Here is a 127,848-nt window from a genome sequence, read left to right on the forward strand (position 1 = left end):
CAGCGCTTATCTTGTAAAATTGCACCCTGCATCGCTGCTTAGCAACCAGTGACTAGTTTATCATGTTATTAATTTCAGTGGAAAAAAGATGATAAACTGCGGACATATTTTGACCTATTTTTTCCAGTTTTCTTGGGTCACATGGTCGGTTGTAGCATAAGCTGAGACTTTCAGCTTGAAATAAATCCTCTGTGGTGATCTGATCACAGCTGGCCGGGAAGCTCTGGACATCTAAAAAAAAAAAAACAACAGCCAGCACTATTAACCTTTTATTTAATGGTGAGACTTCAGTTCATGCATTCATTCAAAGGATTACAGGAATTGAATATATAGTCTCAGCAGTAAAGAACCCTGCAGAAAAACTGCAATCCTAGTGTCTTGTATTGTATATCCTCTGCATATGGATCAAATGGTTTTAATACTTCATTGTGTGACCTGTGTTCTGGACATGGTGAATGAAAATGAGAGCACAGATCTCCAGCAATCTCATAGTAAATCAGAGTGTAATAATAGTATTAATAATTCTTTTATTTATATAGTGCACAAAGATTGTGCAGCGCTACACAGAGCTTGCCAAATCCATCCCTGTCCCCAATGGGGCTCACAATCTAATCAACCTACCAGTATGTTTCGGAGTGTGGGAGGAAACCGGAGGACCTGGGGGAAACTCATTCAAACATGGATAGAACATACAAACTCTTTGCAGATGTTGACCCTGGGACTTGAACTCAGGTCCCCAGCACTGCAAGGCCGTAATGCTAACCACTAAGCCACCTTATGTCACAGATAGCAGAATGCTCAGTTCTTTACCTCTTGATAGACCCACAATGCATTATGAGAGCATCACATAAGTAGCTAGAAACTACGTATTATTTGCCGGGCGGGAGGACCGTGTATAATCATTCTCACCATCTTCTTCTCCAAAATAAAAGACATGATAAGTGGACAGCCAGGACTGGAGGCTGCACGATCACCATCATCAATATAACTGCAACTCATGATACTCATCAGAGAGCCTGTGTGATAAAGTCCAGACTGAAGCATCATCAGGAAGTGAGAGAAAGACCTCTACTGGTCAGATACAGAAAGACATGTCATTCTAAGAACCTCACATGAGATCCAATTACTTCACTAAGCGATGGACCCCAGGAACCTTCATATAAAAAAGCAATAAATAAATGGTAAAATTCCCAGAATTGGTCTCTGATGGTGAGAACAGGGATATAATGAAAGGGGGATATGAGGGCTTCTCTACCACGTCAGTGGCCATATTCTGACATCCGTAACTTTTTAATATTTCAGTGTAAGGCGCTGTGTAAGGTGTCATTGTTTGAAGGAAGGGACAACGTTTTCATTTAAACCATTTTGAAAACTGTACGACCTTTTGATCACTCTTTATTAAAATCTTTATCGGAAGGAAAATGGAAGAAAGTGGGAGTTGTTAACTATTTTATTGCTATAGATAAGTATGTATAAGTATAAGAATAATTTTATGGTTTAGCAGCAACATGCCATATATGTGTGTGTCTTTTTATTTATATGTACATTTATACCCTCATACAGTTACATTTATAGACTCAAATACTTATATATACACTTAAACATTCATATACACACAAGAATACTCATATATACACAAAATACACTCATACACACTGTGGGAAATTTCTCAGGTAGATGCCTGGTAGTAGTAGTGCAGGAAGCAGGGACACATGCAGAGTTAAAGTCCAAATAAAGTGTTTTATTAAAATTCAGCCGTGGTTTTGGCACATATAAAGCAACACAAAAATAAACCCTGCCTGGCTAGGCACTGCCTAATACAATATCAGGTCCTAGCTATACGGGTACCAGGCTGCCTGGCACACGCTCTTGGCCAGCAGTAGTACAGGAGGCACTCAGTTATCTTTGCTGTGTGAACTCAGTCTTAGGGTGAAGACACACATGGCGTTTTTGGGCCGTTTTTGAGCCGTTTTTACTAAGTGCGTTTTCAGATAGTTAAAAACGCATGCGTAAAAAAACGCATCCGTTTTTTGAAAACGCATGCGTTTTTGTCCATTTTTCATTGCGCAATTTCGGAAAAACGGACAAAAACGCCCTTAGGGTGAAGACACACATGGCGTTTTTGGGCCGTTTTTGGGCCGTTTTTACTAAGTGCGTTTTCAGATCGTTAAAACCGCATGCGTTAAAAAACGCATCCGTTTTTTGCGCATGCAATTTCGGAAAAACGGACAAAACGCATGCGTTTTTAACGATCTGAAAACGCACTTAGTAAAAACGGCCCAAAAACGCCATGTGTGTCTTCACCCTTAGGCCCGTTCCACACTTGCGAGTGTGATGCGATGCAATGCATGCTGCCGGGAACGCACGGCCCGAACGCTGCACACCGGGAGTGAACTGACATGCTGAGTTCACTCCTGCGGTGCAGCATTCGGGCCGTGCGTTCACGGCAGCATGCGTTGCGAGTGTGATGCGAGTTCATCGCATCACACTCGCAAGTGTGGAACGGGCCTTAGGCCGGCGCCACACAGGGCGCTTTGTCTGCGCTTGCAAACGCAGACAAAGTCGTGCCCACCGGGGCGGGCCTCGGCCCGATCGCATCTGCGTTTCTATGGAAACACCTGCGATCGGGAACGAGCTGCCGGTGTTTCGCGTTAAATTAAGTCCAAATTTCTCATGAGGACGGCAGATTATCATGTTGCTCTCAACTACACAATAATAATAGTGTGTGCGGCTGTACCCAGTAACACTTAGAGTTTTCAAAGACTGTCTACTGTAGCTACTATTATTCTAGCAGCAAATATATAGTCAACAGTATACTGTACTGTATACCTAGTGTATTAGGCACTAGCTAGCATTATTCCGTTTAAAGGTTGTTTCACACTGCTGTGGTCAGTCTGTGAATCAAGGACTGTACAGTGTTCTGTTTCATGGACTGACCGCATTGTCCAGGATGGGACTCCATGCATCATAGTGTAATTTGAAGTAACAAGTCTATTCTTTCCAGCAAAACAGCAGTGCTGAACTGCAATTATGATTACAGCAGGGAAGAAGGGATTCTTTGCATCACAGTAATAAATCTTCCCAGCTGTAATCATGATTAGGGAAGAAAGGACTCCTTGCATCACAGTGATATATCTTCCCTTCTGTAATCATGATTAGGGAAGAAAGGACTCCTTGTATCATAGTGATATATCTTCCCTTCTGTAATTATCTTTACAGTCCAGGGCTGCTGTTTTGCTGCATTAGTGACATCAGTGGTGTCGTCAGTCCATGAATCAGGACACTGTATGGTCAGTGATTCATAAATAACAGTGTGAAGCAGCAAGTTTTAATCCTTAATATCTTTGCACCAATAATCTTTTTGGAGAGTTGGAAAAAAGTTTTAAGCATTTTCTATATTAGATAGCATTTGCTTAAACGTGTAGACTTGGTCTGATTTCCATTTCTTTGAGTTAATAAAATATGCTGCAGGATACCATATGGAATTTGTTCAGTTTTCTACACCAATCATTTCAGTCTAACATTGTAAGTACTACATAAGTGTGTAAACATACGAGTGTAAAAACCTGGGGTCCCCCGATATGGTTTTCTTGACTTTAAAATAGGAATAACAGTGGAACCGTGCTGAGCAACATAAAACATGGCCAACAAATTATTTTATCTAGAATGTAAGTATTTAATAAAACATATCAGGAGTGGTGACCAGTACTCTTTTAAAGGGGTTTGCCATTTTCTGAAAAGATCCTTGAGGGATAGCACTTAAAAAAAAACTACAAAAACGACACTATATATGTAGAGAGCTCTATTTGGTCACATATGGAATGAGATGGATTGGCAGCATAAAATAAAAAAAATTGGCTAAATCTACAGCTAAATTGCAGAAAAAGTTATGTTTGTTACATATATTTCTATAAAAGGCTGAGTGACAGCCAGTATGCTCACCATTTGGCCTCATGCTGATGAACATGTGCTCACCTGGGTGAGCTTATGGCCAGGTGCAGGAGAGATATGCCCCATATACTGAAGTGAGACACAGAGTACCATAGACATATATCAGGGCAGTAATCTGGCTGCCAATTTTGCGGCCAGATCACAGTCCCCATAAGGGTGAAGACACACGTGGCGTTTTTAGGCCGTTTTTAGTTAGTGCGTTTTTAGATCGTGAAAAACGCATGCGTTTTTTGAAAACACATGCGTTTTTGACAGGTTTGACCAATTATCTTAATTCAAACTGGTCAAAAAGCGCATGCGTTTTTCACAATCTGAAAACGCACTTAGTAAAAACGGCCCAAAAACGCCACGTGTGTCTTCACCCTAAGGGGCGTTTTTAGGCCATTTTTGGGCCATTTTTAGTTAGTGCGTTTTTAGAAAATGCATGCGTTTTTGACCAGTTTGAATTAAGATAATTGGTGAAACCTGTCAAAAGCGCATGAGTTTTTCAAAAACGCATGCGTTTTTCAAAAACGCATGCGTTTTTTAACGCATGCATTTTTTATGATCTGAAAATGCACTAACTAAAAACGGGCTCAAAACACCAATTGTGTCTTCACCCTAAGGCCGGCGCCACACGTGGCGCTTTTGTCTGCGCTTGCAAACGCAAACAAAGTCGCGCCCACCGGGGCGGGCCTCGGCCCGATCGCATCGGCATTTCTATGGAAACGCCTGCGATCGGGAACGAGACGCCGGTGTTTCGCGTTAAATTAACGCAAAACACCGGCGGCTCGTTCCCGATCGCAAGCGTTTCCATAGAAACGCCGATGCGATCGGGCCGAGGCCCGCCCCGGTGGGCGCGACTTTGTCTGCGTTTGCGTTTGCAAGCGCAGACAAAAGCGCCCTGTGTGGCGCCGGCCTCAGGGTGAAGACACACATGGCGTTTTTGGGCCGTTTTTACTAAGTGCGTTTTCAGATCGTTAAAAACTCATGCGTTAAAAAACGCATCGGTTTTTTAGAAACGCATGCGGTTTTTTGAAAGCGCATGCATTTTTGTCCGGTTTTCCGAAATTGCGCAATGAAAAACTGACAAAAACGCATGCATTTTCAAAAAACGCATGCTTTTTTAAAAAACGCATGCGTTTTTTAACGATCTGAAAACGCACTTAGTAAAAACGGCCCAAAAACGCCATTTGAGGCCGGCGCCACACAGGGCGCTTTTGTCTGCGTTTGCAAACGCAAACGCAGACAAAGTCGCGCCCACCGGGGCGGGCCTCGGCCCGATCGCATCGGCGTTTCTATGGAAACGCCTGCGATCGGGAACGAGCCGCCGGTGTTTCGTGTTAATTTAACGCGAAACACCGGCGTCTCGTTCCCGATCGCAGGCGTTTCCATAGAAACGCCGATGCGATCGGGCCGAGGCCCGCCCCGGTGGGCGCGACTTTGTCTGCGTTTGCGTTTGCAAACGCAGACAAAAGCGCCCTGTGTGGCGCCGGCCTAAGGGTTGCGTGCATGAGGTCTTACAGCTCCAATAGGGTTTAACAGCAGGGGCGTAAAAGCAGCTGCTATGGGGCTCACAGTGTCAGGGGGCCCCGGCATCCAACTTGACATACTAAAGAATGGACAATGTGCTCCAATATATATATACTACACTGCACATTGAACGGCATAATATTTATATTACAATGCACATGTTCCACAATACACAACATGAATCAGCAGCTCAGATAAGAAAAGAGATGAGAGAATCCTAGTCCTTAAGGCAATCTACCACCAGCTTGAAGAAATGTAAGTCAACAGTCTGGCCTGATCTGTTCTTCTTCTAGCTTTGCATGCCTTTGTTTTCACAAAATAAGTCTTTAAAAACTATGCAAATGAGCCTGAGCGTCTCCAGGATCCATTAAGGGGTTTTTCCACCAAACAAGTTGATGAGAGTAATGAGACCCCACAGATCATGAGAACGGGGTCTGAGGTACCTCCTATCATTGGAGCAAACATTCATTCATGTCAGTTTTGCTCCAATCATCTCTATGGAGTTGATGGTGACTGCCAAGCATGGCACATACACCTACATGTAAGGCCGCGGTCACACGTACCACTAGGCGTCTGTTCGTAACGCGATGCTAGCGCACAGGGGGCGGTCCCCGGCCCGAACGCACACGGCTTATCAATCGCATGCATTTCCCTGGAAACGCATGTGCGTTCGGGCTGAGGACCTCCCCCTGTGCACTAGCATCGCGTCGATGGACGCTTAGCGGTACGTGTGACCGCGGCCTAAGTGTACTTGATTTACAATTCTTCATCCTGGTGGTAGATTTCCTTTAATTCCTGCTTTGTACTTCCCTCATGTGGTCATCAGCTACTGGGGCAGATCTGTATAAGTGCATACATGTATAAATGTGTGAGTATAAAAGTGTTACATCTACCAGAATACACAGTCATGTAATAAGGCAGATCTCTTGGAACCAATACCTGTAAAGCTGAGTGGCGGTGTTTCAGATGGTGGACATGTTGGTTGTCACTCAGCTTTACTAGAGGCAGATGTAACAAAGATTTCTGTGTAATCTTGGGCTGAGTGGTTTAATAGCAGCCTGGCTGCAGGTATTGTGTGGTGGAATACAGGCAGCATGTGTGTGACAGATGTGCACAGGATGATGTAAAGGAGGCTGCTCCATGGAGAGCACCTATTATCCGTCCATCCTCCTGGGGCCATGCTGGGGGATGGCAGCCCGCCTTCCCCTCATTGTGTTCCCTCCTTAGCTCTCACTGACGTGGCGTAACACACACACATTTCCCTCTATCTACTTCCTTGTGCTATCTCTGCTTTCAGTCTCACAGCTGATTCCAAAATGTGGCTGCCCTTGCTGCTGCTCGGCCTCCTCCAGCCCTTGCTGGGCTACCAGATTGACCGGAATAAGTTAGACGGAAAATTGGCAAGGGCCAGGGTGGAGGTGAGTACTGCCCCGTCACCTCTGTACTACCAGATGTCATTGGTCTACATGTGCCTACAGCTGCTGTGTATACTCAGACTAGGATCAGTGGCATTAGGATGTACTACTTTAACCCTTTTACTGCCATAGATGTCTATTAGCACTGATCTCTATTATTTCTTTCTTCTACAGTCCTGTGGTGGATGACAGCTGAACAGGCTGAAAGAGGTAAGAATGCTTTCCTACTGCTTCTGAAACTAGGTTAAAGTGAGCTTCATGATCTTACTCTATTGTTTCACTTGAAATTTTCTAGATGCTTAGTGATGTGTAACATGATTCCAGCTGTCACGCATGAAGGACACCCATGTGGGCTGTCATGTTAATGGCTTACTTTGTGTACAATGACACATTTCTGTATTTAGAGGAGAGGTTGGAAACTTGTGTATGCATCAAAAAGAAACCTAAATAAGTATTGATAACTCTTTTCCGCTGTGCACAGATATGACCTGGGAATGCTTCACTGGGAGATTGTTGTTAATGGTGTTATATGATAGGATAGATATAAAACATTGCACAGGTAGAAAACACCTGAGATTGTTAAACTTTTCACTGCAGGACAATTTTCATACTTTTGATCCGTACAGGTGAAACATTGTGAAATTGTTAGCACTTTTATCATCAACAGCTTCATACAATTTATTTTATAAAAAATAAATACATATCTGCATAAATCATACAGATCTAAATGACCTCACTCATTTACCACAATTTTACATCCACAAAATATACATAGGGTAGATGCCAGTAAACATTTGTGGTCACACACAATTGGTCATACGTTGTGGAACGCCTCCATTTTTCCATTATTTTTGATTCCTAAACAGAGATAACATGAAAGATTTACTGTAACCTCTATGATAGAGATATATATATATGCAGGTGGAGAAATATCTGTACGCAGCTCAGATCTTTTATCATGTGTTGCATTTCATAAGTACATAATCTGTACAGCAGGCTTTCTATGTGGCCAGTGTTAGCTCTGCATCTAAAGGGAGAGGCATTTATAAGGACTTATACTGGGAAAGCCATATGGATGTGCTGTATGTACTTATCTATTCATCTGCAAACATATTTTATGAAGCAGTACTTTTATCAGTCCTCTGTACCTATTTCTTGTTCTACCTGCTTGAGAAAGCTGAATGGGTTTCATGTGAAGGTTGTGTTCTGCCATATGGTCACCCAGCTTTCCTGAATATCCAATATCCCCAGTTATGTACCAGGACATTCACTGCTCCCATATGGGTTTGGTTTCAGCACCTATGGAAGCTGGAACGTAGTCCATAATATTGTAATCCTGAAAGGGAGGAAAATAAACCTTCCACATGCTTGTTTGTTTAGCTGAATATGCCTGTGCACACAATGGAAAGAAGGGATTAAAGTTTATGCCAGACACCTTTAGAGGTGGCAGATTTCTCTTCAGAAGAAATGATTGGGTTTTTGCTTCTTGCATCTAAAGCAAGGTTTCTTCATGATCATCTGAGCCTAAAGATTTTAGTCTATAGCAAAAGATCACATTAGGAATAATGTTTTCAAAAACAATGTAAAGATTGAATTGCATCCAAGCTTGAAAGAGTTTTAGTTATCTTGGAAATGAGTGGCAGAAGATTTAAAGCTTAACATTTTGTATGTATAAACCTAGAATACCTGAAAAAACTCAGCATAGTGATTCAAGCTTAATGATTCAAGGTCCAGTCCAATAAATCCCACAAGAATAAGTATTTGCAATTGTGTGCAATTATGGAGCTTCAACAGTTTAGCTTTGCTGTTGCTTAAATAGAGGACTCTTTTTTTACCCTATATAGAAAAAAAAGGGCGAGCAAAGTGTGAATAATCGGGGAAAATCTATAGAGACCAAAACACATGAGGAGACATGATTATCATGAATGACATATGGTACAGATTCTGAATCAGAGCCTAGAAGCGCCATGTGTTGGTGTAGGCTTATAATGTAGCCCCCAGTAGCAGGATCTTCCCATTTATTTTTTTTTCCTAAAGGCTTTCAGTTGGAAACAGTTACAATAAAACAGGTTGGAGTCTTTAAAAAAAAAAAAAAGTTAAAACCTACCATGAGGAATCTACCAACATAAATTGGTAATGATGGTAGATTCCTCCTGCCTGCCTCTGCCCTAATTTGTAAATGAATAATCCTGGAACCTAACTTGTTAATTTATATATTACTATAATCAAGTTGTATTATCTGGAGAGGCTACTGGGTGATACATGCCCCTGTAGCCTCTCCAGTCCATACAAATTTATTAAAGTCATATGTAAATTAACAAGTTAGGTTCCAGAATTATTAAATTACAGGTGATGCAAGAGTCAGGCAGGAGGAATCTACCATCAGAAGTAGATTCCATATGGTAGGTTCTCTTTAAAGGGGTTTTCTCAAGAAAGAAAATTCTCACATCTAAACCCCTAGTGATAACACAATAAAGATCATTTTAACCCCTTACTTTACAATTTTACTCAGTTTTAGTGCTGTTTTAGCTCCTATCACTCCCTAGGCTGATCAGTGTAAGATTCCAGATTGTGGGCGGGGACTCGCTAAGCAGACACATTATTATCAATCTAGTTCTGTGAGCTGACTATGTGGTTACATTATCAGGGTACAGCTGTATACACACTTTCATCTGGCTTCTGACATTGTACTAACACACTGACACATAGAGAGAGATGAGACAGATCAGAAATGAGATGCTGACAGACTTTTACACGGTTACACTTTTAGCTCTCCTACGTATCTGTTCTCACAGATCACTTATCACAAATCTCCTTGTAGTTTCTCTCTCCTTACGATGTGCTGGAAGGAAGTGAGTGTCTGTGAGCTACATGCTAGGACTGCAGGACACAAACTCAGCAGCACAGCTGTCACACAGAAGAGTTACAGGGTGATGTCTAGGGGCAACTGAAATCGTGTACAGCAGGACTGGTAGAGACTGGTTGGACTTATATCTGTGAAATGCTGGATTTTTGTTAATAACAATTAACTAGAGAATGTGTTATTTTGTTATCCTGCGTACATAGAAGAAACTTTGTCTTTGTAGGAATACCCCTTTAAGACAAAATATTTAAATTTTTATAGTAGAGCAGTATCCCAATCTTTGTCATTGATGGCATATCCACTGCATAGCTGAGGGGTCTCACCTCTGGGATGCATGGATGGAGGGTTCCCATTTTCTAGTTTCTGTGAAAGAGCGAGGAGTCTTTGCATTTAGAATTGTCCCCTATTCTTCAGAGATCTTAAACCAGGTACTACTGGACACTCCTGAAATGGTGTTGAGAGAGTAGGTAAAATTTTTCACTAATGCCTGTTGCCCATGAGCAAGTTTGGTCCGATAAACTCTCTCCATGTTCTACCAGACTGAACCTTGAATCACAGAACTGATCATTTCAGTTCACTCAGCTGAGGACAGGTCCAGGAAATCCTGTAGTGCACTGAGTGAGTTTGTCAGACCAAATTCACTCTTGGTCAACAGGCTACGGGACATATGTAAAGTGTGGATGATGGTTTTAGGTGCAGCCTGAAAAGCTTTGTATATAAACAGATGCAAATCAATGTATGATTGATCTGCAGGGTAAAGTCAGAGGATTTTTTTTTCTGCTACACTTTTTGTATATGAAGAAAAACGTGGTAGCACATGCCACAAATTATATAATTGTCAAATTCATAATTCTTGATCCATTATGCAACTAAAAGGACACTTCGTAATGTTCATTTACTGAGAACAACTGTACTTCGATTCAGGGGTCATTAAAGTTCCATTAAAGAGACATTCACAAATGTCAAACTCTATAAAATATTCAGGATTTCCTGAATTTGACTTCATAAGGAAGAGATAACATCAGAAGTAGGTAAGTGGCAATGATAATGATATGGCATAATGGAAATAACAAACGACCTGCTGGAAGAGATATATATATATATATTTCAACTTGCATACAAATTCAACTTGAGAACAAACCTATGGACCCAATCTTGTAGGTAACCCAGGGACTGCCAGTATGAAGAAGGGGAGGCTATAAAATAATCCTGCTACATAAGTTAAAAATCCTAAGCCTTTGGTAAACTGGCATCATGGCTCACATTTATAGTAGAGCCTAGGACCCTAAGTGGCATGTTTTTTTTTGTTTTTTTTTTGTGTATGGCCTTGTCTATAATTCAAGGTTTTTATTTTTATGTTTTTTTAGAACAAAAACAAATACACAAATAAACAATTGTAACAACACAGAACTTCTTATGATAAAAATAACCACAATTTCTTATTACAGGTGAAGGCCTTTGTCACGGAGGACATCCCTCTTTAGTATCCTTTATGAAAATTGCTAGAGCTGACATTATGGAGCTTCCTTCATGTATGTTTTTACATTTGGTGGGAACATTGTATGGGCAGTGGTTTGGGGCTTCAGTCCTGTGGGCCCTAATAATCTAACTGGCAATGAATAGAGATGAATAATTTGATCTTTTCTATTTACAATATTCAATGGCAACTATCCTGCCTTGTTTTCTCTAGCTGGGAATCTTTTCCTTTTGTAATTGATATACTGGTTTCACTTTTATCCAAGTCATGCTTGATGTTAAGGGGACTGCCATACAAGGTAGCCAAAAGACAATGTTGTCCTTATCCCATGCTGAAAAACAGACACATTTCCTAAATTTCCCTTAATCATTAACTATGTGACATTGATTCATCCAATGTTTTCCAGTTGAAGGCAAAGGTGAAATGCATATAATGCAATGTAACTCTCTAGAGTGGACTCCAGTCCCAATGACCACATATGAAGGGATTCACTACAAAATCATGCCATCATTTGCCATGGCAGACTCTTGACCTTACAGTATTGTTACTTATCTCAGTTCCCACATATGTTGTCTGCAATCTTCTGCATATGTGCGATCATTGACCAAAGTCAAGGGCAGTTGTTTGGGACAGATACTCATCAACATTGTTGTGAATGAAAGATGGGCGGCAATAAATCACACAATCTGTGGTCATGTGTGCCCCTGTTTTTGGTTGAAAGCAGTCACACTTTAACAAAGGATGTAAAAATCAGCCTTTTCACACTATGAGCTGAGCTTTAAATATAGCACATGCTCAGGAGCAAAGATGCTGCTATTCTTCACAGTTCTTGGCTGTGTAAAAAATAAATAAATAAAAAAAATATTAAAAAAAACATAAAAAAAAAAAAAACAACAAAACCCATTGAACTTGTAGAGATTCCAGAAGTTGTTCAGTCACTACGTCAGCTTATTGCTCCCAGGCTTGCAGATTCTATGTAACCACTGAAACTAATCTGTGGCTTCAGTCTAAATTCACTCTAAATTTGCACAGACTGAAATACTATAGTCCTACAATGTATGGAATAAGTGGCATTTTGCCTAGCATATATAAAAGGACATACATTTGAGTATCCAGTTAGGTCCTTAACATGACTTTTTCTCAGCCACAACCTTGAGATGAAACACATACCTGGTGCGGATCCTGAACTAGTACTACTCAACGAAAAATCTGAAGAAATAGATGTAAGTTATGTACACACATTTACAGGTTTTTTTTTTTTTATTATTAAATGGTTAGTAATAGTAAATTGTGAGGCAGGCATAATATCAAGAATCTTAGGCTACCTGCACACAAATTTAGCTTTTCACAGCCTGCAAACCATTGACCATTGTTTACAGCCAGACTATCATTGGCGAGTGAGATCTGCAATCTCTGGCAGGAATAGATCACCTATATTTGTACATTAAATGCAATTTTTATTGTAATAAAATAGAACTTTTTAGAACTTTGTGGGTCTCCCTACAAGTGGTAGAGTAAAAGCCTCAACAACACAACTATATTGACCTCTCCAATGTATGCCAGGTGTGAATTACTTTGTACTATACATTCAGAGCAATGTTATGCAGTGTGAATAATTCAATCATGGAGGAAGCCTTTCTAGGATCTGATGAAGACAAACCACATCTAGTGATAAGTAGTGGGGAATTCTTTCATATTGGGAGAGGATTTAAGATTACCATAGTTAGATTTATTAATAGGAAAGGATTTTGTCAGAGAATATTGTCAACGATGCAGACCTTACCTGTGAGCCAAGACATTATCTACAGAACGGGATAACCATATGCTCTTACTACTATCTGCAGATGTCACATATTGTAAACACCTTCAACCCATTTGGCTCCAAGTCCCATGGGTGGCATTTAATTTTAGCTATAATGTATCACTCACAAACAAAATAATAGGTGTTTACCTATGAGAACATCAGAACCTGCGTTTCATGGCCAACCTAACTGTATTCATGTGCAAGGCTGGAAAACAAATAGATATGTATATTATTTTATTACAGAGAATTGGTCTTAGCAACATGAGAAGAAAGGAAATTAACCAGCTACTGAAGGATCTGCGATTTTACCAAAAGGAAAGCCCAGATGCACCTGTCCCCCCAGAATTCCAAATGGCACCAGGAAGTCCAAAGACACCGGATCAAGCAGAAGGGAAACATATGGTGGAGGATACAAAGGAGGAGTTGTAGAAGAATCTGTATGGTAGCGGTATGCACTCAAAAGGAACATGAACTTGGAGCATAGGGAACTAGAAAACACTAGTATTTAGTACAAAAAGCACAACACACACTGCAATTCTTGAACAATCCAATTTTTCTGCAACACGAGAGGTCAAGGAATTCCCATTCATTACCAGTACTGAAAACATTGCTGAATGGGCACCAAACTCTTCAGCCCTGCACTAGACACATCCAAGTCCCCTTTTCTATAAGTGGCCTTATAGAAAAAACTAATTAGGTGCTAGAAAAAGAAGTGCAATCATACATTGAAACTACATTAAAAAAAAATAAACACTACTTTAAATCACAGCAAGGTCTGCGATAAATTTCATGACAGAGAAGGGAACAGGTAGTGGAGCCCACAAGGCATTTATATGAGGAAACCCCTTAAGTCTGCTTAAAATCAGACATCCCCCTTTAACACCAGATACTTCATCGAACAAGGAACTCCCCTGCAGTCACTACAGAATGTATTTGTATAAAAGCTGACCTATGTTAGCCATCACATCAATGATATGGTTTGCACTTTTCTATCGCACCTAGCTTTGGGTAGGAGGGCTGGTGGTGTCAACAGTACTGACCAATTCCCTTTAACAAATCCAAGAATAAAGTAATTACCGTAGGTTGTCACTGCATTTGTTTTAGCAGAATACATAGAGACAAACAAATTGGGCTTTTGAATGTACTACTAGAGCCTTACAAGTGTTTTACAAGCTACAGAATAGATTGGGTCTCAGGGTTAGAATGTAGGGATGCAGTAAGGTGGAGGGGAATGTAACTTAGACATGAAAGACCAGCTTTGTCAATGTTGTTTGATGATACAATGTCTCTCTGAAATCATCTGATCACATATGTCATCATGGACATGAATGAAGTTCTCAGCTGCAAAGTGTCCTGGTTGGGAACAGATGTAAACCGTCCTGATGATATTAGATGATTGGGTTCCTATTTAACATCTAAAGAGAGTATTCATTTTAATAAAAAAGAAATAATAATAAAAAGCTGTGAATCCTTGTTTGTATACAGTATAATTTAATACAAATTACCTCCAGAACCAAATAAAAGTTCTGTGTAGGAGTAAAATTATATGGAAACCATGTGGCCACAAAGACATTTATTGATTTGCAAATCGCCCTACACAGAGGAGGGGGGGGGGCAATTTACTTACAGAAAGCTGCAAGTTTTCTGGCTCTCCTGAAATCACTGCTAAATTTTGCACCTTAAAAGGGGTTTGTCCACTTACACAAACCATATCAATTATTTGCTGAACGGAAAAGTTATACGATTTTCCAAAATACTTTCTTTAAGAATTCCTCAGTTTTCTAGATCTCTGTTGCTGTTCTGCTATAGAAAGCTTCTACGGTTTACTTCTGCGGAATAGAAACTTGTCCGTGATCATGTGATGGAAATCCAGGTGCATGCCTCGTTAGCATCACAGAGAGTGATCAGAGCTGTGTGATATAACGAGCCGTGCACCTGTGTGACCATTTCTATCCACTGGAAGGAAACTTAAAAGCTTCCTGTAGAATGACAGCAAGCAGAGATCTAGAAAACCATGAGGAATTGATAAAGAAAATATATTGAAAGATTGTATATTCTATAACTTTTCCTTACACAAACCATATCAATTATTTGCTGAAAGTGGACAACCCCTTTAAGCTGTGATCTTTCTGCCATTGCCACATCCTGACCCCACCCATCCACTTTCATTTTGATACAATTACCACTAAAAATCTACTCTAATCTGGTTTATAATTTTCTTAAAGGTAACCTTTTTAGAGTGATTTGGGACACTAAACCACCGAGGTCCCAAATTGCCATAGGTCATTTCTGTTGACAATATAAAAAGCAAAATATTTATGCTTACAGTGGGTCTGGAGCCCTTGTTGTGTGCACAGTCATTCAGTGAAAGCAATGTAGTACGACCTGGCTTCAATGGGCATGTGCTTTATTGTACAGCTCATGGCCAGTGAAGCTGGGGTGTACTATTGAAGCATCACAAGTCTTATGCGCCTTATCAGACATCTCTAGGACAGAGGTGTTACAGGCCAATTTGGGACGCCAAACCATTCGATGGTTTAGTGCCACAAATCGCAGGACAGGTTCCCTTTAATAGAAAATGGAAGAAATATCTGGAATGATAAATGCAGCCTCTGCAGCTTAGGTCTTTTTACTTGACACACTGTGGAAGAAAAATTATAACACACATTATAGCTGCAATAAACCTCTTAACTGTTCCCCTATAAGTGCCAAATCTGCAAAACAGAAAGAAATGAGACGCCTGGAGAAGACATTTGTTAATATAAATTTATTAAAATGACAGCACACGCTGGTGTATAAAAAGTATGGTACACAAAAGCTGTGTATGAGGAGTGATAAAAGCTTTCTGGTCACAAGAGGAAGACCAGTTGTTGAACCTCTATTCTGAAAATGGAAATAAACATTTCTATGGTACAAATGGTTAGTGTGGTAAAAATCAGCAAGCACTGCATATGCAACTGTTTGCATATTCTTGTGTCATTGAGGGTTTATGCATATACAATGAGAAAATATACAAATGGAAGTTTACAGCATTAAAAAACAAACATTTACTTGACAAAAAAAACAAACCACATGCAAGCGCCATTAAGAAGCAGGCGGGTACGAGAAGTAACAAACACATGATCATCCACTAGCCAGTACAGGTGAAATGAACGGATACAACAGGCAGTATCTGGTTAAAGTGCAACTCCTGTCATACTAGGGGGGCCAGGAACATTTCTACAAGTAATATCCCACTGCAGTGATCTGGCATGAACATGCTGAACTTGCCCAAACGACAGAGGGATCAGCAGTCTACATGTTGTATTCTTATCATATTCAAGAACACTGTTGTACATAACGATTAGTACCCAGATTCTAAAAAGTGAGCACCGAGGAGTAAAGTAGTAGTCACACTGGGTTCTAGAACTGCCAATAGGTTTTCAGGACTCTGTGGTTATCAAATAATTTTGAAAAATGTCTGGACTCTCCCTTTAAAAGAACATTGATTCTTACATGACAGGTGTTGCCCTTTAAAATGGTGGCCCTGTGTGGATAACGGAATTCCTGGAAACAAGCTTCCTTGTTTTCAGTTCTTCCAGGAACAGGAAAGGATGGAATCTCTCCAGAGCATTGAGTTACATAAGGAAATTAAATAATGTCTGACTAGGATGCATCTCTCCATTAGTCATCGGGACGTGGACCATTGCTGCAGCCTTACCTTTACAGATATGTTTAACATAAAAACACTGATATCTGCAAGCTCTGTGTTCCTGTCGACTACAATGGAGAATAGAAGACAGAGCACACAAAGCCTGGGGCTCTTATCGTCAAGCATTCACTTACTCTTCTCATTCCAAATCTCCCAACTGTAAATTTAATGAGACTGCAGCAATATGTTTTGTCTTAATCCCTAAATCACAAGAAGCCAGAAAAGGTTGCAGTGACATTCCTGAAAGGGTGACACTATTCTACAAAAGAACAGGCAGTGCCATCAGCTAAATTGCTCAAGAACAGAGGCATGGAATATGTGAAGCAAGAAGCAGAAATGAAACAGTAGGGAACCGTATAAAAATTGGGTTTATGAATTTTTGGTGTGCATGTGTTCTTTGACCTTGCTACACAGGACACATCATTAAAATTAGAAGGAATTGGGTGAACCAAGTAACAGACCCCTTTGTCTATAGTCTCTTGGTATAATCCTGAAGTCCAATGAATATTCATTATTTAAAAGACAAAATAAATGGTTTTAATAAACTACTATTATAAAGACTCCTTCACTGGTAAAATCTCTCATAGACTCTATATTAAACATGTAACTCTGATCATTCCTTACATATAACCCAATATAACGGAATAAAAATACTGTAATAGAACCGGTTAAAGTGCACTTACAATCGGGAGCCCAATGATCTGAAGTAATTAATCCCCAAACATGTAGATTGTACTATACTTGGCTGCAGAATCCAACCATAATTACGGTGGTACTAAGCATTAGTATCCCACATACAATGCAATAATGTTATCTAGAAATGGAGGATAGTTGTCCTTAGAAACGACCACCTCTGCTGGAGTAATTGCACAAAGAAACAAGAGATGTTTGCATGAGAAATGGCCGCGAGTTACTGCATGTCCCACAGCTGTCCTGTGGTAATGACCACTGAATCCAAGTGGTCGGGCACCTCAATATTGCATGTCTGTCCACTTGTGGAAGAGTGTGGAGTGGTGGTATCCAATGATGGCCATCTCATTTCTAAAGGACAACATGGCTACATTTATGAGAAAATACCTTCACACAACTTAATCATTTTTCGTTACATGCAATTGAAGAACTGTATATTTATGGCAGATGAATTAAATAAAATGAATGCCCAGGTAAGAATACCCCTTTTAACCCCAGAAAAAAAAAAAAAATATTTTTTCTACTATGGATTCGCTGGGGAAGAGTATTGAAAGGGCAGTGTGATCTCAACTGTCCTATGTAGCATTAATACTTAATATTTGCAAGTATTAAGGTTATGCATTCATGTTAAGGCAAACATTCTGGGATAAAAATCAGGATTAGGTGTACAGGTCACCCGTCAATGAAAACCCACTGGAAAGCTGCACTTTTCTCAGTAATGGATAAACCTCAGAGTAGTTTGGGCAATTACACTATATCTGAGTGCTGTTCTAGCCGTGCTTAAAATATATACAGCATTGAGAGCCAATGAATGTCGGAGATAAATCAGTTCAACGACTGTTTGAAGCTTATGACTGTGATGAAGTAATGGCCTAGCGCTTACCCAATGCTATTTTATAATACTATCTAAATATATTAATTCTGTGGGGTAGGGGAGGATTAGGTATTTAAGGCAGTGACTACATCCCACTAGCACAGCAGTTTAGGGTGACCAAAGAGTCACAATGCATTGCACTGCAACACACTACAAAGCTCCGGTCAAAGTAGGGAGGAAGCAGAGTCAAATGTACAGTCCGTCACTCCATTTAACAAGTTGGAAGCACAATGTAACCCCCATGACGTGATGACGTGTCCCTTTAGCAATCTTGGGGTTAACTGTGAAGATGTGCAGTACTGCAGTGGCGTTTGCCGCATAGTGCTGGTGCTGTGCCAGGAGAATTCAAGGGGATAAAAGGGCTTTATTAAAATTCATTCTTGCGTAGACGCATTTCATGCCGCCTCAGGTGGTTGTACAAGGACTGGACGTAGGTAAAAACGCACTTGGAGTCTGGCTTCTTCCCCATGATCATCATGTCCTCAACCTCCACCAGGGGGACACAGTCCACAAGATATCTGTGAGGGGAAACATTTTATTGAGACAATAAAAAGAAGCGAAGATGAACATGAATTTTAAGACATTCATAAGCAAAATGTTTTGGATACAGCCACATTTTACACTGATTGACTGCAGTCATTTTATAAACATGCAAATTACATCTTCTCAGAGCTGCACATTATGTTCTAAAACAGCCCGATACATGATCCTGCATTAATCAAAATGCATTCTACAAGGCATAATTCTAATTTTAAGAAATAAACAACAGACACATTGACTTGTGCTACAGAAATTTATACAAATAAGCTTCAACTCCTTAACAACTTGGCCCTTTTTTACGTTTCCACCTTCAAAAATGAACTTTTTATTTTTCCGTACATGGAGCCATGTGAGGGCATGTTTTCTGCGTAACAAGTCATACTTCATAGTCATTGTATTATTATTCAATGTCATGTACTAGTAAGTGGGAAAAAAATCCAAACTGATGAAATTAAAAAAAAAAAAAAAATACACGCCATTTTCTAGTGGTCTCTGTTTTACAGCTTTCACTGTGCGCTCCAAATGACATGTGTGAATTTGGTATCCCTGTGATCATACCTACACAAAAGTAATAGAAGTTTTATTGTTTTTTTAACATTCCGTACAAAAAAAAAAAAAGTCTTCCTTTTGTCATCTTCAGGCACAAAACTTTTAAGGTGTCATCTTTAGGCAAGATGAGCTGACATTTTCATTGCTACCATTTGGAGGACTGTTTCACCTTTTGTTACATTTTTATTGTGATGCGAAGTGGCAAAAAAGGGCCTTTCAGACATTTTTTTCCGTTACAGGGTTAAATGCTGGGAATAACCATTTTGTATTTTCATAGCTCAAGATTTTTAGGACATGGTGATAACATGTTTATGATTTGCTCATTTTCATATTGTTATATAGTTCTAGAGAACAATTTGAACTTTGTGTTTTTTGTTTTAATGTTTTTTTTGTTTTTTATTTACTTTTAAAAAAAAAAAAAATTGTTTAGACCCTCTAGGGTACTTTAACTACTGTATCACAGTGTATGGAGAATTTGCTACAGATCTCTTAAAGTGTGCCACACGGTTACAGATCTTCAGCAATAGCAGGTCCTGGGGTCTTATAAAGACTCTAGGCTGTCATGGCAACAGATTGTCACTCCCCGACAACGTCATGGGGAGTGGCGATCAAAGACAATATCCAACAATCACCCAGCTTGTATGACATGCTACATAATAGTTGTCAGTCATCAAGGGGTTAAAAGGTATTCTATGAAATGTGCTTTCTAGGATTTCCTCTTATGTAAACAGGGAAGACTTCACATGTGAAAAAAAAAATTCCTCCAAAGCCATGTGAAAATGAGCAGAGAAGAGCCATATTTTGCCAGAGAGGAGTCAAGTTTAGAGGCCTAGAGTGGCACCTCACCTATTTTCTGTTCTTTTAATATGACAAAAGTTAGACTCAATTCTTTCATTAGGCATTAGGCTTGTAGTTCTGTGAGCTCCAGTTTTATAGCTCACAGAACCTAAAGCCTGATGTGAACTGAAAGAGAAGATGAGATCTAGGAAGGAATTCTACAAAAGGACATTTTATACCCTACTTGAGGGCAAAATCTGCTGCCAGATTATCTCAAGATGCATGGAGGGTTCCCACTAAAAACCCACAGTAAAATACACACCCAGTTACCAATGACTACTGTAGTCAGAATGATATTACTGATAACTATAACTAGTATCCCTCATAATTGGTAATTGCAGCTTTCAAAATTCAAGAATATTAATGAACTGGACTCCAAGCATTATAATTGTTTATCTAATGCAAGGTTCACATATTTTGTTTGTTTATACAATCCACAACAAGATTTTAATCCATCCGTATGGTCAAGTATGTATAGGGGTACATTAGTTTTTTTTTTTTTTAATGATTGGAAGATAGAAACTTCAGCATGAATACATGGTTTTTATTTATATGGTTTGAAGAAAAAAAATAAAAGGTTAAATATTTCCCTCTAGTGCTGGACTCATTTGTCCACCTTGAATCATCGTTTCTCGTATGCAGTGGAAAGCATCTATTCAAAGTGTCTCTTGCTCTATAGGACCTATCCCGTGTTATGGCATTATTACACAAGCCGTTTATGCCCTCATTTGTTGGGTGACACTCACTGCTTATATTTATAGTATGCAAACCATATTGAAAGATGTCTAACAAACCATAATGCATATCATCTGCACCACGATGATGGTTAAAGAACATCTACCACCAGGTTAAAGGATTGTAAACAAAGTACACTCACTGACTGTGTGTGCCCCCTTTGGCAGGACCTGCTCTTCTTTTAGCTTCTTATGCCCTGTTTGTTACATAAAAAGGAAGCTATGGAGCCCCTTGCTCATTTGCATATTTTTTTCTCTAAAAAAAAACAAAGGCACAAGAATCTTAAAGAAGAGCAGATGCTACCTGAGGGGGCACACACCAGTATGTCAGTGTGCTGGGTTTACATTCCTTGATCCTGGAGGCAGATGTCCATTAACTCAATTATTTCATCATATTTTCACATCTATTATTGTGCTGTGGTCGTATATAACAAGCAGGAGTAGATCTATTGTTTTTTTTTGATGATGAATGAGCGGTGAACTGGCCCCAAAGAAGCAAAAATGCATTTTTTATTGTCACTATGGTGAATGGAAACTAATAATACTAAAATCAGTATGTCCATCTCACACATAAATGAGTAATCAATGCAGGTCCCTGACTCTTATACTCCAAGCAGCTCTATTTACATGTATAGGAGTATGATACAAAACATATGGTGGCACATGTACCCAGCAGCAGAGGCCCCTTTGCTAAGGTACATAAACGTATTAAGGGTTTCATATTTCCCATCATTTTATTTATGTATCTACAGCAAGTTTCCCCTTTCTTCACACCATATAAGTGCATGCCTGGTCTCCAAGATTAACACTCTCCCTGTGTGAACATTATCTGATGGATTCTGAAATGATATGCTGAGTTCTGCGGGATGACAAGAGAAGAAAGTGCTCCCTTCTACACCACTTCACACATCTCATTTATATTATACATTTATTTTTCTAACTGATTGTGAGAGGAAAGTTACAATGTTAAATTAAAATAGCATTCTAATGGCACTTATGATGTCTCTTAAATCAAAGTAACCATAAACCACAAAAGAGGTTACTCACCAACCTCCAATGCTCCATTCCACGAGTGTCACCCCCATTCTGAGCAGAAGTGGCGAGGCTTAAAGGAAATCTACCATCTCAGATCTACCTATTAAGGATCTGGTGGCAGGTTCAACTAATGAATGACATGGGAGCACTTTTTTAGGGCTAATCCTTGAGTGGCCTGTAACTTTATAAATCTTTTAATCACCTAATATGCAAATATCTGAAAGGGGCTACTGGGGTGTGGAGTAGTCGGAGCTGAAGCTACATGGCGCGGCTACTCCACGCCCTAGTAGCCCCTTTGAAACCTCCTACTACTACTACAAGATCTTCAGCTCCGGCTTCTCAGCCAAGTACGCGCAGCCGCCAGCTCTGCATAGATAATCTATGCAGAGCGCACAGACGAGTGCATGCAACTACCAGGAGCTGCGCGCTGGAGATCTCGTAGTAGGAGGATCCATAGAGGCTACTGGGGCATGGAGTAGTCGTGCCGTGTAGCTTCAAGCTCTGGCTACTCCACGCACCAGTAGTCCCTTTCAGATATTTGAATACTAGATGATTAAAGGATTTATAAACTTACATGCCACTCAAGGATTAGCCCTAAAAAGGGCTCCAATTAGTTGAACCTGCCACAGCATCTACCTTAATAGGTAGGATCTGAGATGGTAGGTTTCTTTTAAATGATCATGATGGAGAAATTGATGACCTCAGCAGCCACATATACAGGGACAAGCCCTAGTCTACTACAGCTTTTATAGTTGATTTGATTTTCCCCTTTTCTATTTGTTAGAATTGTAGACTGTATGATTGGATTTTGGCAAATGTGATCAGAAACTAGAAATACTACATTTTGATCCTCACATGGGGTCTTTTTAAAGATAGCATGGCAGTTACTATGAAACTAACTTTGGGGAAATCTGGGACCGCTGGTGTGACATCCCAACTACTGCCTATTGAAAGCGAGACCTGGCATCCTCTATAAGGAACCTGGTGTGGGACAGGTTGTTGCTAGTTTGATGCCGATAAATCCTTGCAGACTTTGCCTTATGCCCTCCTGGTTTGGCTTTTGTGAATGGGCTCCATGCTAGGCTGCATCAGATTATGCTCTTGCGTTTTACTTCACCTGTTTATACATATGTTTATACATATGTTTAGGTTATGCAATATGTTTATTACTGGGCTTATAAAATTTTGCCTCTTATCTAGATCCAACTGGTGGCTTCAGCCTCTCTGCAGCTGTCACAACTCGGTATGTGGCCATAAGCACAGCTTTTCTGTGGCCAGTCACTGCAGATAAGGTGCAATTCAAGTGAAAAGTAGCAGAACCATTAGCTCATTGGATGTAGGTTTTATTTGTTAAGTCAGTGCCAGCACCTATTTAAGGATGTCCTCAAATGTATAAAACCCAGTTTGCAGCTCTGCTTCATAGTACTGGTCCAGCTGCAATCATGAAAGTTACCATCCATTTTGCCTGTATGAATAGAGCCACATGTAGAATAGGTACACTTTACTGTGACTCCCTATAAGAAATAGCCAAGATGTGGTCTTGGCTAAATGCAGCAGTTACCCGATAACTTAATAGAGCAACATCTTTAAGTGGGCTAATTCTCCATTGATGCAGTAAGAACGGGACCCCATGCAATGATCAATGGGGGCCCCAGCAGTTTGATCCCACCGAGCAGCGAGTGATAAGTCATCCTTTTAATGAATATCTTCTCTTAGATGTAACAAGAATAGTTTCTGTGGAAAAACTAATAAATAAAGTAGAAGATAATCCACAAGATAAGTGTGAAACCAAGTACCCCAGTTGTATTCTTTAAGAGGAGAAGAGGGTCTTAACACGCTAAGCACTGAACAGCTTTCACCTTCCATTTATCAGCAGTATACATAATACACACATTCTGAGATATAAAGTACACACAGCTCACGGACACCTTGTCAGGAACTGTGAAGTTCATTCTCACCATTGTTTCTATGCCGGGAAAAAGTCCTAGGACTTTTTGGTTTTTACCATCCCCTTCTGCACCAGGCAGCGGTAGAACTCCTGGATGTACGTGTAAACACATTTCCAGTCCGGTTCTCGCATGCGGACCATATCCTCTGCGTCTAGCAATTGCGGACAGTCAGCGTGATTCCTAGGGGTGAACGGACGAGGAGAGGTGGAAAGACAGAAGGGAACCAGTGAACACAGCCCAGTGTGGAGAAAAGAAAGAAAAAAAAAGGAGAGACAAGAGAGACATTCATGAGTGGTTGAAACATTCTGTGCCATTACCATGAACATACCCATGCTGTGCGTGTCCAAGAACTGGGGTGCATGGATGGGGGGAAAAACATACATGAAAACTCAAATGGGGTAACAGACAGATCTTGGACAATTACATGGGGTGTGACTCTAGCTGGTGGAGAGATGGCAGAATGGGGAAACAATCCATGTGAGGTGCAAAAAGCCAAAGAGTTAAGTGACACAGATTCTGTAACGAATCTGAGTAGATGAAGCACAAGTTGTGTGTGTACAGGACACTGAAAAACCTCTCAATGCAACTCTAGAAGTTGCATTGAAAGAGCCAACTTTCCATAGATTTATCCAAACGTTAAAGGGATGTTCCCATTTCATCAAATTAATGTTATTGTTTGTACAATGAAAGCTTCTACAATTTTCCAATATACGTTCTGTATCAATTCCTCATGATTTTCCAGATCTCCGCTTGCTGTCCTGCTAAAGAAAGCATTCAAGTTTACTTCCAATGGAAAGAAATCTGTCTATGGTCATGTGAAGTCACACAGGTGCACGGCTCTTTACATCACCGAGAGTGATCAGAGCGGTGTGATATAACCAGCTCATGCACCTGTGTGGCATCACATGACAATGAACAGATTTCTATCCAGTGGAAGTGGAAAAATCCCGAATAATTGATACAGAATGTATTTTGGAAAATTGTATAAAACTTTTCATCATACAAATAATATATATTTGCTGAAAGAGGAATACCACTTTAAGCCAATTCATCCGGTAGGTTTTACATTTCTTGAGGGGCCAAGATTTTAATGATTAAATGTTAGGACTTTATTATGAAAAACCTGAACTATAATTGTATACAAGGCAATACCTATGTATCTGTGAGATGGAGTTCAGTTCATTTGAGGCTCAAAAGTCAGGCAATTAGATTTCAGTTATTTTAAAATATAATCTGTATAAATCTTCTGGGGATCAAATGTGTACTGGCCCCAAATTATATGCATATATGAACTAAAAATTTAGCATGTATGCTTTTACCAGCTACTTGACGACTGGGACACTTCCCCAGTGAAAACATATAAATCTTTTGAATGTCTGATAAAGGAAGCACTGCTGTATCTGTTTGGCATCTCACATTTCTCCTTACTAGGAAACACAAAGAATCCTGGATTGAGATTAGCCCTACATGGCTGTGACAAGCCAGTGGATACAAGAGCTGAGTGATGGGATGAATATCTAGCTTGGCCATAACCTCTGTTCAGAATGCATTATACCCTGGTTATGCTGCCTAGTAGTCTTCACATGTAGTGAGGGTCACTGTGAAAGTCTGATCTTGGTGAGAACTATAAGCTACAGGAGATAAATCTGCATATTTGGATAATATAGTAAAACCTAATAATAACAGATTCTATTTAGCAACAGGAAAGGGTACTTAAATAATAATAGGTTTTCTATACAAAACAAGTAATCGACATTAGGATATACACAACAAAACAGCATAAAATGTACACAATAATTGTAAGGCAGAATAATGTAAATGTAGTGCATGACACCACTACGCATGCATTGTGCCGTCTTAAAAGCTGTAAAAGTAGTGAGAAAAAGCGATTAATTTACTCAAACAAGCCGTCACAAAGCAGAGAATGAGCTAAGCCAACATGGGAGAAATGGAGAGAATAGTGCCACTACTATGCATATTATTTACCACCCAAGGCAATCACATACTTTCCCCAAATTTAGAAATGACAAATCCAGTGCAATCCACATATTAGTGTTATTACTCCAGATTGGATAGAAGACGAAAGGGAAGCACAATATTTAGATGCATGTTCTGTATCAACAGCCCCCAAAAATAGAAAAACAAAAGTGGAAAAAGTTTCATAAATAGCGGAAATAAAAGCAGGTTAATCAAGATAAATAAGGTATTTAGGTCAATCATTTACACAGAGAAAAAGAAAAACAAGACATGTTACAGCCCAAAATTAAAAAGAAGCTCTTCATGGCAGAAAGACACATAATAGATCCAAGTACAAGCTCCTATACTGCTATCATTGAGAGATATATGCAAACGTCTGCAAATCTGCACAAATACAGAGAATAATTGTCAGTTTAACCTCCACTCCAGTACACACTGCCAGTTGTGATTTTACTAAATATGTGATTTTACTTGATGTTGTGATTTTACTAAATATGTGTATATACAGAGGGTTTGCTAAATATTCATATCTCTTGACATTTTTCTCAATTTTAAAACATTACAGCCATAAAATAAAAGTTATGTCCACATCATGTATTTTTTTCCCTCCGTAATAAATATATGTCAGAAGGATTCCCAACAAACATCTAAGGCCCTTACGTGTAGTAATATTAAGAATTAATAAAATACAGATGAACTGGATTTACTAATGAGGTGACTCCTAAGGGAGCATTCACACGTGGTGTTAACAAAAGCATTTTCAAACGCAATACAATAGCTGAGAAGGAGATGTGCTGTTAACAGTGTGTTTACACTGCATTAACGTATGTGTTTGTTAACCTTTTTAACATTGCGTTTACAAAACGCATGTGTTAACAGCAATGTAATGAGGCAAATCTCTTTTCTGCTGTTGTATTACATTTGAAAATGCATGTGAACGCGCCCGAAGGGAGAATGAATACATCCGGATGGAACATTTTGGTGGCTGTAAGAAAAAAAATTAGAAATGGTTCAATGGGCATGAATACTTTTGCAACCCATTGTATTATATCGCTTGACCCACTTATACTGTACATGTTAGCAACACATCGACTAATTAATCTGCCAACAATTACCTAACTACCAAATCCATGTGCGCATCAGTTTAATGTATGGAAACCCTTTCTGAATGACATTAGATATATGGGTGTGGGTAAAGTATTGTATGGGTGTTCAATTAGGCATATTACTTAGAGGTACACACACACACACACGTGTATGTTTTAGAAATGTGTGCTGATAAATGCATACGTTGCATATACTTTGTGCATTAGGTGAACATGCCTTGTTGAACCAACGAATATCCATATAAATAAGCATTCTGGAAACTAAAGGAGGAGAGAAAGAAAAACTAAAAAATGCTAACGAAAGTATATGAGTGGAGTTTGATTTTAAAAATGTACATTAACATAAACAGCACCTTTCCTAAATATACTAGGAGCATATATTAATGTAAGTGTTGCAATATTAAAGTCCAAATTTTAGATCCACAATAACCAGCAGATGCCAAAATAGAGAACATAATTAAAATATAGAATACGTACTCTGCAGCGGAGAATGCCAAGTCAAAATTCTGTCTCCTGTTCTGTGGACTGAGCTGGTTGTAGTCAAATGCCTCAGGGAAGAAATTATGGACCAAGGCACAAAATGCCATTCCATCACTCCAGCTGGAAGAAAAGTTCTGGATGTCCACATGCTGGAACAGAATATATGCCAAAAGATAGCTTTGTTAACACTCCAAAAGGGGGAGGGGGAGATTGTTTAGTAGATACAAAAGAAAGGTATATGGTATACAGAAACCTTTTGTACATTTCAGCAGTTCACCATTTATAGCTGAATACAGATCAGACAAGTTGGTAGTAGTGACCTATAAAACTCTAACACTTATATATCATTGGCAGATGGGCAATATGTGGTCTCACTGATAACAATGTCACCCTTGTGTCTGAAAAACAATTCATAATACAATGGGTTACTGACTCTAGGACCAAGTTCCCATACAGTAATCATGGTTTCAATAAGGGACAGAACTACGGACTAGTGGAGACTTCTATCATCAAATAGGACTAAGAGGTAGATTTATCATATTATTGTGGCCATGCCCTCCATTGTCGCGCCTGTTACATCAAGAGGCTCAGGCCTGCTTCCAGCGGGCAGAGCGGCTGGTACGCAAAACTATGCTAGGTCCGACCTGGTGTAGTTTTGCGTAAAAAAAAAAAAAAAAAAAAAAAAAAATCAGCAAACAAAAGTTTTTTAGAAGAACACTGAACGGAGCAGGAAAGCCCTCTATGCTCCCTCCATGCTTACATTGCTATTTTTGCCAATTCCTGAACAGAAAACTGTCCAAGAAGCAGTGAAATCTCTCCCTATTAATCAAGTTTTCTTAAAGGAAACAGGCAAGTTATACCTCAAACAGAAGGCTCAGTTTTTTTAGTTATTCATTATAGTTAGGCACCCAAGGAGCTTGGAAGTTTGTGTATATGACCATCTTCATGAACAACATGTAAATTAAAAGCAGTGCTCCCTTCTAAATACTGTACTGTATGGTACAAGCGATTATTATTATAATGCAATGTACAAGTTCTGCAAATTTAACCCAAACACTTACCTCATAACCTCTAGTTTTTGCTTTGCACCAGTCTAACAACATCTGCTTGATACTGTTAGCATTAGGTACACCAAATCCTCCAGAGCGAGGGGTAGCAACTTTGGAAAAAGCTGGATTTGATGGGCTGCAAAAGAAAAAATGACTATGGATTTAAGAAGTAGATGTCCACCTTTATGGGTAAACAAGAAGCCATTGAGTACTTTGGATCCATTATCTCAGAGAAGCTTTTGGAGAAAGATATTTAAATGCTGTTATTTAATCAGCTTTTATTAAGCAGAGGAGTGTTTAAAAGCATCAACTTAAGAAGTTCCCATTACTAGGAATTCTAAAAGATGGAAAATTATATATACATACATACATACATACATACATACACACACACAAATACCTACAAAAAAGGAGACCACTGTCATGTACCCCCCTCCTCAGATCAAGATGCTTATCTTGTTTGTAGAGCAGGTTGCTGGACAGGACGACCTGCCCGACCATAGTCAGAACTGAGTTCATGGTCAAATCCAATGCCAAACAAAACACACAATAGAAGGACTGGTTTGAATTAGATCTATGAATCTTTGTGGGAACACCACTTTAAATCTCAATACCTTCCACTATCTTTCTCTAGCTTTTCAATCATGGCCTTCCGAGCTTGTGTGGCTGGTGTTTTAGGAAGACTTTGTGCTTTCATGAGTTCTTTCTTTCTTTCTGCTTGCTTCCTTTCCATGGCAGCCATGCCATCGTCCTCTCGATCAAAAACACTGCAATTTGACAGAAAACATGTTTTATAACACTCATGATGTGTCTATATTATGGCAATCAATATAAAAATTCTCCTATCCAGAGACTTCTCTAAAGAAAAACATTTATTGAGATCATACATGAGTGAATATTTCCTTCTGGACAATTTCATATTTACCTGCCGACCTTCTTAGATGTAGCACTGAAAGAAGATTTTGTCTGAACAAGTGTTCCGCCAGCTGAAATGATGAATATTATTAACGTGTTAAAAATTGTTCTGAGAGCAAAAATAGACATTTGTTCTCCAGTAGAAGGGCCAATGGGTGATTTCAGGCAGTGGAACATGCTTTACATTTACAAAAAAAAAGATGAGAAAATGTATATACTCACTCTCCGACCGTTTTACATAACTGGCCTCAACTGTGGTGGTTCTTGAAGTTTTGCTGCCATCATCTACACAATACAAAATATTTGAAAGAAAATCCCGCATCAAAAAGACCAAACACAAGTCTAGAAGTGGTTTACTTTACATAAAGAATTCTCACAAGCACTAACAAAAAAGATTGGATATCTTTTGGATAAGCCACGAGTATAGGATTGTAGGGAAGCCAACTCTCAGCAATCCCACACACTAGTTATGAAAACTTCATAACCTCGACTGAGTTTTATGAATCTGAAAATGAATTTAGTCTTCAAAACGAAAGTCAATTTTTACTTAAAAAAAACAAAAAAAACACCTGCATGGAATTCAGATTTTACAAATCCATAGCATTTTTAGTATATTGTTTTAATGCAACAACATTTTCTGTGAATTTAAATTTGGCAAAAGCAAAATTAAAAAAAAAAAAAACATTAACAAAAGAACATTAACAGTTGTATTTCATAAATGTAGGACATATTTTATGTTTACAACATTTTTTTCCCCAGCAGAAAATGTGTGGCGGATTTATTAATGGTATCCACTCGAAGTTAGTTGAGTAGACGCAGCTTTCCAAGAATATTGCCACTTTTTGCAAATAAGACAATAAAATCATTCACCTTTCCTACTGTACAACCACCATGAAGGCCTTTCTCAAATTTGCATAAATTATTGGTTCCTCTTGTCTAGTTTTTACTTACTTGACTGCACCAACCTCTGTGTTTTAGTTATGGTGCTAACAGCTGAACCGTGATTCATGGTTTCAGTCTGTCGTAAACTTGTCTCTGTGCTCCGGGCCATTCTAGACTCCTTTTCCTTGCTCTTTAATTCCTGTAAGCGCTGTTCTCTTTCCTTCTCCCGTTGTTCTAATATGAAGTAAACAAGGAAATTGCTGAAGACATCATTCTACTAAGACCTCTATATTTTGACCGAGGCTGGTGATGACCAGTCCAGATATTTAATGTAAAGAGATCACATGTTCAGTACTGCAATACTTGGGAGCATTACAAGACTTTAAACACAATTTATGTATATGTATTATAAAGATTTCACCCACAGATCTTAAAATTTGAAACTACATCTGCATGTTTTTGTTATGAAGGTCTACACCAATAGGTTAAAGCACATGAAGTACCTCTCTTTCTCTGCCGTAGCTCCCTCATGGCTGTTCGGATTAACCTCCGCTCTTCAAAGTCTGTTGTGCCATCCAGCTGCATAATATTAAGACAAACATCAACATGAATAAGAACACACAAAACTCTAAGGCTACATTCACACTGCCGTTGCACACAGTACCGTAGCACGGCGGGCAACGGCAGTGCGCTCACCCCCGCCCCTCTCCACAGGGATGTATGGCGCATGGCGCCGTAATTACGGGAAAAGATAGGACATGTCCTATCTTTTCCCGGGTACGGAGCGCTATAGCTATATATATATTTGGTCCGTTTTTAAGCAGTCCGTTAAACGCATGCAGTAAAAAAACGCATCAGTTTTTGACCATTTTCAATCAAGATAATTGGTAAAACCTGTAAAAACAGATTCATTTTTTGACTGCTTAAAAACGGGTTCAAAACGTGGCATCACCCTAAGGTTGGGTACTGATCCAAGCAGAGAACCCGTCAGTCTTACCATTTTATCCAGAACATCCTCGTCTTCTATAGTGCGCAGTTCCTCAGCTGTCACCTTGCTTTTTTTCTCTTGTTCCACTTTCACACTTTCAGTTGTACTTGGAATAAATACCTCAATTTGCTGATTTCCCTGTTGTGGAGGTTCTGGCTCAACCTGTGGAACAGAAAAACAAATTAGATCAAGTGACATCCATTATAGAATAGACCTAGAAGTCCACAGCATATGAAGCTTAACCTTCTCCACTAAAAAAATTATTTGCAGGTTTTCAGACTGCAAAGCTGCCATATAGGGCAGCTAAAGGGGCTGTGGAATGATTCTGGAGATGGCAGATGCCCTTTACAAGGGCTGTTACCTGTGGAATAGGGCTTCTCCAACATTTCTACTGGGACCTTAGAAAGTGGTGGTCTCTTTTGTCCTAGCTTTTTTGGTTGAAGTTGCTAACAAATTAAAAAAGTAGGTTTTCCTTTTCCTCCTGAACTCTGGACATTAATAAGATAACTTTTACATTCATAATGTTTGCTGTCCATAAAGAAATTATAAAAAAAGGAACAGCACACAAACCTATTATAGTCAAGGGATACCGACAGTCTGGGAAGACAGTGCAAGTTAACAGGACTAGAAACATATCAGACTATATTATAAACATTTGAGGCCGCCTGCAGATGATCTTGTTCTATGCACGAAACCTAACCCCTATGTTGGTCCAATCCCACAGACTGTACACATTGCTGTACTGTAATTAACTGTACCGGCAGCTGCAGTTCAGCCACCAGACAGGGGATCCTTGCATTATATTTCTGTTTTATGCAAGGACTCCACCATCCACTGGCTTGATCAGTGAATGACAGGCATATAAGGGTCAGTGTATAAACCACCCTCGTGACTTCCCAGCATAGAAAAAGCAGATCTATCATTGGAAAGACTTTCTACAGAACTTGCATCAATCCTAAAAAAAAAAAAAAATTATCTACTTAGCCCCTTCTGCTCCATATCCTGACACCGATATGACATGTGCATTACACTGCATTTTCATGGTGACCGGCTCCCTTTAAACAGACCCCAAGGCCTTCATTATACTAAAGGATGCCAAAACAGATTCTGGCCTCCTTTTGGCAGTATCCATTAGCCAAAGTGTCTTCAGAGCCTTTGCACTGGAGGAGCCAAATATCAGTATAACAGTCTACAAACTTTAGATGATCACCAAGCAGCTTAGTTCCAACTGAGGCAAAATTCATATCTGCCTTTCACTGTTTCAATGACACTTTCAATTAAAAATGGCGTAGCTGTCTGCATTTTGTTTATGCTGTTAAAAATGAATGCGTAATAGAATATCTGTTAAAATCTTAGGGGAACAGAATGTGGATGCAAGACCTTCCGTGCACATTACGTTTTTAATTTCTGTATCACTCTCCTTAAATAGGGACATGTGTGAACTTAAAGGACATTTACCACCAGGATGAAGGATTGTAAACCAAGCACACCGACCTACTGGTGTGTGTACCCTCTAGAGCAGTGATGGCAAACCTTTTAGAGACCGAGTGCCCAAACTACAACAAAGACCCACTTATTTATGGCAAAGTGCCAACACAGAAATGTAATTTGTGATTTATACTCGCTTCTCTGTCACAGTTTTCATTGATACCAGCTCCCTGAGGACACAAATAAAGCAGAAAATAGTCCCAGATACAGCTGTCACTTTAATATAGCTCTGAGCACAGCAAGTCCTGGGCTGTCTGGGACTGCAGGAAGATACCTGGAGTCCTCTCTGGTGATGGCCTGGGTGCCCACAGAAAGGGCTCTGAGTGCCACTTCTGGCACCAGTGCCATAGGTTAGCCATCACTGCTCTAGAGGGATCTGCTGTTCTTTTGGCTTTATGGATTATGCAAATGAGCCCAATGGGCTTCACAATCCATTAACATCTATGGAGCCTGGAGCCCCTCAGACTCATTTGCAAATTTTTTGTAAAATACAGTAAATAAGAAGCTTAAAGAAGATATAGAAGATCTTGTCAGATGGGGCACACACCAGTATATCAGTGTGCTTGATTTAAAATCCTTCATCCTGGTGGTAGATGACCTTTAACCTAATATTGCATCCGATTGTCAGGTCACTACTTGCAACAATACATTTGAAAAGGGACTGTCCATATTCAGCAATTAATTGATATTGTGTAAGGAAAAGTTATACAATTTTTAAATATACTTTCTGTAGCGATTCCTCATGGTTTTCTATAGAAATCGCTATCACGCGGCTCTGATCTTTGTGATAAGAACGGCATCATGCACCTTCGTGTCCATCACATCACCATGGACAGATTCTTACCACTGGAAGTAAGCAAACAGAGATCTAGAAAACCATGAGAAATTGATATGGAAAGTTTACTGGAAAACTTTAAAACTGTCTTACACAAACCATATCAATCATTTGCTAAAAGTGGACAACCCCTTTAACCAAGCTACCCATTCTATAATGTATTGCGCCTGTAACATAAAGATGTCTAAATAAAACTCTCCTTTTGGCAGCTGGAGAATGCCTCCCACTTGCTCCGCATTGCATCACATGCGTTATAATATTTCACTTATGAAAAAAATGAGCACGACCATAGTTTAAGCTCTCAGCAGGATGTGAAACCAGAGTATATAATGGAGGATTTGGATGGATGAGTTGCTAGTGAACCACACAAACACACAGGAATGTGGCTGGCACCTGATCCAAATAGCTATATCAGGACACAGCACGTTGGTGAACAATTCAAAGCACTTCACTGGATGCTATAATGGAGAACTGCAACAAATTAACACCATAATATCTGCAGAATAATCAGGTTAAAAGTCACGTAGTAGCCAGTTTTATGCACCAGTCACACAAGATATGAAACTGCAGACATAATTGGTCAGAAGACAGATTAGAAATGTATATGGCCAATATACATAAGCCAATTTTATTTGAAGAGGTCAAAATACAGAACAAACTGTTAACTAATCCTGTACAGTACATGGGTGTCCACCACCATGTTTAGCTTTTGTTCTGGTCATTTTAATTAACCTATAGGCAAATATACGGTCTTCTACATTGTCATATTTGGCAAAAGGGATCTACATTTTTAGACTAGATATTCTTTTTTCCTCTGGCAATTCCTTTGTGACTAGGAAACTTCACAAGTTCCACATGAAGCTCTGCAGAAGCTCAGAAGCTGCAGGTATGGCTGACATCAGCTTCCTGGAGTGCTAAGTATGGTAGTTGCGGTCTGCTCGAAATCCCATGAACAATAAATTTAATAGCATGCCTACATACAGAAGCCAATAGGCTATTGAGACAAACAAGAATGTCTAAAACTGGAGAGGATACAAGAACCTTCTAGAAAATCCCATTATTAATTATACACATGTGAGCAACTGAAGATTTATGAACATCATGTCAACTCCAAGGTGGTTCTTCAGCTACCATAAAAAGTATGTTGATCACCCCTTTTAGTGTACCAGAATCTAGACATGTACAGTAAAATAAAACAAAAAAACAAACAAACAAAAAAAAAAAAAAAAAAAAAAAACCTGTGACTTACAAGACTGTTACTTCTAGAGAGGTGAACAGAAGAAGATCTGCGAGTGCTGGCAAACCTTGGAGGATGAGGTACAGAATTGCAAGTATCCTGAGCGCCAAGGAAAAGAGTCAACTCTTCCACCTGTCGGGTCAACTTTGCTTGTTCCAAATGGAGAAGAAGGTTTTCTTCCTTCAAGTCATTGACCGCCGATGTCAGTGGTTCCAATAACATAGCCATGTCCCGCAATTGCTGTGCCACTTGCTTTTGAAAAAGCATGAATTCATGCTCTGCATTCTTCATGGAATCGGGGTGCTGGTTGTCCAGCTCCTGAATGCCTGCACTGGGCATGGTTAGACAAGTTCAGTGTGGACCTCTCAGAAGGCAACCTTGGACAGAGGCAACACTTTGTATGCTGCTTATATCTGGAGCTTCAGACAAACATGGCCTGGACCACTAGATGTGCACATGACCTAGTGCAGAGGGTATACACTGAAGGTGGGGATGGATGGGGGTGTGGTTTCCAGGGTGGATCTGTCCAAGGGCACAGCTAGAGGCCTGCTCTGATCCATTTCTTATCCTGATATGGGGGAATGTTTACAGGCCAGAGCTATAAATATATTTGCATAACATACCGCAGCAGACAAAAGGGGAAGAAAGATGTGGGCACAGCAGGTGGCAGGAAGCCGCTTATTCCAAGAACTGGAATAACAGAAAGTTTAACCGCTTCTATCCCAACACTGAATTACAATGTGCACCTACAATGTGTCCATGTTGCTCTGTTATTTTCTATGCCCAGACCACTAAATTCACTAATTACAGTATAGACTTACACAGGGATGGATTGCAGTCAGGCTTAATAAATAACCCAGCTGGCCCACACACCCTTTCTCTAGGCCATGTTCACACGTAGCAATTGAATTGTATTTTGAAATGCAATTCCATCACATTGGGAATAACTCTTCCCAGAACACCTATGTGCTTAGGTTTTCAAGTAGCATTGCTTATTTTGCCTGTGTTAAGCCCGTTACACACACAAAGGAGTTTAGTCCAAGAAACTAGCTATGTACTTACAGCATTTCCTAGACTGAAAAATAGCAGTAAAAAGATGCAGTCACCATCTATGTCAGTGTTGGCAAACCTTTTAGGGACCGAGTGCCCAAACTACAACCAAACCCATTTATTCAAATGCAAAATGCCAACATGGCAATTTAAGAAGTGACATGTTGCTACCTGTTTTGCAACAGCTTTTAATTGTATTGGCATCCAGAGGACACCAATACAATTAAGAGAAAGAGGAGAAATTCTGACTATCATTGTAGCTTCCAGGGTCCCCTGAACAGGAAGAATTGCGGGGGCCCAGAGCAGGAGCTCCAATAATAATGCAGCCTTGTCTGCACCTCAATGCTCCTCCTGTAGTCCCAGGCAGCGAAGGATGTGTAGCTTTAAAATAGCACTGATCACAGCACATCCTGTGTGGCCAAGGACTGCAGGTGGTTTTTGAGTCCTGTCTGCAAACTCTGTTCTGGGGTGATGGCCTGGGTGCCCAGAAGGAGTGCTCCGAGTGCCACCTCTGGCACCAGTGCCATAGGTTCGCCACCACTGATATATGTCATACAGAGCCACACGAGGAAAGCGGGCTACAAAACGGAAGAGTGGGTTCTGGGTACCACGTATTGTTGGGTGGTGCTCTACTCAGAGTACAGTCCAATAGAAAAAGCGTTTTGCGCCAACTGGCTTTCTCAAATCATTGACCGGTTCTCAATGGTTTGAGAAAGCACCTGTTGGCGCGAAATGGCCGTCACCTTGCTCTGCATTTCACTATGTACTGTATTATTCAATAAAGGTTAAGTTTTTTTGGCGAGTGCCCCTTCATGCTTTTTCTATTTGACTGTATTTTCTAGACTCGCGCTAAAGACAGCATATCTGTTTAGTTCAGTGAAACTATCTTATGGGCAATGGGCTACTTACCGGACATAAGTATTTAGGTCTAGCCACATATGTGATAGTGAAGGAGCAACTTCCGTTGCACTTGAATTATATTTCTACACCAGATTTAATTTTCTATACCTGTTCTTTTCAGATAGTTGTAGATATGCAGTGAATTTACATATTTTTATTGGATGTTTATGGGGGCGGCCATACACAGTGGCCTGCACTGGGATGTCCTGTGCCGATCCAGTAACTATGGGTTGGTGGATATCAGGAGCTGGTGCACACCAATGGGGATTTTTTCTATCCTCATCCTGTCTTACGTAAATGCGTCGAATAGAAGATTTGGCAGTTGCCAGTCTATTGTAAAACTTAGTGGGCAAAGTAAAAGGTACAGTTTAGTTTAACCAAAAAAAAGAAATAAAGAATTCAAAATATGCGCTTGTGGTTGTACTGTGTAATAGAGCAGAGTTGCAATACTATACATACTATTGACCTGGTATAGTACTGATGCTCAAAGAAAGTAGCAGTGTTTTTCTTATCTTTTTAGGGGTACAATCAAGTCTTTGGCGCTAGTTAAAATACTTAGCTGTGCCCTTGCTGGATTTTTCAGGTTAGGCACATTACAAGGATTATCTTCTGGGGTGATGTGTGAAATGTTGATACCTAGGTGTGAAGAGTTTTGACAGGCTCAGCAACAATAAGCTCGATAAATTATATACATAAAAAGGTCTTTTTCCATATGAGAATCTGCTCCAGATGGTGAAACGTTTGCAGAGAGCTCTAAAAGGCTCAAGGCCTTTAACTGAACTGACAACATTGTGGCTGTTTAATGCAAAGGAACAAAAATTATGCAATTATTCTAAATAACAAAAAGGACATTTATAGGCTTGCTTCATTCTGGCAACATACTCTCTACACCTTTACTGAAGGACCTTATATTATAGAAACATATGGGAAGGTTTCTGGCAGATTTAATAAAAGAGATTAGTTGCTGCTGTTTCCAAGTAGTGAGTCACTACCGCACTGTAATAAATTACTACTTAACATCATAGTACAGGTTGTATTATTATGAGAAAGCCAAAAAAGGCATCCTGCTGCCTTTTACTAGGCTTTCCCTGATCAGTACAGTGACATGGGGGGAGCCTGCCCTGGAGAGAACACAGAACTCCAAAAGTTTGGACTTGGAAACATCAGGATGTCAGATGTTTGTTCCTGGGTTAACATCCTTTTAATGAAGACTCTCGTAGACATCAGTGAGCTGTCAATATAGTACAATGTTGGCAACCACTTCCGAGGCCCCAGAAAACCTCTGCAGTTTTGTTTTAAGTCTATAATAGAGCTGTGATATGGCTGTAAGTTTTCAGTTAAGGTAAATGCAAAGTATTCACGTTCAGTTCACAAAAATTAAAGTCACGAGGATTAAGTCATCACCAACCTGGTATGTAGGAAAATAGCAGGTTCACAATAAGGACCTTCCATATTTCAGAAGACTAAGTGTTACACTCAAACAGAACTTAGAATGCTGCATAGAAATGACTGGAGAGGAGTCACAGAAGACAAAGTATTGACCCCTAATAATGTCTCATATGACTAATTTATCATAATAAGCTACATTAAGACACCCACCCTGTGGTGATCTACCTGGACTATGGAAGATTAACCACTTTGTGACTGCCATATGGCTATATGCGTGCTAATAGCACACACGCAGATCAGAAAGCACATTTATAGACGTTAAGACACTGGCCCACGGGTATATCTCCTGAACTGTGGCACCTAGAAACTTCTCTTAATATCAGATCAGGATTGGATATCTGTAGTACCTAAAAAGACACCGTTAAAGCTGAAGGCAAAAAGCATAAGGAACCACAGAAGAGACTTTACAAAAAGTACATGCACCCGTTGCCTTGGTCTTTGAAGCCGAGAAATGGTGATTGATATTTATAACATACAGTATATACTCCAGTATAAGCAGAGTTTTGCAGCACAAAGTTTTGTGTTTAAAAAGCCCCTCTCAGGTATATAAAAAATAAACATAGTACTCACCTTTTCGACACCCCCTGCAGGTCCTCTTCTTGATTCCTGTGTGTTTGGCAGCAAAGCATCCGTGCGCACAGACTTTGACGTCAGCTGCTTGCTGACAGTGTGCGCGCCAGCAGCAACAGGTCCATGTGTGTGCACTAGCAGCAAAGCATGCAGCTGACGTCATAGTCTGTGTGCCACCAGCGCGCACTGACCTGCTACTGCTGGATGTTCAGGAATCAGGAAGAGGACCTGCAGGGGCTGGTTGTCTATATAATGGAAGGGCAGGGGGCGGGCTAGCTAGATACTTAGGGGGGTTTCAAGGTTACTGATATACTGGGGGGCAGGGGTCCAGGAAGTTATATACTGCAGAGGAGGAGGGGGGGGGGGGGTTGGGGGTAATGTAACCAATGCATTTTCCTCTATAGCAGTGATGGCCAACCTTTTACAGATCAAGTGCCCAAACTACATCCATGATCCACTTATTTACCATGAAGTGCCAGCATGGAATTTTATATAGTAACTTACTGCTACCTGTTCTTCCACATCTTTCAATTGTACCGGCCGCCTGAGGCCACCAATATAGTTGCCAGAAGGAAGGGAAATTGAAACTATCATTGTAGCTGCTCTCCAGGGCCTCTATGTCCAGGAAGAATGGTGGGTCCAGTAGGACGACCTCCAAAGATAATGCAGTTCTGTCAACACCTTCTTACTTTCCCTGCAGTTCCAAACAGCCAATAAAGTGTCGCTTTAAAGAGATGCATCTCATAAGTTGAAGATTCAGTGTTAGGTGAACTCTGTCCTTGGACAATGGCCTGAGTGCCCGCAGAAAGGGCTCCGAGTGCCATAGGTTCGCCACCACTGCTCTATAGACTTATACTCAAGACAATAGGTTTTCCCAGGTTTTTGCAGGAAAATTGGGTACCTCAGCTTATATTCGGGTTGGCTTATACTCGGGTATATACAATATTTTGGTAAAGGCTTAAAGAAATTTGCTGATCATTAAAAAACTTAAAAGGGATTTTCCCACAAAAACACATTAGGCCTAACTTGCTGATCGATGAGGGACTTCGTGATGGATCATGAGAATGGGGGTCCGATATACCTCCATCACACCCAGATGACCGTGGCAACTGGTCCCACAGCGAGCGGCCCAGTTCATCTTTATGGAGCTGAAGGAGATTGCTGAGCGCTGTACTCTGCAATCTCCGTCAGCTCCATACAGAGCTTCAACACATTGAAAGGAGAACAGAACAAAACTGCAAAAGTTGACCTGGACATTCAGGCACCAATGACCCTTGGTTACAAGAGGGTTAATAAAGTCAGGAGGAGACATTCTAGAATTACTCTTCCCAATTACTTTTTTACAGCCTTCTCTTATACTCACCTATCTACATGTTCCCATTCAGCTGCTATGCTGCGGACCACAGGCGTGCATCAATTTCACCAAGGTCAGCCATAAGCCCCTTATTTTGTAGGCACTGAACTAGTGCAACACTCAATAGAGGGGGCACATTGGGACCAAAAGGTCCTAAAAAGAGAGCAGAGATGGATATACCAACTAAACACAGTGACCCGCCATGGTCAGAACCAACAACAAATGTATATACACTATTGACAAGTGCAAGTCACTTTCTATGTGCCCTGTCAATAGGTATGTGGACTGTTATGTGTTCCTCTGTATGTGCCAATGTGTTTATCTAGTACCATTAAAAACAGTCTTTGCTTATGTTTAGGCCATTTCCATCAAAAATGTTTAATATACATACATTGACCTCTAGTATGACTTGATATGCAACTTGTATGAGGCAATGTACACTACTGGACTACTAAGTCTTGGGGTACACCTTAACTTCAGACAGTCCTGAGCGCTATAATGTGGCTGCTTAGCTAGTCAACACTACGGCAACATCAGTCACTCAGAGATCAGAACACACGCCAGGCTGGTGCACTTCTGGTCCCCGAATGTACACAGCTGATTGTACTGCTTTCATGGGAACTGGAGAGGTGTCCTGCCACCTTCCAGGACGGAGACAATTTGCTATACACATGGAGCCTGTGTCACACATACCATGCTACCAGTGTGAACCACTCAGGTCTCGCAGGACACTGTAAACATTGCGGAGATGCTCAATGTATCTAGTTCTTGGACACTGCTTATGTTATGGTTTGCTTCCCCTTAAAAGGCACCGTTTTCCTTGCTGCCTCTGAAGATGCTCTTTTGATCAGAAACTCAGAGGGTGCAGGGTTTTATCAGTCAGGCACAGTCTTCGGGACTGCCCTTGTCAGGGCAGGAGATATGACTGGCTACAGCACATATTTTCCTTCCCTCCTCATCGGGTGACTAGACCCAAGACACCTGTGGGTCCCTTTACAGTAAATACAACTGAAGAACCACACCGCCTAAAATGTGTGTGGGGCATGTGCCCAATGTATGCACTTATTGATTTTTATGAGACTTTAGTGAATATTCAAAAAGTATTTGTTTTTAAACTGCATTTTCTGCTGCTGGAGTATAGGATTTTTTTTAAATGAAATTATTTCTACACAATCATTGAAGAGTTTCTGCTTGTGATTAGAAGATCTCCAGAGAAAACACCCAGAGACATTAGAAAACTATAAATAACTAGATATTAACGAGATAAAAACGGAAATGTTTAGGCCAGAGCATTGCCGCCCACTCGGAGATTAATGAGAATAAACACCCATTGTGTGGTCCAACAGAAAATAAAACATGTTCAAGCTGTCCACATAGCTCTGCCTTGACTTGACCACCTAAAAATATAATGAAGTTGATCTTTAACCTTCTCAGATACTGCAACTTTAAACCATACCAGATCAGAATGCCCAATATACAGGCATCAGGAGGATGTGAAGGATCAGACTAGCCATCCTCTGCTACCCTCCAGTGATCAACGGGATAGATGCATATGGGGCAAAACCTGCAGTCCACATGCTTGTAGCAAGTATGATGTGTTTACTGGTCTCATGCTTAAGAAAAAAAAAAAAAAAAAAAATCAAGTGCATTACCATACCCTGCTGCCATATTCAGGATAAAGTCTGTTATCCCTTGGGGACTCTGGCCCTGGTAGTTTTCTGCTGTTCTCACATGTGAATGGTTTTTTTCTGTACATTTCTGGGTGAAAACAAAGCTGCTTTCACTACTCTGCCATCCCTACTGCGGCAGAGTACAATGTAAACGTCGGACCGCTCTCAAAGCGGTCCCGTGTATTCATGAGGGGGTGGACCGAGGCGCTGGCTCTTCCCCGAACGGCCCCGCTTGCTCCATAGGCTGGTTGCGACTGCCGCACATCATACGTCAAACCCGCCCCCTCATGAATACACCGGACAGCTTTGAGAGCGGTCCGGCGTTTACATTGTACTCCCCGCGCAGCTTAGATAGCGTTATCAGAAGTTTCCAATATTGCCATCATTCTAACACTGCGTTGTTTGTTTTAGCAATAGGAGCTGCTTACTTCAGTAATCAGCTCCAAGTGCCAAATTTCTGGGTGACAGGTCCTCTTTAAGCTTCTGTCCACATTGCTAGCAAGATGGAGTTCAGCAAAACAAAATGTCACATCGCAATGCAGATTATGGAGGGAGAGAATGAGCAGAGATATAGTAAGTGGAAAAAGAAAGATGGTTCCATAAAGGCTTCTTGTATTAACTGATTAATGTTATTTAAAACACCAGAAATCTTAGACCTCAGTTAAGAAATCACTCACATAGACTTATGTCTAATCATAAAAGATATATGCTCTTTGTTCATCTGCATATCTAATCTCCATTACAAATGGCTGACACCAATCATCAACACAAGGTGTTTTTATTCCCTATAAAATCAACCCAAAAAGTTAAACTGACCATACACATTACATGTCAGAAGAAACTGCAAATCTCATATATCTACTGTGAATGGGGATCTTTTAGTCACCTTTCATACTGCTGTTGTGGGGACAAATATCCGACGGGTATACAGCCTCATAGGTGGCTATGGCATCCGGCCAAGGTACAGTGCGCATACATTTGTGCCACCATATGGTACCGTGCATGCTCCATCTTTTCACACGTGCGCACCGTACCGCTCCGTAGCCCGGGGAAAGATAGGACATGTCTTATCTTTCCCCGTATTATGGCGCCATGACTTCCTATGGAGAGGGACGGGGGTGAGCTGCGCTCACCTCCTCTCCCCGCGCTGCCGCGTGCCCGCCGTGCTACAGTGCGGCGGGCTCACGGCAGTGGGAATGTAGCCTAAGCATAGGGACGGACCCAAACTCAGCTTCTCCGCGCAGTGAAGCAAACATGAACATAAAGCTTCACTTTATGATAGGCAATTAGTATTTACCTTGGTAAGGGCACTTTTTGTAGTGATCCCACTGATGCTGCTGGTGGTAAAGCTTTTATTGCCACTGATTTTATTGATGCTGCTTGTACCGACTGTATTGATGCTGCTTGTACCGACTGTGCTGACTGTATTGATGCTGCTTGTACTGATGCTGTTTGCAGAGACGTTGCTGCCAACTCGAAAAGGGGAGGCCGTAAGTCCTAGGGTTAATTCTTTAAATAAAAAAGAAAAACTTTATATTCAATCCATAGATATGTGCAGTTGCACCTCGAAATTTATGGGTGCTAGGTAGGATTAGGGTTCCCACCCCAAATACTTCAAAATTAAAGAATAATCCAAGCACTCCTTTGGACTATATAATGCCAAGTGAATATTTTATTTAAAAATAAGCGATCATATTCAAATTAGTGACGTTTGGCCAAACATAGGCCTTTGTCAAACAGATCGTAGTAGGGAACAAGTTTGGCTGGCACCACATGCGCTCAGGTATTGACACAGCGATCCGTGTTTGACAAAGGCCTATGTTTGGTCGAAACGTCACTAATTTGAATATGATCGCTTACTTTGGAATATATAATGCCAAGTGAATAGTTTATTTAAGTGATTTATTTATAAGCGATCATATTCAAATTAGTGACGTTTCAGCCAAACATAGGCCTTTGTCAAACACGGATCGCTGTGTCAATACCTGAGCGCATGCGGTGCCAGCCAAACTTGTTCCCTACTACGATCTGTTTGACAAAGGCATACGTTTGGCCAAAACGTGACTAATTTGAATATGATCGCTTACTTGTAAATAAAATATTCACTTGGCATTATATATTCCAAAGCAGTGCTTGGATTATTCTTTCATTTTGTTATATATTCAATCATTTCAGTCATCATATTAATATTCAGAGGTTTTGTAAAAGATATTGCAAGTAGAAGTCACTGTGACCCAAAAATCTCCTGGACAGAACATGCAAGCAGTGGCCATCTGCTGGCCAAGTAACTCCAAAGAGACAGCAACATTTAGAAAGTCACAAACAACACAGAATTTATCGAGTAAATAAAACAAAAGTGGTTGTCACAGCTCACGGTATTACTAAGGGCCGTTTTACTAACAGATGACTCTAAAATAACAATGTTCTTAAATGGCTGGTAATAGGACTCTGCATGCCGTATGGAAGGCTTTTGTTTATTTCCATGACATCCAAGTGATGTAATGGAGCCACTTGATGGATAGTTTTATAAAAGACGCAGCACAGAGGCAGAATGTCTCCAAGTAAACACTGCAACTATAATGTACAGCCGTCCCTGCTCATACGAGGACAGACCAAAAAGGGAAGGAGAAAAAGAGAAAATAAACCCCTTAACTACCCTGCTATACAATATAAGCAGAAGCACCAAAGAAAGATTCACAGAGATGCCAGACACCTATCCGGGGATATATGCAACACTTGTTAAAGGTTTAGGGGTACGGACATCTATTAGATCTAGGTCAGTACACATAACATTTCACTGGAGTAAACTGCTGCAAACACTTAAATGCATAAAAATAAAACAAACATCAGGTATATTAGGGTATATTAGGAAGCAACAAAATATGCAAAAATAATCCACCAGGGGACAGCAGAGCTCTTATACCTTCCAAATAAAAACTGACAGGAGTACCTTTCATTGTCATCTATCCAATGTTACATAAAATCTACATACAGATAAAATATTATAATATATACTCAAACAAAATACACACAATGATTATATATTATATATATACACACACACACACACACACACACACACACATCTATATTACACATACACATATATACACACAAACATTGTATATAAAAACACATAATATTTAAACACAATAATGTAACTATATATAGAGAAAATTTCTTGTGTTATATATACCTGCTCTTTGGTTTCCAGGTTGTGCCACAATCCGACTGCTAGTTGACCCTTGACTTCGGCCATCTTTTATCTCAATAGTGAGCAGGGTCTTCATGTCTGTGTCTTGCTTCTCACCCTGAGTGTCTTTGGATGATGCGTTAAGAGATGGTGTAGAGGGTTGTGCACGCTCTTGAGTCAATGATGTTGTAATGGTTCCATCTGTATTTTCAACTTGCTTACCCCCCTCTGTTGTGGCCTGGGTTCCTTGCAATTGGTTTGAGTTGCTCCTCCCACCATCCTGCTTTGGGATGAATGAGCCCTGGCTTTGGGGAAGTCTTTTGCTCACTTCCCCAGAGGATGTGCAGAGTCCAGCAGAGCTGTGAGTGGAGGACCCTTTTGTTGTGGAAGTCTTGGAGCCCTTTATTTCAGGTACAGATGCACTTTTACCGTCTTGTGTACTGCTGCTACTTGTACTTTGCTCTGCTCTGTGGCCACCGAGCCCTGCAACTGTGCGACTTAGTCCAGATTTTGCTACTACCTTTTCTTCCCTTGTCAACTTAGGATTGTTGTCTTGCCCATTATTCTGACCAGCGGAGAACAAGGTCTGTTGCTGCAGTACCCTTACCCCTCTGGCTGGAGTTTTTTCACCCCTTATGCTGGAGAATCTGAATCCTAATGAAGGTGGGGAGCTGGTGGGTTCTTCTGTAAACTTCTTCATTCTGTCTCTCACAGAGTTAGCTCGACGAAAGGGGGAAACAGGGGCCGCACCATCTACAGTGAAAATAAAAAAGTTACGTTTAGTTACAGCGCTGACACGCAAATGACACAAAACAGGATTTTACATTTTAATATTCCTTTTCTATGAACAAGGTATAGAGGTAGTCTGATTTTCTGCTACATAACACTGAATATTCCATATAGAAAAACTGGACCATGATTTTATACAAAATGAATATTTTAAAAGCAGATTTCCCCAATTGTTATAAAATACAATGCTACAAGATAAAAGTTAACACACAGGTATATGTTTTACCATTCAGTTTTTTGCTTTGTTTTTAGTAACAATGGCATATTTCATTTTTCTAACAGACAAGTAGAAATATCATTTAGAGGAACACGTTTGATGACTCCCTGTTTATCAGCACGTTGCCTGCATTGACACTCATTGTGATGGGATTAGACCAAGCACGTGAGGAACATTACAGTATTATGTCTAAGGTTGAGGGGATGCTCCGACTTCCTTTCTTGGTTTCTTGGAGTTGTACAAATGTCTGGAGAGATCCTTCCGCATTGTTCTCATGTGTTCCCTGATGTATGTCCAATGTCCCTTATGTCTAAAGTCTCTTAGCATTCCTATATGGTCAGTCAACCCCAACATCTTCAACAACCAAGTTATTTCTTCTTATGGGTCATTGATTGAGATTTACAGATTTTATTTTAGGCAGCTGTATTGTAGAATAAAATTGGGTACATATTAACTTAATAGCTGGGTTCCTGCTGTCCATTTTTACATGCTCATTAAGGAATGGTTTTTAATTGTTCCAAATAGAAATTGCCTCAGGGGTTTTCCACTTTCAGTAAATAATTGTTTGCGTAAGGAAAAAGTTATACAATTTTCCAATATACTTTATGTATCAATTCCTCAGTTTTCTAGATCTCTGCTTGCTGTCCTGCTATTTGTGTTCACTTCCAGGGGATAGAAATCTGTCCCTGGTCATGTGATGGACACACAGGTGCATGAGCCGTTATCATCACCAAATAATCAGAGCTGTGTGATATTAATGGCTCATGCACCTGTGTGACATCACATGACCATGGACAGATGTCTATCCTCCGGAAGTAATCATAGAAGCTTTCTATAGAAGGACAGCAAGCAGGGATCTTGAAAACCATGAGGAATTGACACAGCTACTATATTGGAAAATTGTATAGTTTTTCATAACACAAACCATATCAATTTATTTGACTAAAGTTGATTTTTTTTTTGCAATTCCTGAATGAATGCTGGAATGAGAATTCCCCATGGGGCATCAGTATCCACATGTAAATGTAGTAAATTCATGGCAGAAGTAGCTGAGCGCCAGTTCACAAACAGTTGAATCCAAAGATTTCCTGTCGAATAATGAAATGAAGCCAAAGTACTTGTGTGAATGTAAACAATATTCTGAACTCCAGCAGAACAAGACATGGACGGCTACGTCACAAGTCTCCATAAAGAACAGATATCCAGTCTGAACACACAGCTTCACATCAGGTGGGAAACCTTGTATAACTACGGCCTGTAAGTGGTTACCAGACGCTTTGTCTTTTTTTAATCTAGGCTTGGCTAAAAATGTTTAATTTGCACAAAAGGTGATTGGTTTCTAGATGGGCAACTCACTGCATTAGGTAACATATACAGACAATGCGGGACTCATGTGAAAAATGCACCAAGAAAGAAGGACCTTTGCCCGCTCTTTACAGCATTAACCCCTTAACGAAGCTTTTTTGCATTTCCATTTTCACTCCCCACCTTCAAAAATAAATTTTTCCATGTACAGCTGTATGAGGGCACTTTTTAGTGACTGTATTAATATTCCCTGCCATGTACTGGGAATTGGTGAAAAAAATGCATTTGAGCCATTTTCTTGTGGGCTTTGTTTTTACGGCCTTCACTGTGCACCCCCAAGTGACATGTCTACTTTATTATTTGAATCGGTGCGATCACGGGGATACCAAATTTATATACGCTTTATTCTGTTTCAATACACTTAAAATAAAAACCTTATGTGCAAAGAAGGAAAAAAAAAATTTGTTTTCCCATCTTCTGGCTCTAATAACTTTTTCATATTTCGGTGTATAGAGCGGTGCAAGGTGTTATTCTTTTTAAGATGAGCTGATGTTTTCTTTGCTACCATTTGGACTGTGCAACCTTGTGAACACTTTTTATAAAAAAAATATGTTTATAAATATTGCAAAATGGCAACTTACTTTCCAATTTTTTTTTTCATCATTTTTCAGAGGTCATGGGTACTTCAACCCTAGGTTGTTTATTTTATCCTACCATATACAGCCATAGTACAATAAGGCAGTATATAGGGATTTTACTAAATCTATTACAAATGTGCCATTGGCGGATGGAAGGATGAATGGGATAGAATGGAATGGAAGGATGGGATGAAATGGAATAGAATGGAAGGATGAGATGGAATGGAAGGATGGGATGGAAGGAAGGGATGGAATAAAATGGAAGGATGGGATGGACAATGTTCTATAGCTCGCTTCAGGCATCAGAGCTTAAATTCTTCCCTGTTCCACTTTGAAGTTTTTATATCGTAGTTTTACTGTAAAAGAATGAGTGCGCGAAAGTATATTTTATACTTGTATATATATTTTTATATCGATAGGGTAACAATATTTATTATTCTAGCACCACCTTTAAGAAGGGTAGTATAAACGGTCTGAAAAGATACCCATTAACCTCACAGGAAGACCCTATTGATAGGAGGCAGCATACATAAGCATGGGGAAGAACAGGGGACCCTGTTACTGAAGACTGATGGTTCTGCGGGAGTCATATTCAGCATGTAGATATAGCATAATATCCATGAAGACAAAATCCCTCCAATGCAAAATACGACAGATAAAAAATTCCGTTAAAAAATAAAACCCAAAATTAGTTTTCCCACTACTACTACTGCAAACTTGTAAAAAGTAGATACACAGTAATAAGAGGAGGTCCCTTGCCAAACCGTAAAATATGTGGCATTTTTGTATATTGAACATTAAACCACAAAGCCATCCAAACACCCACTGCTTCTGCACAGCAAGACAATAAGACTGTGTAATACTGGCAGTTCCTAGAGGGAAAGTGATTGTAAGAGCGAGGATGTATGGGGATACATATCCAGAGATCTTTCCTTTCCACTTTGCCCCGGGCTCTTGTATAAACTGTGTTACACTTCTCTGTCCATGAAAGGAATGGCACTGGAGGTTTAACAGGTCCCATGCATGCTCCTACTTTTACATATTTTATCCCAATAAGGCAGGGAGACCAGGAGTTGTTTAGTTTCCTTCCCTCCCCCCTCCTCACCATCATCTTCTATTTGATGTTAACCCTCTTAATTCTGTGAAGGTGGAAAGTTCATCATCTACATTTTACAGAGTGATTGCTTCACAAGAATTCATTCACAGCTCTCTCCTCAAACGTCTGACAGTTCACAGCCTACCCTCCTCTGACACCATGCACCCCTGACAATACAGGATTATATGCTTTTTTTGTACAGATTCCCACCCCCAGATTTTACTGGCCTCCAAAAGGTTTGTATAGTACTAAAAAGACAAATCAGCTGCTGCTTCAGGTCTTGCAATATGTGGTTGAAAAAAAAAAGCAACATTGCATCACTGAACGGGCTACCATGCCAATAGCGCCAGTCCCTTTTGGTGGCAGCATCAATAAATGGCGAGGAGACTGTGACCTAGAGCCAGAAAATACAAGCTTATAATGCACACAATGCATCATGTAGACAATGCAGACATGATGTAGCCTTCAGGCAGCTACTTCTTGGGCCATAAAGAGAAGAAAGCACAAGGGAGAATAAATGACCGCATGCAAATATAAAAGTGCACGGTCAGGTCATCCCCATGTACACCTTAGGCCTGCATTACACAGCAGTGTCCTTCTGAGATTTCTAGATGTAGGATTTCCCCATGGAAACATTTGACATCCATCTTTAACAGATAGCACTAAAGATTAAAAGAAATAAATGGATATGTATCTATCAATCTAGTTATGACTGAAATCTAGTTATGTTCAGGATAAATTGCGTGTAGAGGTAAAGTATGTATGAGGAGATACAGGCACACACAGTCTGCACCTGCACATGTTGCAGGCAGGAAGCCAGGTAATGTGAAATACATTTTTATAAAGTATTGGAATGATTCAGAATGCAGACAAAGGCATTTTTAAAATCAGCATAGCATTGGTCATTGGAACCTAACACCATTGCTTTAAACCCCATCCCAACGAGCACCAAAATAGTACGGCATGTGTCAGGTGCCGCTGCCGGCATATTGCAGCAAAGACTTACTGGTAACACCCGCATACCGCAATCGACTTCATGTCAATCCAGAAAGCTGGCGGCTTCAAAAAGTGACGTCATCGGGGAGAAGCAATCGGTTGCCATGACAAACTCAGGACTTCCGAAGACCAGAGACTGTCTCGTTTTAACCCATTCATTACAATGTGCGATTTACACCTTTTAATGAAGGAGGGGGGAAATCCCCATATATTGCCATACTGTAGTTAAAGTACCCTAGGGGGGGGGGGGGGGGGGGAGGTCTCAAAAATAGTGAAAGTAAAAACAAAATAAAAAAAAGTTTAAAATTAGAATTTAAAAAACCTCCCTAGTACTGATATAAACTCTAAAAATTACAGATATTGCCGCGTCCAAAAATGCCTGATCAAAATATAATAATGTTTTTTCACTGCGTTTAATCCGGTAATGGAAAATGGCACCCAAAGTCGAAAATGGCACTTGCCATTTTCAAAGATATAGAGCTTATTTATTAAGGGTCGTGCTGTGCACCTTTCTGGGGGATTACATGGCTTGCACAGGTATTTAAGAAGTGTGTGCTGGGATTTGCCGCTCACATTCCTTTTTTGGCGCAGCTGCACTTGCTTCCATGTGACACAATTTAGGGGACGTGCCGTCGGATGATACAAGAGATTCAGACTGAGCGTGGGATTCAACTTTCAAATTGTGACGCAAGCCCAAGCACTTGGATGCATCACTAAAAAGATGGTGAACTCTGTCGGACCTGAGCGGGGAAGAGACACATGATCTTAGTGAATCGTGGCAGAGTGCATTATCGACTGACTATGCACTTTTGGTAAACTCCAGTGGCCGGGTATGTAAACGTGCCCCAATGTGTGATTGGGACGGAGCCTTTCAATTGTGTTTACAAATTAAATTAAAACATTACATGTGAACGCGACCTAAACGTAATGCAATTACCACATGTGACTGCACCCATAAAGTATACACAGCTCTGATGACTCTTTATGATAATAAGGGCTTCTGCACCAACAATTGTGCAGCATTAACATACCTTCAAACCTTCCCGGATACAGCTAGGCAGTAGCTGGTTTTAGGCCATTTCCCAACCCAGCGGCAGGTATGGCATCAACCCTGTGTCTGAAGGATTTGGATGAATTGCTATGGTGATAGAGAGAATCAACTCTCTGCATCACCACCGAGTCTCTGGAGTGTCTGTATACAGCAGAGCCTGGCAGGCACATTGAGGTCATCACAAAGCGCCCGCGGGGAACTACAGACGCAGGGGAGGAGATGGCAGGACAGCAGTGTGGGGACTAGGAAAGGATAGTTCAGTTTGTTTATTTTTATGCAACAAAGGAAGGGCCATAAGACGGGGAGCATAGAAGGGGCACAATAAAGGTGGGCACAGATAAAGATGCACAATAGAAGGAGGGGTAGAACCAATGAGAGGGAGTAGAGAGGGGATTCCTAATAAGAGGACGATCAGAGAAAGGGACAACAGTAACAGGTGATGGGGAATGGGACATTGTATAGGGTGAGAATATACTGTACAGTGTAAGGTCTCTTGAACACAACCATCTGGCAGCCGTATATACGCTCCCCCCCCCCTAGATGGCTATGGTGCCCAGGCTCAGTACAGTGAGCACAACGGCTATCACCGTACCAAGCCGTAAAAAGATAGAGCAGGCTCTATCTTCGTCCGTATCGACAGCCATGCAATTCACCCAGGGGTGGTGGGGAACGGGGTTTGTCTCAGGAGTTTCCCCATTAATCGCTTGGGTGATGCACGTCACGTTTTTGGACAGTTTTAAAGCATGCGCTTTCAGTCTATTTAAAAACCCATGCGTTTTTGAATGTTTACTATGCGTTTGGTTGCTTTGGGCCGGTTTATCTTCATTTCTAGAAGTGTAGCCAGCTGTGAAACAGATTAAAACCAGCCAAACACATGGCAAACATTAAACACGCATGCTTTAAAACTGTCCAAAAAATCACCCTTTAGGAATTCCTAAAGTAGTAGAAAATGCCAAATCTTGCATTAGGTTTACATGCAAAAACTTCAGCAAACATCCCTCCAAAAAATGTATAAGGTATTTCTATCTACAGACAAGATGCATGACAGCACATTTTGAATAGCATTACCTGATAACCATTAAGATTCATACAAATCAATCTCATAGCGCAACTAGAGCAAATATTTTTTGATTTTTTTAAAATAAAAACATACCCTACTACATACCCCGGGTACCAACCCACATTACTCAATCCCCTCCCTCACATGTGCTACACTGGATAATTTCTGTAAAAGACAAAGTCAAGCACCTGCAGCCTTACCTGGCTCTGCACATGTCCTTGATGGCTTCTCCTCTGGAAAGGATCCATTTCTATCAGCTTTCAGCTTAAGCAAACACAAAGGTTGTGTTAGGAATGTTTTTCACCAATGCAATATACACTGTATTTAAGTGGAGGGCAACAAAGCTAGAAGGTAGGTAAAGCACAAAACTGAAATTAAAATGATCAATTATGTAACCGTATTCCTTTATAATCAAATATTACTGAATGGCGTGGTTACACTAAGAGGTCAAGGTGCGTAAAGCACCAATGAAGTCAAAGCCAACTGCACCACTGTCAGATTGGCAAAACTACTGTTCATTTATTGAAAAGATGGTTCTGACTGTACCAACTTTCCAGGAGATGCACACTGATAAAACAGAACAAAAGAACAGCCCCAGCAAAAAAAAAAAACAAAAAAAAAAAACACACGAGTTACAAGTTACATCTCAGACTACCTGTTCCTAAAAATTTTAAAAATGGACCTGCCTGTCCTATGACTTTTATTCTGAACACTAGCTCTTTTTATTTCTAGAGGAACAGCGCCACTTGGTGGTCAGAAATGCCGTGTGACCAGACTCCAGCCACAACCTCTGGAAACCACCTTGAAGCAAGTGTTCAATTGACTTGCAGTGAGGCCACAAGAGGAATGAAGAAGTGCACAGCGGACACAGTTCCATGGCCTATATAAGTAAGGTATGGACAGGTAGGGCGCTTCCCAGCAGGACAATGCATTTTGCAGTTGCTGTCAGCACCAGGTATAAGAAAACCCTGCTACTAACTACATTTATTGAAGTTTTTGCACCAGTGTTTTGCCGGACTTTGTACTGAATAGAATGTGCAAACTGCTTACGCATGTATTTATAAAGTGTCTGCTCCAGTATTGTGTTGCGGCTGCACTATAAAAGGAGCGTCCCAGTGCAGAGTCAGACCGTGCACCACATTTATTTCTGCGACTAGGCAGAATTTTGTTACACGCTCTATGATAAAGGGGTTTTCCCAAGAACTAAAAATAGGCCCTATCCACCGTATAGGGCAGTGATGGCGAACCTTTTAGAGCCAGAGTGCCCAAACTACAACCAAAATCTACTCTCATGTTGCGAAGTGCCAACATGACTATTTAAGCAGTAACTTATTCCTCACTGCTGTATCACAGGTTTCAATCATATTGCTGTCTTGAGGACATCAATACAATAGAAAGAAGATGGAGAAATCTAGAATGTACCTTTCTTTCCGGGCAGCCAAGGATGTGTTGCTTTAAAATAGCACTGAGCATGGCACGTCCTCGCTGTCGTAGACCACAGTAGAAAGCCTTGAGTCCTCTCTGGCTGCGCTGGGGTGAAGGTTTGGGTGCCCACAGAAAGGGCTCTTAGTGCCACCTCTGGCACCCGTGCCATAGGTTCGCCACCACTGGTATAGGGCCTAACTTGCTGATCAGTATGGGTCTCCATCAGTGCCGAGACCCCCATAGATCGTGAAAACAAGGGGTCCTTTGATGATAAAATCATGATGCTGAACCAGATTTCATTTTTATATCCCTGGCACAAAACAGGCTGGCCTAAAGAAACATTACATACCTATTAACACAATTTAGATCTGCAGTTACTTCCTGACTACAAACTTCTAAGCCAATGCAGGCTGCGCGAGACTACATCGCAATTATCTTTATGATAAATCCTCACAATTCTGCCTTAAGGAAATATATTCATTTGGAGCAAAAAAGATTCAGTTAATAAAGATACCTTATTAGAAAAGTTCTGTTTTCTCTCAGACCAGTTGGATTCAGGTTTTTTAAAGGCACTTGGCTCCTGGATAGTTTCTGTAGCCTTTGGAAGTTTCTCTTGCTCTGTATTAACCTGAGAGGCAGAATCCATGAAAACCTCATTAGTGCCACCCTGTGGTGGGTCATCCTCAGAGTCTGTACTGAGTGTGGAATGCTCGGTTGTATGGGATTGGGCCATAGTTCCAGGTTCTGAGGACGATGTTGAGGAGGATGAAGATAACTTTTCTCTTGATTGAGTAGTCAGAAGCAATGAAATGTCTGACACCGGTTCTACAAATACATTAAAATATGTTTTCATTGGATTGTAGTAATAAAATGAGAACATACAAATGAAAGCAAGTAGGAGGCACACATTGTAAAAGTATTTAATGAATACTATTTTTTGGTTAGTTATGGTTATCCTGTCCGATTAAGGATAGGATAACATTTTTTCAGTTCCCAATGTCTGTTTTGTGCTGGACCGTTACTGAAATCCCAGGTATTTGATTGAAAGCGTACCATTCACTTCTGTAACATACCATTCTGAGCGGTGCGAAGTTCATGAATTTGAGCTTTGATGATCTTTCGTTCTTCAAAGTCCTCCTTCTCCTCCGCCTTGGAGAAAAAAAAATGCCCAAATCAGTGTAAAACCCCTGACAACAAACAAGATAGTTCACTTAAAATGGATGTCAATCCATATGGAAAAAGTAGCAAAAAAATTGTAAACAGGTAGAATTCATCAAAATGGAAAAGCCAATGGAATGCCATGGAATCTTTAGATGAAGTCCTACACAGATCTCCAGAGACGCATCATGTGCTGTGTACTGACCACCCAGATCTGCTCCTAATTCAAGTCTGTAGGCCTTATGGATCTCTAAAATGAGATGCCCCCTGGGGCACAGAATCAATTCTCTTTAGCATGTAGCTTCTGCCAGGGTTTTTAAATAGGAAGGGATATAGGGGTATATTTACTTACAAGGTCACACGAGTTCACTAAATGTGCATTGTCTGGTTATAATGCAGTGTGTGGCGATTCACTAAGATCGTGCGCCAGAAATCATGTGTCTGTCGCTTCCCCGCTCCAACAGAGTTCACCATCTTTTTTGTGGTCCACCTTTAACATGGGGCGTGCAACACAATTCGAAAGTTAAATACAGTGCTGGGTCCAAATTTGATTTGTGTCGCATGGAAGCCAGCGCAGCAGCAAGCAGTTTAAGCCATGAAGAACGTGCATGGTCTGAAAAAAGTGCACCGTGCAAGCCTCAGTAAATGTGCCACATAGGCTTTAACTTAAGCCAACAATCATTGACTACAAGTGAGGAGAGTCCTTACAGCCAGGGACAATTGTTTTGATTTAGTGAACTTTCATCATAATGTATATTGTCTAACAGACATGTCAACATGCTTCTCTTTCCAACTTACCAAAGAAGGAGCCATGTCTCCAAAATTATCCATACTTTTGGACTGCACTGTGGCATTGCCTTGGTCTGTGTAGCGGTTGACCAGCATGCCTGCCAACGCTGCAGCTACAAAACATAGGAAAAGGACACAGTTAAAAAGTAAAAACAAAAAAGTTACTAAATGTTTTTATGTAATGTTGTAATCCAATTAATCCAACAGCGGATCACATCTCACCCTCATCTCTATACAGACACACAGACTGCAAATGAAAATAAATAGACCAATAAAATAAAAAATAAACATTAAAAGTACGTAACCAATAAATATCATAAAGTCATAAAAACTTTTCAGTGCCATTACCTTCTATCTCATCATTCCTTATTTTCCGGATAGCAGCTCTAATAAGTTTCCTCTCTTCATATTCGCTGGCATTTCGAAGCTGGAACAGATGGTATAAATAGTAATGTACACCTTTAGTAATACTGCAGCCAGGCGTACTGCTCAGCCATCAGAAGGGAAAACACTGCCCTCTACTGTTTATAAGAACAATCACAAAGTCCAGCTCACCTCCCAAGAACTGCTCGAAGCTTCACCTTGAAAATCCGCAGCCAATAGCATGTAACAAACGATATCCAGCCCTCTCCTGGGATCTGGTTCCAATTCATTATTTCTTTAAAAAATGTGATTAACAGCAGTGTATAGATTATAGCAACAAGTAACCAGGCGTACACAACTGTACACCTATACACTGCTTTTAATAATGTTTTTAAAGAAATAGAGAAGAGGAACCATATTCCACCAGAGTGCTGGATATCGTTTGTTACATACTGCCCTCTACTGGTAATAAAATATTACTCTTCGTGCAAAGATGATAAATTTCATAAATTTAAAATATTAAAAGGAAATCGACCATCAAAATTAAAGATCCAGGCACAGAGACTGTGGTAATGTTATTATATTTGTTATCCATTGCCTCTTCCCTTCTAAAATAAATTTTAAAATTATGCTAAAGAGCCTCTCGTGGGCTATAGCAGAGCCCCTCCACACAGTAGTTGCACGGGCTATTGCACTATTCAGGAGGATGAGGTCTCCCTATCCCCCTCTGCTTTCTGCAATGTCACAGAGTGGGAGAGAAGTTCTCCTGTACAGTTAACAGTCAGAGGGCTTCTGCTATAGCCCTTTCAGCTCATTAGCATAAACGTAACATTTTATTTCAGAAAGAAGTAGCATAACATAAAGGAGAGGTATATTATACAGAGGAATATCAGGGAGGTAAACTTTTTATGCTCAGAATTACAATACAATAATTATGTAAATATACAGGTCATTATCACGCACCTAAAATACAGGCGGGGGGTTACTTGATTTCAATGATAACAGTATGAAATACACCCATTAAATGCTAAACCTGACAAACATAATCAGTGAGCAAAACTACAGAAAGAACTAAAATATGAAATCAGACATTTGTCCTTAATAGACCACAGAGTATAGAGTACCATAGGCACGAGACAAGTCCCTTCAGGAAGAATTTTTGACTTGTAATAATTAAGAGGAGTTGATGTGAAATTGTTTTGACCATGCCCGCCTCCGCACATCACCATCAAAAACATTCTCAGAACGTACCAGGGCAGTGAGCTCCTCCACGTCACTTATCTCCTCAAGTCTTCCTTCCAGAGCATGTAGAGCTTTTTGTTGCTTTTCTTCTATTTCAGCACTTTAAAAACAAATAAAATTAAAAGTAAAACCCCACATAAATGGACCATTGTGTACGAGCTAAAGTAATTGGAGTGCACCGAGAAGATGTGATTTGTATCTTCTCACATTCTTTTCCCCCAAAAGGGGAGATTTTTTAAATCAAACACACAAAGGTCCTTTCCATGAGTACAATGATCAGACATAGGTTATTTGGAGTAATAGCCCCATTTACAGATAGCAGAAACATTTGCATTCGTCACACTCACATATACCACTGTTGGCCACTAGTGGGTGCATCATCCACGGTATATACCAGTGATGGACAACCTGGCTTGGTGTGTCAAAATTCGCCAAAAAAACGAGCATAACTCAGGTGGTGTGTCACCTTGACAAAAAAACATAATTGTGTGATATTTATTGTTTAAATAACAAATATGTATAATTATTTAACTTCTAGGGTACTTTAATCCTAGGTTGTGTGATTGATCCTACCATGTACTGCCTACCATGTACTGCCAATCTCAGCCTCCCGGCTACTGCACCTGGCCGTGTAGGAGCCGAGGATGAAACTCTCCGGCGGCCGCGTGTCACTGAAAATGGCTATGCGTGTCAGCACTGACACGCGTGTCATAGGTTGGGCATCACTGGTATATACTGTAACAATCCAACGCACAGAGCACAAGATTTTTATCTGATAAATGACCTTTGATTAGATCATAATCTGCTCTTTATGAGCACATTCACACTTTTTTTTTTTAGATTTTTCTAACCGAAATCCATTCTTACTTATGGACACTCTTTCCCCACTGCTGATAAAAAAAACCATAGAACCTGTCCTGTTAAGTGTTCCACGACAACAATCGATCAGTGTGAAAAAGCCCATTGAAAAGAATGGTTCAGTAAGGCATGAGAAAAGTCATGTTTTCAGACTCCCTAGTATACTTTAACTCTAGATTGTCCGATTGATCCTACCATATACTGGCATACTACTGTATGGCAGTATATGGGGATTTTCCTCCTCATTCATTACAATGTGCTGATAGCACATTGTAATGAAAGGGTTAAAACGAGACAGACAGTCTCGGATCTACGGAAGACCAGGGGCCGTCATGGTGACGGATCGCCGCTCCCCCATGACGTCACCCACCGTCATCTTTTTGATTGCTGGTGTTACCGGTAAGTCTTTGCTGCGATATGCAGCAAAGACTTACCGGCTATGGAGGGGGCTCAGCCCGAGAGCCCTCTCAATTAACCCGCGGCCGACCCATGACGTGCTATTAAGTCACGGGTCATGAAAGGGTTAAAGAGACCCATCTTGGGCTGTCTGGGACTGTAGGGTTAGTGAGAAAGTGTTATTATGGTTGGTTTGGAGCCATAAGAGAACTTGCTCCAGGCCCCCATGATTCTTGCTGTTCAGGTCACATGATATGGAGTGCTGAATTTGAAGAAGGAGCCGTGGAACAAGAGGAGGAGCCGCTGAACTTGGCATACAGCCAGATGTTTGGGGTTCCTGCTCAGCTAAGGAAGATAACAAAAGTCGATTTTATGGGGATATGAGGGGAACAATTTTAAAGGGAACCTGTCACCAGGGACCTCAGTTTCTCTAAAGACAGGTTGCAGAAGCTTATTACACCTGCAGTGCAAAAGTGCCTGTCTGCCTTTAATAAGCATTTGCATTACAATATAATTGTGTTATAACTTACCTTGCACCCTGACAAAACCCTGGAGTAGTCAGAGAGGCTGGGCTTAGGTTTGGATGCATTTCAAAAAAGAACTTGTGGCTTGTCTGTGTTACTCACTCTTTAGATCTTTGTGCTCCTGTACAGCTCCACCACCTGCTCCTTCTCAGAGGTCACAGCCTGGTCAGCCTGACATCAGTGAGGGAGGGACAAGCTGTACAGGAGCACAAAGATGGATGCAGCCTGCAGCGCAGACAAGTCACATGTTGTTTTTTGAAATGCATCCAAACCAAAGTCCAGCCCCTGTGACTACCCATGATTTTGTCAGGATGCAAAAGTAAGTTATAAAATTATATTGTAATGCAAATGCTTAGAAAAGGCAGAGATGCTTTTTTGCACTGCAGGTGTCATGGGCTTTTACAATCCGTCTTTAGTAAAAAAAAAAAAAAAAGGTTCCCTTTAAGCTAAAAGAAGGGTTAATAAAGCTCTATGGGAACCTGTCAGTCACTAGCTGTATTTGTAAAAACTGTGGTGACATGTTCCCTTTAAATGGAATCTATCTGCAGGCAGCCTCCTCCCCCTGAGTAACTAATGAAGCTTGCTACAGCAGCCACCCATAGCAGAAGGGAAACTCCAACCTAAAATAAAAGGGAAAATTTCTCATCCGTTTTGGACAAATCGGGAAACCTTCTGGACCAATCCCTTCCAAGCGTCTCTAATAAGCAGCCATAAAACACAAGTCAACAGGTTTATAATGAATAAAACAAACCCAGGATGATTTTCTTTGTCCTCCTGTCCATTACTTTTCTCTGATCTGAAACGTTTAGATGCAAGAGCTTCTTCACAACGCTCAAGCTCCTTTCGCCGCAGCTCCCGAATAGCTGAGCGAATCTCTCGTCTCTCCGCCAGGTCCAGGGTGACCTCCAGCTGTAAAAAAAACAAAAACCACAGTATACACATAAGTTCAGAGCCAAAAGTGAAAATGTACATGAGGTTTCGGGGGATTAATACAAAGTAAATTGTTAGGCATACTTTATGCCGGATGACTGAATGAATGTTCACATTTTCCATATTCAAACCTAAAAAGGTCTTTAAATTTCAACAAATTTGTTTATGGAAAATGTGATTTCAGCAGATGACTAGTCGGAACAGAAGAAACCTATGTTAACCATTTCTCTGGCTGGGTTAGTAATACCAGTTCCTAAAGCAAACTACCACATGACAATGTGACAAGTAAAGAACTTTGATAAATTTTGCAATGGATCCTAGACTCCACCCAGCAGCGTGTTTTATTTAGAAACAATGCTCATGGTGCACATAGTGTAGTTGAAATCACAAAGCTGTGCAGAAAATCTGTTTCACATATGGCGTTTTACTTTAAGGAGTAGTAAACTCGATTCAATCTACCATCAAAATCCAGCACGATAAACCAGGGACACTTACTCATAGATCCAGGCACCGTGACTGTGCTAATCTTCGTGCAACCGATTGCTGCCTTCCTTAGGCTAATAAGCATTCCGTTAAAATTTTATTTTCTGAGGAGCTCTGGTGGGTGTTTCCAGAGCCACTCAGTGCTGCAGCGTTGCAGGCTGTTACAATGAGCAAAACATGTCTCAACCAACCCCCTGCTCCTTCCCTCCTCCCTCGGCCTGTGTAATCTAGCAGCAGGAGGAGGTGCAGGGGTAGGGGAAACCTGCTGTGATCATTGTAACAACAATTGAAAAAGACATCAATAAGGGGCTCTGGAGACACCCACCAGAGGCACTCATTAGCATAATTTGAGTTTAATTTTAGAAGGAAGGAGGTCATGGATACCACAGTCACGGTACCCGGATCTATGAGCAAGTGTCCCTCATATATCATGATGAATTCTGATGGTAGATATTCCAAGCTTAGACTCAAACAGCATATGTTTTGCTGGCAAAAATGTTAGTATCAGAGCTGTAGTACAATACAGCATTTGTCAGTCTCAAAAGAGTGGTTGCAAGTGCTCTGCTACTCTATTCTAAGACAACTTGTAGACCTCTTATCTTGGTATTATTGGGGATCCCAGACCCGCATATCAGATATTATACCCTACTCACAGAATATAGAATAATTCTAGTCAATCTCAAATTGTACGAAACGTGACATCAGTTGAACAGTTCTCATAGCAACTTCAACAAAATATATAATCTTTCTGCCTCTGCCACCAGATTACTGGTGGTAGACTAACCTCTTATACTTATACTCTTATATGAATAACAGCATGCAATGTCAATCAGCTGCCTCTAAAGCTAGTAGGATCATGTCATGTATCAAAAGTGGTATGGACTCTCGTGATAGGGATGTAATATTACCACTATACAAGGCATGGGTTCGGCCTCACCTGGAATATGCTGTCCAGTTCTGGGCACTGGTCAATAGAAAGGATACCCTGGAGCTGGAGAGGGTTCAACGTAGAGCCACAAAAATGATAAGGGTATGGAGGGTCTTAGTTACGAGGAAAGATTAAAACAACTAGATTTATTTAGTCTGGAAAAGAGACGACTACGAGGGGACATGATTAATTTATATAAATATATGAATGGTCCATACAAAAAATATGGTGGTAAATTGTTCCAGATTAAATCAAATCAAAAGACAAGAGGGCACTGTCTCCGTTTGGAGAAATCAAGGTTTAATCTCCGGAGGCGACAGGGCTTTTTTACTATGAGAACTGTCAATCTGTGGAATAGCCTGCCTCAGGCGATGGTCACAGCAGGGACAGCGGAGAGCTTCAAGAAGGGTCTTTTTACACCTAAATAACATTGATTGTTATGCTATATAGGATTGTTTCCCCCAAATCTCTTCCTCATCCAATCCCTACCCTTCCTTGGTTGAACTTGATGGACAAGTGTTTTTTTTCAACTGTACAAACTATGAAACCTGTTACCTCTAGGGAATGATGGCACCATATCCAACTAACTGCAGGGTTCAGATATTGCAGGGGAAACAAGAAAAATATGTAAATTAACCCCAGGGGCTCACTCGCATCACCTGGCCAACTCATGACTCCACCTTCCCACAATGATGCACCTGCTTAGTATTTACTCCTCCATCTCCATCCTCCATGCACAGCCGCATTAGTAACCTGGGGCTACGGAAAGGACAAATTTTTGTGCATGTTTGAGATGTCTGAGCACAGTAGGCCGGACGTAGCGGTGAATACTAAACAGCCTGGGCGGGAGGGGGGTTGGGCGTGCATAACCATGGAGCAGAGTTCATCCCCTCCTCTCCCTCGTGCCACCGTGTGCCCGCCGGGCACATGTGAGTGAAGTTAGGCTAACACTGGTAATCTGGTAATTATGTAATTGTCAGCTCCAGGCGTAGAAAGTACACGCAAGATACGAGGCAAGGATTCCAAACGCACAACAAGATTCACATACACAGGCTCAAAAATACAGCAACATTTGCTTTAAGTATAACGCAAATTGGGAGGTGGTAACAAAGGATTAATAAACCAAATAAATAAAAAGCTTTCTAGGGATCCAAGCATTTGGAGTTAGTAAATAGCATGAAACACTAGAGGGCAGCAGCGTGTACTCTCAAGAAGTGATGCCGATATAAATAGGAGATCACATCTGGACCTCCAGGTTTAAAGTTCCCAACAAATTGTTCCAAAGTCTACTTATGGAACAAGGGAAAAACAGCTTGGCACATCATGCAATACATGGCGACATAAGCATATGTTCTAATAAACATAGGGCCAATTTTTTTTTAACATTACGAAACATTTTTAGAAAATTCTGTCTGTAAATAAACTGCAGACCAGAAACTATTAGGAAAAGCAAAACATTGACGGTATTGCCAATAACCCTGAAGAGAAGGCTATGGAAGTGGTTGGGGGAAGGGAAAGCGAGAACATCTAAATAAGGAACATCTGCTGCAGACAAGACAAACAGTTATTTTAGAACCATTCCACAGAAGAAACTTTATGGAATATTAAAGAAAAAACGCATTACATGACAAAACGTATGATGCAGTCGTGCTTCATTATACGATTGCCGTAAGCCCATGTATCAGTGCTTTCTATAAGTGGGGCTTCAGATCTCCTGACAAAACAGAACCATTAACGACTTGGCCTTTTTTAGTTTCACTTCCATTTTTCACTCACCACCTTCAAAAATCTATAACTTTTTATATTTTTCTGCATAAAGAGCTGTGTTATGGCTTATTTTCTGCGTAACAAATTGCACTTCATAGTGACGGTATTTAATATTCCATGGCGTGTACTGGGAAGCGGGAAAAAAATTCCAAATGCAGTGAAAATGGTGTAAAAATGCATTTGCAACATTTTCTTGTGGGCTTGGATTTTACAGCTTTCACTGTGCGCCCCAAATGACAGGTCTACTTAATTCTTTGGGTCAGTCCGATCACGGGGATACCAAATTTGTATAGGTTTTATAATGTTTTCATACATTTAAAAAAATTAAAACCTCCTGTACAAAAATTTTTTTTTGATTTTGCCATCTTCTGGCACCAATAACTTTTTCATACTTTGGTGTACAGAGCTGTGGGTAGTGTCATTTTTTGCGAATTTTGATGGTGTTTTCATTGCTATAATTTTTGGGACTGTCCGACCTTTTGATCATTTATTAAATTTTTTTTTTTATTTTTCAAAATGGCAAAAAATGCCATTTTCAACTTTGGGTGCTATTTTCCGTTACGGGGTTAAAGCTGCCGGCAGCATTGCCGGCGGCGATCTAGGTGAAAACACCCACGATCGGTGTTAGCACCGGTTTGCAGGGTTTCTGTGTGAAGTGTTAAAATAAGCAGAAGGTGGGCCTGGGTTAGGAGCAAGCTGAAGGAGAAGGAAGAGACAAAAGATGCTTTAGAGATTTATAAGAAGTAATTTCTTGCTTCGCAGCAGAACACTGTGATAAGTTAGGATGGTTACATAACGTATAGACTGTGCGAGTGCTGTAGAAAGGAGAAAGTAGTGAGCCCACTCCGATCGCGGGTGTTACAGCCGGCACCCAGTGTTTCCCGATTCCAGTTCGGCTCAGATCTTGAGCTGAACCGGCTTCGGCTCTGCATCCGATATATCGGACGCTGAGCGTTAAAGGGAACCTACCACCACGAATGTACCTATAAAGGTAGATCGGGTGGTAGGTGGATGTATGGGACGTGAGGATAGCCCTTTTTAGAGCTAATCCTCACGTCCCCGCTAGCCTAGCATAAACTTTATTGCCCTAATATGTTAATTTAATTAAGCGGCTACCGGGGCGTGGAGTAGCCGGACACGAGGCTACACGGCGCGGCTACTCCACGCCCCAGTAGCTGCTTTCCCCCGCCTACCCTGTGATCTTCGGCGCGCAGCTCCTGGCAGCTGCGCGCCCTCATCCGAGAAGCCGGAGTTCTGCGCATGCGCAGTAACTCCGGCCTCGTTCCCGAGATTGCGCATCTTGGCCGGAGTTACTGCGCATGCGCAGAACTCCGGCTTCTCGGACGAGGGCGCGCAGCTGCCAGGAGCTGCGCGCCGAAGATCACAGGGTAGGCGGGGGAAAGCAGCTACTGGGGCGTGGAGTAGCCGCGCCGTGTAGCCTCGTGTCCGGCTACTCCACGCCCCGGTAGCCGCTTAATTAAATTAACATATTAGGGCAATAAAGTTTATGCTAGGCTAGCGGGGACGTGAGGATTAGCTCTAAAAAGGGCTATCCTCACGTCCCATACATCCACCTACCACCCGATCTACCTTTATAGGTAGATTCGTGGTGGTAGGTGCCCTTTAAGCAGTTAAATCTGGTAGGACAGAAAGGGTTCAAATGTTAGAGAAAGAAGCAATTGACAGACTGGAGTCAAAAAGTAGATGGGTGAAAATGGAAGAAAAATGGAAGAAATACAAATCAGTATAAACTGTACATAAAACATATGTTGTGATCGTAAATTATATAAATAGACCTGGGCTTGAAATAAGGGTTTGTCAAGTATTAAATACCCCCTAAAAGCTTTTGGGGTGATATACACTCAGATTCTAAGGTGCAGATGTGCAGCATTTCAGTTTTTCTCAGAACTGAAGTGTCAGGAACGTTGCAGGGGGCACATGTGTCGTAATACAAGATGCCATTGTACTGTAGGAATGCAGACAACTCCTGGAGAAAACTGCATCTGAGGGAGAAGAGTGAAATGTCAGATAGTGACCTATAAAAGCTGGAATGAGTCTGTGGAAGATTTTCATTTCTTCGGAGTAGAAGCGAATCACTCAACGTAACACATTATGTACAGCTTCATCTGACAGCAACGCAATTTGTCTCCCCTGAAAGCTTTGCATTCCTGGCCTGGAGGATGGACGAGTGATGGTAGTGTACACACTTCTTAGAGACAAAACCCTCAACTGTAATCTGGTTATTCCATAGATATACGATTACACTTCACAATAATGGCTGTGTGACCTTCCAGACCCCTGAAGATATACTCAATAGATATCATTTACACTCTGTAAACTGTATATAAGCAATTGTGATTCAGTTACCTTGTGCTGGACTAATTAGGGAAAGAGGTTAGTCCACACTTAAAAGGGAACCTGTCAACACATATACAGCCAGTGACCGGTTCCTATAAAGCTCTATTACTGACCGACCCCCTTTGAGCTAAACATTGTTTCGCTTACATCCACATAAATCACCTTTTATCTTATATTCCTGGCATCAGACGGGGAGTGTCCTGCTCGGCCGGCCCCATCCCATCTAATCCTGCCCAAGCCTAATGCCTCCTTACTGGTCACCGTTCATATCATGTGACCAGAGTGACATCAGCTCAGGTACTTCAGCCTCTTTATAATAGCAAACTGTACCTCATGCACCACATGAAGTTACGGCAGCCTCCATGGACTTCTGCTCCTCTCTATCCTCCATAGAGGCTGCTGTGATTTCATGTAATCACATACACGGTGAACAATTTGCTATTCTTAGAAGGTGTGGTTCACTGCCAGCCTGAGAGAGAGAGAAGAGTCTCAGATACCAGACACGAGTCAGAATAATTTTCTATGCTAATTTGCATATCAGAAAATATCTGTAATTAAGGTACAGTGCCTCACTGGCAGCTAATTTTAGGTGATATGGGTAGGACTTGTAACCCTTTATCAGCAGGCATTGTTAGCCAGGGAGGTCAAAATCTGGTGACCGGTCCCCTTTAAAGAGATCCTTGATGTGATGGTAAAGAATTCCACCCGGGTAAAAGACAATGGGCAGAAGGAATGATTTGCTTATATGATCTGTAGCCATCCCCCTTGACATCCTCTAGAGAACACCCCACCTTGGATCGGATCCAGAAACTTTGAGGAGGTCTAGCTTCTCAGTGGGATGTTATAGAATCAGTCTCATCAGATCAGTTTGAATCTGTAGATTCTGTTGAGACCAATCATGACCCACTTACTAATTGAGAGTTCTGTATATCCAATTTTACCAAGGCCCCCAGAGCAAGCTGAGACCAGAGCTGGCCTTGGACTGGACCATAAATCTATAACCAGCATATTAGTTGGATATGTTATACAGGTTTTTATGGCACTTTGTGTAGTTTTGGAGAAAACTTTATGAAGATTGTCCACTAGGTCTGTGAAAGTGTCAGATGCTTGCTCCCATCACTGAGTGACACTGTAGATTCAACACTATTTTGTCATAGTACATAGCATAGCCATTATGACAATTATGTTGGATAAAAATTCTCTAAGCCATGCCGTGGTGAGAATAAAATCAAGGATTTAGTTTACATTGTAGCTCTATATTGTGATTTGTGCATCATGAAACATTCTAGTGTTCAATGTACAAGTAAATATGAAGTATGAATACAATATTAAGTGAACAGCTTTGTCAAATGGTCTTAAATGTGGAAACAGACCTTATGCATTTACACAGTGGATCACACCATAAAGACACCTCATGTCTGTGTTAACTTTCCCAAAGAAAGTTGGGGGAAGGGAACGCAGAAGGCTTTAATCAATAGAAATCCCAGCTTTATACAAATGCCGATTCCACAGCAGGAAGAATAGTTGGGGCTCCTAGAAAGGGAACCAGCCATCACTATTCAACTTCAAGAAGAGAAGTCGAAATAAAACTTTAGAACCTGCTGCATAAATTTAACGAAAGGATAGCCAAGATGGTGAGAACTACTCACTTATAAAATATGCAAATTTAAAGTGTACTTGCCTTTAGGGTCTCAAAAAATCTCCCCTTATAAGTCTGAGACCCTTCGGTTCTGTCTTGCACCTATATAAGAGGCCATGGTTGTAGAATTGTATGTTCAACAACCTGATATACAAATGGGTAACATATCCACATTGTTGTAGACATAATGCACAATGTGTTAAAACTGCATTGTAATCAGTTCGGAGTTCGTTTAAAGGTGCAGTTTCTTATTTTAACAGATGAAAGATGAACTTAACTGGTCATTTAATGTCTTTTACCTGATAAATTAACAAAACTGCACCCAAAACCACATCAAAACCAATTGTGATTCAGTTTTAAAGGGAACCTGTCACCACATTTATCACAAATACAGCTAGTGGCAGGCTCCCATAGAGCCTTAGTAACTATCTGACACCATTCTTTTAGACAAAACATGTTCCCCCTCAGATTCAATATAGCCCGTCAATATATGTGGTCAGATATGTGCATGTGGTACAGTTTGCCAATGTTAAGAGGCTGTGACAAATGTATGGTTGCAACTTGCGGCCGTACATACGTCATACGTTCGTGTGAATTCGGCAGATTTTATGAGGATGTGAGGGAAACAAATTTTTACCTAGAAGAGTGGGCAGTTATGCACCCTTACGGAATCAAGCTGGTCAGGCATAGAATAATTCATAAAGCCCTGCCAAACAAGAAGATGAGGAGTTCTGGTGGTTGGAAACAAGTTTTTTTTTCCCTTCCTCTCCAAGAAGGAGCGTCAAGACCTACTTTTTCAGGTCGTCTATTTCAGGCCGTTTTTTTCTGTATACACTGCTCAAAAAAAGGGAACACTCAAATGACACATCCTAGATCTGAATTAATGAAATATTCTCACTGAATACTTTGTTCTGCACAAAGATGATTTTTTTGTGATTTTGTTGTCAGCACATTCATCAATGGAAATTAATTTATTAACCAATGAAGGCCTGTATTTGGAGTCACCCACAAAATTAAAGTGGAAAAGCTATAGGCTGATCCAATGAGGCTCAGTATTGTGTGTGGCCTCCAAGTGCCTGTATGACCTCCCTAGAATGTCTGTCAGCGTAGTGTCCAGAGGCTGAAGGCACTACCAGGAGAAAGGCCAGTACACCAGGAGAGGTGGAAAGGAGGAACATTGCAAAATGGAACGCTGCCCTGATGTCCACAGATGGGGGTTGTGCATGAAGCTTGGCATTTGCCAGAGAACACCAGGATTGGCAAATTCGCCACTGGCGCCCTGTGCTCTTCACAGATAAAAGCAGGTTCACACTGAGTGACTGAGTCTGGAAAGCAATCTGCTGCGTGCGTGTGTGTGTGTGTCTATTTATGCTGGTTTGGTTGGCCCAGGGTTCCTCTAAAGCAGGACAATGTTAGGCCTCATGTGGCTAGAGTGATTCAGCAGTTCCTGCAAGATGAAGCTATGGACTGGCCCGCTTGTTTCCCAGACCTGAAGCTGATTGAGTACATAATTTCTCGCTCCATCACATTGCACCACAGCCTGTCCAGGAGTTTGCAGATGCTTTTGTCCAGGTCTGGGAGGAGATCCCACAGGAGACCATCCGCAATCTCATTAGGAGTATGCTGAGGAGTACTAGGGAGGTTATAGAGGGACGTGGAGGCCACACACATTACTGAGCCTTATCTTGACTTTTTTTTAAGGACATTACATCAATGTTGGATCAGCCTGTAGTGTGTTTTTCCACTTAAATTTTGTGGCCGGCTCCAAATCCAGCCCTCCATTGGTTAATAAATGTAATTTCCATTGATGATTTTTTTTTTTGTGATTTTGTTGTCAACACATTCAACTTTGTACAGAACAAAAGTATTCAATGAGAATATTTCATTCATTCAGATCTAGGATGTGTTATTTGAGTGTTCTCTCTATTTTTATCAGCAGTGTAGATTGAAAACAATCCTGTCTCCTGAGAGACAATGTGAAAAGAAGTCCTAACTAGTAAAACATACCCACCAAATTATTCCTCCTTAATCCCTTAAGGACGCAGGGTTTTTTCGCTCATTTCTCGCTCTCCATCTTCAAAAATCCATAACTTTATCATTTTTCCGTGTACAGAGCTGTGAGAGGGCTTATTTTATGCGTAACAAATTTTACTTTCCCTTGTTGTTATTTATTATTCCCTGCCATGTAGTGGGAAGCCAAAAAAAAAAAAAAAACAAATGAGGAAAAAAACGCATGTGCATCAAGTTCTTGTGGGCTCAGTTTTTACGACTTTCACTCTGCGCTCCAAGTAACACCTCTGCTTTATTCTTTGGTTCGGTTTTATTGCGTTTTAATACATTTTCAAAAATTAAACGAATTTGTACAAAAAAGAAAAAAACATTTTCGCCAGCTTCTGACGCTAATAACTTTTTCATACTTTGGGGGTTGTGTGGTATGTCATTTTTTGTGAAATAGGCCGATGTTTTCATTACTATCATTTTGAGGACTGTGCAACATTTTGATAATTTTTTTGTATGTCATGTAAAAAGGTGTAAAAGTCACGTTTTGGACATTTGGGCGCCATTTGCCGTTCCGGAGGTCACCGCCGGCCGTAACCGGTTTTATATTTTGATAGATCGGGCATTTTGGGACGCGGCGATACCTAATGTGTCTGTGATTTTTACTATTTATTATATTTTATATCAGTTCTAGGGAAAGGGGTGTGATTTGAACGTTTAATATTTATTTTTTTTTACATTTTTTAAACTTTTTCACTACTTCTTAGACCCTCTAGGGTACATTAACCCTAGATGTTCTGATCGTTCCTACCATATACTGCAATACAACTGTATTGCACTATATGGCATTTCCGCACAGTATACATTACAATGAGGCTCATGCAGAAGCCATGTTGCCGGCGGAAAAGAAAAGGTTAACACCCGCGATCGGTGCAAGGGTGTTAGAGATGGGTCTTTGCTGCGATATGCAGCAAAGCCCATCTCTGTATGAAGAGGGCTCAGCCCGTGAGCCCTCTTCATACACCCTTCATAGCTATATCCGCCACGGAGCGTGAAGGGGTTAAAGAGACACATCACCAGATTTTACCCCATTAAAATAATATCCTCCTCAGGTAGGGTATGAAAAGTCCTTTCTAGAGTCATTATATGTGTAAAATTTACCTATGAAAAAAAGTCAGAAGAGTCAAGGTTACTGGCTGCAGAGACAAGGTCGCTTCAGACGCCCCCATCTTTGGTTCTGTAGTACCTAGAAACATACTTTTGGTGCATGAGAGGAAAGCTACTATCAGAAATCTAATTATGAAGGCAGATGTGACGGTAGGTTGCTAGTAACCTGCTAAGCCCTAATCTATTTTTACCTAATCCTAAAATTCTTCCTAAACTAAACTGCACATCATCTAGCTAATATGCTAATTGTTGGCAGAACATACTAGAGTAGCCTCTGCAGGTAGTGGGAGCAATGGCTTATCCACGCCCCAGTAGCCTCTGTCGACAATTAGCATATTAGGTGGATAATGTTTAGTATAGGAAGTATTTTAGGATTAGGTAAAAATAGATTAGGGCTTAGCATGTTAATAGCAACCTACCGTCACATCTGCCTCAATAGATAGGATTTCTTATGGCAGGTTTCCTTTAAAGTAAATAATCTTTCAGATCACATGTTTCTGGTTACAGATCTGTATCTCCAGTTCTGTGGCTCATAATCACAAGCCTGGTGCGATCTAAAAGAGGAGGTTGGTATCTGTAATATTATAGCAAAATGTATGGAATTTCCTGCCAAGAAAAATGATATTAAAAACATTTGCATAGCGGCATCTGACTTTTGGTAGCCCATGAAAGAGAAGAACCATGATGAATCTTCATACAACACATGCTCTTCTAGTTTACTTTGATAACTAAAGCACATCTAAACCACAGGGAATTAATGTGACTGGTTTCCTGAGGGCGGTCAGCTCCAGTGTTTATTGTGAGAAGGGAACAGTAAGTTGAAATTATCTTATATTTATATCTGCCAGTCGCAACAAAAGAAAATATTTGGTTGAAAAGTTGCAAGTTGTGCATCGCTTTCTTGAGCGTCAGACTGTAATCTTGGCAGCGCATCTGGCTCACATCTGGATGCTGTTTGTGGTGATGTTTTCTGTTGATGCTCTCAGAAAACACTAAAGAGATGTGAATGTACAACACAAAGACCAAAATGGCTCTAAAATGTTGTTCAGCCTGAAGGAAACAAGCAAAAAAGGAAATCATCAATTAATCCTCCCATTTCCTATTCACGTTTACTACTGCTGTATACATTGCGCCACACCAAATCCATATAGGGACAATATGCAAGAAGGAAAATGGAAAACTACAGGACACCACATTACATACATTTTAATAATCTCTACTAATAAATGCCTTCATGTACATTGCATAACAAATATGTTACATAATCTTCAGACTGAAAATTTGTGAGTCTGCCACAGGTTATTTCCAGGATCCCATGTAGCCTCATGACTGGGAAGATCACCACCTCTCAGTCACAACAGGAATATTAAAAGGGGTATTCCAGGAATAAGCACATTTCATATTCAAACGGGTCATTAAAATATATGCCAATATGTAATTCGTTTAAATTTTAAAATTTTGCTCCCCTTAGCAGAAAAATGCTGTGGAAATTTACTGTAATGAAGAATTAAAATGATAGTGGCCGTTTAGGGAGTCCTGTGACTTTGTCCCTGTGTTGGATACTAGTGATGTGTTGTTCGCCAATGGCTCACTTAACCCCGCCTCTAACCGGCTCGCCACGCCCCTTTAACCCAATACAATGGGATTAAAAGGGGAATGGTGTGGGGTGACTGACTGGTATGCGGCTCCCTATTATATATTTAATAGGGTGCCGTTCAGGAGCAAGAAGAGCAGTCTTTTAGTGAGAGTAGCCTAATGAGCCGGCTCACTAAGAGTCGTAATTCCCATCACTAGAGGAGACACAGGACAGAAGATGGCTGCTGGTCACATGTCCTGTACCTGCCTGGGCAGGTCATGTGATCACCACTATGTTGTGCTGTAGTCGGTTGGTTGCAGTGTTGTGGTGATGTGCAGGGATGGCAGTTACACAGCATTACTATGGTAACAGAGCGGGACAGTCTGTTACATCATCACTGGGAGCAGAGCATAAGAGGGAGGAGGAGTTACTAATCCATCATACCAAATTTAACCCCACAGCAAAACACTCTAATTTACGTATTTCCATTGTTTACCTGCTGTTACTGTTAGATATGCATATTAGCCCCTACTATTCACTGTGAGCAGTGATGATCAGTATCTAATCACATATTGGTTGAAAATCATGCCATGCTCTTTTGTGACAGGCTGGAGGCACAGAACTCTCCACAACCCGCAATACTATGTGAAATCAGTCATAAGGGTCTTTATCTATACATGGAGAAACTGGAATACCAATTCTTACAGCATATACAAGAATATCTACACCCAGCGCTCAGCCATTCCTAAGCCAAGGATTCAGGGAATAAGAAGCAGATGGACAGGGCTTCCGAAATTACAGGTACTGAGTATTAGCCAATTCCACACACTGTGGTTCTGTATTAATCTGCATTAATGTGTGGGACATTAGACCAGTGAAGATGGTAGACAAACAACAAAAGGTGAACTATGTTTTCAGTCACTTTTCAGTACAATTTTAGAAACCCCAAACAAAAACTCTAAAGTCATTGCTAAAAGAAAAAAAAAAGAAAAAAATAAAAAAATAAATTACACTTAAAGAGGACCTGTCACCCTCAAAAACGGCAGTGCTACAATGCTAGCACTATCAGAAACCTCCGATAACTCTAACATACACTGCTACGCTGGATTAGGGGCGGTGACTGCCGCCTGATGCGCGGTAAATACCTCTGGCCTATAGAGAGCTTTCCGGCGTTTCTATCGTACAGCGCAAGTGTGTTTGTTAGCGTTATCGGAAACCTAGTATTGTAACACTGCTGCGTTTGTTTTAGCACTAGGAGCTCCTTACTTTATTAAGCAGCTCCAGTGCTGCTTTTGAGGGGGACAGGTCCTCTTTAAAATGACATAAAATTAAAGCGGTTGATCCAAGTTTACAATTTAAAACATGCTGATCTGTCAGTCCAACTGCAGGGACCTTCACCAAGCACTGTCTGCTTCTCACTAATGGGTATGGGATTTGATAGTATGAGAGCGCTTAGAAATCTCCGGCACTCCATTAGATGGGTGAATGGTTATGCCGGAGAATGTAGAGCGCAATGCTCTGCAATACTAGCTCTTTGACACTAGTATGGGAGTGTCAAATTGCTGAGAGAACAGTTATGACACAGACTCGCAGTCTTGCACAGACATCCCCATCACTTGATCCTCTTTGCTGTCAGGGAGCCAGGTAAACTTTAAAATAACTGGAACCAAGCCTATGGGACCCAGTCTCTGGTCAAAATGTGAAATCCTGATGATAGGTTCCCATTAAATTGCTTAACTTTGTATAAATCATGTTAATATTACACACACACACACACACACACACACACACACACACCTGTTCTTCTTACAGGGGTAGTCCGAGAGAATGTAAGGTGACCTGGAAGGGCTACATAAAATAATAAACTTGTACTTATATCATCTGCTTCTCCCAGTGTCCCACATTGTGGTTCCTGCATGCCGTGCCCCAGTTTGTTTACAGGGGCACCAAAGCTCCGCTTGGACAACTTCCGGGCAGCCAGGCACACCCAACTGACCACTGTCCCAGCGCTGTGTCAGGCCGCCCCGGAAGTTGTCCAAGTGGAGCTTTTGTACCCCTGTAAACAAAGAGGGGCACGACATGCAGGAACCATAATGTGGGACACCAGAAGTCCCGGGTGAGATTAGTACAAGATTATCATTTTATGCAGCGTCTCCTTAGGCTACGTCACTATTTTTACATACTCCCGGACAACCCCTTTAAATGACCATTCATTCATTTCATTTTTTCTGGGATAAAACAATCTCCAAACAGGAAATGAATATTATCTAGGCTTCATCTTTTGCATTTCATAGGACACTGAACGCTTATTACAGTAACAAATATTGTTACTTCTATTAATAGCCACTAGTAAAGCAGCTGGCCTGTAGGTCATGCTGGCAGATGAAGGGTTAAGGAAACAACTTGAGAAAAACAATCCCTCAGGAACTCGTACAACGGAAACTTAGACATTAGGGAAAGTATTTGTGGCAAGTAAAAAAATCAAGCCCTTTAATTTCATCATTTAGTTGATGTGATGTAGTAAAGGAATGTCCCAAAAAGACACTTCCTTTGTAAAAGCGTATGATGAGTCACACCTCTAGCCACATTCTCCACCAGGATCACACAAAAATGCAGTGTAATGCCAGCTCTCAATTCCAGAACGTGAGTGAATTTTGTGATGATGAAAGAGGAAGGAAATAAGTGGATGGAAAGCATGGGGGAGCGATCAGAGTAAGATACCGTAAGATATGCACTTCTTCCTTATATGGTTTAATCCTGACTCTTCACGGTGCTTGAAAAAGTCACGCATGAAAGAAGGGAGGAAAACACCAAAACCTCTGGAGGCACCAGAGCTGGAGGCTTCACAGAAGGGCGATACATGGGAAAATTAGATGGTAGACAAAATATAGGCTCTCTATAGCCACACAGATGTCAGTCTTCTTCACGTAGAGCAGAGAAAAATAAATGGATAAGTCACTGAAATTCTCAATGAAGCAGATGTGTAGGAAAACTGAAGACATTTTTAACACATTAGGTTAGAAATCCATATGCTTAGTGGGATACAAAGCTTGACTGACGCATTTCAGGCAAACAAGAACCATTATTCTTAGCCAAGACTTTGCAGGACTAAGAGCTCTTGTTTGCATGGAGTACGTTAAAAAAAGCTTTGTATTGAGTGTGCCAGAAATCTTTTAAAGGTTTTCCTACAAGTGGACTTCTCAGTCATCCAAAACCGACCTTTCCCTTTCATAGTGAGGCTGCTGCCATCCGTGATCCACGTGCATCGATCAGCAAAGAGGGGTGAGCTGTGCCGGGCTCGGTTACACATCTTTTCAACTGACACAAGGCATAACTGAATAATTTTTATGCCCCAAGCCACTTCCCATTATACTACCCTCTAGTATTCCCACGCAGTACAATAACCACTTAATGGTCTCCGCACTATATAATGCCACCCTTAAAGTGTCTGACCACATACAGAAAACTTTAAAATGGGCAAGTATAAGAACCCAATGCGGTCACCAATATTACATTTACCCTGTTAAAGTTTCCTGTTCACTGGGGGTCAAATGACCCCTGGGCAGCAGGACTCAGGACTTCCTGTCCTGATGGCTTCCAGCCGATGGAGGTGGCTGTACATACAGTCATTACTGTCTGCACACCCCTTCTGCCAAGTCTGTGGTTGGAGCAGCATGCAGAGGTCTTTGGCCGACCCTATAATGGTGGCCACGTAGCATATTGCCACTTCCTGCGACATTCCCACCATGTATAGCGAGTCCTTTCCAATGACCAACCCACCATGTAAAATGTCCCCTTACAGTGGCCACCCCTGTATCCTACTGTGTGGTCATTGGCCCCAAATAGCCAAATTGTATAATGTCCGGCACACAATAGACCTATTGTAGCTCTCCAATATATCCCCTCTTTCCTGCAGCACCCTCACATGTAATGCCTCCCGTGTAATCTACCTTTACTTTCTGTGCCCCTCATTCACAACCCCCCCTTGTATGTTTGCCGGAACTGATAGTTGACCCCTTTAACCCCAGCCTCTCTCTACTTTTAATGTTCTAACTTTTTGTACCTGCCTCCCACTCACCCTTCCCATGCTGTATAGTTTAATTAGGAAAAAAACCTCTCGTCACCTCTGAAGCAGTTGTCTACTGCAGCTCTAGATCAGGCAGGTGCCATGTCATTACCTTCTTGAGCAGATGGCTCCCTGCATCATCATTGTACTCTGACATATCTGCCTGTAGACAAGACACCCTGGTTGTTACAGATGTGGCATTGCCAATTTATTTTTTTATTTTTTTAAATAAAAAACCTTTTGCAGCCATCTGTAGATTGAAGACCCGGAGGTCATTCTCAATGTTCTTGCTGCCGAGGCCATCTTTTGGCTGCTGGGGCTTGCATTGTGGGGACTACAGGGCAGTGAGGCAGTCGTCAAAATAATGGCAACAAAAGGAACATCATGTCCATGTGACAAATTCACTTTAAATTGGTAAAAAAAATATATATATCTTTATAACCAAACGTTAACTAAAATGTATAAAAAGTCATACATCTGAAGATGTACATTTTTTCCATTTCTGTCATCCCCTCATCCTCAGCATAGAGTCACACTCTGCTGTTCATAGCCAGAACACCTTCAGTTGTCATCAGTATTACAGCGCCAGAATAAAAGTTCACGCTGTCTCATTCCTTTTGGACATTAAAGCCTGTTAATCATGGGGTTTGTCTGCCCTAAAAAGGCAAAAGTAGCGTTTACGAGAGGGTGGCCGGTTTCAGATAGCTGGATGATTCACACCTGCTTAGACAGATTTTAGCAGGGTGCTATCAGCTGCAGCACACCATGCTGTCCTTTACAAGCCGGCACAATGGGTGTCAGTGATGTGCAAGGAACACTGCAGAATGAAGGCGTCTGTGACACATGTTTTCCCTTTCTGACTGCTTGGAGCTGCAGGGTTATCAGCAAGTAACAGCGTGCAAACCCGGAGAACAGCGTGCAGATAATGTACGCCACCATGACAATTATAGGCTTGGCTCCCATGCTACAGAAGGAATGACTCATGCGTCTCGTATACATTTATGACATACAAAGTATAAACTGTCTAGCCATATCCAAGATGACAGTCTAGAAGCATGCATTATTTATACAGTCTATATGCTGCAGTAAACTGTACTAGTGATCTAGTGGGTGACACAAGGAGAAAAGGATAGTTTCCATGGTCAGTAAAGTACTGTATGGACATTTCCCAGCCATTTATAGAAAGATCAGGCTATGGGTCAATGACTCTAATAATTTTCCCAAATGATTCTGCATGTAATGTATATACAAGACCTGATAGCAATAGACCAAATGCTATCAGGATATTCTTCATTTAAAAACACACATGCATTACATGGATAGATGTAGTTTCAACAACACGAGATCCATTCTGGTCTTACCCCCTAATGATCAGTAAATGATATTCCTGCAATTATAAAAAAGGGAAGGCTCTGCAAGTGCTATTTGAAAAAGTACTTCATCTTGAAGAACTTTCCGGTCTGTTCCTCAGTTCCTCCCCTGCTGCAAAACATTTTAAAACTGTAATATGCCCTTTAAAATGTCTTAGTCTATAACACGACTTTGCTGACATTTGTTCTATGATCAAGTAATGAAGTCCACAGAAAGCTAAAACACTGGGATGTGGAGAGATAAGCAAGCCAATAATACCAAGCATGCACGGCTGGTTTCTCCACTGTCCTAGACCATCATGGGTACCTACCCAGGTCCTCTCACTGCCATAAATCACAAGGTATGCCTACATTATACTCTGTAATTAGCTATACAATAGCCTGTCTGTATTGCTGGTTACTGTGTATGTTATGCCATTGGTGAATCAGAATTTGTAATGGTTCTATGATGCACAAAATAAATAAATGTCACTTTTCTGTCACAGCTTTGCAGTTTGTGTCTGGTTTTTGTTTTTTTAAACTTATCTATGCACATCCAGAAATCCACAAGGAAACCTTGTGTTAAAGTAGATTTGATGCAGATTTTTCTAGAAATTATATCAGGTCAGGTAATAGAAAATGCATGTAGAAAAACCACAAACAGGGCAGGTTATAGACAAAAGGGAAGCCCTTTGTAATATGGGACTGTAGGAGAATGTTATAGGCGATAGACAGATGATAGGGAGATTGATGATACAAGATAAATATGAAAGATGGTATAGATTTATAGACACAAATATAAAGTAGATTATATAAAAAGGTAGCGGATAGAAGATAGAGACAGAAAAATCGATTGATTGGTAGATCAAGCATCTTCAACCCCGCATTCAACCGTGGGTTAGTAAAAGAGAAATACATTATCTGTCCATAAAAGTCCACAAGCAGGACAGGGGGCCCCGGGTAAATGCCCAGTTTGCCACCCCTGAACACAAACACATTGATGGGGCTGCAGATGCCCTAGAGCTGACGTCACAGAACACCAACTGATGGATAATAAATGCTGCCCTAGGCTGTATAAAACCTATACTGTGTGTTTTCTTTACAACTATCGCTGGGCTCACATTTGTGCTGTACATTGAGGAAAAAAAATATTATAACTGCTTGCCTCTATTAGTAACAGATTATTGTAATTGGTACCCTGCCATAACATTCTCCAACAACCAAGCCTTAAAGGGGGCGCCTGGGATTGATTTTTTTTATTTTTTATTATTGGCCACCAGTGGTGTAAAAAGAAAGAACTAGGTCCAATGGAACATCCCCTCCATCTCTGCTAGCTTGTGGATGGAGGCAAAACTAGAACCAAGTATTCGTTCTTTATTATATTTAGACCATCAGGGAGCAATAAATAAACAAATTATTGATCCCAGACCACCACTAAAACATTTTCAGGAATACAAAAAGACATGTGTGAGGCTGGTGAACACTGGAATGTAACATTAGGACCATAGAGCCACCGCTGCATAGTGTTTTGCATGTTAACTGGTGACCTAGTATTTGCATTAGCTTCCTCCAGGCGCTCCTGCTTATAATAGTAGAAACCAAGGACTTATTACATGCATGTTGAGACCATCTGTAAAGATCATAAATGTGCTTTGGCCTTTTAATACACCTACACTACTTCCACTGTGTCCGATATCACCATTGTACCAAAACAAGCAAAACATGGTAAAGTTATGAAACCAAGGATTTATTCTGCTACCCCCTATTGATAGTTATATTGTCACTTGTAACCTACAGTATCGCAGAAGAAGTGACCTTTTACGAGCATCTAGTGCAAGTGCTAATATAAAACAATGATATAATGTATCCTATAGGAAACACTTCTACCTATGTGAACCAGCCTGGGGAACGTGTCTAGATAAACTCCCATAGGACCAACACTATGGACGATGAGAACTGACGACATTCTATTAATCAAATGTCTGTATTACCCATAATTACACATTTCCTGATGTCATTAGCAAGACATAAATGAAGAGGAGGAATTTGGTGCAGAGCTGATAATGTGTGGTAAGTGCCCGATCAGGGAAATGCTACAAGACAGAATCCATATATAGCCATCTAGCAAGGATAAGTAGAAATGGAAACATCCACAACAAAGTACAGGCAGTCCCCGGGTTGCATACAAGATAGGGTCTATAGGTTTGTTCTTAAGTTGAATTTGTATGCAAGTGGGAACTGTATATTTTATCATTGTAATCCCAGCCAGAACTTTTTTAGTCTCTGTGATAATTGGATTTTAGAAATGTTGGGTTGTCATTATAATCAGGATTAACAATAAAGCTTAATTACAGACACCTGTGATATCTGTTACAGCTGTTTATTGTAGCCTAGGACTAAAGTACAATAAATTACCAATATCCAGAGGTCCGTTTGTAACTAGGGGTCGTATGCAAGTCGCGTGATCTTAAGGGGACTGCATGTAGGTTCATTACCAAAAGTATGCAAACTAACATGGAGGGGCTTAGTAAGAAATCTACCATCAAAATCAAGCATGATAAATCAGGAACACTTACTAATAGATGCAGGCACTGACTTCTAAAATCAACTTTTAAAATGATGCTAATGAGCCTGGGGGGCACCTGGGGTTGCTACCAGAACCCCTCCATGCTGCAACACAGTCTACCCCTTCCCTCTGATGCCTAAGCACTTCCCCCTTCCCTCTTCCTGATGTAATCTCACTGCAGCAGCGGAAGTTTCAGCACAGAACCCCTTGATGTATCTGTATGTCACAGGTCTGTTAAGGATATATAAAGTGGTAGAAGTGTCATTTGGATTGCAAAGTGAAAGCCATAAAAACAAAGACCATAAAATATGGCGCAAATGCAATTTTTGTCTATTTCACTACATTATGAACTGTGGCAAAACCCACAGAAACCATTCAGACCCATTGGCATAAATTTAAAAAGTAGATTTTAGACGGAAGGAGGATAAAATATGATAAGATTTACAATACCTGGATCTATGAGTAAGTGTTCCTGGTTTATCAGGTTTGATTTCCTTTAATATATAGTACATTTTTACCCACAAAGCTAAATATTGCGGTTTTTTTGCATCTGTTTGTCAATAAAAGACAATCACATTAATACTTCATTAAAAAAAACATTGTGGATCACCTTATGGTTACTTTTTTAATAGTGGAAGTAAAAGATAACAAAAAGACCTCAGGCTGTCGCTGCAAAGAAACAGTATCCAAATTAGACAAGTTTTTGACTGCTGTATTGAGATACAAGGGTAGTACCAATGCTTTTTGCTGTAGTATAGGACCATATATTGAACAGCAGGGAGTACAATTCGCAAAGGTTCCACATTCCATGTTAAATAGATGCTCCACTGCCAAATGAGTGCTTCAGGGTTTGAGTAGACAGCTTGGCCCTGCCCATCTGACCATAGGGATCAGAAAACATGCAATTTATTACTGTGGAAAGTGAGGGCTATGGATAAAATTCTAACTACAGGTGGTCCCCTACTTAAGAACACCCGACTTACAGACGACCCCTAGTATTTACTGTACTATAACAGTTATCACAGGTGTCTGCAATGAAGCTTTATTGGTAATCCTGGTTCTTATAACAACACAACATTTTTAAAATCCAATTGTCACAGAGACCCAAAAAAATTGCCAGGAGTTGCAATAATAAAATATACAGTTCCGACTTGCATACAAATTCAACTTAAGAACAAACCTACAGAACCTATCCTGTACATAACCCGGGGACTGCATGTATGCAGGAATGAGTGGAGGGGCTCCTGTTAGATTTAATGAGGTTGATATAGGTGGAGTAATGTTTTCTTTGAAATGGTTGTTCAAGATACATTATAGGTGATCAATTTTTAAAAGACATAGTAGTCCTCTTCATTACAGTGGTATTCCAAGTCCAGTGGTGGCTTATCTAGGAAAATCTAAAGCAAACTTTTATTAAAGGAAACCTGGCAGCACGATTTGGGACACCAAACCACCCCTCAGGACCTTTTGCAGATTTTCTGATACAAGTCCGATGTGGCTCTTCGGACTCACTTCCAGGCAAGTATAAATGTATTTATTTTTTTCAATTTTATTACACTGAACTTATATTCAGGTCAATTTGGGACCCTAATTCAAAGGTCCGTAAGGACGTGTAGGTGGGTTTAGGGTACCAAATTTATCCGATAGGTTTCCTTTAAAGAAGATAAATCACCACATTTTTCACAAATACAGCTTGTGGCAGGTTCCCATAGTGTCCTAACTGACACCCTTCTTTTAGCTAAAAATGGTTTCCCTCAGATCCCCATATATTCAACTTTATCATTTTACCTGGTATCTAGAGATCTCTATAGCGAGGCGAGGTAGGCGTGGCTTCCTTGGTCTGAATCCAGCAGCTCATCCCCATGCTTTCTCAGCATGCAATAGTAATGTCATGTGACGTAATCACAGGTCCATTACCCTCCTAACATTACCAAACTGTACACCATGCATATATCTGAGCACATGAAGTCACACAGCCTGCATGGAGAGGATTAGAAGTGCATGCAGACATGCTGTGATTTTGTATGGTCAGATATGTGAATGGTGTACAGTTCACTTATGTTAGGAGGCTAAACAACCTGAGATGTCACCCTGCTCACGTGACATTAGGCCACACAGGGGGTGTGGCCGCCAGCACCAGGAAGCACATGGAGGAGCCATTACACCATTATACCTCACATCATTATACAGTCAAGCACTGGGGGGCGGAGGGGGTCTGTGCCTCCCATTCATGAATAAGCTGGACAGCTTGAATATGATAATGACTCATTGGACATCTCACAGGTCATTTGCATACAGCTTTAGGACCTCATAGCTTAAGTTTACACACAGAGGCAATGCTTTCCAATGGCAGTTTATGAAAATATATTTAGTTTAGGGGGTTAATTTGCCTGACAGGTTCTCTATAAACAAGGACGGCACTTAATAGGGCTCTATGGGAACTTGCCACTAGCTGTATTTGTGAAAAATGTAGTGAAAGGTTCTTCTTAACCCCTTCACGCTCCGTGGCGGATATCGGGCATCGGGAAACACGGGGTGCCGGCTGTAACTAATAGCCGGCACCCCAGTGTAACACCCGCGATCGGAGTTGTCTCCGATCGCGGGTGCTTAACCCGTTAAATGCCGCGGTCAGCGCGACCGCGGCATCTAACAAGCATCTGGGGGGGTCTTTCCCCCACGATCGGCCCCCCCGAACCGTTTTCGGGGGGCGCCGATCGTTGCCATAGCAACTCTGGGGTCCGATCTGGACCCCAGAGTTACTTGCAAGAATTGCCAGTAAGATGGCGTCTGTGACGTCATCTTACTGGCACAGTGCCAGCCTATGCAAGTGTATAGGCTGACACTGATAATACTCTGCAATACATCAGTATTGCAGAATATTATCATGAAGAAGCAATCAGAAGATTGCTTCTTCATTTCCCATGGTACAAAAGTGAAAAAGTAAAAAAAAAAAGTTATTCAATAAAAAAATAAAGTCATAAATCACTAAAAATGCCCCAAACTCCCAAAACATATAAAGAGACATATAACTCAAAAAAAAGTCTAAATCATAACACAAACCCCACATATATAGTATCACCGCGTCCGTAACAACCCGTAGAATAAAAGTAAATCATTATTGAACCCCCACGATAAACGCCGTAAAAAAAAAACTATTATAAACCCTCCAAAAATTATGATTTTTACCTTTTCAATCCCACAAAAATTGCTATAAAATGCGATCAAAAAACCATATGTACTCAGACATGATACTGGTGCAAAGTACAACATGTCCCGCAAAAAACAAGCCATCAACCAGCTCCGTAGCCAAAAAAGTAACAATGTTATGCCACTTGGAAGATGGCAATACATAAATGATAGATTTTTCCCCACATTAGGGTTTTGTTTGACAAATTTAGTAAAACGTAAGAAAATATATTCATGTCTGGTATCCCCGTAATCGTATCAACCCATAGAATAAAGATAACATGATTATTAGTCTATACGGTGAACACCAAAAAAAAAAAAAGTAAAAAATCCAGTACAGAATTGATGCTTTTCTACTCCTGCCCTCAAAAAAAGTTCCTAAATTTTCAACAATAGGTGATACCAACCCCAAAATGGTAACAATGGAAAAAGCATCTCATCCCGCAAAAAAAATGCCATCATATGGCCCCAATAACGAAAAAGCGAAAATTTTATAGCCTTCAAAAGGGGCCAATGAGGAAACTAAAATCCTGGCAGCTGCAGCGCCCTCCTTCCCTTCTGCACCTCGCTGTGCCCCCATAACACAAGTCACAGCCACATGTGGGGGGTCGCTGCACTCAGGAGAAATTGCAGAACAAATTGTATGGTGGGTTTTCTCTTTTTATATTTTGGAAATGTGTAAATTTTAGTGCTAAATGAACGTATAAGGGAACAATATGACCATTCTAAATTTCACCTCCATTTTGATTCAATTACTATGAAGATCTCAAGGGGTTAACAATCTTCGTAAAAGCTGTTTCTGATAGCTTGAGGGGTGCAGATTTGAAAATGGGTTGGTTATATAGGGGGTTTTGATGCTAAATATGTAAAATTTCATTCAAAACTGTATTTATCCCCAAAATAGTCAATTCTGAAAATCCGGAAAAGCGATATTCTATTTGTAAGCCGCGTGACATCAAAATAAATTATCCAGACATTTCAGAAATTATGAAAATGTAAAGTAGACAAATGGGAAATGTTATTCAGCAACTTATTTAGGTGGTAAATCTATCTGCCTGAAAACGTAATGATTTAGAATTTCGAAAATGGCAAATTTTTCAAAAAATTTATCATATTTTCTTTTTTTTGTAAATAAACGCAAAACTTATCTGCCAGAATTTACCACTAAAATGAAGTACAACATGTGGGGAAAAAACAATCTCAGAATCGTTTTGATAAGTAACAATGTTCAAAAGTTATAACCATATAAAGCGACGCAGGTCAGAATCCAAAAAATCGGGCTGAGCCTTAAGCTACAAAATGGCTGCGTCCTTAAGGGGTTAAGCAAATTTGACAGAGCTGCAATACTTACAGCCGCCACCAAGTATAGTATAGGTAAGCATTTAGATGCTTTGGTATTGGCTCAAGCACTACAACCTCTTATTTATCCATGTTTCGGTGGTGCAGAGCAAGACAATTGCTAGACATAGGCCATCGGTATTAGAAGGTTGGATAACCTCTAAGCCAGTTAATCTGACGTAAGTAAGCCGTGCCATTTCCGTGATCAGGAAGGAAAATAGTTAAATTTGGCAACGGTTACTTGATTTTTGGTTTAGTCTAGTAATTAGAACACAATCATAAATGATGAAGTGGCTTGTAATGAATCTTAGCATTTTAACAAAATGTAACAAAAAAAGAAAGAAAAAAAAAAGTATATACGTGGCACTTTCATCAGACAAAGGCTTTTGAGATAAATGAAGTTCATTGTGTAAACAATAGAGTGTACAGGACTTCCAGCTCTCTTCTGACAAACATCTGACAAATCCTGTCTCCTCCACGTCCAAGTCACAGTCTGAAAGTTACTGCTTAGCAAAGTATGGTGTTCTAATAGAATGTGACGTGACATGGCATAAACTTCCAAATAATGATGAAAAACAAAACAAGCAAATAGGATGATTTGTATATGGTTTTCACCTCCTTTCAGTAGTATAGAATGTTCATAATTTAATAATAATTCCTTTATATAGCGCCCACAGATTCCACAGCACTTGCCAATTTAGTCCCCATGGGGCTCACAATCTAAACAACCTACCAGTATGTTTTGGAGTGTGGGAGGAAACCAGAGGACCTGGAGGAAACCTACGCAAAACATGGAGAGAACATACAAAACTCTTAGCAGATGTTGCCCAAGATGGGACTTGAACCCAGGACTCCAGCGCTGCAAGGCTGTAATGCTAACCCCTGAGCCACCGTGCATCAGTTTAGCACAAGCTAGTGACTTCATTTGGCAATGGATCTACAAAATTGGATGATATACATACGACTGATTACACACACTTATGAACTGCAAAAAAAATATGTTTGCAGCCCGAGAACACCAAGCGTTCATGTGCACGTAGCCAAAATCCAGGCAGTATTCTTAGAGACAGGAGATCCAAATTACTCCCCTCAAGGTTGAATCTTCTTTATATACATAGACACAAGGAAAGTGGACTTGTGTGGGGGAGAGAAAAGCAGGACAATCTTTTCTAGGCGTCCTGGCAGAATTTACACAAATCACACTAACCCATATATCCACAGCTTCTCCCCCAGTAGTCGCAGATGGGAGCAAGCTCAACCCTGGCCCTTGCATTGCGTTTCCAAACACAATGCAGATGCCGCATGTGATCGTACACAGTCTTCTGACTGGATGGTGTGTAGAGAGATACTTACAACTAGAAGCACTTTTATCAAACAAGGGAGTTTTCTGCAGTGCTCCAGGATTTGGTAGTTACAACTTTTTAACAAATTGCTAATTTTGCCATAAATTTATATCTGCCCTTGCCTTACCATATATATTTATTCAGTCCCTGTCCCCTAGTATAAGTGGAAGCGGTGACCAATGCGTTTGCCATCCTAGGCTTATATACAGGCGGTCCCCTACTTAAGAACACTCGACTTACATACGACCCCTAGTTACAAACGGACCTCTGGATATTGGTAATTTATTCTACTTTAGTCCTAGGCTACAATGATGAGCTGTAACAGTTATCAAATGTGTCTGTAATGAAGCTTTAGTGTTAATCCTGCTTCTTATGACAACCCAACATTTTTAAAATCCAATTGTCACAGAGACCAAAAAAGTTCTGGCTGGGATTACAATGATAAAATATACAGTTCCGACTTACATACAAATTCAACTTAAGAACAAACCTACAGACCCCATCTTGTATGTAACCCGGGGACTGCCTGTACTTAAATTGATAGGTTGTTCCAGTTTTTTGTGTTAAAATCAGGTATCTGGGCTTATACTTGAGTACATAATTTTCTATCTGACATGGGCATATGAGGGCTTGTTTTTTTGGCAGTAAGATTTGCATTTTCTAATGGGTTTTATAATTTATTAACAATTTCCTGCAACGGAACAGAACAGCTCTTTTGCCCCTTTTTCATTAAAACTTTTAAGCAATTTACTTTTCAGTATAATAAACATGATAAAATTATTCTATAGGTTACTATGCGAGACCAAACATGTACAGGGTTTCTTATGTTTTACTATTTTAGCAACCACTGGGGACCCCATGATCGCATTGCAGGGGGCCAGGGAAGTGACAGAGGAAACCATGTTCCCTCTGTCTCTCTCCTTAGCGGCCACGATTGTGCATGATCCAGCAGTAAAGGAGGTAAACAGACACAGCAGGGAACCGGGCGGTCTCCTGTTGCAGACTCTACTGGCAACGCCACAGTGATCCGAAGGACTAAATAGATCATCCAAAAGCAGCAACAGTCCGCTAACAATATATTTTGTCCTCCATCGTCAACCAATTATTGGCACAACACAATAAATACAGAGAGGGAGGTGGATGGTTTACACTGGCAAGGCTTTAAATTGTGGAATTTTCCATTTGTGTGTTGGGAAACGCTTGCCGTGATGTTTGTCCCAGCTGATGTATTAGGCATAATTTGTTGTGTGATGCTCCTGTTGGCCATTTGTGATCACCGAGGTAAATTTTATTAAGTTCCACATGAGGAGTACCGTAATTATTTAAAATTGTAGTATGGGCTCTTGAATAGTGACTTTTTTGAGACAACATATGCAACTTTGAGAAAACGGAGAAAGCCCTGAGGCATCTGCTTGACCAATCAGTCATTTGCACCATGAGAAAACTAGACCGGAGAGCAAAGAAACCAGGTACTAAAGAAAAATTCCCCTTAACTCTTCAAAACGCCAGATTTATTAAAAAGGAAATACGACAAACCAGACTTGAGATACAGGTGCCCCACTGGGTCCAACCACCACAACTGGCATTTTGTAGCTGAGGAGATACAGTACCTCCGCCACTAGCTTTAGGATTTTAAGACAAGATTACAAGCTAAGGCATGTTATGGATTGCATTTTTTATTTCATTTGATGGCGGTCGTAAGAAAAAAAAAAAAAAAAAAGAGCAGAATATGTTGTGACCTGTTATTATCCCCACATTACCTAAATAAAACAATGTAAAAGATCAGAATTACAGTTTAGTCAGTGCAGGGCTATATTTTATTTCATCTTTGCTAAATGAACAATGAAAGTTGATGTAATCTGTTAATGATGAGTGATCTGTACAAAGTGAGGAAAGTAGCGAGTACTGTTCCAGCAAGTCAGGAAAGTAGACTGGTATGCAGATTCCCATTATCCTCTAATCTTCTCAGCCATGGATCACGTGCCTGACATTTTAAAGCTATCTTATGGGATTCAGAACACACGTCAAAGCCACCGTGCGAAGAAACTCTGCCTGTTCTACAATAACAAGGTGTAAGCTAGTAGATAAAAGACTAGTCTTGTCACATTGTAGACTAATCCCTTCCCACCACACCACAACATAAATCTATTGACACGTAGGTAGGCAGACACTTATCATGGTGGCTTAAAAGGATCTAAATTGTGAGCTGTAAGTAAATGCATTGGGGTGTCCCAATGTGACAGCTAACTCATATAATTACATTTACCTATTCTAGCCCAACCTATAACCACACTCCCAATCAACAAAGGTATACATTAAGACACCATACAAGGATTCTTCTGGTCCTTGCAAGAGGAATGTTTTAGACAAGAAAAAGCTGAGAGTGGAGCATAAAGATCTAGGCCTCATGCACATGACTCATGCAGAGGACATGAGCTAGCCGCACAAACTGCCCACTGACTAGTATTTTCTAATTAACATTGGCGGGATAAGCTGAGCTCACTTGTCAAGGTCAGTTGGGCTGCAAACAATGGTACACGGCCCAATATTTACGGCCAGCCTTCTCAAACAGTCAGCGAGTTGCATATGGACATTGTCTTGGAAGAAGAGAGACCATGCTTGAGGTTGGCTGAGCTGGAAGTACATGAATATGCCGCACTCAGCTCAAAGGAAAGACAATGATGATACTCATGTGGAGCTATTTACATAGATGGTGAGTCAACTTTTCAAAACGGACTTTTCAGAACTTTGTAGGCATGGTGAGGAACAATATAGGGATAGTTGTACCAGTTTCAAAATATATTTTTAGAGAGTGCGGGTTAGTTTAACTGACGGGTTCCCTTTAAAACATGCATATAGTTTTAGGTACCCAAATGAGGAATATATGCCGTGGAAGTGTTCTGTGATTGAAAATCTGTCCATTTATTTAAAATTAGGTAGTTTTGGCATTATGTATTTCTATGGGATTGATCTGGATATTGTAGGCAATATCTAAAATGTTTGCAACCGATCTGTACATGAATACAACTTTACAGTGGCAAGTCAAACTGTGAATTCATACAATAGTCAGCAACAGTCTAGCGAGGGTTCAATTACTTTCATACTTTTATAATAGATAAAACCTGTTACTGTGCATCATAATAAAACCTTTATATAGCACCATCCATCATATTTCACATTTAGATAAACACAAAAAAAGGACATTAAAGAGCAATAATATGGCTAAAAATATTGAGGCGGGGGGGTGCATAGATTAAGAGACGGCAAGAGGTTCTCCATGCCTGTGACTTATTAGCATATTTTTAATAAAAGAGGAACTGTCACCCCTAAAAACTAAAGAAAGCAGCTCCTAGCACTACCCCATTTTTAGCAGTGTTAAACTGCTATCTTTATCAGAACCCTCCAATAAAGCTAGCAGACACTTGAGCACCTAAGCCTCAGAAAGACTAACTGAGCTTACATCGGTCCGACATATTCAAGAGGGGGCGTTGACTGACGCATGAAACCTGGGAGTCACCGCCGGCCTATGCTGTGGGAAGGGTGGTTCTGGGTAAGAAGCAGCGCCTTGGACCCCCTCTCATGAATACGCTGCACTAGTGTGAGCTTTGTCCGGCGTTCTGAGGTCTCCAATAAAGATAGCCGTTTGACACTGCTAAAAATGGGGTAGTGCTAGGAGCCGCTTACTTTAGCTACTTTAGTAAGCAGCATAGTGCATTTTTTTAGGTTAAAGTCTTTTTCTGGAGGCTGCTGTCATTCCTGAATATAAGGGGAAAAAAAAAAAACTTTCAGCAACTATACAAACACAAACAAGTATGTTTGTGCAGTTTACCATCAGCAAATCTGATGGCAGATGTCCTTTAAATTAGTTTTTTGTTTTTACTAAAACTTGTTGAACATTACTTGCAATTCTTTTCCTTTCTTAATCTTCAGAGAATATCTCCATTTAAAGAAATTAAAATAAATAAAAATAATAATAAAAAGGTCTCTGTGTTGAGACCTTGTCTGCACCAGCTGATGGCTTGCACTGGAAACAAGAACTGGAGCAGTGGGATGGCTTTTCATGCTTTTATTTTGTATACCTAAGGCTTTTTACAACTACCGTAATTTTATTTTAATGAAAGCCCCTTTAAAGCACTAAAATGTTGGAAGAGGTTAAAAATTAATAAATCCCTTCTTGAAAAGAAATGAACACCTGCAGAATTCCAGTTTTTATGTGGTACCTGGGCCCGAAATACAGTATATCTGTGCCAGCAGCTGGCTCACGTAGAAAGTGATACTAGTACATTACATCACTTTTGCCTACTTGGATTTTTAGTGTAATCTTCATAAATGAAGTATGGAAAAGTCACTTTAGTTTAAGGTTTCAGTGGAAGAAACATACATACAGTACAGAGCAAAGGTTTGGACTCAACTTCTCATTCAAAGAGTTTTCTGTATCTTCATGACCATAAAAATTTTAGATTCACACTGAAGGCATCAAAATAATAATAATTCCTTTATTATTAAATAAAGGAATTATTAAAACTATTTAACACCCAAAACTATCTACAGGCAGTCCCCGGGTTACATACGGGATAGGTTCTGTAGGTTTGTTCTTAAGTTGAGTTTGTATGCAAGTCGGAACCGTATACTTTATCATTGTAAGCCCAGTCAAAAAATTTTTTGGTCTCTGTGACAATTGGATTTTAAAAATGTTGGATTGTCATAAGAACCAGGAATAACAATAAATCTTAATTACAGGCACCATTGATAACGGTTAAAGCTGTTTATTGTAGCCTGGGCCTAAAGTACAGTTAATTACCAAAATCCAGAGGTCCATTTTGTAACTAGGGGTCGTATGTAAGTCAGGTGTTCTTAAGTAGGGGACCCCCTGTATTCCACAAAGTGTGAAACAACTAAAAATATACCGCAACTTATATTCAAGGTTCTTCAAAGTAGCCACCTTGAGCTTTGATTATTGCTTTGCACACTCTTGGCATTGTCTTGATGAGCTTCAAGAGGTAGTCACCTGAAAAGGTTTTCACATCACAGGTGTGCCCTGTCAGGTTTAGTAAGTAGGATTTCTTGCCTTATAAATGTGGTTGGGCAGTAGTCAAGAGGATACACAGATGATAATCCTATTGAGTATGGCGCAGAGGTGTGGAGGCTGTATGAAGAGGGCTCACAGATACGCATAGGTGTCACTCCTTTGGCAAGTATGGGAGTGTTGGAAATTGCAGAGCACGTGGCTCAGCTATCTCTTGCACTCCTGAAGTCAGCGATACAAAAGAAAGTGATATGATTGTAGTTAAAAAAATTAAAAAAAAGCCCACAAATTATTTCTGTACCAGTAAGCATTTACACATCTCAGCAGTGAACGTATAAACACAATCCAGAAAATGCAAACTTTCCTCATAGTCACAACCCAAAATTCCAATTCCCCAATGTTTGCCAAGTTCCTAACCACTGAAGTATATAATGACACGGTTGTAGCACTGAACGCCGTGTTCTGTACAGCGTTTACAGACCTTTAAATATCACCAATTCCATACAAAGGCAAATTCTATGCAAAGCATCTGTGAACATTTTACCTTAGCAATCCCTAGAGCAGTGATGGCTAACCTATGGCACTGGTGCCAGAGGTGGCACTCAGAGCCCTTTCTGTGGGCACTCAGGCCATCACCAGAGATGACTCCAGGTATCTTCCTGCAGTCCCAGGCAGTCCAGGACTTGCTGTGCACAGAGCTATATTAAAGTGACAGCTGTACCTGGGACTATTTTCTGCTTTATTGGTGTCCTCAGGTGCTGGTATCAATGAAAACTGTGACAGAGAAGGGAGTATAAATCATAAATTACATTTCTGTGTTGGCACTTTGCGATAAATAAGCGGGTCTTTGTTGTAGTTTGGGCACTCAGTCTCTAAAAGGTTTGCCATCACTGCCCTAGAGCATTGCAAAAAAAAGGTGATATTACAAGAACTAGGAAAGTTACGAGACAGAGGAAGAATACTTTGAAATTCTTAAGTCAAATAAATAAAAACCAGAAATCAAAGTGTCAGCACCTATTTTTCTGCTTTGACTCCCCGGCTCCTGCCTGCCCACTCTCCCTTACACTCCTAGAAATAATTAAACCCAAGAAAATGCATTAACAGAGCTAACAAAAAATTCAGGAGCTTGGTGCCAGGGTGCACGTAAATACTCAGAATTCCTAAACGTACAGGAAATCAAAGGGCTTAACCCCTCAACTGACGGGTCTCATTTTCAGCTCATAGTCACAAAAATACTTACTTGATAACAGCAACTACTCCTAGCTATTTTATGTAGTTACTATAATGTTCTTTTGTAATTCCGCATATATCCCCCCTCCAGCCATTGCATTTGTAGTTGTTCATAATGACTTTAATAATTCTCAATTTATTGGGGGACATTCGTTATGCCTTCTCTGACAGTTTGCTAGCGGAGAAGGTGCATGAATCATTCCCTCTGCTGTAGTTTTCCCATTTCTCCGACCCACATGCCACTTGGTATCTAATATTGTCCTGCAAAACCACCAAAATGTACGTACATTGGGACTGGAAAATGGCGAGAACATTTAATGGTGTCAGAAGAAGCAGATATTAAAAACTTAAAATGGAAGAAAAACGCAGGGGGGCACTATTGAAGATTTGCAGCAAATATTGGAGCAGCTCAAGAATATAGATCCTTAGGGAGTAGACGATATACTATATACAGTCTCTTGTGTGGTGCTCAAACTTAAAAAGAAAAAAGGGAGAGGGTTCCGTCTGTAACTAGGGGTTGTATGCGAGTCTGGTGTTCTTAAGTAGGGGACCGCCTGTACCGAGTTATGTCAAGTTTGTTAAAACGTTAGGTCCACCTTTCACTTTAAAGGGAACCTGTCATCAGCAATTGGCCTATTAAACCACTACCAGTATATCGTCAAGCACCGTAATACCTTCTAGCTTTTGTTTCTTTCATGGACTTTGAAGTGAGATGTAAACTGATTGTATAAAGTCAAGAAGGTGGAGATTTTAACAATGAAGTCAACATGTGGAGCTCTGGATACCTCCTCTCTGATTGTCATCATACATCGGACTTCATGAGATCTGGATAGTGAGGTCTCTGGATGCAGAACCATCACTTACAGTAACGGGACTTACTGAGGAGGAGAGAACATGACTTCAGTGTTAAAATCTCTGTCTCCTTGACTTCATGCAACCAATTTACATCTCACTTCAAAGTTGATTTCTGGATGATGCCGTCATACTAGGTCATGAAAGAAGAATTTTGATCTGGAAGGTGTTTAGCTGGTAGTGGTTCATTAGGTCAATTTCTGCTGACAGGTTCACTTTAAGTGTCTGTTCCAAGATCATAAAAGTTGGTAGCAGCAATATGTCCCACAAATGGTGGTTTTGCCAACGTTAACAAATTTTTGGACCACGGTGTTTAAAAGGTCAATTTTAATGGGGGTAAAAGCATGGTAAAATCATTATACATGTCACATGAATATGGCCGCCTTTACTAGTAGGTCTGGGAAATATGCAAATACGTTTCCATATGCCAATATGTGAGGCATATTGGCATATGGAAACGTATTTGCATATTTCCCAGACCTACTAGTAAAGGCGGCCATATTGATGTGACATGTATAATGATTTTACCATGCTCCTAGGTAAATCAGGTTATTTGCTGCACTTTAACCAAATACAAATAACACTTTAAATTGTTAATTCAGGATTATCTACCAATCATTACTAATTGTTGGATGTATTGTTAAAACAATCTACTTTCCGTGTAGGACAGAACATTATAATTGCACATGTCCACTAGCAGTCTCCATTCACATTGGAGAGAATCCCCTGTGAACAAGTCATAACCACCAATGGAGGACACCTTCATTTTTTCTATACAGAATGCAGGTGATTGATGGACATAGAATTGTGGCTGCTATAAACTGAAAACGATGCATCATGATCTCATATCAGCTTATTAAAAAAAAAAAGGATCACAACAAGATAATTATGAACGCCTTTTCTAAACCCGGTGAAGCTCACACCTATGCTGTACAGCAATACAATGTCACTCTAAAAAATAATAACTGGGGAGCATTCAACAAGAAACGACACATGCAGCTGCACATAAGCACCAGCAGAGAGGCTCAGGTCAAAAACCAGCCTAAAAATACTTTTTCCAATGACAAATTCTATCCTCAGCCAAAAATACCTGGTTGTGTTTATAACCATATTTGGAGACTTAATAAAAAAAACTGTCTTTTCTCATTAAGGAGATTGAAAAGCATTACAGAAAATCAGAGAAGTTACCCCTCTGTATATCAAAGTCTATGGGGAGTAAAAGGGGAACAAAGACCGGAGAGTTTAATGGAAACCCCCGAAACAATCGATATTGCTGCAATTATTCCATGCAGGCTTTAAAGGGGTTTTCCTGAAATGTCCTGGACTACAATCCACCGTTAAGAATAGTGCAGGATATGAGCAACTGAATGGAGCAACTGGACACATGCTTGACCTGGCGCACTAACAACTAGTGATAACAGGACCACTTATCTTGTGATTGGTGGGGGTCCCAGCAGCAGATATAGGATAACAATCAAACTTGGTGCAACCCATTTAATACAGATTGTTTGCAAAATTGTAAGATTACTGGCAGCAGCTTTTTTTTGTTTTGTTTTTTTTAAATTGTAGACAACAGAATAAAGTCATGCATTCATCTTCAATGTCCACATTTCAACAAGGATCCCCACCCTTATGTCAATTTAAGGGCTCCCACCAGGATGAAGGACTGTATGCAAATGAGCCCGAGATGCTCCAAACTCCATAGGTGTTAATAGAGCCTGGAGCCCCTCAGGTTCTTTTGCATACAGTCCTTCATCCTGGTGGAAGATGCCTTTAACCCCTTAACGCTCTGCGCCGTAGCTCTACGGCGCAGAGGTATAAGGGATGTATGAAGAGGGCTCACTGGCTGAGTCCTCTTCATACAGAGGTGGGGGTTTTTGCATTTTGCACAAAACCCCCACCGCTAATAACCGCGGTCGGTGCTTGCACCGATCGCGGCTATTAACCCCCTAAACGCCGCCGGCAAAGTTGCCGGCGGCGTTTAAAAGACGGCGGCGCGTGGGCGCCGCCATCTTTTTTTCGATCGCCACGCCCCCGAACGTCATCGGGGGGCGGCGATCAGTTGCCATGGTAGCCTCGTGTCTTCTTTTGACACGAGGCTATCTGGCAGCTGCATATTCGTTACAATGAGCCAGTGGCTCATTGTAATGAATGTGCTGCAAAAATGCCATATATTGCAATACAGAAGTATTGCAGTATATGGTAGCAGCGATCTGACTATCTAGGGTTAATGTACCCTAGATGGTCTAAAAGATAGTGAAAAAAAAAAGAAAAAAAAAAGTTTAAAAAATAAAAAAAATTAATAAAATATTAAAAGTTCAAATCACCCCCCTTTCCCTAGAATGGATATAAAACATAACAAACAGTAAAAATCACAGACATATTAGGTATCGCCGCGTCCCAAAATGCCCGATCTATCAAAATATAAAAACGGTTACGGCCGGCGGTGACCTCCGAGGCGGGAAATGGCGCCCAAATGTCCGAAATGCGACTTTTACACCTTTTTACATAACATAAAAAATGAAATAAAAAATGATCAAAATGTCGCACAGACCTCAAAATGGTAGCAATGAAAACGTCGCCTCATTTCGCAAAAAATGACCCCTCACACATCTCCGTGCGCCAAAGTATGAAAAAGTTATTAGCGTCAGAAGATGGCAAAAAAATTTTTTTCTTTTTTGTACACATTCGTTTAATTTTTGAAAATGTATTAAAACACAATAAAACCTGTATAAATTTGGTATCACCGCGATCGCACCGAACCAAAGAATAAAGTAGGCGTGTTATTTGGAGCGAAGAGTGAAAGTCGTAAAAACTGAGCCCACAAGAACGTGACGCACGTGCGTTTTTTTTTTCAATTTTTCCACATTTGGAATTTTTTTTCAGCTTTGCAGTACATGGCATGTTAAAATAAATAACATTACGGGAAAGTAAAATTTGTTACGCACAAAATAAGCCCTCACACAGGTCTGTACACGGAAAAATGAAAAAGTTATGGATTTTTGAAGTTGGAGAGCGAGAAATGAGGCGAAAAACCCTCCGTCCTTAAGGGGTTAAAGGGGTATTCTCGTCTGGGCACTCACATTCAGTTTCACTAATCTTCCATATGTAAACATTTCTTCAATTGGATGTTATTAAAAAAAATGTTCCTGTGTGAAGATAATTTCTCATAAATGTAGTCATGTTGTCCCTTAGAAACCAGATAGCTTCCTCGGATACGACCACATCACACTCTGGCAGCAGTGGCCAGACTTGCGCTATAGAGTCCTGCCTGACCTCCTTGACTCAGTGCTCATTACCACAGGACGGCTGTGGAACTTGCAGTAACTCCTCGGACATTTCATATACAAAACCTTTTTGTTTATTTGTGCAATCTCTCAGGCAGAGGTGGCCGTATCCGAGGAAGCTATCTCGCTTCTAAGGGACAAAATGACTACATTTATGAGAAATTATCTTCACACAGGGACATTTTTTTTAATAACATCTAATTGAAGAAATGTTTATATATGGCAGATTTATCAAACTGAATGTGAGTGCCCAGACGAGAATACCCCTTTAAGAGAAGGGGTTCCATCTACCCCCCTCCAAAGACTCAACTTTCTCAAAGATAGCAGATAAAGTGAAAACTCCTTTAATAAACATATGCAATAGCATCCAACACATACATGGATTCTGAGTCACATACACAGTCAGAAAGGAAGAACAGAGCGGGATTAAGATCAGAGACAGCGAGTGCCTTCCCATTCAGCCCCCCTATACCATACTTAGGGGCTCCACTAATTACCTCCGCTAGCCAAGCAGAACTAATAGCCAGCCCCACCGGAGCCCCTGACCCCCTCCTCCACCCTCTCCCCATCACAGGGCAAGCAAGAGGCATATGTTATCAGACCAGCTCCCAGCAGTATGGGATATGGGAAAACAATCAAACTTGCTGCAACCACTTAAAAACTGATCGTTTCAGTCCAAGTTCAGGAAAATATGTGTCCCAGCCATTAGAGAGTAAATTGATTTACACAAGCAAAAACAGAAATACCTTAGATAAGGAAAACCACAGTAGATACAAGGCAAACATTCACACGGAACACAATGACACAACTTGAGAAGACAGTGTATAAAACTGATAGAGGCAGACATGTATTGTCCATGAAGAGGTCTAGGAGCTCCAGTAACTAGAGAAGGGTTCCATGATTCATCTAGAAGTCAGAAGCAATGGACCCAAGTAATAAAGGAGGGAGTCACCTGCAGCCAGACACATGGGTGCTGCACAGGGTGAAGTCATTTCCTGACAGGAGCTTCCAGGTAAGACACAGCCCCAGGCGCTGATACTCAGACAGAAGCGGCACTAGACAGACATCACATCTCTGCCCACAGAAGCTTATACCCCTATTCACACAGGCACTGGGGAAAACGCGGGGAGGGATGGAATAAATGAAAGAGCAGCGACTCCACAGACAAAGGAGTCAGAGCGCCAACAGGAGAGATGAGTGAGGGGCCCGGAGCGGGCACACGGGGCTACGGACAGGACTCACCAGTTTGCGCAGGGAACCCTCGTCCATAGCGGAGAAGCGCTTGTCAGACATGTCTACGTCTCCTCCGCTGAAGCCCGTCTCCCGTCTGCTGCCGCTATCCATCTGCTGAGCTTTCTCCAACTCCACAACTTCAAATCACAGCATTTCCCCTCAGGTTACCGCCCTCTGACACGCCCATTACATGTTGTCCAATCACACTACAAAAATAAGCAATATATTCCGCCTAGCTGAACGCGGAGTGGTTGAATCAAATCCTCCATGCGCTGCCGCACACAAGGCTCGCCGGGAGTTGTAGTGTTAGACGTGGACGGGACGGAGCAGACAGGTAAATAAGTCTGGTTTAAATTACAACTGTCACTTGGAGGGGAGGCGTAGCCGGATGCAGAGCTGAGCAGAGGCCAAACCTCTCAAGTTACCTCAGCACAGCCGCAGGAAGGAATTCCAGGCATGGGAAAGCCAAGGTACCTGAGCATTGCCCCATGACGCTGACAGCACTATTCCCTGAGGTAGCAAGGCGGCACTGACCTCCCCGTGGTGCCAAGTCACACAGAGAGGAAGAGGAGAGCGGGACTAAGATGAAGCAGAGGCAGTGAGTGCTTTACCGTTCAGCGAATCACCTGCTCCTCCAGGCAGCCTGCTCTCGCCCTACCACAAAATGCAATCACTGCTATTGGAGATAGAAGATTACCTCCACCATAAAGGATAAATGGTGCAATTTAAAGATACTCACAGATGCCTGTCACCCCCGAAAAATAACCCCACCAAATATGTTCCCCCTAATCTTGTCCCCAACCCCTTTATATTTATTAAATTTTTATAAACATTTGTCTGTGTAAACTTGGTTTTAATCGATCTGACCTCTTACCAAATAAGAGGTAGGATCGTCGTACAGGTCCTCTAGCAGTCGACTGTATTCATGAGGGGGCCGGAAGCAGTGCATGTTTTGCACAATCGCTGCTGGATCTATGCGATGCGGCACGCTGACATCGGCCGCAGAGGGGCTTATTCACAGCACCGGTTGAATGTTTGGCCAGCACTGTGAATAAGCCCCTCTGCAGCCGCTGTCAGGGGCGTGGAGGGGGTGTCGTCCGGCCCCCTCATGAATATGGCCGACTGCTAGGGGACCTGTATGAAGATCCGACCTCTTATTTTAATAAAAATTTAATAATCCTGGGGACAACATTAGGGGGAACATATTTGGTGGGGGTATTTTTCGGGGGTGACAGGTCCTCTTTAAAGGGGTATGCCCACAAAGATGCTTAAATATGCTCGGGATAACAAAAGAACACATTCTCTTATTCACTGTTATTAACAAAAATACAGCATTTCGCAGACCTAATTCCAACCTGTCTCTATCAGTCTTGGTTTATACTATTTCGGTTATCCCAGGATCCGACCGTAAATCTTCTAGGGTCGGGCAAGGCCGATTCTTCTCATGAATTGCTTCTCCTGTCTGCTTCTCCTCTCTGCATCCAGCCTCTTCTCGTTCCATTACAAGACAAGCTCACACACAGACACTGCCTCCTGTCAAGCAGCAGTTTACAAGCTACAGATAAGGTCCTTATCCAGGGGGGGGGGACACTCGGTGTGTGTTTATAGCTCAGATATAGCAGTGCTGACAGTATTTGTTATAGCTCAGTTGAAGTTTGTCATTGTGTTTTATATGCATCTCATGGATCTCATTATCTTTGTTCTGTCTCATCTCTCCTTTCTCTCATTTTCTCCCTGCACACACTCTGGAATCTTACACTGACCATCACTGAGTGGTAGAAGGTAAAAAGGCAATCCTAAACACAACTAAAAACATTACATAACATCCTACAAAAATGATAGTATGTATAAAAATCCACGGAGGCATAAAGTAGACATTTGGTGAATGTTAGTTATTCCGTTTTTCCATGACTCCTGTATGGAAAAAGTAGAACATTTTGAATTTCGAAAATTGAGAATTTTTCCAAATCTTCACCAAATATCTGATTTTCGCATAAATAAATGCAAAACATACCACCAAAATTTTTTAACTAACATAAAGTACAATGTGTCATGAGAAAACAATTTAAAAACCACTTGGATATGTTAAAGCGTTCCAAAGTTATAACCACTTATAGTGACACAGGGCAGATTTGAAAAAATGGGCTGTGTCAGGAAGGTGAAAAGTGGCTTCAGCGTTAAGGGGTTAATAGGTAGATCCATGGTGGTAGGTTTCCTTTAAAGTGGAAAAACACACTACATGCTGATCCAACTTTTGATGTTATGTCCTTAAAACAAGACAAAATGAGGCTCAGTATGGTGTGTGGCCTACACGTGCCTGTATAACCTGCCTACGAGGCCTCAGCACTCTCCTTAAGAAGTTGTGTTGGATAGACTGCTGGATAGTCTATGATGCAATGTAACATTGATGGATGGAGGGAGACATAATGTCCCAGATGTGCTCAATCGGATTCAGGTCTGGGAAATGAGCGGGCCAATCCATAGCTTCATTGCCTTCATCTTACAGGAACTGCTGACAAACTAAAGGAATGTCACCCCACACCATCACTGACCCACTGCCAAACCTGTCATGCTGAAAGATTTTGCACGCAGCAGATCGCTCTCCCGAGCAGTGCAAGCTGCACCAGACAAATGAAAATCGAGTGCCAGTATTCAATCTGCGGCATGCTGCACATTCGAAGACAAACTATCCATAGTGTTCTGATAAACAAAAACTGGACCCTTTCAGCACTAGAGAGACTGATAACATGGGAAAGATCAGTAACCTTTGTCATGACTGTTACATTCTTTAGCTTCTTTGGAGCAGGAACAATGGCAAAACAATACAGAAATAAAGTCCTAGTCCGTCTGGCCACTAACTATACAATACAGTAGTTACCTCACTACCAAGAAACTGTACCCACTGTACAGCTTCCCAACCGCAGCATACAGTAATTGGTGATTAGCCCCAATCACCTCAATCACCTGGAGTGGCTGAGCGGAGTAGGGACCAAAACCAACTCTCCAAACTGCAGCAACCAGGTCCTCCAGACCAGTTTTTGGCTTCCTAGAAAATGTAGGACAGAAACCTATGGGAAACATACACACCATTTAACACTTTTCCCCTGGTCCTGTCACTATATATATGGTAAAATGCCATCTCAGCTGACCTCTACGAATATCCTCTTCAGAGGAGATCCTGAAGTGGACTGAACTGAGATACCAAGACCAGGTCATGGATTTCTCCTCTATCTGTGAGATTATCTAACATATTACAAAAATGATTGAAACCTAATCCTTAACCACAGATAAACGACATACATTGTCGGCGGATCATCATCATCTGTGGGAGATAGACATACAGAGCTGATCCTAGATGTGTAAGGTTTTGTTGGAGATTGATCACACAATGTGGTATGCTCAGTCCTTGTATATCACCTTCCTATCTGGAGGAGTATGCCAACTTCTGGAAGTAATAGATATAGATTTATAACATATTGTTACAAGCTCAAAGATAAGCGGCTTATAGGTGACACAGAAGAAAACACTAGTAGGGTGTATATATATCTCATACAGCAGATCATATAAGCAGCATATGTACAGATATAGGCTCATTTATTCTGAAAATAAAGGTAACCTACCACAACTGTGAAAAGACATGTACAGGTCACCAGATATATACTTTGGTAACATCATGGGGTCAATCGATGGCTTACACATTCCCCAGTTACATGCTTCTCTGCTCAGATCAAAGAGACGAGTACCATGCCATGTATACTGGTACCACCAGATATATCTTTCCATACTTGATCGCAGAGGAGGTAGTGAGATTCATACACTATATCTGTCACAGTTTTATGCCTCTCTGATAATAATAAAGATGCTGTCAGTTATTCACAGAATATTTGCAACATCATAATATGCTATACATACCTGAGAGCAAGGATTTACAGTGACATTTCACAACATATATGAGCCATCTGAGGACAAAGATGGTAGAGTTATTAGAGATTCAGTCTATTGGCTCTCACAGCTTATACAGTAGGTTTTTACTCTCAGAGCAGAGTTGGCAGAGTTATTAGAGATTCATAGTCTAAGATACCACAGGTTATACAGTAAGCCCTATCTAGATGGCAGAGTTATTGGAGACACAGCCTGCAGCCACCTTCGATTGTTGCCGCTGCTCTAGCAAAGAAGACATCTAACAGATAAATGACCAGCTAAAACGCACTATACTAGAGCTGTCTTGCTATCTTCAGCCCTGCCAGTATACAGCACAGAATACAAGCGGTCGGCAACACGATCTGACCCAGAGTTATTTTGCGATCTTCAGCTTTGTTCAGACATTGTATAACACATCAGTGGCCTGACGATACAGATCATAATTGAGCTGTTTTGCTATCTTTTGCTTAGTCCACGTATTTCACAGAACATAAGTGGCCTGATAATACTGACTATCCCACAGTACTGACTACGAGTTGTTTTGCCATCTTAGATATTGTACGGAACATAAGTGACCCGATAATACGGATTTTATTACAGTTGTTTTGCTATCTTCAACCTAGTCCGTTATTTGTGCAGCACAAAAGTGGCTTAATACTACAGACTTTTCTAGATACTCTTGTATTAGAGTGTTTTTGCCATTATCAGCCTGGCCCGGACTCTATTCTAGAGATTTCAAGTGCATCTCTGTCACTGGGTGAATAGAGATGAGTAAGCCACAACTCTCTGGCACCACCTTGAGACCAAATAGACTATAACAAGCATATCGCCAGAATGTCTTGGATCTGATCATGAAGTGACTTCGTCAACACTGCTAGCCATCTTTTGCCGCCCTCCTCTAACACCATGGTATGGAAAAATTCTTCATGCCTTCACAACCTACCATACCTACCACACCTTCCAAACCTACCTCCCAAAAGAGACCAAAAGCAATTGAGAAGGACCAAAAATCAGCTTGCAAGGGCACACCAGATTAACCTCTACTGGACGCTCCCAAAAAGACAGACCACATTCTCCACCTTAGCCTCTACACGACATCACTCCAACGAATCTGTTAACAATATATGAAGTGTCTCTGTTGCCAGAACCCGATAGGGCAGTAGCGACTAGAGAGAATAGAGTAGCGACTACAAAAACCTCTGTAGCTGCCCTGGAACAATTGGTGCAACAGAAAATCACCATGGAGTCCCTGCAAAATAAACTTGAAGAGAATAGAAATTGCAGGAATAATGTGCACTTCATAGACATACCTGAGTCAATCACTGGAGATACCTTAATAAAATACCTTAAAGAGGATATCTTGAGGTAGACATCCGACATGATCCTATGTCCATTGAGCATGCACACCACATACACCCCCGAGGGACAATCAAGGAGGACAATGCCGACCAGCCGTCCCCAAGTATCTTCACTGGGAAGAAGAAAAGATCTTCAAGGCCTGCAGGAACCAAGCACAGCTCACCATCCAGGGGAAACACATTAGGGGTCATTTACTAAGGGCCCGATTCACATTTTCCCAACGTGTTACCTGAATATTTCTGATTTGTGCCAATTTTCCCTGTATTGCCCCGGGATTTTGGCGCACGCAGAGAATCCACCAAGAGAACGCGCCGCTGCATCGCGAATGGACCGTGTAAGTAAATCTGCCCCATTGTTCTATTCCAAGATTTCTGCACCATGGTTTTGCAACACCAAAAGCGTTTTGTGACAGTCTGTCATTATCTGCATGATCATGACACACGCTTCCAACTTTAATAGCCTGCCCTTTTAAGAGTCCAGCATAATGCCTGCACCTTGCTGTCCGAGGATCATAATCAGGGCATTATTCTTCATTAGGCACTTGATTCTCCAGTTAGAGAGATCATACAGCCAAACATTTCACCCATGAGCCCTCTCCATACTTCCCATGCTTCATTAAGATGTAGCTATATGGAAAGATGCTAAACTGAAAAGCATACTGTTGTCTAAAATGTATTTGCATAGAGTTGTAATAATGTCTTTAACAGGATGCAAGAGTTTAAAAGAGATCCACTTATATAGCAGGCACAATGCATTCCATTAGTACAGGCGGTCCCCTACTTAAGAACACTCGATTTAAATACGACCCCTAGTTACAAACGGACCACTGGATATTGGTAATTTATTGTACTTTAGTCCCAGGCTACAATAAACAGCTATACCAGTTATCACAGGTGTCTGTAATGAAGCTTTAGTGTTAATCTTGATTCTTATGACAGCCCAACATTTTTAAAATCCAATTGTCACAGAGACCAAAAAAGTTCTGCTTGGGATTACAATGATAAAATATACAGTTATGACTTACATACAAATTCAACTTAAGAACAAACCTACAGACCCTATCTTGTATGCAACCCGGGGACTGCCTGTACTGGAATAACATAAAAAATGTTATTTAATACTCTTAGTCTAGTGACAATGAGCTTTACACCACTTTGATGCTTGGCACTGTGCATGGTAATTGACCCCAGTTTGTAACCAAGGATCTCCACAACGGAGATCAAAATTGGAGAAGAATGTATGATCACTTGACTTTTTCAGAAATGTAAATGTAATCTCCATTGATCAACATTTGATTTTTGTGAGGGGTACACCATGCCACTAAAAGAGTGTTTTACAAAGTATATCAAACTGAAAACTTTATTTTGCAAAAATGTGACAATCATAACTAGAGAATAGCAATGACTGCAGTACAGAGAAAGATTACAACTAAATTTTCTAGAGGTTACAACAGTCACATATCAATAAAGAGTGTACAGACCTTTTCTTCTAAAACACCTGGGGCCACAGGACATCACTATTCTCTCACACTGCACTGGTGTGATTTGGTCACCTTTTCCAGTTTTGAGACTATTGTGGGTTTCTTGGTCATAACTTTGTCACCAAGGATTTTCCAGAGGTTTTCTAATGGGTTTAGATCAAGACTATAGGCTGGCAATTTCAATGTTTTCTCTTTCAAGAAACTACTTTACCCATCTTTCTGTGTTACAGGGTGCATTGTCGTGCATGAAAATTGCTGGTTGTTTGAGTGAAGAACACAAGGAAGAAACCACATGTTCTTGAAGAAAGGGAGACACTCTTGCAATCACTTTGCATCATCATGTAGCTGTATGAGAGGTCCTACTCCTGCTGCAGAAAACGGTTCCCAAACCATCACACTTCCCCTACCACCTTTCTCTAACTTCTTTACACACTTTGAATACAGTCTTTTCTTAGTTTGGTCAGCAAACAGTTTCCCTTCAGATCCAAATAAATTAAACTTGCTTTCATCACTAAAATGAACTTTGGACCGCTTCTCTGTCCACACAACATGTTCCTCAGCAAAGGCGAGTCTAGCCTTTTGATTTTTTCAGCTGATGAGAGGTTGGGTCACTGCAGACTGGGCTATCAAGTAAGCATCAATAAAAATGGTCATGGAACATCACTCAAATTATTAACCAACACGCAGAGACTAAACTCAAAGAGTGGCATCACAGTAAAACCTACACATAGAGCATTGTGAAATAGTGTAAACTGAGGGTAACTGTCTAGTATTGATTATTGTAATTATTACCAAGGAACCTCCTGGTGGGAGGTACAGAGCCTAGATAATTACTTGAAAAATAACAGTGTACCAAGGGGTCTTCGGGTTATTTAAACCCCAGGTAATAGAAAAGTAAGTAAATGAAAAGTGCGGTACTGACCAATAAGTGGGAAAAGGATGCGACAGCCAGCTCACTCAGGTTTATGAACAACCTCCTTTAGGAAAAAAAACAATAAACCTTGAGAAATTGGATAAAAATTGCAAGATCAGATTGTGAGACCGACTTTTAGAATAAAGAGGCAGTCCTAAAAAATACCATTGATAAATATCAGTACTTCCTAAAAGAAAGGAAGCATCTGCAATTTATCAGAGACTTGCAGGACTTGAAAGACAACAGGGTATATAGTGTATTTGTCAGGTTCGCTGGGGAGAATGCTGGGACTTCTGGTGATGCTAGCAGCGTTCTCCGACCTTAGGCGGGACTTCTCTGCCGTGCACCCCGGGCAGCGGCTGCTAAGCTCTCACGCTGTCTAGGAGTTGTGTTCTGAACTGCTGGGACTTGTGGTACCTCTGCATGGTGCCCGCTATTGTGCTTGGTCTTATTGCACCATGAGGGGTTAATTCCCAGAAGTTGTCCAGCTCCTATCAGGTTCTGGAGGTGGGGTTCTGGCTTTATAAAATTGCAGCTTCACTAGTCACCTGTGCCAGTGTTTGAAATCCCTTTCTTCACTTGCTCTCTGCATTAGGTTTGACTTGCTCTGTGTCTGAATTGTTGTGATCTCGGCTAGTTTTTTGACATTTACTCTTTGCTTACTGATTTTGTCCTTGATGTACCCTCTTGTTGTGACTCCGGCTAGTTAATCACTCTTTTTTGTGTTTTATGTTTGTCAGTCTGTTCGTGTTTTCCCTTCCCACACTTATCCAGTGTATTTCAAGTCTTCAAGTAGTCGCCCCACGGTTTAGCGTGGGGGGGGGGCTATAGGAAGGGACAGACGTTGGGACAAGCTCAGGGCACACTATCCCCTGCGGCTTCAAAGCAAGGTGAAGTACTTATCATGGGGGACTTCAATTACCCAGATATTGACTGGGGGGCAGAAACCTGCAGGTCCTTCAAAGGTAGCAGGTTCTTGTCAACAACAAAAGACAATTACCTGTCGCAACTAGTCCTGGAGCCAACAAGAGGGGGGGCACTGCTGGACCTTATCCTTACCAACAGACCTGATAGGGTATCAAAACTACAGGTTGGGGGGAACCTGGGTAATAGTGATCATAATATCATTGATTTTGTATTACGCTTTACTAAGAGCGTTAGTGAAGGGGCAACCAACACTCTAAACTTCAGGAGGGCAAATTTTCAGCAACTAAGGGTAGACCTTAAAGGCATAGACTGGGATAATGTTCTCAAAGACAAAAGCCCCCCCCCCCCTAAAAAAAATGGGACTTTTTCTCATATATTCTGAAAAAGTCCTGTGAGAAACTCATATCTTATGGGAAAAAATAAATCCTGTAAAAAGCAGATAAAGGCCGCAAAAATAGAGACTGAGAGGAATATTGCCAGGGAGAGCAAAAATAATCCCAAATTATTTTTCAAGTATATAAATGATAAGAAACTAAAAACAGAGAGTGTGGGTTCCCTTAGAAATAACATGGGGGTCATGGTGGAAGGAGATGAGGAAAGGGCCAATCTACTGAATGTCGCCTTCTCAACTGTCTTTACCCAGGAAAATCCCCTGGTGGAAGACACAATGAGGAATAATGTAAATTCTTTTTGGAATGTCAACAGTTTCACCCAGGAAGAGGTACGGCGCCGCCTCGCAACCACTAAGATAGATAAATCACCAGGGCCAGATGGCATACACCCCCGGGTTCTGCATGAATTATGTACGGTGATAGACAAACCGTTATTTTTAATATTTGAAGATTCACTGAGGACTGGTTATGTTCCACAGGACTGGCGCATAGCAAATGTGGTACCAATTTACAAAAAAGCATCAAATAGCGATCCTGGAAACTACAGATCTGTGAGTATAACTGCTGTGTGGGGAAAATATTTGAGGGGTTTTTTAGAGATGCTATCCTGGAGTATCTCACTGTGCACAACCTTATAACCCAGCGTCAGCATGGGTTTATGAGAGATCGGTCCTGTCGGACTAATCTGATTGGTTTCTACGAGGAGGTAAGTTCAAGACTGGATCTGGGGGACGCCGTGATTGTTGTATATCTGGACTTTTCAAAGGCATTTGACAATGTGCCACATAAAAGGTTGGTATATAAAATGAGACTGCTGGGAATAGGAGAAAATCTGTGTATTTGGGTAAGTAATTGGCTTAGTGATAGAAAACAGAGGGTGGTCATTAATGGCACATTCTCAGATTGGGTTGATGTTACCAGTGGAGTGCCACAGGGGTCAGTATTGAGGCCACTTCTTTTTAATATTTTTATTAATGACCTTGTAGTGGGTTTACACAGTCAAGTTTCAATATTTGCAGATGATACTAAGCGGTGTAAAGTAATAAATACTGAGGTCGATAGTTTTGCATTACAGAGGGATTTGTGGAAGCTTGAGGAGTGGGCAGAGAAATGGTTGATGAGGTTTAATGTAGATAAATGTAAAGTTATGCACTTGGGCCATGGAAACAAAAAGTATGATTATGTTCTAAACTGTCAATTACTTGGTAAAACTGGTGCTGAAATGGACTTGGGGGTATTGGTGGATGGTAAACTTAATTTTAGTGACCAGAGCCAGGCGGCTGCTGCTAAAGCAAATAAAATTATGGGATGTATCAAGAGAGGAATAGATTCTCATGATAAAGACATAGTTTTGCCCTTATACAAATCCCTGGTCAGACCACACATGGAATATTGTGTACAGTTTTGGGCACCAGTGTATACAAAGGATATAGTAGAGCTGGAACGGGTGCAGAGGAGAGCAACCAGGATTATTAGGGGAATGGGGGGATTAGAATACAATGACAGATTACAAAATTTGGGATTATTCAGTTTAGAAAAAAGACGACTGAGGGGAGACCTCATTACAATGTACAAAGGATCTCTCCAAAGATCTTTTTATACCTAGGCCTGTGACCAGGACAAGGGGGCATCCTCTATGCCTACAGGAGAGGCGATTCTACCATAGCCATAGACAAAGGTTCTTTACTGTAAGAGCAAATGAGACTATGGAACTCTCTGGCGCAGGAGGTTGTTATGGCGGACTCTATGTACATGTTCAAGCGAGGCCTGGATGCCTTTCTGGAGAGAAAAAATATCACGGGTTATGGGGATAAAACATTTATTTAATTTTTAAAGGTTGGACTTGATGGACTTGCGTCTTTTTACAGCCTTATATACTATGATACTTCTGTGTTACCCAACCCTAACAGAAACACTGGCCACACATAGGTCTGCATCCTGTATCCGACCTGCTACATTCACTCCTCCCATGGAGCCTTTGTCAGCTGTGGTCGCTTAGGTCCAGACCTTAACTAAGCATGTTCAGGGTCTGTCTGCCTGTCTTCAAATGCAGGTTTCGGGGCAGACAACACCGCAGGCTTCATCGCCACCTGCACCAGAACCTATGGTTCCCCTCCCCGACTTGTTTTATGGTGACTGTAAGAAATATTTTTCATTTAGGGAGGGATGTAAACTTTATTTTTCTTTATGCCCTCACTCATCGTGCACAAAAGGGTGGGCGTGGTCATTTCTCTTTTGCGCGGGGATCCGCAAAATTGGGCCTTCTCTTTTACCTGACTCTCCATCCTGTTCTTCTCTTGACGCTTTGTTTCCTCACTCCTGGCCGTGGAGTGAGGAGACTCGTATATTCGTTCCCCCCCCCCCTTCTGTCTGCCGTTCCTGTCTGCCGTTCCTGTCATTTGTCTTGTCTTCTGTCCTGCCTTGTAAATTTGGATTGCTGGTGATCCTTACCTGCACTGCTGCTGTCTGGACTGCTGCTGCCTGGGGGTCCTCTGTTGCCCTGTCTGGACTGCCTGGGGGTCTCTGTCTTTGTCGCCACTGCTGGGACTGCCGGGGATTGCCTGTGTCTGCTGTTACTACCTGGGTGGATGGAGGTCCCTCTGTGCCCACCATTCTAACTACCTACCTCCAGGAGTTGGACTGTGACCCGCTGTGCACCGTGCTGGACTGGCCTTGAGGGAAGACATCGGACGTGGGGCCAGAGAAGTTGAAGTATGAACTGGGACCGCCGACGTTTGGACTCAAGGTATGGGGTACCTGTTGGGGGGAGGATGGGCCAATGCCTAAAGATGGGAGGAGGGGATCCCTGCGTCTCAGATTGTCTCCCACTGTGGCCTAACGAATTGAGGAGGGAAATCTCCCAGGGTGATTTGATGATACCAATTGCTGGTGCAGTCAGCCCTGTAATGGGGTCCGGGGGCATTCGGGAATATGGGGTCTTGCAGGTATTCAGAACGTGGAGTTTTGTTCTGCCTCTGTACTTTGTACTGGGGGTGGGCGGAAGTATCCCGCTCTGTTTATGGTCTCTGCTACTGGACCCAGCCCGCTGTTGCCAAGGTCTACCTGGTGAGATATCTCTGAGGGCTGTGGAGAGTCTGGGCTACCTCGATCAGAGGATGGGGGTTCTCCTGTGCTCCATTCAGGGCAGGTGCCTGTCCCGCCCCCCTATGGCCCCGTATTGCGGTCTGAACAGGGCAGCTGATGCTCAATACTTGCCACGGCCTATATCGGAGATCGAGGATATACCTGTGTCTACTGGGGTGACTGACCCCCCCCTGTGTCTGCCCCACCGATTTATGTTCAATGAAAGTAGGAAATCCGGTGGAGGACTGAATATGGGTTTGGGACTGAGGAACCCCAACCCCGGGTTCTATAAAATTGGGGTGGAAAAGGAAAATAAATATATGAATGCCAAGGAGAAGGGCAGAATTAAGTTTACACGTCAAGTACTTTTAGAGATTAAGAAATCTATACCTAGGAGGAATATGATTTGTAAAGATATACCAAAAGAAATTAGGAGACCGTTTCGGGGAACAAGGGCAGGTTTTAAGTGTAAACAGAAGAAGAGGGGGATGAGACCGTTTGTGCCTTCGGTGTTAATTGGAAATGTAAGGTCATTAAGTAACAAAATGGACGAACTACATTCTATGGTTATGAATAATAATGAAATGTTGAAGTGCTGTATTATGTGTTTCACTGAGTCGTGGCTGCATGATATGATCCCGGATAGCCTGATTAGCGTACCAGGTTTCTCCCTGGTTAGGGGAGATAGGGATTGTAGAAGTAGTGGGAAGAAAAAAGGAGGAGGTATTATCATTTATGTAAATCAGGGATGGTGTTTAGCCGAACATATTACAGTGAGAACTAAACATTGCTGTGGCGACGTGGAGATCTTAGCATTGGTGATGAGGCCCTTCTATCTTCCGAGGGAGTTCTCGGCTGTAATCTTGGTTGGTATATATATTCCACCGTCGGCTAATTATGATACGGCACTTGCGGTAACTCAGGATGCGGTTGGTGAACTGCAAGGCAGATATGGTGATGCTTTACTAATCATAACTGGGGATTTCAACCATGTCAGGAAAGCGGGTATATGGTCAAATTTAACACAGTATGTGACTAGGCCAACTAGAGGAGAACATATACTTGATCTATTCTATGCTAACACTAATGATGCTTACAAATCTGTGACACTGCCGCCTTTGGGAAATTCTGACCATAATTTGATCTTTCTTAAACCACGATATCGCCCGGTCCTAAAAAGACTCCCTCCCAAGGAAATAGGGGTACGTAAATGGTCAGGGGCGGTGGAAGAGGAATTGCAATGCTGCTTTGCAACCACGGACTGGGAGTTGTTATGTGGTGAAGCTCAGGGCGATGTAAACCTGGGTGTTAATTTGGTCACTGACTATATCAGATTCTGCGTAGACAGTATAGTGCCAGAAAAAAGGGTCAAAATATTTGCTAATAATAAACCTTGGATGACTGGAGAACTTAAGAAATTGTTGGGGTTGAAGAGGCGAGCTTTTTTGTCTGGGGATGAGGTCTCCTATAGAAGCCTATTAAAGGATGTGAAAAATAAAATCCGGGAGTGCAAAGCTGCATATAAAAAGAGATTAGAAAATAAGCTGTCTGAGCAAAAAACAAAGGAGGTCTGGAAGGGTCTAAAATTAATTACTGGTATACCAACGCGAACTGAAGGGGCAGAAGGGGATAGAGAGAAGGCCAACGAATTGAATAACTTCTTCAATCGGTTTGATGCTATGAGTAATTCCATAGTGTCGGGAAGTAATGTAAGGGATGGTGTAAATCTAGATGTGGTGGGGGAACACTATGTGGGAGGAAAACAGGAGATGATGCCGCCGATTAAAGTTGAGGAAGTGGTACTAGAATTAGGACGAATAAAATCTAGTAAAGCTGGAGGCCCAGACATGTTGGATAATAGGGTCCTGAAATCGTGCTGTAGGGAGTTGGGGGAGGTTTTTACACATTTATTTAATATGAGCCTACAATGTGGAATAGTGCCAACTTTATGGAAAACTTCAGTTATAGTTCCTGTGAATAAAGTCCCTCGACCGAAAACATTAAATGATTACAGACCAATAGCGCTGACCCCGGTAGTCATGAAAATCTTAGAAAGACTGGTTATGCGGCATTTATCCAGTGTAGTGAAGGATTTTGTAGACCCACTACAATTTGCATATCGGTGTGGGCTGGGAGTAGATGATGCATTAATTAATCTGTTACATAGAGTATGTGCTCATCTAGAATCCCCCAAAACAGAGGTACGTTTGACTTTTTTTGACTTCAGCAGTGCATTTAACACGATTATTCCAGCATTGCTAGAATCTAAGCTTCAGGTTATGCAGATTGAACCGATCATGATTAAATGGTTGATGGCTTATCTGCGCTGCAGACCACAGAGGGTTAGGTTGGGTGACACATGGTCTGATGAGGTGGTGTGTAGTACGGGGGCCCCCCAGGGTACTGTCTTAGCTCCCTTCTTGTTTATTTTGTACACCTCTGATTTTAGGAAAAATGATCCGGCCTGTTTTCTTCAGAAATACTCGGATGATTCAGTAATGGTGGGCTGTATCACAGAGGGGGACGACAGTGACTACCGAGAATCAGTGAATACATTTACAGAATGGTGTAGCTCAAATGGTCTCGTGTTAAACGTGAATAAGACGAAAGAATTGGTTATAGATTTTTCGAGGAAAAGGGGTGTTATGCCGAAACCGCTCACTATAGCAGGGACAGAAGTGGAGCAGGTTGGGAGCTATAAATACTTGGGCGTAATCATTGATAATAAATTAAGCTGGCATGAGCATATTGACAAGGTCTCTAGACGCGCTAATAGTAATCTATTCTTTTTACGCAGACTAAGGGCATTTGACATCCCAAGGACTATGATGGTCGGTTTTTATAATACGGTTATGGTCAGTGCATTTGCATTTGCCCTAGTGGCTTGGGGCAACTGTATTTCTAGTAGGGATTGTCAAAAGATGGATAAAATAATTAAGAAAGCCTCCTCGATAGTAGGTCTGCAATTTGACAGATGGGAGGAACTTGTACAGTGCGGGATATTAAGGAAATTGGAAAAAATTAGAAATAATAGTGCCCATCCAATGTATGGCGTGCTGCAAGCACAGCTTAGTGGTTTCAGCTCCCGTTTTATTCTCTTGCGTTGCAGGTCGGAGAGATTTAAAAAGACGTTTATACCGGCCGCTCTCGAGCTATCAAATAACTCAATTAGGGGTAAAATAGGAATGTTTTAAAAGTGCGCCTACTGGAAATAGGTATTATTTTGCTATTTTTATAATCTATTTACGTAACTATGTATTGCATAGTCGGTGGAATCTATTTATATCTATGTGTATTAGTGTTTTTATTCTGTTTTATGATATATGTGTTCCTATGTGACCATGTTTTTATGTGAGTATATATATGTGATGTCTTGTCAATTTTATGTACTGCGGAGGTGACACTTTAAGTTCCCGTTTGGGATAATAAAGTATTATTATTATTTAGGCCAGATTTATGACAAACCTGACCGCCGCGCTTGCGTTTTCCCACCTTAGATCTCTGTGTCAGGGAAAACTGACGGCAGAAGATTGTGCCCAATTCAGACAGTATGTAACTGACTCGCAATAGAATGACTGTGCCCTAAAAGACCAATTTATGTCCGGACTATCAGACCGAGTACAGATCTTAGTCTTAGCTTATGCCGAGCCTCAGACATTAGATGAAGCTATGACTCTGGTCATCCGAGTTGATCGTCGCCTAAGATCCAGGCAATCGACTCGGGTGTCCCCTGACTGTCGGCCAGCGGCCAGTCTGTCTCCAGGCCGTCAAGAATTGGAATCAATGGAGCCGGATAGCATCTCTCATGCACAGCAGAAGCAACATCGAATAAGACGCCATTTTTGTTTCTCCTGTGGAAGTCCTGATCATCAGACACACACCTGTTCCAAGAGGCAGCAGCAGGAAAAACTTCCGCTCCTAAGCAGTAATCAGGGAGACTGCTTAAGAGCTTAGGTACTCCCAGTTGTGTCTAGAATGTATTTACCTTGTACGGTTAAGTTTCAATCCGTTTCCTGTACTGTTCGCGCCTTCTTGGATTCAGGTGCTGCAACTAATTTCATTGATAATAATTTTGTCTCTCAGTTATCTATGTCATTGATTCCATTGTCCACTCCTATCCAGATGTCGGGTGCGGATTTTACCCCTCTACAGGCAGGGTTGATTAAATTCCGAACTCAGCAAATAAAGCTTATGGTAGGAGCTATGCATGAAGAATGGTGTTCTTTCCTAGTTATGGAAAATTTGTCTGAAAATGTCATTCTTGGTTTACCCTGGCTCCGGATCCATAATCCGGTAATTGGGAAACTCTGGAGCTGGTTCATTGAGGTCCTCACTGTAAGGATCACCTGACCAGAGTTTCATTATGTACAGTAGTCGCGGAAGGACAGAGTCTTCCAGGTTTTCTCTCTGATTACTCGGATGTGTTTTCAAAACCCTTGTCCCAAGTCCTACTTCCTCACAGGGAGTTTGATTGTAAAATTGACCTTCTTCCTGATGCTAGATTGCCAAAGGGTCGTATATATAACCAGTCAGTACCAGAACGGGAGTCACTGAAGAGTTATATTGATGAGAGCTTGGCAATTTGGGGCCTTGTTCTTTTTTGTTGAGAAAAAAGATCGTGGTTTACGGCCGTGCATTGATTATTGAGAATTAAATAAGATAACGGTAAAAAAACTCAGGTCCTCTCCCCTTGATTCCAGATCTCTTAAATCAGGTTTCTGGGGCCCAAGTTTTCTCTAAATTAGATCTCAGAGGGGCTAATAACCTGATTCGCATCTGGGAAGGGGATGAGTGGAAGACCGCATTTAATACACCTGTGGGACACTTTGAATACCTGGTTATGCCCTTTGGTTTTAGTAATGCCCCAGCGGTTTTTCAAGGGTTTATGAACTCCATCTTTCATGATTACATTGATGTGTTTATGATGGTGTATCTTGACGATATTTTTATTTTCTCTCCTGATATGGTTTCACACCAGCAACATCTCTGCGAAGTACTTACCAGGTTACGCAAAAACCACCTCTTCGCTAAACTGGAAAAGTGTGTTTTTTGTGTCCAGAAGGTTTCCTTCTTAGGTTATGTTGTTACTCCCTCTGATGTACAGATGGATCCGAGTAAGGTTCAGGCGCTCACGGACTGGGTTCGACCTACCAATCTTAAGGCCTTAGGACGTTTTTTTGGGTTTCGCTAACAATTATCGGAACTTTTCCGTGATCGCCAAACCCCTCACGGATTTAACCCGTAAGGGTGCTGATCCGAGTAATTGGTCCCCTGCCGCTTGCTCTGCATTTGAAACTCTAAAAGCGGCTTTCTCGTCAGCCCCAGTTTTGGTTCAACTTGACCTCTCTCAACCATTTGTTGTGGAGGTAGATGCCTCCAAGGTTGAAGTAGGTGCAGTGTTATCTCAGGGGTCCTCCACTCTCACCAGACTCGGACCCTGTGCATATTTCTCTAGAAAGTTTTCTTCTTGTGAGAGGAATTATTATATTGGTAAGCGAGAGCTCCTTGCCATTAAGTGGGCATTTGAAGTATGGCGACACTTTTTGGAGGGAAATCTTCATCCGATAACTGTGCTCACGGATCATAAGAACTTAGTATATTTGGACACTGCTAAGCCCTTGAACTCATGTCAGGCTAGGTGGGCCTTGTTTTTCTCTTGCTTTAATTTTGTGGTCACCTACCAACCTGGGTCAAAAAATGTGAAGGCTGATGCCTTGTTCCATAGCTTCGGGACTCCTAAGCTTCCAGAGGCTACGGACAGTAATATTTTGTCCCCAGGTGTTATGCTGGCAGCTGTCTCCTCCCACCTCTCCTCTCAAATTTTAGCAGGACAAAGATCTGCACCTAAAGACCTTCCGGAAGGCAAATTTTTATGTGATCCTCTTTCTTGTCGTTTGAGAGTGTTGGAGGAGACGCATTGCTCGGTGTTGGCAGGTCATCCAGGAATGCGGAGTTCCTTGGATCTCTTAAAGAGAAGTTACTGGTGGCCTCACATGACTAAGGATGTGCACGCATTCGTCCAAGCCTGTCAGGTCTGTGCGCGAGGAAAGACTCCCAGGAGACGTCCTGAGGGGCCTCTTCTTCCGCTTCCAGTTCCCACCAGGCCATGGTCTAAAGTGTCTATGGATTTTGTCACTGATCTGCGTATACTGAGGGTATACGGTGATTTGGGTGGTAGTGGACTATTTCTCTAAGATGGGACACTTTATTCCATTAAAAAAGTTACCTGCAGCTGAGAAGTTGGCTGAATTGTTTATACAGAATATTGTACGCCTCCATGGTATACCATATGATATTGTGTCAGGGGCGTACAATTTGTTTCCAAGTTTTGGCGAGCATTTTGTTCTAGACTGGAAGTGAATTCGTCGTTCTCGTCGGCTTTTCACCGAGACTAATGGTCAGTCCGAGAGAATGAATCAGGAGATGATTCGATATCTGCGACTCTTTGTCTCGGACAGTCAGGACCACTGGGTGAAATTCCTTCTTTTGCCAGAATTTGCTATTAATAATCACTGTAATTCTTCCACTCAGGTTTCTCCGTTTTTCTGCAATTATGGTTTTCATCCTCTTTTCTCCTTTTCATCTGTGCCTGTCTCTAATATTCCTCGGGCAGAAGCTATTACGTCCAAGTTGTGCACGCTCTGGTCACAAGTTCAGCAGAATATTCAGAGGGCACAAAATTCTATGGTCCAACAGACTTACTCCGATACGTTTGTGGTGGGGGATAAGGTGTGGTTATCCACAAAAAAATAGGTCTTGGGTTCCGGCTAGAGATGTTCATGCTCAGCGGTTACTCAGGTTATTTCATCAGGCATATCCTCAGAAGCCATCTTTACGATCTAGGGGTCCAAAGGCCCCCCGTCAGGGGGGGTTTACTGTCAGGTTTGCTGGGGAGAATGCTGGGACTTCTGGTGGTGCTAGCAGCGTTCTCCGACCTCCGGCATGTATCCGAGCAAACTCCACCTCTCGTCCGCTGCCAGCGGTCTCTGGCGTGTGCCCCGGACAGCGGCTGCTAAGACCTTGCGCTGTCTAGGAGTTGTATTCTGAACTGCTGGGACTTGTGGTACCTCTGCATGGTGCCTGCTATTGTGCTTGGTTATATTGCACCATGAGGAGTTAATTCCCAGAAGTTGTCCAGCTCCTATCAGGTTCTGGAGGTGGGGTTCTGGCTGCATAAATTGCAGCTTCACTAGTCACCTGTGCCAGCTTTTGAAATCCCTTTCTTCACTTGCTCTTTGCATTAGGTTTGACTTGCTTTGTGTCTGAATTGTTGGGATCTCGGCTAGTTTTTTGACATTTACTGACATTTACCCTCTTGTTAACCACTCTTTTGTGTTTTATGTTTGTCAGTCTGTTCGTGTTTTCCCTTCCCACACTTATCCAGTGTATTTCGAGTCTTCAAGTAGTCTCCCACGGTTTAGCGTGGGGGGGCTATAGGAAGGGACAGAGGTTGGGACAAGCTCAGGGCACACTATCCCATGTCTTCTGTGTTACCCAACCCTAACAGTATTGGGAACACGATCACTGTCATGGGCCATTGACACGGAACTCTCCTCTACTGATCTCAGTATCATAGTATATAAGGCTGGAAAAAGACGCAAGTCCATCAAGTCCAACCTTTAAGAATGAAATAAATGTTTTATCCCCATAACCCGTGATATTTTTTCACTCCAGAAAGGCATCCAGGCCTCGCTTGAACAAGTACATAGAGTCCGCCATAACAACCTCCTACGCCAGAGAGTTCCATAGTCTCATTTGCTCTTACAGTAAAGAACCTTTGTCTATGGCTATGGTAGAATCGCCTCTCCTGTAGAGGATGCCCCCTTGTCCTGGTCACAGGCCTAGGTATAAAAAGATCTTTGGAGAGATCCTTGTACTGTCTGTTCAGGTATTTGTACATTGTAATGAGGTCTCCCCTCAGTCGTCTTTTTTCTAAACTGAATAATCCCAAATTTTGTAATCTGTCATTGTATTCTAATCCCCCCATACCCCTTATAATCCTGGTTGCTCTCCTCTGCACCCAATCCAGCTCTACTATATCCTTTGTATACACTGGTGCCCAAAACTGTACACAATATTCCATGTGTGGTCTGACCAGGGATTTGTATAAGGGCAAAACTATGTCTTTATCATGAGAATCTATTCCTTTCTTGATACATCCCATAATTTTATTTGCTTTAGCAGCAGCCACCTGGCTCTGGTCACTAAAAATAAGTTTACCATCCACCAATACACCCAAGTCCTTTTCAGCTCCAGTTTTACCAAGTAATTGACCGTCTAGAACATAATTATACTTTTAGTTTCCATGGCCCAAGTGCATAACTTTACATTTATCTACATTAAACCTCATCAACCATTTCTATGCCCACTCCTCAAGCTTTCACAAACCCCTTTGTAATGCTAAACTATCGACCTCAGTATTTATTACTTTACACCGCTTAGTATCATCTGCAAATATTGAAACTTGACTGTGTAAACCCACTACAAGGTCATTAATAAAAATATTAAAAAGAGGTGGCCCCAATACTGACCCCTGCGGCACTCCACTGGTAACATCAACCCAATCTGAGAATGTGCCATTAATGACCACTCTCTGTTTTCTATCACTAAGCCAATTACTTACCCAAATACACAGATTTTCTCCTATTCCCAGCAGTTTCATTTTATATACCAACCTTTTATGTGGCACGTAGTCAAATGCCTTTGAAAAGTCCAGATATACAACAATCACAGCGTCCCCCAGATCCAGTCTTGAACTTACCTCCTCGTAGAAACCAATCAGATTAGTCTGACAGGACCGATCTCTCATAAACCCATGCTGACGCTGGGTTATAAGGTTGTGCACAGTGAGATACTCGAGAACAGCATCGCTAACAAACCCCTCAAATATTTTCCCCACCACAGAAGTTAGACTCACAGGTCTTTAGTTTCCAGGATCGCTATTTGATCCTTTTTTTACCACATTTGACCACATTTGCTATGCGCCAGTCCTCAGTGAATCTTCAAATATTAAAAATAACGGTCTGTCTATCACGGTACATAGTTCATGCAGAACCCGGATTCAGATGGGACATACAAGGATAGAAAAGGATGGCCCAACAAAGGAGGGGATTCTAGAGGGAGGAAAAGGGGAGAGAAATAGTCTTTTAGAGACCCCTACTCCCTGAGAAACAAGAACATGAAACACAAACAAACTGTTCCCCCAAATAGTTAACCTTTCAAAAAAGTTCCTGACTGATGATGAAATGGCGGCCCATTTTAAGGGACTATCATTTGTCCCTACATCTGATTTTGATGCCCTCACGTGGACGAAGGACATCAATTTGGTTGCTCGAAAAAAAATTATAGGAAAAAAATGGATAAGTCTAGTCATAAATTGGGGGATCCATCTGTAGTAGTGAAGGGGGTTAGACTTCTAGCCTAGGAGGACCATTTACAACACTGAAAAACAAAAGCACGAAGATGCCACCACAGGGGGACATTTCCCTCATCAATGTATATGTGGAAAAGGTTGGTGCAGATTTAGAGACTATCCTTGAAAAAATCCCATGCATAGGGAAATAACGGTTAAGCTGTCCGATAAAGGCGGAAATATAGTTATTCTTGATTCAAAACTGTATGGAAAGATGTGTCAAGAACTGCTGGGTGATTTAACTGGTAATTCAATACTAAGATCAAACCTATACCAGAATACCTGTTAGAACTGCAACAGATACTGTCAGCAGGAAACAAATCAATCTTATCAGTGAGGAAGAGTTTCATTTCTTAATCCCTACCACTCATGAGAAGCAGTTACCCTTAGCAGTTAGTCCATAGCAACATGAAACCATGGGTTGGTAGGTACAGGCAACAGAAGAGACACGGTAGAATCCCTGATAGGTAGTGGATGAGAGATTTCCATACAGTGAGAGGAACAACCCGGGCCCCATCGGAGAATCTCCCCAGAAGACCAGTCCAGCACAGGGGCATGACGTTGTAACCAGAGGAGACCTAACAGGAGAGCGGACGTCCTTTGGGGTAGCACAAACAAAGAATCTGGACATTTACCGAGGCAATGGACAATGGCTTCTCAAGACAAACCACCGGGAAGTGGTGCTGGGAGACCAGGGCTGCATCCACAAAGTTTGCTGTAGAGCCTGAGTCCAGGAAAGCAGAGACCTGAATCTGGGTGCCGGTGCCAACACCGAGGAGCACAGGAATCGTCAGGCGTGGAGAAGCTTTGCTCACACCTAGGGACGCTTCTCCCAAGAACCCTAGGAACTGGCGTTTCCCAAACGTTGGGGACGAACAGGACACATCCTGATGAAGTGCTCTGGGCTGCCACAATAAAGGCAGAGGTCTCCCTGACGTCTTCTGTTGCATTCCTGGGAAGAGAGTCTGGCTCTATCCACCTCCATAGGCTCTTCTGCAGATGTTACAACTGGAGGCTGGAGCGGCCTTCGGAAGGCAGGAGCCAGGCGAGGAAAGGCGTTGTGAACTCTTCGGCGCGCTCTCTAAATCGCGCGTCAATCCAGGTTGCCTGGGTGATTAGACCAATCAGAGTAGACGGCAGATCCCGAGTGGCCAGAGCGTCCTTAACATGAGAGGAGAGTCCCTTTTTGAGAGCTGCGGAAAGGGCCGCGTCTTGCCTTGGTACAGATTCAACAATGCAGTCTCAGCAGATAAAGACCATGCAGATTCTTCAAAGATTGACCGGAATTCCGCCAGAGATGCCGAGAGAGTAGCCGTGATCGGGTCGTCTCTGTCCCAAAACGGTGTAGCCAAGGCCAGGGCTTTCCCGGAGAGGAGGCTGAGGATAAATGCCACCCTGGATCTCTCCGTGACAAATTGCGACGGCATGAGTTCTATGTGCAGGGAACTCTGGGTGATAAAGACCCTGCACAGCTTGGGGTCCCCGTCATACTTGCCGGGCATTGAAAGACGTAGCCTGGGTTCGGTGGAAGGCAGTGTCTTGCTCCAGCTGTTCGCGCTGTGCAGCAATCTGCCAGGATTGGTGGATCACGATGGTGGCAAGGTCGGGCCGACTGGGAAACGGAACCTCAGTGGGATCCATGGCCGGATCTTGCTGTCAGGATCAGTGGATCCTCTGGACCACCGAGGGAGATGGTACTAGCCGACACCTGGGACCAGAGTCTAAGTGGCACCTGGTTTTCATCACCACAAAGCGCGTTTGACTTGCTGTGGCAGGATACCACCAGGTCGTTCCCAGGTGCGACTAGCCCGAGTTTGAGGTCCCTTAGCGGAAGACAGTCTCATGGTCAGGTCCAGGCACGGGGTCAGTGCAGGCGGCAGAGGTCAGCAACAGGAGGTCCAGGCAGATGGGAATGGGAACACAGGATACAGCAACATGGAGGAACTCTGGTAACACAGGACTCAGGAGCAGGAATACACAGGAACGCAGGAACAATCACTAGGAAGCTTTCTCTCAGGCTGTGAGGCACAAAGATATGGCAGAGCAGGAAGGGAGGTGCCGGATTATAAGGTGGAGGTTTTCAGCCAGCACACCAATCAGTGGTGCGCTGACCCTTTAAATTTTCTACCGCGATCCGAGGCAGGGGTCACGGGATCACCTGTGACAGTCGATTTACCATAATGGTGATGCCTCAGCATAACGGTTCATGGGGATATATATTATCCCGTACCTGGAACGGGTTGGGGATTGGGTCAAATTGATCCTACAGAAAGAAGCAAGGTGGATCTATGTTCTAGATACCATCTTCCCCAATGGTTTTAACGACAAACTTAGAGATAAACCTAAGAGATTGATCAGAGATTGGCATAAATAACCTAGGACATATGGTCCATTGTTAGACCTAACCATCTGTTGTAAAATCCAGTGATAAGGATAGTCTGCATTTAGTTGTGGGTACAAGCATTTCCTAGGAGACACGTCTACGCGGCTCTCCCTGCCTAACTAGCACATGCACATTACTACCTGGCGGGGCCACTAGCTGTTTAAATTGCGGTCCTCCACAATAGCGTATACACACCAATGCCAGCCAATTGGGTTTCCTTGGTAAGAGGGTAGTGGGTAGGGTGGAGCTTCTCATTTAAATAGGTAGAAGTATTGCTCGATGGCACTAACTAATTCCATTCTGCTTATCAGGGTCCCAGGGTCCACCACTAGAATTCAGGACCAGCGGTTTTCATAGGGGCTAGTTGCACAGCAAGCCCTGCACAATTACTGAACTTTAAACAGTGCATTCTCCTCTTTAGGCTACTTCAATACGCAAGACCCTTTGAAGAATTAATCTTGATGAAACGCGTCAGGCAAGTGTATGTGGACAGGGGGAAGTATTTGGCTTTAGGGACGGTCTTGGTACTGCTCTTGTAAGGGCGGGAGTCATTGGGGACCCCATAGGGATAGTAATTTGCCAGGTGCACCCCACGATTGTTAAGCTGCAATTACAGTACATCTGAATTATGGTAAGAGATTATGTGAGCTTGTTAGCAATATCAGACTGCGGCTGTTAAAGGTAATATGTTTTAGCTTCATTTTAACATGGTACCGATGCAATAATCAATACTAGACAGTTACCCTCAGTTTACACTATTTCACATTGTTCTATGTGCGGTTTTTAATGTGATGTAATAAAGATTTGATTTTAGGCACCTATACCACTCTTTGAGTTTAGAGTATGCCTTCAGTTCAAATACTGTTAAATGTTGAAAAACAGTATCCTTAGCCTGTTCAATGCTGAACTGACATGCAATTCTAGATGCAGTGTTGAAACGATTATCCATGATTATTTTCTGCATAACCCAGTCCTCTTTTGCCCTTGTCTTTAAAGGATGACCAGTCTCCTTGACGCACCTGAATGAGTTTGTGATGTTGTAAAGAAGCAATATTCTAGAAAGACTTGGAATGACCAACTTCACTTTCTATGGGTGATTGGGTCACCCCTTTGGACAAACCTGATGCTGAAGGGTTTCAGTCACTTTGGAACTGCACACCATTTTTGCTAACTCAGACTGTTAAATAGAGTTTGTCATATAATTAAGGAAATTAGCACCAGGTGCAAGATAAACACTAAAAACTTGCAGATATCTGAAAGTGTTCTATAATCTTTGATCAGTGTTCTATCACAAAAGTCTAATTCACACTTTTATTATGTGCCTTAAAATATATAACATTTATGAAATAAGCTTAAAATACTATTTTGCTCTTATTTGTTAGGATATATTCACATAGGACTGAACAATTACCTTGACATTTAGAATATGGTGTGCTTTTGTCTAATTTGGATCTCCAGTAAATACGTATAGTAGGCAGAGTTACAAGATACAGTTTGGGGTACAAGTATAAGCAAGTCAATTGGAAGTTATCTATTAGATGGTACTACCAACACTGGAATTGAAATGTGGCGGGTGTTTTAAATACCATGTTATGGCATGCTCCAGTCGCCTGGGTCCAATCACTGGAGACCCCAGAGCCACAAGGAATCAGAACGTCTTAACAGATAATCATAGGCCAACAGAATTGGTGCAACTGAATTCTTCCGGGCCTCCAGTTTATTTGGATATTAAATATGAACCATCTACCACGCTTCCATTTCTGTGTATCTATGCATCCAAGGGTTCCAGAAAAAAAGAGACCTAAGCCAACGCCTGTCCCATTTATTATATCCTGCAAATGAAGCGAGTATCTGGCAAGGATGTACCATAATGACCTTATAAAGTTATGTCCCAGAAATGATTTGAAGTTTTGGCAGAAACGCTATGAAGACTTTGGTTCCAGCTCGTCTACCCAATGTGTGAAATCAGCCTTTCAAGTCAAACCCCCAGTGACTTAACAGTTTGCAATAATATGACACTGGGGGAAGAGGTTGTTGTTTGTGGGAAGCACATGAAAAGCACATATGACCCTTTTGCTGTATACTTCGCCATGAGTTTGTAAAATCTGCCTGTACACCACATATTGTTCTTGTGACACTTCCCAGTAATATCTGACGTAAGAAAAGGAATTAGCGCCCACCTATTCACGCAAACTAAAGGCAATTTTATTTTGTTTTTCTATGCTATGGAGCATTTGTTCCGTAAGCACTATTATCGAGACTCTTTGTTGACTGTATACTTCTGGTCTTTTACCTTTTTGTAGTACTGAGAAAGGAAATCACCTTGTTCCCCAACAGATGGCATATTGACTGTAGCCAACCATGTGATACTCTCCTGATGCTGTTATAATGTTGGCTTACTGTGAGCATTTGGCTGCACTGCAGCAAAATGTGTCTGTCACACTTCACAATTCTTATATGTTCAAAGCAATCAGGTAAAGTTTTCACAAAGGAAAATACTTGTTTCACCTGGAGTGTCACTTTAAATGACCTTAAACGGCATCATCAAATGTCCTTTGTACTATGGATAAAGAAGTATCTGGAATTATTCCAATGATGGCATCATCTTATTTTGTTTTTCTTTTAGGATACATTTGATCTATAGCGTATAAATGTAATGGTCTCTGCCCTAATTGTATTTGTCAGTCTCTAATGATACTTATCACATCTCTTTTCAGACTCTCGAATACTGACTGTCCACATAGAGGATTTGTGGGCATACTTGTGGTCCTGTGGTTAGAAAATAAAACACTGTTGTATCCTGGGAAGGTGAATAACCACTGGACACCAGTTCATGGACTGCGCTATATAAACAATCATTAAGAAACTATTTGCTTACAGAGACTATTAATGGTGTTCAAATCAAGTGCAACTTTTCAGCAATTTCTTCCACATTGCATATGTGCATTACAGGCAGGTCTCTTACGGTTTGCATATAAGGGGAACCTGTTAACTGCCAATGCCCTTTTTTCATTTTACATTTCCTTTTTTGCTATTAAACTTCAAAAATCCATAAATTGTTTTTCGTATTGGAGGTATTTAATATTTCATCTTGTATATTGAGGAAATTCCAAACACTGTGAAATTGATTCAGTGAAATTTCTTCAGTATCTGACGCCAACAACTTTTTCATACTTTGGTGTACAGACAGCATGTTGTAATTTTGAGGAATGAGCTGATGTTTTCCTTGTTACCACTTTGGGGACTGTACAGCGGATCGCCACCCCCTCAAGATCCCTCTTCAAACATCCTTAAAGGCCCCATGAGATACTATATTGTCACATATTAAGATGTTAAGCAGCTTATTACAAACATCCTTAAAGGCCCCATGAGATACTATATTGTCACATATTAAGATGTTAAGCAGCTTATTACAAAAATTACTTACTTTTTTTATTTTATGCCTTTTTCCGTCAGTTCATGCTATAAATTTACTTTAACATTCAACTATGATAAAAAAAAAACCTTTTTTTTGCCTGCATGGTTTTTAACCCTACATCATGCTATCAAACTGTTGCTGGCACATGAGAACTTGGGTGTGGTGTACTATATGCAGTACACAGAAGCTTTTATTAGAAAAGGTTGTCTTCTACAGGGGTAGTGATCTTACATACAAATACTATGGTGAAACTGGTCTGGATAAGGGCATATTACTTTCAAAAAGACAATCTTTGTAACAGGTTTTACTGTATTAAAATAAAGACCAACCTGTAATTAGACAGCAAACTTATGACATCCCATTGTCATTATTTATAAAGGAAGCATTTTAAATGTAAAAGAAACAATTACTATACCACCAATTAACTCACATCTGCTATTTTTACGTAGTAGATCAAAAGATATACTTTTTTCCCCTGAACTAACGAGTTGATGTCAGAATATTGTTTTCATGCCTAGCAGATGCAATTCGTATACAATATATTAACCTCTCACCGACCCAGAATATCCATTTTAGTTAGATCACACCCAGAGAAAAGAAATGCACGAGTACTGGAGTGCACCTGTGCGACCAGCATCATAAAACCAGCCTGGCTCATCTCTCTGAAATGAAGACCTCTCCACATAGGGGATTCCCTCTGCCACACCCACACAACAAAATCGTGAGGCATGGTGGCGCCATCATGACAGCTGGATGCCTGATGAAGACCTCTAGATCTGCCAACTATGGAAGCCTATCACATTCTTACCAAGCCTGGGTCTAATGGGCTGGTTGCCCATGAGCAAGCGTGGTTTGAGAAACTCCCTCTGTGCACCAGCAGGATTTCCCAGATCCAATCTGTAATCACTGGACTGAACTCAGCATGTCAGTTCAACCCAGTGACTAGATTCAGTCAAATAGCGAGTTTATTGGACCAAACTCGCTCATGGGCAACTGGCCTAAAACTGACAGATAGGTAGGCGGAATGTAAAGATATTAAAAAGAAAAAAGAAAAAGCCTCCAAAAAATAAAAGGCCAAAAAGCTCATTTTTGAACCTCTCAAAACATTAAAATAAAAAGTGATAAAAATAGTACCTAAATGAAATCTCATCCTTCAAATAAAGCATAATACCCTTATTTTGATAGAAATATACATAATATGTTATGTGAATCGTAATTGCATTTTAATTCAGTGAAATCTTTTCCAACATATGGACATTTTATCTTTAAGGGTATGAAATCCCCTCCTTTCCTTAGATCCCATTTAGCTTCTTATTTTAACAAAGAAATTTCTGTGCATGCCTCCCACATTTCAAGATCCACCAAGTTAAATGACTAGAACAGGAATTTCCTTGGCGTTGGTTCTGCAGTAAAAGATTGCTACATAAATAGTTTTTTGTATGTAACTTTCAAGATTAAATATCTAACATCTAGCCGTGTTTTATTTCTGCACACAATGATGCTCTGTGAAAAATATATATATTTTTTTTATATTATTTAGAAGCGATGATTAGACATTACTATGCAACTCTGCTGGATTCTATTTTCCATTAAAGTTATGCTATTAACATAAAAAGTTAAATTTTGTATAGAAAAAACATGGAGAATTGCAGAAATTCTGGTCCATGATGCTGAGGCATTCTATCCTCTTCCCAAGTATGTTCATCCTGCTAAGGAAACCTTATATGGTTCAACATAGTTTCACAATTTGCCTTTGTGTATTTCTTGTTAAATTCTCAAAATGTTGATAATCCATTTTTTTGAAATCCGTTATGTTCACAAAGCTTCCCCCAGTATAGACGTGGCCGACGGCTAACTTCAAACAAAAAACAAGAGAGTGTAGCATTTGACAACTTGAGACATTAAGTATATTCATCCCTCCCATCCAATCTGGTTTGTTACACCAAATTGGAAGGAAGGGAATTATATAAATAAAATGTCTCTAGCAGTGAGTAGATGGATCTATAACCTAAATACCCTGATTACAAGTGGGCTTAATAGTGGACTACAGACCTTTGCTTTCTGATGTTAAGTATAGCATTATCTGAAGTTATTAATGTAGGAGGTGGACCTACTGTAAGCTATACAAGGATCCACGAAGACAAAAAGCAACATTCCTGACAAAGGAAGACAATTCTCTTCTGAAACACATGTTGGATGTTTTATTGTCCTGAATAGCGATATGTAGCTAGGAAGGCGACGTCGCCAGTACTTAAACTCGCAAATGCTACAATGGTTTTTTGTCCAGAGTTAGTCACCTGACGGGGCTATACCGGCGGAAGCTATATGAACGCATTGGATTTCGACAAAGTGGATTATCAAAATCCCGGAGAATTTTAATACAAAGGGACATTAGGATCCCAGGAGCGGAAGACACAAAAATGACCAATTTTTACACATATTGCTGGTTATATTGTTTTTTAAATAGCTTGGTTAAAAAAACAAAATCATATCCATTTTATTTTGAGTTGAAGGCACTTTTTTAAACTGCAGCACCGAGAAGGAGAGAGAAAAATTAGAGTAGCGCCAGTGAATAGTAGTATTATTAGTTTCACCATTTGCTTCTCTTATTTTTGCCTTTTTTTTTTTTTTTTACAGAGTATATTCTGCAAACTAAATGTTAAAGTTTAGAAATAATTTTAAAGGCACAGAACATATGCAATAATAAAAATACGTATCTGCAAAAGCCAATAGAGAAATTAGCCAAGCCTCGTAAGTTGACGGTCCCGTGCCAAAGGAAAAAAGAAGGGTTGTGCAACATTGAGGATTCATCAAAAAAATTTGGAATGATTTTATGCCAGTCGCTATACTTTTTAAAATAGGTGTGGTTAGCTGACATTCTTCAGATTTATCAGACACAATTTTTTTCCTTTATGACACCTCCTCCAAGTACTTTCAAAACCATTTTTCTAAAATTTCTTGTGACCATTACAAAACATCAAGAGATCCTATAAGAATGTATGACCAAGTCCAGGCTCCAGTGCATGAGAATCCAGCTCCCTGATAGGTAGGCTGTGCTCGGGAATTGTCAGTCACTATCTTTGCCACACCTATTTTTAGGCTAAATCCATCATTCTTGACATGAATTGCTCCACACTGTAGGCATAATGCAATTATTTTCGAGAATTTTGGCTTTCTTAGACCATAAATTGTCTTCTGCTTCCTGTGGGAAGGCACACTTCATGATCTTCAGACTGTGCTAGCACCTTGGACTGGTAATTTCAGTT

The 127,848-nt window shown here is 41.2% G+C and overlaps 2 protein-coding genes and 1 long non-coding RNA gene across 3 annotated transcripts; 2 read left to right on the forward strand and 1 right to left on the reverse strand.

Annotated features, from left to right (window-relative positions):
- Positions 1 to 6,647: 6,647 nt before the first annotated feature.
- Positions 6,648 to 13,679, forward strand: SELENOM (selenoprotein M). The gene is made up of 5 exons (XM_072149050.1): positions 6,648 to 6,881; positions 7,053 to 7,088; positions 11,190 to 11,224; positions 12,363 to 12,441; positions 13,266 to 13,679. The coding sequence occupies exons 1-5, from the start codon at positions 6,780 to 6,782 to the stop codon at positions 13,449 to 13,451; spliced, it is 438 nt and encodes a 145-aa protein (XP_072005151.1). The 5' UTR covers positions 6,648 to 6,779; the 3' UTR covers positions 13,452 to 13,679.
- Positions 13,680 to 17,940: 4,261 nt separating this feature from the next.
- On the reverse strand, positions 17,941 to 97,725 carry SMTN (smoothelin). The gene is given in 19 exon segments (XM_072149143.1): positions 17,941 to 18,795; positions 27,482 to 27,633; positions 28,546 to 28,669; positions 29,148 to 29,300; positions 29,459 to 29,519; positions 29,671 to 29,733; positions 30,400 to 30,564; positions 30,834 to 30,909; positions 31,328 to 31,480; positions 43,169 to 43,380; positions 45,068 to 45,817; positions 52,417 to 52,480; positions 54,156 to 54,466; positions 54,658 to 54,790; positions 55,598 to 55,701; positions 55,937 to 56,015; positions 57,203 to 57,293; positions 59,723 to 59,880; positions 97,303 to 97,725. Coding segments are annotated over 19 exon segments (3,102 nt in total). The 5' UTR covers positions 97,405 to 97,725; the 3' UTR covers positions 17,941 to 18,644.
- On the forward strand, positions 46,143 to 53,100 carry LOC140127929 (uncharacterized). The gene is made up of 3 exons (XR_011855087.1): positions 46,143 to 46,235; positions 47,225 to 47,300; positions 52,949 to 53,100. It is a non-coding gene; the product is annotated as an uncharacterized lncRNA (long non-coding RNA).
- Positions 97,726 to 127,848: the final 30,123 nt, after the last annotated feature.

The sequence above is a fragment of the Engystomops pustulosus genome, chromosome 1 (genome assembly GCF_040894005.1).
Source record: "Engystomops pustulosus chromosome 1, aEngPut4.maternal, whole genome shotgun sequence".
Classification (NCBI taxonomy): domain Eukaryota; kingdom Metazoa; phylum Chordata; class Amphibia; order Anura; family Leptodactylidae; genus Engystomops; species Engystomops pustulosus.